Source organism: Leucoraja erinacea, chromosome 7 (assembly GCF_028641065.1).
Source record: "Leucoraja erinacea ecotype New England chromosome 7, Leri_hhj_1, whole genome shotgun sequence".
NCBI classification, from domain to species: Eukaryota; Metazoa; Chordata; class Chondrichthyes; order Rajiformes; family Rajidae; genus Leucoraja; species Leucoraja erinaceus.
The window spans coordinates 38576006-38720184 of record NC_073383.1 but is presented as its reverse complement, the minus strand read 5'-3'; the positions used below and the strand labels follow the sequence as shown (position 1 = coordinate 38720184).

Genomic DNA, 144179 nt, shown 5'->3' with positions numbered 1-144179 from the left:
CTGCCTTTAGCATAACAAGCCGCTAAGAGACGTTCCCGAGCTCCGATATACCCGCTACGTACATTCTCCGTGCTTACCATGAGTTTGATTTTTTTTTAAACTTGGGAGAGCTCTTAGAATAAACTTGTACTGAGGGACAGGGCTTTAAGTTGGCTTCCTTGAGAAGTCCGGTTTGAATACAATGTATTGAGCTGCTGTATTATTGGGTTAGGGAAATGTCTGTTATGCATGGAGTTAATCGATACCTCTAATTGGGTTATTAAGAGACCACCCCTATGTGGTTCGGCCCCTCGAAGTCCCAGGACATATAAAAGTCCGCTACCACGAGGTCCAGGGTCGATTTTCTGGGAGAGGGCTTGGGGCTGTCCGGAGTGTCTCTGTTTGAGCGAGGCCTAGAGGGCTTGATCAGGCACATATGAGGATCGAACCCGCTGTGGGATAGGTACAGTAGTTGAACTGTAATTGCGCTTTTGTTAAAATAAAGATTAGTTGTTTCAAGTGCTTGATTCAGCGTTTTTACTGAAATTATCCTGGGGGGAAGCTTAGAAACGAGCAGTTTACATTTCCAACACAAGTGTGTGTGCAGCCATCTTTCTCTGTATATTATGTGCTAGTTTACTGATTTTACAAGTAGACAGATGTCGAAACATGGTGGCAGCGGTGAAAGTGAACACTTGTGAATCAAATAGACACTATGATGATTAGAAAAAATGCTTTGAAAAGCTTTCAGGAATCAATATTTCAACGCTCAGTGACCGGACTAGCTGCATGCATGAGTGAATGCAGGTCAGTGAACACACAAAGATAAAACGCTGCATGTAAATCAGCGCCGTGGGAGTCAAAGTTTTAAACGACGTGCTGTGAATGACTGTTTAAAGATAAAATAAGCTAGTAAGAAGGAGGGAATATGCTGATATTTCAAAATGGCACAGAACAGTCCATCTTTCCACGTGGCTCCACCACCCAATCTAAAGCTCAAAGAGAACAGTGTGGAAGTGTGGAAAATGTTTTTAAAAAAAAGTATGAACATTTTTTAGTGATAACAGAACTGGATAAGAAGGAGAAACAGTATCAAAAGCAGTATTCCTGCATAGTTGGACCAGAAGGACTGTGAATCTTCAATACCCTGACGTTCGAAATGGTAGCAGATGAGACGGATGTGAAAGTCATCATCGATAAGATGTCTACCATCATCATAAGAGAGATGAATTAAACTTATGAAAGATTTGTTTTCAATAAATAAGACCAGAAATCATGGGAAAGCATTGAATCGTATGTTGCAGAGCTGAAGGAGCTAAAACATGCAACTTCTGTGAGTGCCTGAGAGAAAGCTTCATTCGCGATTACATCGTCATTGGTATTGCAGACCGGTCAACTAGGAAGACACTTCTTCAGAAGAGGAATCTGATTCTGCAGGGGACTGTGGACATATGTAGATCCTTGGAGGTAACAGCGGCAAGAATGCAGGTCATCGGCGAAGAGCCGACAATACACAAGGTGGAACAATTCAAACCGAGGGAAAAGAAGATGAATTCCCATTGCAGAGGCAGAATCAGGGACTAGTCAAGTGCAAGTTCTGTGCAATGACGCACAAGCGAAGGAAGGAGGAATGCCCAGCGTATGGGAAGGACTGCAACAGATGCAGACAACAAAACCACTTCGCCTGCTGCTGCAAGCAGAGGAAGGAGGGCTCGCAGAAACAGGGTCTGCACAAGGTCACAGAGACATCTGACACAACATCCATTTCCGATGCGGAGTCTGTGAGTTGTATTGAGATCAATAAAGCTGGAAGCAATTCCTCTTCAGGCCTATTCGCTAAGATGCAGGTTGGCACAGAAGCCGTCAAGTTTCAGATTGACTCTGGTGCCAATGTTAATGTGATTGCTAAGCATCTTGTATCCAACAAAGAGGACATTAGATGAGAGAAAATCACCTTAAAGATGTACAACGGTTCCAACCTTCTGGCAGAGGGTAGGACTAAAGTCGTACTCCGGAACAAGACGAACAACAAGAAGTACCGAGTTCACTCCATAGTGGTAGAGGAAGGTTGGCTCACACTGCTCCTGAGCGGCAAAACTGCACAACAGATGAAACTCAACATGGTTCACTACAAGATCTTCAAGAACCTGAATGCTGTTAGCGAGGCTGGCTCATTACTCAAGAGCTACAAAGATGTCTTTGACGATGAAAGACCTGGGAAACTGCCTGGCAAGGTCAAGTTGGTAACTAGGACAGAGGATAGAAACATAGAACATAGAAACATAGAAATTAGGTGCAGGAGTAGGCCATTCGGCCCTTCGAGCCTGCACCGCCATTCAATATGATCATGGCTGATCATCCAACTCAGTATCCCGTACCTGCCTTCTCTCCATACCCTCTGATCCCCTTAGCCACAAGGGCCACATCCAACTCCCTCTTAAATATAGCCAATGAACTGGCCTCGACTACCCTCTGTGGCAGAGAGTTCCAGAGATTCACCACTCTCTGTGAAAAAAGTTCTTCTCATCTCGGTTTTAAAGGATTTTCCCCTTATCCTTAAGCTGTGACCCCTTGTCCTGGACTTCCCCAACATCGGGAGCAATCTTCCTGCATCTAGCCTGTCCAACCCCTTAAGAATTTTGTAAGTTTCTATAAGATTTATAAGTTTCTATAAGGATGTGATCCTATCATAGAGTTCTGTAAAGCCAGTACCTGTAGCCATGTAAGAGAAGGTCATGAATGGTCTCATGAAGCTGGTCGAGCAGGACATCTTGACTAAAGTCGAAGAAGCAGGCTGGACCCCTCAACAAAGTCTTGAATCGGGAGATCCACAGACTACCAGTCATAGAGGATGTTCTCCCTGAGCTGTCCACGGTGAAGATTTTCTCCAAATTCGATCTGGTCAGGATATCTTCATTACGAAATAGATGAGGATAGATAAGACAGAATAGTTGGTTTATTCTGTTAAGTTAAACTATATTACTACGGTGTGATATTTTGAAAAGTTTACTTTGTTTTGGGATCGTTGGAAATGTAATCCCAAAATGTCAAAAAGGAAAGGATGTGATAATATCCATGTAATTTATGCAGATGAGCTGTGCTCATTCTCGCACATGCTCAGTAAATCATTCCTGTTTTTGATTCCAACACGAGTGTGTGTGCAGCCATCTTTCTCTGTATATTAGTGCTAGTTTACTTATTTTACAAGTAGACAGATATCAAACCACAAATAAGGACTTGCATTCATATGGCAATGATTGCAATGTAAAAATGGCTGAAATGTAGGAATGAAAGTATTATGATGGATGAAAGAGATGTGGCTGGAAAGAGGAATGCTTGAATTTCAGTCCTCATAAAAAATCAATACTAACCTTCAGTGATTATGTCTGCTGAGAGTGTGAAAGGAGGTTGTGCTATCTGCAGCGTCAACTTGCAAGCCAATGATTATCAGGGGCATTTAGCAAACTTATGTCAGAACCATTTCCCCTGTTGGAAATGTGAATTAATAGAGGGCATAATTGAAAGATGTGATGGGCAAAGTTTAAAGGAGATTTACAAGGCTTTTTTTTTTAACATAGAATAGTAGATGCTTGGAACATGGTGCTAGGGGAAGGGGTAGAAGCAGATTTGTTAACTGCGTTTACGAGTAATATAGACAGGTATATGAACAGACAGGGAATGGAGCAATACAATCATGTGCAGACAGATGGTATGTGTTTATATTGGCGGAGGTATATATATATTATACGCAGGTAGATGGTATGAGATTATATTAGCGTGATAATCGCCACGGATATTGTGAGCTGAAGGGTCTGTTCCTGTGCTCTACTGTTCTATGTTCTATGTAGAATCACCGTCAACAGTTTCCGAAAGGCGTGAGGCACAAAGGAAGGTCTGTTACATCCCCTTGTGGATGGCAGAGGAAGGGATCTTTTTTAATGGATGAGAAATAAGTGTGCCAGTGAATAAAAGTCCCATCAAAAACTTCAAAGAGTCTGAACGAAACGTCACAATAGACAATAGACAATAAGTGCAGGAGTAGACCATTCGGCCCTTCGAGCCAGCACCGCCATTCAATGTGATCATGGCTGATCATCCCCAATCAGTGCCCTGTTTCTGCCTTCTCCCCATATCCCTTGACTCCGCTATTTTTAAGAGCCCTATCTAGCTCCCTCTTGACAGCATTATCACCTAACCATGTTCTGGAGAGAAGATGCCTGACCCATTGTGTTACTCCAAAAATGTGTCCTTTTTTGCAAACCAGCATCTGTAATTTCTTGTATCCAAAAGCTTAAAAAATATCAGCACACGTCATGAGCCAAAATACGAATCACTGGATACACAGATATGACCCAGAGGTTTCCATAGAAATACAGGCTAGCAATCAGAATTCAAGGAATTGTATGGAAGGAGTTCAGCATATTCAGGCAACCAAGTAGCCGAGGGGAAGTAGGAGTTCACTATAGCACAGGCCGGAGATGCATCCAAAGCACAGGAAACCACAAGTAGGCAGATGAAGATGCTGACTGCTGAAAGAGCCTACTTCCAGATGCCGGGGAAGAAGCTGGTTCTTAGAGTTTGGGAATAAAAACCAGACTGGCAGAAAGTTATGTGGGATTGATGGATGACCACATGAATTCGCAAACACATGAAAGGGCTTGCCTGCGGGCTCAACCACCGAGAGTAGATATAATGTCATAAGTAAAAACATAAAGAGGAAATACCAAAACAGAACATCTCCAGAGGCATAAAATCTAATTCCATGGAAGATGAACATGAAGATGAGGATATTTGAACCATGCATATGCATTAGCGGGAATGAGAGAAATGAAATCCATACTACCGACCAGGTCATCAATGACCAACCTCAAGATCAAACTGGATGTTAATGTGCAACCTAACCTTATTCTGCTTGTACTAAAACCTGGTAGTAAATGGTTATCTGAAGCAAACTGTCCCGAAACAAAAGAATGGAAGATTGCACAGCATGGATGAGTCCTAAGTGGAAGGAGCTACAATGGGAAACATGTTCTCCGCATGCCCCTTAGTCAAAGGGAGAGAAAGAGGGATACTTTGTAACATTGTCAGCGCCCTTCACTATGTGGCGACTATTTGCATACCCAAGGTGTGCAAGTAAAGAATTTCACTGTGACTTGTCACATGTGACACAAAAGTATTCAATTTTACTTCGGAGTCACGTGAGTGACTACGTGAAGAACCCCGCCAGGATGCATGCGTGTCATATATCGCTACATGCATTGCAACGAGTCACAGCAGGGGGAACGACATTCCCCTTAGCGGCAGAATTTGAAAGACGGGAACAGCAGGCAAGGACACTCTGCGTTCCTTCCACTTACCTTACAGGTGGAGACATGGACCAGATCCATGAAGGCTGTGGGAAAGCTGGCGGGGGAGAACCGCGGAGTTGCGGGCAGCCAGCAGCAGCAGCCAACGACACGCCAATCTCCCGTAATGGGAACAGCTGTGCCCAACTTCGCTCCCACACCAGCCACGGCCGGGCGGTAGAGCGAAGCAAAAAACTAACAAAGTCGTTGACTCCGATGAGTCCGACTCTGAATAGCCGTGAGCGGCCAGTGCCCATGAGCACTGGGGCCGGTTGGAGCAGCTGCGGGCGGGGAACAAGAGCAGCCGCGACGGCCAGTGCCCGTGAGCATTGGAGCCGGATGGAGCGGCTGTTGGAGTAAATACTCCAAGTGACAGGCTCCGGGAGTTGGAGACTAGTCACAGTGGGCAGCTAGTACCTCTTGTAGGGCTGCACAGTGTTTCTCCCTCATCAGAGGGGAGTACAGGGGGTCAATTCTGGGCTGACCCTGAAGAGGGGTGCAGGACATACCCCTAGTGCACATGGGGTGCAAGAAAACCTATTGGATATGGTGTCCCAGTTTATTCAACCCGACCAAACTGGCCAAAACCTGGAACCTAAAATAGCTGCAAGTATCGACTACTTGTCATTCAACCAGCTATAAGGACAGGCATTATTGGACACCACAGCAAGACACTTACCACCAGGGAACTGCAAAACACTGAATGTTCCCAGTGTCAACCAGTGTATTTGAAAACATGTCGGAGCCTCAATCAGAGCCAGGGACTTGAAACTACAGAAAGTTCTGAAAGTCCCAACAGCGGGAATTACGGTTTTCGCCCGCACAATAAACTAAAAAGACAGGACACAAGATCACCAGGATGCACTGGCTTTATTTTGCAACTACCAATACGAGTAAACAGCATTAGGAAGAAGTGCCATCCAACCGGCTTTAGACCCTAATTTGCAGGCCGATGCAAACCTGGAACCTCCAAACCACCAATATTACTATTTGGAGGCAACTTATCAAAACAGGTAAAAGAACTTAACGAAGAGGGTAAAACCCTGGGGCTCATTAAAGCAACGTCTAAAAACTACTTCGGCCAGAAACAGCACCCCTACGCACCACCAGTCGGCCAAGACAAACTGGTGAAAGCTCAAAGGCCAGAATCACTCAACATCAGTCTTTTTAGGCCATGGCCCAGACCGGCCTTCCTGGGGAATGCGCTAACCCTCAACACCGACCCAACTACAGATAACCATATAACCATATAACAATTACAGCACGGAAACAGGCCATCTCGGCCCTACAAGTCCGTGCCGAACAACTTTTTTTTCCCTTAGTCCCACCTGCCAGCACTCATACCATAACCCTCCATTCCCTTCTCATCCATATGCCTATCCAATTTATTTTTAAAGGATACCAACAAACCTGCCTCCACCACTTCCACTGGAAGCTCATTCCACACCGCTACCACTCTCTGAGTAAAGAAGTTCCCCCTCATGTTACCCCTAAACTTCTGTCCCTTAATTCTGAAATCATGTCCTCTTGTTTGAATCTTCCCTATTCTCAAAGGGAAAAGCTTGTCCACATCAACTCTGTCTATCCCTCTCATCATTTTAAAGACCTCTATCAAGTCCCCCCTTAACCTTCAGCGCTCCAGAGATTAAAGACCTAACTTATTCAACCTATCTATCTCTGTAACTTAGTTGCTGAAACCCAGGCAACATTCTAGTAAATCTCCTCTGTACTCTCTCTATTTTGTTGACATCCTTCCTATAATTGAGCGACCAAAATTGTACACCATACTCCAGATTTGGTCTCACCAATGCCTTGTACAATTTTAACATCTTCTATACTCAATGCTCTGATTTATAAAGGCTAGCATACCAAAAGCTTTCTTTACCACCCTATCTATATGAGATTCCACCTTCAAGGAACTATGCACGGTTATTCCCAGATCCCTCTGTTCAACTGTATTACTCAATTCCCTACCATTTACCATGTACGTCCTATTTTGATTTGTCCTGCCAAGGTGTAGCACCTCACATTCATCAGCATTAAACTCCATCTGCCATCTTTCAGCCCATTTTTCCAAATGGCCTAAATCACTCTATAGACTTTGGAAATCCTCTTCATTATCCACAATACCCCCTATCTTGGTATCATCTGCATACTTACTAATCCAATTTACCACCCCTTCATCCAGATCATTGATGTACATGACAAACAACAAAGGACCCAACACAGATCCCTGAGGCACCCCACTAGTCACCTGCCTCCAACCCGATAAACAGCCATCCACCATTACCCTCTGGCTTCTCCCATTTAGCCACTGTTGAATCCATCTTGCTATTCCTGCATTTATACGCAACAGTTGAACCTTCTTAACCAACTTTCCATGAGGAACCTTGTCAAAGGCCTTACTAAAGTCCATATAGACAACATCCACTGCTTTACCCTCGTCAATTTCCCTAGTAACCTCTTCAAAAAATTCAAGAAGATTAGTCAAACATGACCTTCCAGGCACAAATCCATGTTGACTGTTCCTAATCAGACCCTGTTTATCCAGATGCTTATATATATTATATATATATAGATCCAGACACCGGCGCCTCAACGTCCATGGAGGATGCCGAAAAAGTAACAAACCTACCAATAGTAACCATGGAGGTAGGTGGGTCTGGTTCCTTACGAGGTTGGTGGGAGATTACAATTCTATCTGGATGCATGGAATAAATTAACTACCGACACATATTTTCAGAAGTATAGGGTTATACCATAGAATTTATACAAAAACATAATCCTCCAGTTCAGCATGTACCGAACCGAATGTTCATGCTCACAGGCAAAGAAAAATCAAAAGTGCATGCTGAACTGCAATGGCCATATAAAAAAGGAGTAATGGAGGAATCCCAACATCTTTATCATAAACAAGATGGTGGTTGCCGCATCATCATAGATTTGACTAATTTGAATACTTTCGTACTATATATTCATTACTAGATGGAAACCTTTGTTACTGCTAAGCAATTGATTTCCTAGTTTACTACATGGCAAGCATCGTTTTAAAAGATGCTTAGTATATAGTACCCTTTACAGGTGACCACAGATGTTATTTGACACAATGGATCATCTGGGGTTCACCCTTAACTCAGTTCACATGTTAGTGACTTTGCCGAAAGAAAAGGTTACAGCCTTAATAGAGGCTTGCAGCAAAATCATTGACATCACAAAACCATCCATCAGACTGGTAGCAAGAATAATTGGCATTATAGTGGCTGCGTTTCCAGCCACACAAATCGGACCTTTACATTATCAAAAATTACAGACGGCTAAAATGCGAGCACTCAAAAATTATGGTGGTCATTTTGACAGACCAATGAAGCTACCAACAGAGGCCATAATGGAACTAAAATGGTGGAAAGATAACATTAGGCATTGTTCCAATCCAAACATTATCAGCTACCCGTCTATGGAACTACAAACTGATGCCAGTGCACCTGGATGGGGTGCTACCAATTCCGTCTCCAGCTGTGGGGGAGATGGAATGCACAGGAGGCATCATTATTACAAACACTGGGCATAAACTACCTGGGAATGTTAAGTGCATTCCATGGCCTTAAGTCATATTGTTCTGGATTATATCACCAGCATGTTAGACTACAAATTGACAACACCACCATGGTAGCATATATCAACCATATGGGTGGAAACAAATCAACATTATGTGACAATCTGGCCAACACAATTTGGCAATAGTGTATCCAGAGAGAGAGGGTTACACAAAAAAGCTGGAGAAACTCAGCGGGTGCAGCAGCATCTATGGAGCGAAGGAAATAGGCAACGTTTCGGGCTGAAACCCTTCTTCAGACTAATCGGGGGCGGGGGTGGGCGGGGACAAGAAAGGAAAAAGGAGGAGGAGCCCGAAGGCTGGGGGATGGGAGGAGACAGCAGGGGGACTGAGGAAGGGGAGGAGACAGCAAGGACTAACAAAATTGGGAGAATTCGATGTTCATGCCCCCGGGATGCAGACTCCCCAAACGGAGAGAGATTTTTGGATATCAGCTACCTACTTACCAGGTAAACTAAATTTAGTGGCAGACAACAGGTCACGCAAATTCAATGAAAACGCTGAATGGATGTTGGATAAAAATGTATTTGCTTAAATTACAGCATGGTATGGAACACCAGATATCGACCTATTCGCATCCAGGCTCACACCAGCTATCGAATTATGTTCATGGGAACCAGAACCTGGGGCAGTGGCAATAGATGCATTTTCGCTGCATTGGGGATTGTTTATTTATGCATTCCCTCCTTTCTGCCTCATCAGTCGGGTATTTAGGAATATACAGCAAGAGTCCGCATCTGGTATTTTGATAGTACCCGATTGGCCTACTCAACCATGGGTCCCGGTGATACTCGACATGGTATTAGAACCATGCATCGCCATCCATCATAGACCTAATTTACTGGTTCATCCCGCAACAAGGGGATGTTACCCATGTCATAATTATATAAACCTATTAATTTGTAGAGTTTGAAAGCACCTCTACTACACCTGGGACTGACGGACCGAACAGTGGATATTATTTCAGTGGCCCACAGACAGTCCACCAAAAAACAGTACTTGGTGTCATCAAGAAATGGGAAGTACTGTCACAACAATAAACATCACCCACAGATCTATGAACATCCCGTTTGTTCTGGAATTCCTGGCAAGCCTCCATTACGATGAGGGGCTCAGTTATAGTGCCATCAACTACGCCAGAAGTGCTCTGTCAACATACCTGTGGCAAGGAACAGAGTGGCATTCTGTTGGGACACACCCTCATGGTAACCAAACTCATGAGGGGCATTTTTAATGTTAATCCCCAAGAACCAGGTACTCCCAAATATGGGATGTGAGCATTGTACTGACCATGTTAAGAAACTGGTCTCCAGCTACAGCTCTGTCCCTACAGAAACTGATTATGAAAACAGTCATGCTGATGGCCTTGGTCACGGCATAAAGGGTCCAGTCACTACAGAAACTAAGGCTGGACAACATGACTATTTCATCTGGAAATGTAACTTTTTACATCAATGAATTAGTCAAACAAAATACACAGGGGTCAGCAGGCCTAAAAATAGAATTCAGGGCCTACCCAACAGATTATCGTCTCTGTATTGTAACTCACTTACTATTATATATGGAGTATACTAAGATCATCAGAGGGAAAGAAATGTCACTGTTAATCAGCTACAAACAGCCACTCAAAACAGTGACAGTCCATCTCTAGATGGCTAAAACAGGTCCTAATAAAGGCTGGAGTAGACACTAGCATTTTAAAATCTCACTCCACCAGGGCTACAGCTACATCGGCAGCTATGAAGTTGAATGTTCCTATGGACCAAATCCTCAAGACAGCAGGATGGTCAACGGAGAAAACTTTCCAACGATTTTATAACAAACCAGTCATTGAACCTGGAACATTTGCAGAAACAAATTTAAGTTCTGTAATATAATTTACCCCATAAATAGGGGCAATAATTTGGTGTTAATATATTTATCGTTGGGTTTCAATATCGTATTGATGTCTAATGATGTTAACTCTATTCTCCCCATAATCAAGGCAGATGTGATGCATGGACTCGTTTCCACGGCATGAAATCACAGAGCTTTAAAATCTTCACGTAGTCACTCACGTGACTCCGAAGTAAAATAGTAAGATTAAACGAGAACTTACCAGTTTGAAGTTTGATCGTTATTTTATGAGGAGTAAAGTTGAGGGAATACATGCCCTCCGCTCCCACCCTTGATCATATACTCCTGGTATCTCTTCTCTAATCATACTATGTTTAGTCATTACAGTTATCTGTGATTTCACACCGCTGCTTTGAAGAATGACACGCATGCGTCCTGGCGGGGTTCTTCACGTATTCCCTCAATGTTACTCTTCATAAAATAACGATCAAACTTCAAACTGGTAAGTTCTCGTTTAATCTTACTATTCAATTCAAGAATAAAATGGGGTAATATAGGATTGTTGTAAAATGGTAGGTGATGATTGGCAAATACTCCAAGGGTAGAAGAGACTGTTTCATGCTGTATCTCACCTTGACTGTCTAATGCCCCTGTCCCACTTAGGAAACCTGAACGGAAACCTCTGGAGACTTTGCGCCCCACACAAGGTTTCCGTGCGGTACCCGGAGGTTCCCGCAGGATTTTGTCAGTCTCCCTACCTACTTCCACTACCTGCAACCTCCGGTAACCCCCTGCAACCTCCGGGAACCACACGGAAACTTTGGGTGGGGCGCAAAGTCTCCAGAGATTTCTGTTCAGGTTTCCTAAGTGGGACAGGAGCATAAATCAAAGCACACTGTGAACCTGAGAGAACAAATGAAAGAAAATGCACGTACTTGTGGTGACAATACCATGCAACAAGTTTCATTATCCTAAGGAGAAAGTGTGAACTGAGATCAACTTGTGGCAATATAACAGAAAGGAACCCAATGTTTAACAGAAAGGTGCTTCTGTTAATAGCCCAGGAGCTGGCCTGGTACAGGTTGACAAACTGGCAGCATTTGCCTTGAAAACGTGTGTGGCAGAAACAAGACGGGCAAGCATAGAAAATAAGTTATTGGCAATCGTACATGGGTGAGAGAAGCCCCAAACATAACCAAATGTAGGGAGGTTCTGAGGTCAGAGTGTTCAAGAAGTCAAAACTATATTAGCAAAACAAAATAGGTAGAACATCAGTAAAGGATACTCTTGAGGCCCCACAGTTATGACTTCACTCTGAAATACATTCAGATATAGAAATGGAGCTAAGAGGTGCACTATCTCAGCTGCCTTTTAGTTTCGAGATATGGTGTGGACCAGGCCCTTCGGCCCATCGAGTCCATGCCGACCAGCAATCATCCGTATACTAGTTTGTATCCTACACTGTAGGGACAATTTATAGAAGACAATTAACCTACAAACCTGTACATTTTTGTAATGTGGGAGGAAACCGGGTCACCCAGAGAAAACCCACGTGTTCACAGGGAAAAAAATACAAACTTTGTACAGACAGCACTCATGGTCAGGATCGAACTCGGGTCTCTGGGCCTGAAAGGCAGTAACTCTACTGCTGCACCACCATGCAGCTTCTGTCAGTGCAGGAGTACATGGGATAGAAGATCCCGCTGTGGAATAGACCACCTGGCAAATGTGACATCCACAGGGCTAAGATCAGGAATGGGACAGACAATGTCAAGGAATTACAAATGCTTTCTCTCACTACTTTGAAGCCAAAGATACAAAAGGAATATCTGAATGAGGCTGCTAAACAGTCACTCCACTTGATTCTGCTGCTTTTGCACTGACAATTTAATAACTGGCACTGAGTAATAACTCTGGCACTGGCTCTTGCCACTCAAATCAGCTGCCCGGGATATTTTATGACTGTTTTTACTTGTATTTTAATGTTGCTGTTTTTACCTGCACTTTTTTTTAAACTATTCGTACTGTTTTATCAGGAACTGGATCATTTTTTTATTGTTTTTATTTTATGCGTGAAATGTTTACGTTTTATGTGCGATGCTCCGGTATTCCCTGGGAAACGTCTTCTCATTTTGCACTGTACAACTGTTGCTTTGCAAGATGACAATAAAGGATGATGATGATTAAAAATTCCCCATTTGAAAGTTGAAAGAGAGATCAGAGCAAGCATGGTCATGAAGACACATGTTTAACGTCCACTTTTGGCCATCTGAACCTTCCCCTTTTAATAGACCCTTTTCCCACCTCCCAACATGACTACACATTTGGTTCTTCTACGGCCATGTTGCAATCATTAGCAGAGAGTGCTGTGTGCAGCTGAAGACTATTAGTGCAATGAAGGCTGAGTTTACACCCACAGCCAAACAAGAGATGAACACTGGCCAACACCAAACACAGTACTGTGGACAAAGAGAATTAGACCAATGTATATCTGCAGAACATATTCACTAGCAAACTCGTAATAGTCTGAGAGCAATTAAGCGAAATTGTTTCAAAACTGTGCTTGTAACTAATGGAACAATTCTCGACATGTCCATTCATCATACTCAAGATATCCCACTAACATTTTCCTCCTTGGCCTTCCCAGAAGTGACTAATGCAGATTGGCAAGTTGGTTACCTTGGCCAGCTCACCTTGGACTCTCTGAATCTGTCCTTGTCACTGTGCTGTGTGTAATTTGTCCACGGTTATGGCTATTGCCCAGATGATAAAGGAAAATTCCAGTGGCTGATGGTTTATTCACTTTGCCCCTTGCTGAAATACTGCCCTGAGTCTGCCTCATCCACATTGAGTGCCCACAGACCAACCTTGGCTGAGAACCCATTCCTGGGTCCTGCTGATTTCTCCACCTGAGTTTCCCAGGTGCAACTTCTAGGAGATCATCAGTGGAAAGCAACCAGGAGCCAACAAAAATCCGCAGAAACCAGGCTTAATTATAACGTCATTGGGACCTTCTCTTGCGTTTCTGGCCTGGGGGTTGGGGAGAGGTTCTAATCTGCATTGCGTAGTAACATACTAACCAAGGCTCAATTTCCTTGTATTCATTCCCAAACTAAGAAGGGGATCAACTTGGGCTCCCAGCTGCCTCCCATCCTCTGGAGACATCAGTGATTCTGTGATTCTACCCCTGTCCCACTTAGGACACCTGAACGGAAACCTCTGGAGACTTTGCACCCCACCCAAGGTTTCTGTGCAGTTCCCGGAGGTTTTCGTCAGTCTCCCTACCTGCTTCCACTACCTGCAACCTCCGGGAACCGCACGGAAACCTTGGATGGGGCACAAAATCTCCAGAGGTTTCCGTTCAGGTTTCGTAAGTGGAACAGGGTTAGACTCTATCATTGGAAGAAGAGTTGCCATGAACTGCAAAACATCATGGAGCTGCAGGTTTGGGTGGGAAATCGTACAGGAAGGGAGCTGTGCGAGGGATCAATGGATAGGAATCGGAGGAGAAATCAGTGGCCATGATGATGTTGGAGATCAAAGCTTGTTATGGGGAGACACCTTGTTGATGAGAATCTTGTGTGGAAATTAAAGAAGGGTCATGTTGGTATGGTGGCTTGCTTAAGGGAGGATCTCCACGACAGGTGGGGCATATAAGTAATAAGCCTCTTTGCATAAACAGTGCTCACTAACTAACATTGAGGCAACTCACAAGCCTTGTGAAGGCTTGCTTTAAGCTTTCTGCATGTCCAAATCACAGGATTTCTGTCCAACCAGAGGTCCATTGGATACTGCGTACATGCTGTGACTGCATACCTCTATGCATTAGCGCTTTGGATTGACAATTCACCAACTTTGGAGAACTCAGTTTCCTTTTCGGAATGATGTCTTTTTACTGAAGTTCAGAGGCGCAGCTTGCAATTGTTTACTGCTATTTCAAGGTTCAACTCTCTCCACATTTGCCACAGCCTAAACGATCCAGAATTTCTGCTTTCTCTAGTCTCTGGCCCTACATTATTGGCATCACATCAGTAGTTGCCTCAGCAACACTCTAAAAAGGCCTTTGCCAGCATCAACCCACCCAAAGCTGCAGGGCCGGACAACATTCCTGGATGCGTTTTAAGAGACTGCACCGAGCAACTGAAAGATGTCTTCACAGACATTTTTAACATCTCACTCAGCCACGCAGTAGTGCCCAACTGTCTTAAGAGTGCCACCATCGTCCCTGTCCCAAAGAAACCAAACCCAGCCTGCCATAATGACTTTCGACCAGTGGCACTAACACCCATAGTAATGAAGTGTTTTGAGCGACTGGTTATGCAGCATATCAAATATAGTCTACCTGCCGACCTAGACCCACTGCAGTTCGCCTACAGAGCCAACCGATCCACAGAGGACGCAGTCTCAACAACACTGAACCTCGTACTGTCACACCTTGATCGGAAAAATACTTATGCCAGGATCCTCTTCATAGACTTCAGCTCTGCTTTTAACACAATCATTCCGCAGCAGCAGGTGGAGAAGTTGGAGCTATTGGGGGTTGATGCTGGCACATGTAACTGGGTCCTGAACTTTCTATCGCAACGGCAGCAGACAGTCAGGGTGGGCAGTAGGACATCAAAAACCATAGCCGTGAGCACTGGCTCACCCCAAGGCTGTGTCCTAAGCCCCCTGCTGTTTAGTCTGCTTACACACGACTGTACTGCTAGACTCAACAATAACTTCATCAACAAGTTCGCTGATGACACAACAGTGGTGGGTCTCATCAGTGACAATGATGAGTCGGCGTACAGGATGGAGGTGGAGCTGCTCACAGGTTGGTGCAAATCCCACAACCTCATTCTCAGCGTGGGAAAAACTAAGGAGATGGTGGTTGACTTCAGGAGGGCGGGAAAACAACACCATACACCTCTGCACATCGATGGAGCTGATGTGGAAAGGGTCAGCAGCGTGAAGTTCCTAGGACTCCACCTGTCAGATGACCTGACGTCCACGACCAACACCACAGCACTGGTCAAGAGAGCCCAGCAGCGACTACACCCTCTCCAAAGACTACGTAAAGCAGGTCCCCCCACTACACACCTACAAACTTTTTATAGGGGGACAATCGAGAGCACATTAACCTACGGCATCACTTCCTGGTTCGGGAGCTGCAAGGCGTACGAACGGCACCAACTAGACAGGATTGTGAAGACCGCCAGCAGGATTATTGGTGCTCCACTCCCTTTCCTGCTGGACATATACAGGAAGAGATGTATCAGCAGAGCCATCTCCATCATCAAAGACCCCTACCACCCATCGCATCACATATTCTCCATCCTGCCATCTGGGAAGAGGTACAGGAACGTTAGCTGCAAAACCAGCAGGATGTTCCTCAGCTTCTTCCCGCAGGCTATAAAACTGATAAACGGACTTTGCCCCCTGCCAAGTATCGCGCACCAACCACCAACCTGGACACACTGCAGCAGAGCCACTGTCATACCGCTGCCGATCGGAACGCCTGTTGATGTTTAGTAGAGAGTACAGTGTTTAATTTGTTCATGATATACGTATTTTTATTTCTATTTATTTTTTACTGCACACTGAATGGACACTGGTTGAGTAACGTTTTTTTGTTTCCTCTGGGTATGTGAGTACTCAGGAAAATGACAATAAAGATATACTATACTATACTATACCCCTCCCCTACACTTCAAGATAGCCTTTGCAATCTAATGTTCCAAGTAACCCTTTGGAAAGCAGTCTAAACATCACTATACGTAACTCCAAGTCACATTTTCCTTGTGAGCACTTTTGCAAATTGTTCTGGTATGTGTAAATAAACCCTGTGGTTGGTTACTTACTTCCACAACTACAAACATAAAGGACACAAAATTACAGAAAAAAAGGCATAGTATCCGGCTATCACTGTCCATAAGTGACAAGGAGTACAATGTAACCACAAGTAAAGCAGTGATTCACTTGCATTTCTTCCACTCTAGTGTACTGCATTCAGTGTTCACACTGTGGTCTCTATGCATTGGAGAAACCAAAGGCAGACGGGACAGGACAGACTCCATATCAAATTCTCCAACTTTAGGTAACTTACTTTCTCTGACTGTATTAAGTATGGCCATTTCCGCTGTGCCTTCAGTCTGTGATATCCCCTCAATCTTCTTCCATCTGTCAGTATACTCTGACCTACCCACAGCCCTGCTCCTTGCAACACATAACACAGACCAAAAGCCTGTTGTGTCTCTAACAGCCCATTAACCCATTTCACCTCGTCTCACCCTATCTCAGACATTCCTCCCATTCCCTTCACCACCTTCTCTTCAACTTAAAATACCCTTTTTTTTAATCTTCCTTTCCCATAGTCACAAAACAGCTCCTTTGGCCCAACTCATCCATGCTGACTAGGTTGCATAACATAAATCAACCCACTGCATTGTACAAAGTTGTACAAAACCCTGATCTGTAGTTATCTCTCACAAATGCTCAAAAATAGATTAGCTGATCATTACCGCATTACCTTTTTATGGGCATTTGGTATGTTATTGGCACTGTCCTACATTACAATCGTGAGAATGCTACCAATAAGCTGTAACGCACTTTAAGATGTCTCAGCAATGCGAATGTTGCTATATAACTGCAAGGTTGCAATGTTTTAAAATCGGGCTTGGATTACCATGATTGCTAAGCCACCTCAATGATAAATTGACTTAATATTTCAATGGCCTTTCAACAGGCCTCTTCTGATGAAAGGGCCTAAAACATCCCCTCTGTTTCTCTCTCCATGGGTGCTGCCCGACATGCTGAGTGTTTCCAATCACTGTGGTATTTTGCGTTTATGCTCAAGGATGTGTTGTGTTCAGTGACAGCACAATAAAGTTGTGAGCTCTGCATATAGATTGGGATGCTGCTGAGACTATGGTGCGGGTGGAGGGAAAATAACTAATAGAGGGGAGTGAGATTGGCCATCTGTGACACACTCAAATTATTGTTCTCATTGGCATTAGCTCTGGTCTATAAAACCACCACTTGGGGCTTAATAAAATACGTCCCTGAGCCTACATATAACATTCCAACACGTTGAATAGGATCAATGAGTCCGCTATTTTAACTAGCAAAAGCCTCCAGAAGAGAACGTCATTATCACCTCTCTCACTAGACCTTTCTCTCGCCACCATTCCCACACTTGACATAATCCAGATGTGGTATGCACATAAATGAGACTGAGATCAGAATAGAGGGAGGGAGGGGGGAGAGGGGAGGGGAGAGAGAGAGAGAGAGAGAGAGAGAGAGAGAGAGAGAGAGAGAGAGAGAGAGAGAGAGAGAGAGAGAGAGAGAGAGAGAGAGAGAGAGAGAGAGAGAGAGAATGGGAAAGAGAGATGGGAGGGAGAGAGAGAGGGTGAGAGAGAGAGAGAGTGTGTCCCTGGAGAGGGAACATGCGGTGCTCACGGGGAATTTGGAGGTATTCCGTGGGCGCTGGTCACCGCGTGGGGTTGAGAGTATTGTGAATAATGATTGTAATGTTGTACTATAATGACACGATATAATGTAAGTTCGTTTTGTGTATGACTTGATCTGTTGTATTATTTGATGTGTTGAATAAAGTCTTTGAAAAAAAGAAAAAGAGAGAGAAAGAGAGAGAGAGAGAGAGAGAGAACACGCGGTGTTCACGAGAGAGAGAGAGAGAGTCCGTGGGCGCTGGTCACCGCGTGGGGTTGAGAGTATTGTGAATAATGATTGTAATGTTGTACTATAATGACACGATATAATGTAAGTTCGTTTTGTGTATGACTTGATCTGTTGTATTATTTGATGTGTTGAATAAAGTCTTTGAAAAAGAAAAAAAAAAAGAGAGAGAGAGAGAGAGAGAGAGAGAGAGAGAGAGATCCTGAGCATCTGTTGTCCATTACTTTTCCTCTGTCGTACTGTACTGTATACATTGTCCCCTAAAATACATGTGCAGTTTAATAGTTTCCTATCTCTTTCTGCTGCCTGCCTCTTTGGCGTGAGTGCCTTCAATTAGCTTATGAGCTGCTCATAAGGGTCTCGACCTGAAACGTCACCTATTTCTTATCTCCAGAGATGATAAGTTTTTAAACTGGCCTATAATACAGATGCTACACATAGCAAGAACCGACAAATATTGATATGATAAAGTTCAGGCTTTTCTTGTTATTTTGTATATACTGGGCATTAAACAAGGAACATCCCTCCTGTTTCTCTTCAAAGTAATGTCATTGGGTTTTTATGCGTAACTCTGAGGGGGCAGACTAGGCCTCAGCTTGAAGTCTCATCTGAGAGATGACACATCGGTTAGTGAGGATAAATAGCCGCCCCCTATCAGCAATGTATCCCCATGTGCGCTGGCCATAATTTTACAGCTGTTCAAGAAACTGTCTTGATGTTTTCCTCTACAAATGTGTTACCATTATATAAAAATAGCCTTTAAATAAACACAAAATGCTGGAAAAACTCAGCAGGTCAGGTTGGGTTACTCCTGCATATCATTATCCTCGGTGTAAACCAGCATCTGAAATTCCTTTACTTATCCCACACTAATCTCCCTCATTTACACTGTCCCTTTCTTCCATGTTTCTGAACCTTCAACCTTGTGGGGCACACAGTAGGATTATTTCCATTGGGCATCCTTATGTTGTGCCACCAGCTTTGTTTTTTGCCCCTGGCAGAATAATGTGGCAAGACTGCAGCTAAACAATTAGATATCAATTATAGTTCATCACAGATCCCTTATGAATGAATGATTGGTTCTGGAGATAATAGCTTCTAATTCCTGCTAGGTACTATACTTCTTTAGAAATTGTCCTTTACCCTCAAAACATCCTGCAGCATCTCCCCATTGCAAGACTTCCAAGCTCTATTAAGAATGTGTCAGTACTTATCTGTTAATTCCTTTGTGCCTAAGCACTGAGAACTCTGAAGAGGTCACAGGAGCCAAGGTTGAAGGGGAGAGCAGCCCTTCCAGGTGAGACAGATGTTTACATGGAGCTCTTTAAACCTCGTCTACTGCATCCAGTGCTCCCGATGTGGGCTCCTTTACATCGAGATCAAGCGTAAACCATTTTGTCAAACATCTGCTCTGTCCACCAAAGCCTGCAGCATCTCCTGGTTACTAACCATTTTAACTCCTCTTCCCATTCCCATACCAACCTTTTTGTCCTTAGCCTCCTCCATTGCCAGAGTGAGGCTACATGCAATTGGAAGGACATCAGCTCATTTACAATTTGGGCAACCTACAACCCAATGGAATGAACATTGAATTCTCCAATTTTAAGTAAACCCCACTTCCACTCTGTCATTGCTGTGCCCCAGTGCACATCATTTTGATCCAGTCTCCAAGGTGGTATCTCCGGTATTGCTCATAGAACATGAAACAGAACAGTGCAACACAGAAACAGACCCTTCAGCCCACGATGTCTGTGGCAAACAAGATGCCAAATTAAACAATTCCATTCTCCCTGCATGCGATCCATATCACGCTATCCCTGTACATTCATGTGCCTATCTAAAAGCCTCTTAAATGCTACTGTCATCTTTTGCTTCCTATACCACCTCTGGAAGCACATTCCAGGCACCCTGTGTAAAAAAAACTGCCTCACATATCTCTTTTCAACTTTTCAACTTCGGCCTTAAACCTATGCCCTCCAATCTTTGACATTTCCATCCTGGGATAAAGGTTCTGACTGTCTATCCGATCTATGACTCAGCATTTGATATACATCAATCATTAATGCTTTAGCAAAAACAATCCAAGTTTGTCCATCTCCTTGCAGCTAATGCCCTCTAATTCTGGCAACCTCCTAGAAATTCTCTTCTGCACCATCTCCAAAGCAATGGATTGCTTTGACCAGGATTGCACACAGAACTCCAAATGCTATGGAACCAAAGTTTTATATAACTACAATATGACCTTATACTCAATGCACTGACCGATAAAGACAAGCATATATGCAGTACCTCTTGTTTGCCATTCTATCTGTTAATTTATTTTCTGTGATTTTCTGTATACCTTATCTTGAACTTTGTGTCTCGTATAGATGCTAAGCTCATGACTGTCCTTTAAATACTATGTCAGACTGAATAACCCAGTAGCATAAAATAACTCAATAGCCACAGAGCAGTCCCGTACTTAAACATCTTATCATAGTTTACTAAAATATTCCATACACTCTGCATGTGCAGACATGGTCACTCAGATGGAGGTAGAGATTTAGGTCCTGACTCCTTATGGACTGCATGCCCAAATATCTTCCAAGGGCCAGTGCGCTCTCTTTCTCTTTGCTAAAGCCTGAGGGTAGAGACAGATTAGCCGTGGATGCATTCTCCAACAAGGTCGGCTCAGAAAAGTGATACTGAGTGACTATCTTGTTGGAACTTGTCAAATTCCATCCTGGCAGATATGTTCAGTTTAAAACATTTGAAACAAAAATGTTTGAGAGTGACCACTAAGCCATTGAATGTAGTCTGTTCCTTTCAAGTTCTACCCAACCTCTTCCTGTGGCTCAGGTCCCTCCAGCCCTAACGATGAGTCTGCAATTCAATCTGAAGGTCCTGCCCTGGTTTAACTTCGCAAATTACAAGATCACACGCTTATCTGAAGTACATACCATTAGCAATTCCTCAGTCCACATACCCAGTTGTTCAAGATCCTGCTGTCATTCTTGATAACCATCATCACTGTTTTCGATAACATCTACTGTATATCTATGCCATCTGAAAACTGACCAAGCAAGCCTTGTACATTCTCATTCAAATTATTGATATAGACAGTAATGCCAAAGATAGACACTAAATGCTGGAGTAACTCAATGGGACAGGCAGCCTCTCTGGATAGAAGGAATGGGTGACATTTCGGGTCGAGCCCTTCTTCCTTATCCTGCTGAGTTTGTCCAGCATTTTGTCTATCTTCGGTGTGAACCAATGTCTGCAGTTACAGTACTTCCTATACACAAACAGTAATGCGTCCAATACCAATCCCAGAGGCACGCCACTAGTTACACGCCTTTAGTTTCCTGCCATTAAGCTAATTCTGTATCCAGTTAACCAACAATGCTTGAATACTGTGCAATCTAACCATCAAGAGCAGCCTACCATGCAAAACATCAAAGCCTTGCTGAAGTCCAGAGTATGCCCTTGTCAACCTTCTTGGTTACATTAAAAAACACATTTGTGACATTATGTCCCATGTACAAAACCATGCTGATTATACCTATTCATCCCCAGATTATCTGGATGCACCTATATCTTATCCCTCAGAATCCTCTCCAGTAACTTGCCTACAATAATGCTCAAAATATTTGCGGCTCTGTCGCATCTGCTCCCAAGATGAGGATTTCCGAGATGTCATTGTTCTTTAGCAAACATGGTTTCCCCATGCTGTCATAGATCTCTCACCCGCATCTCTTCCATGTCCCATAGTTCGTCTCTCGTTCCCCCTCCCCCAAAATGAACAAGGATTGAGTTCTATTAGTCCTCATCTTTCACCCGACCAGCCTCCGCATCTAACATATTATCCTCCCGCATATCCCTGCACCAACCTATCCCCACCCCTTTCCCCCTTCCACAAAGACCGCTCCCTCATACACTCCCATCCAAACTACCCCCTCCCCAGCTACTTTCTCCTGGAACTATAGGAAATATAGCACCTCCCTGTCCCCATACCACCTCCCTCTCATCCATCCAGGTGATAAAGAGATTCACATGCACCTCCTCTAACCTCATCTCCTGCTCCGCTGTTCCCGATGTGGCCTCCTGTACATCAGCAAGACCAAGCATGAACTCGGCGACTGTTCCGCCGAACACTTGCACTCAATCTACCAAGGCCTGCTGGATTTCCCAGCTGCTAACCATTTTAATTCCTCTTCCCATTCCCATACTGACTTTTTTGTCCTGGGCCTTCTCCATCGTCAGAGTGAGGACACATACAGACTGAAGGAACAGCACCTCACATTCTGTTTGTGGAACCTCAGCTTAGATCTTGCTGAAGTAAGGCCTTGAGCCTTGGGTAGCTTATAACTCAACGGCATGAACAATGAATTCTCCAATTTTAGGTAACATAACATAACCCTCCACCTCTCCCTTCTCCCCCATAACTCACGATCAAACGTGGGTCTCTGGCACTGTGAGGCAGTGGCTCGACCAACTGCAGCACTCTTGATTTATTTTATTACTTGCCCAGTCCTGGTGGGAAATGAATGTAAATATCTTGATCAGCAGCCTTGGCCTTTCCGATACTGATCCATTAATTTCAACATAATGCTACTGTGCGCGACTTATTTAAGTGTTGAAATATCTTTAAAAATTGCCTGCTCATGCATGTTTGGCATTGAAACCTCTACTAAGCCTCATTACAATTTTGAATGGGGACAGCTGTTTGTGAAGTCCTTGTTGCTGCTTCTGTTCCTTCCATACACAAATGTCTGCTCATGGCCTCACCAGAAGAAACTGTTCACTGAAAGAGCTCAGCAGAATTCCTCCACTTGTTATATGAGGGACATGGATGCTTTAGGAAAGGAGAAGAAAATAATCAACAGCGAACCAATTTCAATCATTGGCTCAAACAGTGCCTGGTTCAAATTTTCCTCTGCCTGCCTTACTATTGTTTCCATTGGGGTATCATCAGCTAAACCAATGGATTGTTTCATTTGAGTGACTGTAAAGTGTGACCAGCGACAGTCTTTGCCCACTTTCAGACAGTGGGTGAATGGCTGCCCTGTCCGATAGAGGGTGGTGGCTGCAGCAGGAGCACCAGTCAGTCTCAGCTAGGCCGGCACAGGCCCGGGACACAGGTCCAGGACACTGGTCTGATACACTGGCCCGGGACAATGGTCCAGGACTATGGTCCAGGACAGAGCTGCAGCTGGGCCACTCAGATGGCAGATCATGGGGCTCCAACCATGGCTTTAAAACCCCTGCGGTGGGTGAGACTAGTACCATACCAACATTTAAACATAATTTGGACCAATACACAGACTGGAACGTTTAGAGGGATATGAGCCAAATGTGGACAAATAGGATTGGCCTAGACGGGGCATCTTGGTCGGGATGGACGAGATTGGCCAAGGGACTTGTCTCTGCGCTGAATGTCTCTTTGAATCCAAAGCCCCTGTTGGCTTATTGTGGAGGCGGCTGCCAGCCTTGCCAGCACACTGAGCAGGGCACCTCTACAGCAACGTAAGCCGTGTTGTTCACTGTCAGCACTGCCGCTTGGTTGGTTGGGCAAAAACCTAGATGTGGAGCAGGCCCCAGCAGGAATGGGATCAGGGCGCCAACATAAATGCACGTGCAATTATACTTTCCCCATATGCCTGGTCACCTCCCTCAGGCTGTAGGTGGGGGCAGGCCCCCCCATTCACACCCAGCCTCAGAGCCAGGATTCGGCCAGTAGTGGGTGGCTCTGAGCCGCTTGGCCTGAGCCACAGTGTGATGATGACAGGGCCTCCTGCTCTTCTCTCTGCTCCCACAGCCTTAGTGGGTAAGCCTTTGGTGTCTGAAATGGGGGAGGCACGAAGGATGGGGCGGCAAGGAGTGGAAAAGGTAAAGAAATCCACGGCTGTACCAAAGGAAGATACAGGATGCAAGAGTGACATCAATGAGTCACTGACCCCCGACGCATGTGGCAAGGCATCCAGGCCATCACGGACTACAGACCCTCCAACATCACCCCCACATCCAGCGACGCCTCCTTCCTTGAGGAGCTTAATCACTTCTATCACTTCTATGGCCGCTTCGACAGGGACAATCTAGAGACAGCCATCAAGGCTGTGCTACCTGCCGATCACCAACCCCTCACACTCACCCCCTACGACATATACGTGGCACTGAGTAGGACTAATGCACGTAAAGCTGCTGGCCCTGACGGCATCCCCGGGCGCGTGCTCAGTGCCTGTGCTGCGCAGCTGACAGACGTCTGGACTGACATCTTCAACCTGTCACTTGCCCAAGCAGTTGTCCCCACTTGCCTTAAAACCACCTCCATCGTGCCAGTGCCAAAACACTCCACTGCGGCAAGCCTCAACGACTTCCGCCCAGTTGCACTTACCCCCATCATCACATAGTGCTTCGAGAGGCTGGTCCTGGCACACCTCAAAAACTTCCTACCCCCCACACTGGATCCCTATCAGTTTGCCTACCGCAAGAACAGGAGTACAGAGGATGCCATCTCAACGGCACTTCACTCCACCCTCTCCCACCTCGACAACAGAGACACTTACGTAAGAATGCTGTTCATCGATTACAGCTCAGCATTCAACACCATTATACCATCAAAACTGATCACCAAACTCGGTAACCTGGGCATCGACCCCTCCCTCTGCAACTGGATACTGGACTTTCTAACCAACAGACCCCAGTCTGTGAGGTTAGACAAGCACACCTCTTCAACCCTCACCCTGAACACCGGCGTTCCACAGGGCTGTGTGCTGAGCCCCCTCCTCTACTCCCTCTTCACCTATGACTGCACACCTGTACATGGTACTAACACCATCATCAAGTATGCAGATGATACAACGGTGATTGGCCTCATCAGCAACAACGATCAGCTGGCCTACAGGGAGGAGGTCCAGCACTTAGCAGCATGGTGCGCTGACAACAACCTGGCCCTTAACTCCAAGAAGACCAAGGAGCTCATTGTAGACTTCAGGAAGTCCAGAGGCGGCACGCACACCCCCATCCACATTAACGGGACAGAGGCGGAACGTGTTTCTAGCTTCAGGTTCCTGGGAGTCAACATCTCCGATGACCTCTCTTGGACCCACAATACCTCTACTCTGATCAAGAAGGCTCATCAGCGTCTCTTCTTCCTGAGGAGACTGAAGAAGGTCCATCTGTCTCCTCAGATCCTGGTGAACTTCTACCGCGGCACCATCGAGAGCATCCTTACCAACTGCATCACAGTATGGTATGGCAACTGCTCTGTCTCCGACTGGAAGGCATTGCAGAGGGTGGTGAAAATTGCCCAATGCATCACCGGTTCCTTGCTCCTCTCTATTGAGTCTGTCCAAAGCAAGCGCTGTCTGCGGAGGGCGCTCAGCATCGCCAAGGACTGCTCTCACCCCAACCATGGACTGTTTACCCTCCTACCATCCGGGAGGCGCTACAGGTCTCTCCGTTGCCGAACCAGCAGGTCGAGGAACAGCTACTTTCCAGCGGCTGTCACTCTACTCAACAACGTACCTCGGTGACTGCCAATCACCCCCCCCCCCTCAGACACTTATTATTATTTATTCAAATCGTTTGCTATGTCGCTCTTCCAGGGAGATGCTAAATGCATTTTGTTGTCTCTGTACTGTACACTGACAATGACAATTAAAATTGAATCTGAATCTGAATCTGAATCTGAATCTGAATCTGAATCTGAGTGCTGACCCACTTCTGGCTTGCAGCTCTGCAAGTGTTGACCACTAGCACCCTCTACTCCAACGAGTCCACATAGCTGCATTGCTCTCCTCTTAATGTCTTCTCCAGGCAAAAGAAAGAGCTAACAACACTAGTAAATGCTGAACAATGTGAGGCATTTGCAACCATAGGAGTAACGTGTGGGACATAATAACACAGCTGATGATAGTTGGCCCTTCTTTAGTTCATTTACAGTATTTGGTTAATGCTGGCAAAGGCAGTGTTCATCACCCATCCCTAATTACCCTTGAGAAGATGGTAGTGAGCAGCCTGCTTGAAGGACAGGGATAGCACAGTGGTGCAGTGGTAGAGTTGCTGCCTTACAGTGCCAGGGACCTAGGATCGATCCCGACAACGGGCGCTGTCTGTATAAAGTTTGCATGTTCTTCCTGTGACCCATGGGGGTTTTCTCCGGGTGCTCTGGTTTTCTCCCTCACTTCAAAGATGTACACGTTTGTAGGTTATCTAGCATCAGTAAAAATTGTAAATTGTCCCCAGTGCGTAGGATAGTGTTAGTGTACGGGGTGATCGCTGGTCGGCGCGGACTCGGTGAGCCAAAGTGCCTGTTTCCACGCTGTATCTCTAACGATGTTAGTGGTCAGTTGGATATTAAATGCTGGTGATTAGGTCCAAAATGGTCATTGCTCCAGATGTATGCACAGACGCCTCTTTTCCTTTCCTATCCCTTCATTTTTTGACAACTGCAGCAAATTCCATCGTAGACTGGGACCAGCGTCAGAATCTTCCATGACCACAGCCTCACCATTGCCAATTTCCTCCCCGCAATGACACACCATTTAAAGATAAACACATTGAAACCACCTTGGTTTGTAGCCAACTGTAATTGCACGCCTCATGTATTTATTGGTTTATGCTGCTGCATGTCAGTAATCCCACTGATCATCGCAGCAAAGCTTGAATTGTTTTTATTAATCCACTTTCTGCTCATTAAAACTTCTGTTTCTGAGTAACCCTCCCCAGTTGGACAAAGCAGGGGGCGAGCACACAGATCGGTGGATGATATGCCTACATATTAATGCTGAGGTATTAGTGGTGCACTTGGCATTGTACCGATATTGTGGTGCAATATTTTCCAACTCTTATGTGGTTTTCCTTGGATATGTGTCTGGCCAGTCTCCCAACATCCACAAATGACTCAAAGAAATTGCCCGTTGCTTTCATTTTTCCATCGACGCCCGTTAGCTCTGTAAAATGCTTTTCTTTGTGCAAATTCGAAATGTTGAGGTGAGCTGCATGTAACATCTTCCTTCCACTACAAGGAGAAAGGTAAACATGTTCTCACTCATGTCGGGTTTCTAATATCTCTCACGTCTTTCCTGGCTGCCCTGGCCTTTTACTATGCTTCACTGCTGTGGTTGTTCTGCCACAGGAACAGAGACATTTTAAAGCAGGAAAAAGTCTCAATGGAATCATGGCTGGCTTGTCATCAGACTCTTTCTACTTGCTTTCCCTACATTTCCCTTCACAAAAATGCATCAGAATTAAGATAAAAGCTTTGAGTTCCTAACACACTCTGCCTAAGGAAGTGTTTTCAAATTGCTGATTTGGCTGATATCCTTTTCCGCTTGATTCCACAACTAAATTAATGAGATTTTTCTCTAAATCCAGTTGAAAATTCCAACCTTTGTAAATATCGCATCATACAAGCCTAGATTTAGTAACTTCTTAATCAACACTGGGGTTCCAGGTTACTTCCTGATGAATCCACACTGAATTCCCTCTGTGCTCAAACGTCCTTCCATCATTCAGTAGTCACGGCTATCTAGTTGTCTACCTGTGCCAGAGATCCAGGTACGATCATGACCTTTAGTGCTGTCTGTGTAGAGTTTGCATGCTCTCCCTGTGACATTGTGGGTTTTCTCCTGGTTCGCCGGTTTCCTCTCATATCCCAAAGGTGTACAGATTTGTAGGTGATTGGTTTCTGTAAAATTACCCCTAGTGTATAGGGAGTAGATGCAAAAGTGAGATGACATAGAACTAGCATGAATGGGTGATCTTTGGTCAGCGTGGATTCGGTGGGTCAATGGGCCTGTTTCCATGCTGTGTCATTCAATCATTCCATCAAAAATATGGAACATCCTCTCCTTTCTACTGTAGTTATAAAGTAAACACAGGTGAGCAGAGATAGTGCATCTACAGGGGACACTAATTATGTCTTAACATAATCCTAATTCCTCATAATGTAGGCCATTCAGTCTATCTAGTCTATGTCAGAAAATCCCCATGTCTCCAGAAAATTCCTATGTATTCCCATTCCTCATGGCTCCATCCAACTTAGTCTCTCCCACATGTTCATCAGCACTTCCCTGACCCTCCCACCAGCCGTGTTTAGATACTCTTTGCAATAATCAGTTGCCAAAAACATCCCACATTATTCCCATTTTATTCTCCCTACCTTCCTATCAACTCTACCAGCTACCCAAGCCTGCACTGGTGTGTCTTTGTGCCCATTTCTCTTGAGTGGTGTTTGAGCTCCAACCCTTCCTCAACTAAGTACTTCACATTAGACATCTGGTTATTCACCCTGGTTGTTCAATGACATTCCTTCGACAGACCAACAAATAGGCCTCAGTGTGGGTTGATTCAAAGACTGTAATCCCATCTCATGACTCACCCTTCACAACAAATCATACCAACATCAAATATAACGTTTTCAAACTCGACCAGACAGCATCTCTGTGCGTAGTGTGCTAACAAAATCCATTTGCAATCCATCTATCAAATCAAAGTGAAACATTCAACCAGACAATCTGCCTCATGTTTCTAATCAAAATAGCAGATCCCCCTCAATGACGAAGAGACTTCAAAATTGGTTATCGTGGCCTGTGGTTTGGTTTGTTCTGAGCACAAAACTCTAAAGCTTTAACCCTTTTCTAACTCGAGCTATTGATACTGATGCAGAGACCAAGTCGATGGATATTTTTAAGGCAGATATTGATAGAAACTTGATTTTTGCGGGTGTCATGGATCCGAGGGATAAGGCAGGAGAATGGGGTTGAGCGGGAATGATTGATCAGCCATGATTGAATGGAGGAGTAGACTTGATGGGCCAAATGGCCTAATTCTGCTCCGATCACTTATGAACATGAATTTATGAACAAGCGTACTCGAGTTACAACAAAGCATTAGCTTCTCTGAATTCCTTGGCATCGTGTTAGGATTGTTTCCTGACACTTGACATTAACTGTGGTGACTGTAAATTTCCCCTTCCCTGTCTGGCCTGGACTTCAACCCATGCTGAAAGATTACTTGAGGGGCAGTCACTAACAGAGCCTACCACCTTGTCCCTCTCGAAAGAAGAGAGAAAGTCTTAATCCTCTCTGGAAGGGTGGGATTTGTTTCAGATTCCTGAGCATGTTCGGGATATTCGAGCTGCCAGCAGAGAAGGTCCACTCACCACGGGCTACAGAGTGAGTGAGTGTGTCATGTATTGTTGTCCTGCAGCAAAGTTTTGCCCTATAAAAACTGGAAAGCTCGCTGACTCAAATCATCGTAGAATCTTGAATGACAGAGCCATTGCTGCCTCTCTGATGGTGCTGGATCCTTTAAACAGTCACTCGTATAGTCTCACTGTGTCCCCAGGAGAGTCAGGAGAAAAACACTGGGAACGGTCCCCTCCATCCACTGCACACATCGATCATCAACCACCCATTCATATTTATTCCACATTAATCCCATTAAAAAAAAGTCCAAATTCACATGAACTCTCCCCAGATTTGACCTTGCCAATATTGAACAATTTACCTACCAACCACCAAATGCCTTTGGGATGTGGGTGGAAACTGGAGCACCTGGAGGAACCCACAGGGTCAAAAGGGAGAATGAGTAGGCTCTACATAGACAGCATTGAGGTCAGGATTGAACCTGGGTCTCTAGCATCATGAGGCAGCTGCTTTACTGGCTGCATCTCTGTGTTGCCAATTTCAGCCATTTATACAATTCCGTTTTGGACGATTCAATTGTCACTCCCTATGCTGGATCATAACAAGTCATTGCATCTGTAGTAGTAGGTTGAGGGCAGCACAGTGGCACAGCGGAATAGTTGCTGCCTTAAAGCACCAGATCCTGATCCTGATTACGAGTGCTGTCTGTACGGAGTTTGTACATTCTCCCAGTGAACGCATGGGTTTTCTCCGGGTGCTCCGGTTTCTTCCCACACTCCAAAGATGTATAGGTTTGCATTAAAATGTAAACCCACTGGTCAATGGTGATTCAGTGGGCCAAAAGGCCCGTTTCTTCATGTCTGAAGAAGGGTTTCATTCTCCTTATTTCCTTTTGGAGACAACTCCCCCTGTCTCCTATGTAAATTATTATTGAAATTAGTTCCGAGCTATTGTTATTGGTGATTAGTACAGAGATAAATAAATGTAGAAGTTCCCCAGGGGGATTTGATTGCTCCATATAAAAACCCTGAGTTTCAGAGTCCAGCTTTTTCTTGTGTACCTTGGGGATTCTCCAAGGAAGACTGGAAGAGTTATCAGTTCCTTGGAAGAAACCATTGCATCTGTAAGAGTAGTATCACAGTCATGAGCACGGAAACAGCCCATGGCTCAATTTATACAGCGGACCAAGAGTATCTAAGACAGTCTGCCTTAATTTGGCCCAGATCCTGATCCTATCCATGTACCTGTCCAGTGTCTATTAAATGCTGTTATAATATTTGCCTCAACTACCTCCTCTGACAGGTCGTACATACATTCACCACCCTCTGCTCTGGTTTGCCCACACTCCTAAAGATTTATCGCTTTGCCTTAATATGGTTCTTCCCTGTAAAAGATGCTGTGCATTTACCCACATGAAATTCAATAGGTGATTCAGTTCGGGCCAAAATATGATCATGGTTTCCAACTCAGTGCTGTATCTCTAACCCTCTGATCCCCTAAAGGGCCACATCTAACTCCTCTTATTAGCCAATGAACTGGCCTTTTGGAGACAGAGATCACCTCTCTGTGTGAAAAAAAGTTCTCCTCATCTCGTTTTTAAAGGATTTCCCCCTTATCCTTAAACCCCTTAGGACTTCCCCAACATCGGGAGCTATTTCCTGCATCTAGCCTGTCCAACCCTGAATTTTGTACTAGAGATAAATAAATGAAAGTAAGTCTCCCCAGGGGGATTGATTGCTCCATATAAAAACCCTGAGGCGTCTTAACAGAGTAGGAGTGAAGAGGATGTTTCCTCTTGTTGGAGAAACTACAACTGCTGGGCCACCGTTAGATTTTGTTTCCCGTGCCTAAAAATGGAAACCTCACTGGAACAGTTGCATCAAGGACTCACCCACCTATCCAAGTCTTTGGTCTCCTACATCCTCCCTTTTGCCCCCCAGCTAAGTGTCATGGAATCACAGTCATCCAGATCATTAATATATATTGAAACAGCTGCCCTGAGCCTGGCTCAATAGTCACTGCCTGCCATGTGACCCGTTTACTCCTACTCTTTGCTTCCTGTTTGCCAGCCAGTTCTCTATCACATCAATACTGAACCCCCAATGCCATGTGCCATGTGGGACCTTGTCGAAAGCCTTCTGGAAGTCCCATATCCCCTATCAAAACATCCTTTCTATAAGATTCCATGATTTACCTGTCGTAAATCCATGCTGACTTTGTCCAATGATTTCCCCGCTTTCCAAATGTGCTGCTATCCCATCTTTAATAACTGACTCTAGCAGTTTCCCCACTACCGATGTTAGGCTAACTACCCCGTTTTCTCCTCTCCCTTCTTAAAAAGACAGGTCATGGACACTACAGAATCTAAAGAGTTTTGAAAGATTATTACACCACCCTCTGACTCTGAAAACATTGCCCCTCAGGTTTATCGGCCTTTATTAAGTTTTTCGCTTCTCACCTGGATTTCACTCAACCTATGGTTCTTGATTCCGTTTAGTGGTAAAACCAAAGATTCTGTCAATTTTACCTTATGACAATGACAATACCATTTATTGCAATTTGAGCCCCAGTGAGGCTCAAACGAAATTCCGTTTCCACAGCCATACAAACAAAGACAATTTCCTACAGACATACACACAATTGAATTCACACAAACATCCATCACAGTGAACCCACTGTGATGGAAGGCAAAGTCTTTTCTCTCCCCGTTCTCCATGTCTCTCCCGATGTCCAAGCTCCAGGCTGGCGATGATAAGTCCCACGGCCATTTTAGGCCGTGCCGGGCGATTTACGGCCCCGCTCCCGGTCTAAATGTCACAATGTTGGAGCCCCCGGCGGGCGCTGGAATGTCCCACGGCCATGAAGCCGCGCCGGGCGATGTACATCCCCGCTCCGGGTCGTTCCAACCCCGCGACACGGGCTGGAGAAGTCGCATTGCGGGAGCTCCGGGAAGAGGTCTCTCCCCCCGGATCCCTGAGCTCCCGATGACCCAGTCCACCGGACCTGCGGCTGCGTTGCTGGAGCCTCCGGGCCCCAGGAGTCGAGTCGCAGCAGCCAGTCACCGCCGCTCCCCACGCTCCGAGGCCGGCCAGCCCCACGATGGTGAGTAGTCCGCAGCTCCGCAGTCTCCAGAGCCCCCGGGTCGTTCAGGTTGGAGGCCGCTCCACGGTGCTAGGCCCCAACAACAACGGAGACCCGACAGGGAAAAGGTCAGGTCTCCCGGACAGGGAAGAGATTTAAAACGGTTTCCCCCGCCCCCCACATATACACATTTAAAACCAGTATTAAAAAACACCAACACTACATTTAACTAGACAAAAAATAAAAAAAAGACAGACAGGCTGTAGGGGCCGCTGCAACAGTGAGTCGCGCCGCCAACGAGCCAACTTATCTATTCCTCGCATGATTTTATACACTTCTATAAGATCACCCCTCAGCCTCATGCAGTCCAAGGAATAAATTCTCAGCCTGCCTGACCTAGCTCCCTGCATCTCAGGCTTTTGAGTCCCAGCAACATCCTCGTAAATCGGCTCTGCACTCCTTCCAACTTAATGATATCTTTCCTATAGTAAAATTACCAAAACTAAACACAACATTTCAAATTCGGTCTCTCGAATGCTTTGTACAATTGTAACATAAATGTTCCAACTTCCGTACTCAATAACCTGACTGATGAAGGGTAATGAATCAAAAACCTTCTTTACCGCCTTATATACCTATGACTACACTTTCAGGGAACTATGCACCTGTACTCCTAGATCCCACAGCTCTACAACAGTCCCCAGAGCTCCACAATTCACTGTGAAGGTCTCACCAAGTTTGGACTTTCCAATCTTCTGAGAGAAGAAGCAAGAGATTGAAAGCTGGGATGTCCAGGCTTAAGGATATCTTTTTTCTGACTGATATCTGACTCCTGCATCAATCATCTCTTTCACATCCCGTTCACGGTGGGACTGCCATGCACTCACTCTTAATTCTACCTTATTTGTTTATCCCATGTGTAATATTTTTTTTTTTATAGGGGTTGCCCAATTAATTCAGAATTTCGGTGAACAATTTTCAAAGGGTCTTGAGTCTTTGGAACACTTCTTCAAGGGGCAGAGGAAGCAGAGTCTGAAAATATTTTAAGGCAGAAATAGATAGACAAAAGGGGAGTTAAGGGCTACCAGAGGTGGTTGTGAATGTAGAGAAGAGGCTCCAATCAGATCACTTATTAAATTATGGAGCAGGCATGAGGAACTGAGTGGGTTACTCCTGCTCCTAATGTATATGTTTGTATGTAGGATTTCTGTGATTGGGTCTGCGGTGAACTATAGCTTAACAATTCTGGAAGCCATACAAAGGACAATGAGGATGTAGGGCAGGTTTTTCCAGAATTAAAGAGACTTGCCTGGAAGGGTAACTGTATAGGGGAGTAGCAGAATAGCAGGTCTCAGACATGATGGGCCAAATGGCCTCCTATATTATGATTCAGTGATTCTCCATTGATCTCTCTTTCCAACATCCCAGTCAGGGCAGATGTAATGGAAGCAGCCAATTGCTGCGAAAGATTTATGCCATGTCCTAGTATCCTCACCCTGGATGACAGACCAGGGAACGTAGCAAGTCCCAGTATCCTTCACTGTTTGTATCCACTCATTATCACCTTCTCCTCAAACAACAATGGACCATTGTGGACTCCACCTTCCCTTCATCGTCTGGTTGGCTTTGATTTGTTCTTTTCATACCTTTCATTCATTTGTTCTTTGTACCTTTTTATATCTCTAGTTTCCCTCCCCTGGCTCTCAGTCCGAAGAAGGTTCTGGAACCGAAACATCACCCGTTCCTTTTTTTCAGAGATGCTGCTTGACCCAATGAGTTACTCCAGCATTTTTCATCTATCTTCGGTGTAAACCGGCATCTGCAGTCCCTTCCTTCACATTCTGGCACCCTTCATTCAGTGTCACAGACCAGAGCAGGTGAACCTCGAATCTCACGTTGCCTTGGGATGCATCCCGATGCTATTGAAATACTGGACTACATATGATTGCCTTTCATGGGACACGAGGCAGGTTTCCTGTATGTTTGCTGCAGTTGTCTGTAGTCCATTAACAACGACAGTTGGAATACTGCCATATTGTGTCCATATTGGAATACTGCCATCCATCAGGAAAATCACGGCTGTATTTGCCAGATTTGCATTACTCCATTTTAAGAGTCAATGTAATTTGCTACACGCTTCAGGAACGTGCATTTCTGGAAGAAGTAACGTTTGAACTGGACTTAATAAGAATTATATTTTCTACAACAGTTAATCGCTAAATGACCACTATCTGCTGCGATCCAGCAGTGATATATATTTAATTGTTATTTTTGCCTCATGGTGTTGTGCTTTTCCTTCCAAAAGGCCCTCTTCTGTGTCCAGTATTGGGCAGAGAGTTGTTCTACCCCAGTAGAGTGACAAAAGTGACCACAGAACCTATTTAGTTTATAAGCTTAGCAATAGACCATTTAAGTATTAGAGGAAAGGACAAAGGGCTGGCTGCTCGCCAACATTACAAATAAACTCCAGCCAAAAGAACTCAACAGGGACAGCAATTCTTTCTTGGCAGATGAAGTGTGCAGATCCAGTTCAATTCTGATCATGCCAGCCGTCTCTCATTATATAATGTGCCAGTCAGCCCAGGTTATTGAACCGTTGGATTTGTTTTGCCACTTCCCTCTTCTCCATCCCACTGTCTTGTTTCAGGACGTTAAATCTAGCAAGGATTTGGAAAAAAACAATTAAAGTTTGGCTTTTGAAAACAATGGCTTATGGGTTTAGAAGAAAGCATTTAAAGGGTGAGTCTTACAGCAAGCAGGTTATTTTCTCAAAATCTAAGCAATTTCTGGTTAAGCATTAATGAGAAATATACATCTTACCAATGGTGTTGAAAATAATTTCATCTAAATCTGACAGTAGGGAGAAAGAGAGAAAGAGGGAGAGAGAAAGAGAGAGGGAGAATGAGAGAAAAAGAGAGAAAAAGAGAGGGAGAATGACAGAGATGATAAGAGAGAGAAAGAGAGAGAGAGGGAGAGAGAGAGAGATGGAGAGGGAGAAGGATAGAGAGAGAGGAGAGAGAGAGAGAGGGAGGGAGAGAGAGAGAGAGAGAGAGAGAGAGAGAGAGAGAGAGATAAAAAGAGTGGACTCCCTGCCGGATGAGATGACATCTTATCATCTTATGCGTGGAGCACCACGCACCTCCTCTGCCTGGGTCTACCTGAGTCCTACCGAAGATGCTTGGCCGGCGAACTAGCAAGAGCTGGAGACGAAAGTCATCGTCCCCGTCTGTGGTGCTGGTCAGGCTTGCTTAGAGTTTTTTAATTCCAGAGTGCTGGTCATAAACCAGCTGGTGGACTCCATGTTTTGGTACCGACTGGCCACTCTTGTCCTGCCCTCTATTTTTGCAACCACGATACAGAAGATGCTAGTGGGTTTCTTTTGGGGAGATAGGAAGCACTGGGTTTCCGCAGTGGTCCTGAGTCTCCCATTAGAGGAGGGTGGCCAGTCCTTGGTATGCGGCGTACCCAGGTGGCGGCTCTCCGTCTCAGGACTCCATGGAGTTACATATACGCGGAGCACCCTCCCAGACGGCACACTCTGACCACGTGACCACCGGGGCCGTTGCCTAAGGGGGGTTTTGCGACTCCTGGTGGTGGGCATCAGTCGACTCACCACACGGGGTCTGCCTAGCTTCTAGCGTGGTGTGTTAAGAGTGAGGAACCTGGTCATCTTCAGCCAGCGCGTTGCTCCTCAGGGGGAGGGGGGTGTTGTAACTGCGAGGGGGGCCAGTCCTCACCCTGTCACGGTGGGTGTCGAGGAGAGGCGTGTGCTCAGAGTGATTCAGGACCGAGCTTATCCCCGCTCCGCCGGAATTGCTCATCAGCACAGGCTCTGAAATATTTCCTGGGAGCCAGCCCTACACAACATGAGCTGCCGTTCCGAGATGTTCTGTGACGCAGGGAGACGTGTACTGTACAGGATGCTGCTGCACACTCCACACCTCCTCGCCTTCGTCTCTTCCATCCGGACACGCCATGTTACCATCTGACGGCGGGGGCGGTCCCCAGTGGAGGTCTCTCTACAAGGGAGGCCTCCCCCTTTACATCGGGGCATGGGGTGGAGAGTGTTGCACAGAGCTTTTCAATAGAACAGCTGTACAGTTAAGTCAAGCAAAGTTGGGAGCTGTAGAATATTCATTGATTTCATCACAGGCACGGGTTTTATTAATGTTTTAAGTGATTCTGAATTATTGCTCTAACTATTCATCACCATTTGTGATCATTCGAGGTTGAGTATGATTTTCCTCCTGGTTGGTCCTTCGTGAACGATCCTCGACAGAGACGGACCCAGGTCCATCGGCTTGGACTCCAGCATGGTTGGGAGTCTCTCCCTACTGCAGTCTTCTTCCACCTTCTCAGCCATTGTGCTGCTCTACCTATTGGCCAGCCACCATTCTGCACTGGTTTCACCACTGAGTTCTTCTTGGTCCATGCTTTATCATGTACCTCCCCTTCGACCTGCCCACCAACGGTGACTCTACCACGAGCACAGGTACCAGGATCTACCAGGGTCTCAGGATCTTAGGCTTCTCCACCACGACAAGGTGACAACCCTCTGACCATTCACCATGCCATGGATTAGCGCCTGATGATTGTCTTTGAGCCCTGTTCAGACCACTGTCCAATATCAAGACAGACTGAAGAAAAGACAAGCACAAAAGCTGTGTAAGAAGGAACTGCAGATACTGGTTTAAACCGAAGATAGACACAAAAAGATGGAGTAAATCAATGGGACAGATAGCATGTCTGAAGAGAAGGAATTGGTGAATTTTTGAGTCAAGACCCTTCTTCAGACGGGTCTCGACCCAAAACGATCCAGAGATGCTGCCTGTCCCGCTGAGTTACTCCAGCTTTTTGTGTCTAAGCACAAAAGCTGGAGATGAAATTCGGGTGGAGCAGAAGAGGGGTTCATTATTATTTCTAAGCAAGCAGACACAGACAGTTCTAGCAATGCCAACAGAGAAAACGAGGGACAAATGTTCCTGAACCTTAGAAAGTATCGTGCAGATTATCCCAATTCACATTGAGAACATTACTGTGGTGCATTACTGTATTTGAAAATTGCTGATTGATGTGAATAGTTAGTAAGAGCTTTGGAACTTTTGTACCCACTCAAACTAATTTAAAAACCTCATAAACCAGCTCTTAGCTGGAGACAGAAACAATTGGTAGTTACTCACTGAATTAAATATTTCTCAGCACCAGATGGTTTTTGTTTATGTTGGTCATCTCCTGGATGTAGCTTATGAACAGACGAGGTTTAACTTACAAATATGAAACAAATTTTCCCAAGTAACAAGATTTGCTGAAGGCATATTCAAGTAGGGGAAGGCTTCATTCAGCATAGTGTGAATTCTGCCTCCTCTCTTCTGCTCCTTCTGTTGCAGTGGCTCCAGGTCTCACAAGTCATCCTGTGACTTCCTCAGCCTTGCAATTTCCCCCAGCTCTAGGGTCTACAAAGATTTCCACCACGCCTCATAAGCCTAGTCTTAGGAAATTCATGGCCCTCTACTTGACTTTCATCATTGGGAGATTAGTCTGAACCACTGTGTAAAGTATTCATGTCCACACCTAAGCAAGGATGTTAATTCATTGGAAACAGTTCAGAGAAAGTCACTTGAATGATACCTGGATTTGGCAGGTTGTCTTCATAAGTTCATAAGTTCTAGGAGCAGAATTAGGCCATTCTGCCCATCAAGTCTACTTGGCATTCAATCATGGCTGATATATATATTCCCTCTCAACCCTATTCTCTTGCCTGACACCCCTGACTCCCACACTAATCAAGAATTTGTCAATAATTACCTTAAAAATATCCAGGCTATGGCCCCTGGTTCTTGACTCTCCCACTAGTGAAAACATCCTCTCCACATTCATTCTATCCAAGCCCTTCACTGTTCAATAAGTTTGAATGAGGTCCCCCTCATTCTTATTAACTCCAGCGAGTACAGGCCCAGTGCCTTCAAACCCACTAATGCCTTCAAAAAGTCTTATGATGAAAGGTTGGTCAGGCTAGGCTTGTGTCTGTGAGTGATTACAAGAGTGAAAAGGAACTTTGCTATAATCCTAAGGAGTCTTGACAGAATGAATGGAGAGTGGATGTGTCCCCCTATGGTAGAATCTGGAACAAGGAATTATTGAAAATGAGAGATTGGCCATTTAAAATAAAGTTAGGTGAATTTTTCTCAGAGAGTCGTACCCCTGTGGAAATCTTTTCCACGAAGGGTGGTTTTTGAGCCAGACTTAGATCAGTTCTTGATAAGTGAGAGGGTGAAAGATTAGCCAGCATGACAGGTTTGTTTAGTTTAGTTTAGTTTAGAGATACACCTTGGAAACAGGCCCTTCGGCCCACCGAGTCTGCACCGTCCAATGATCACCTGTAGTTCTCAGCCTACACACTAGGGACAACTTACAAAAGCTAATTAACCTACAAACCTGCACGTCTTTGGAATGTGGGAGGAAACTGGAGCACCCAGAGAAAACACACGGGGTCACGGGGAGAACGTACATACTCCGTACAGACACCCTTGGTCATGATCGAACACAGTTCTCTTGAGTTGTAAGGCAGCAACTCTACCTCTGCGCCACCATGCCGCCCCACAGTTTTGCCTCAGGATGCAGAATGTAGAATATCAAACAGTACAGCACAGGGACAGGCCCTTTGGCCCATCATGTTTGTGCCAAACAGAGTTGCGGTTCACAGTCAGACCACAAAAATCGTTTTAAATTGCAGATCAGGCAAGGGATCACTCCAGTCAAATTCTGTATCTATGATTGTTGTATCATACACTCCTTCAATCAGTTTGAACAATACTTTAAAATGTCATTCACATTTTCTTTGATCAGAGCCCCGACAAGCACCTTGGGATTGTGTATGAAGCTAAAGGTGCTATATCATTGCACATTGGTAGTATTAATTGCCTCCATTCCTCTGTGGCCTTTTTCGTACTGCATTGTCCTTTGTCGGGGTTAGTTGTGGGTCTGTGTCTGCATCAGATAGAATAAAGTGAATAAAATTTATCATCTGGCTTGTTACAGCCGTTCCCCAAAAGAATAGTGTGAGTTTGACATTGGTGAACTTCCACCACAAACTAGAGAGATTGCATGGAATCCTAGACTCATAGAGAGATTCAGCATGAAAATAGACCCTTCGGCCCATTGAGTCTGTACTGACCAGCAAGCACCCACTTACACTAACCCTTTTCGAGATTCATAGAGTCATAGAGGGCTACAGTGTGGAAACTGGCCCTTCGGCCCAACTTGCCCACACCGGCCAACATGTCCCAGTTATACTAGTCCCACCTGCCTGCATTTGGTCCATATCCCTCCAAACCTCTCCTATCCATGTACCTGTCTAACTGCTTCTTAAACATTGGGATAGTCCCAACCTCAACTACCTCCTCTGGCAGCTTGTTCGATACACCCACCACCCTCTGTGTGAAAATAGGGTTTATTTCTAATTCTATTTTATTATCCATGATACCCATCGACCACCCCCCTATTCCAACGCTCACCTATTATGGCCACCATTCTGCCAACACAATTTTAGTCTTTGGGATTAGTGATGCAACTGGAACATCTAGTGGAAACCCACCCAGTCAAAAAACATCCCACGCGTAGCACTGGAGTTCAAATTGAACCTGGTACACTGGAGCGGTGAGACAGCAGCACTGTGAAAACTGCAAGGACATTAACTTGGTTTGACTACTATTACCTGGCACAGACACAAAGGGCCAAATGGCCTCCTTCTGTGCTTTACTCTGAGTTGTTTCCTCACTCCTTGCTTTATTGTTCCACCTTCCTTTGTGCTTTTTGTTCTAACCCATTTTTCATGGTTATAGAACAGACCTTCAGAGAAAGACCAACTGGTTCTTCATGCCTGGTCCACATGGTGACCAAGCACATGCCACCAACCTTCTGCAGCATTATCTTGTCCAACGAGAGGCACTGGGGCAGGGGCCATGTAACCCATGCTCTCTATGAAACCACTCAGTGTCCAGATGATGAGATCAATGGCCCCGGCAGAGAATGGTTAAGGTCACTCTTCATGGTGTCCATGCCCATCACTCCTGGCAAGACATAGCGGTGGTCATCGTCACTCTCACCATAACATTCATCACCATCACACTAACATTAACCAAAGATGCAATTCCAATTTATTAACTAGCGGGCCTACTCATGAACCTAGAGGGACAAGTCTTTAACCCAGTGGGACAACTCGTGCACCAAACAGGCAACTTATTAACTACCAACACAACTCATGAATTAAAGCTGCAATTTCATGATAGATCTCCCACACTGAGCTTCCCTCGGTCTCCATCAGGTGGCCAACCCACCTCTGTGGCTCAGATTCCCTCCCCATGGAGTTCGGAGGAAGGTAGGACCACCTATCATCATTTTATTGTGCTTTGCTGTGTTGACTTTGAGACCACATCCATTCCTGCAATGTTTTCCACTCCATTCTCTTCCCTTTCTCTGTGTGGAGGTACAGCTGACCTCTGATCCATGATTGAATGGCGGAGTAGACTCGATGGGCTAAATGGCCGAATTCTGCTCCTATAACTTATGAACTTGTGATGCATCCCTGTGCGTTTCCCAACTATGCTCGAGGGTATTTATTTGATGGGGGTGATGTCAAGTACCTGGTGGGATGAAGTTAAGACACTGGTACTTAGACACTGGGTAATTTGATGTGAATGTGGTACGAGACTAACTTTTAGCAGTGATATTTATTTAAAAACAGAGTATACTTTGGCAAAGTGCTGTCCGTAGGGAAAGAGAGTACACACTGCCTCCCACATTCACATTTGTGGCACATGTTTATTCACTTCTTTGCACAGTACTTAAGGATTAATTTTGAAAAATGTTTTGGCCTCACATTGGGAATATTTGTTTTCACACTTTTTCAAACACATTGCGTTGATCACTGTGAGCTTTGCTCTGATGGACTGCGAGTGCAGAAGCACCTTTCCGAACCAAAAACCCTGGGTAGACAGGTCTGTTCGTGTGGCCCTGAATGCTCGCACCGCTGCCTACAACTCGGGCCTGGCATCAGGAAACATGGACGTCTACAAGGCAGAGTCCTACCGACTGCGAAGGGCGGTGAAGGACGCAAAGAGAAGGTACAGGGACAAGATGGAGTTACAGATGGAGCAGCAGGACACCAGAAGCCTGTGGCAGGGGTTACGGATTGTAACCAACTATCGGAGCACCCCTTCCTCATCCGCATGTGCCGGCACCTCCCTAGCTGACGACCTGAACTCCTTTTACGCTCGTTTCGAGAGGGGCAACACCACTCCAGGTCTGCCGACTATCGACAATACCGACAGCGGGCTGGCTACCGAAGCTGAAGGGAGGAATGTGCACACATTCTCGCTGTCCGAGCACGACGTGAGGAGGGCTCTGACACGGGTGAACACGAGAAAAGCTGCAGCCCCGATGGCATCTTGGGGCGAGTACTCAAGTCCTGTGCTACGCAGCTAGCTCCAGTGTTCACTACATTATTCAACCTCTCCCTGGACAAGTCCGTGGTCCCTGCCTGCTTCAAAAAATCCATCATTGTACCGGTACCAAAAAATGCCTCCCCAGCCTGTCTGAATGACTACCGTCCGGTGGCCCTTACCTCGGTAGTCATGAAATGCTTTGAGAGGCTGGTGAAGAAACACATCTGCGCCTTCCTCCCTCGGAACATGGACCCGTTGCAGTTCGCATATCGTCCGAACAGGTCCACGGACGATGCGGTCTCCCAGGTCTTGCACACCGCTCTCTCCCATCTGGACAGCCAGAAGGGGGGCTACGTGAGGATGCTGTTCATAGACTACAGTTCAGCCTTCAACACGATAGTCCCCACCAGACTGGCCGGGAAGCTAATGGAATTGGGGTTCAACACCTCCCTGTGTGCCTGGGTCCTGGACTTTCTCACCGCCAGGCCCCAGGTAGTCAAGATGGGAGGGAATACATCGGAGTCCCTCACCCTGAGCACAGGATCGCCCCAGGGTTGCGTCCTCAGCCCCCTATTGTACTCCCTGTACACACATGACTGTGTGGCTAGGTTCAGCTCCAATTCAATAATTAAGTTTGCTGATGACACTGTGGCGGTGGGCCTGTTCTCAGACAACGATGAGAAGGCCTACCGGGAGGAGGTGGCTGATCTAGCACTCTGGTGCCAGGATAACAGCCTCCTCTTGAACATCAAAAAAACGAAGGAGCTGATCATGGACTTTAGGAGGGCACATCATCCGAGGACGTACACTCCATTGAGGATAAATGGGGATCCTGTGGATAGGGTGAACTGTTTTAAATATCTGGGAGTCCACATCTCCGAGGATATGACATGGTCATCACACGCCTCAGCACTGGTGAGTAAGGCAAGGCAGCGCCTTTACCACCTCAGGCAATTGAGGAAATTCAGAGTGTCTCCGAGGATCCTCCAGTGCTTCTACGCAGCGGCGGTGGAAAGCATCTTGTCCGGGAACATTACCATCTGGTTTGGGAATTGCTCTGCCAAGGACAAGAAGGCTCTGCAGAGAGTAGTGCGTTCGGCCGAACGCACTATGGGAACTTCACTCGCCCCCCTGCAGGAACTATACAACAGAAGGTGCAACTCCAGAGCAAATAAAATCATGGGAGACCCCTTCCACCCCTGCAACGGACTGTTCCAGCTGCTACGGTCAGGCAAACGCCGCCGTTGCCATGCGGTGAGAACGGAGAGGTTGAGAAGGAGTTTCTTCCCAGAGGCAATTCGGACTGTAAACGCCTATCTCACCAGGGACTAACTCTACTGAACGTTTTTCCTTCCATTATTTATTATGTAAAATAATATGTGTGTTATGATTGTGTTTATAATTTGTTTGGTTGTTTGGTTGTTTGTCTTTTGCCATTGCCATTTTCATTTCACTGCACATCTCGTATGTGTATGTGACAAATAAACTTGACTTGACTTGACTTGACTTGACTTGAGTGACTCCTATCAATAATAACTCACTAGGGGAGAGGGTGGGACTGAAGATGTTGTGGTTGGGTTGCTCTTAGGCCTGGCCAAGCTGGCCATCCGCGAGTCACGGAGCCAGTCAGAAGAGAGCTCTGCCCGAGCCAGCTGCCTGCCCCTTTTCCGGGATTACGTCCGGCCCGGGTAGTTTTAGAGAGGGACTAGGCGCTGTCCATGGCCACCCTGGGGAATATCCAAGACCACTGGGCACTGCGGGGAGTGGAGTGTATCCACAATGAGGATTGTATTATAGTTATTTGAAAATTTGCTGATTTTGTATTTATGGCGGTGGGTGCGTTACAACGGCTTTTGTTTGTAAATATTATTTTTAATCGTGATTGAATAAATTATTTTTTGATGAAAAAATAAATAAATAAATAACAACTCACTGATTTGCCCCAAAACAGATAAGGAGTGATATGGGGAGCAGAGAACGCACAACTACCCAATGCGCACCGTGATCTCTTCCTCAATCATGAACTAAAGGACTCACAAACCCACAGCCTTACAGCCACAGAGAACCAGGATTCATCCTGGCCTCGGATTCTACCTGCGTTGAGTTTGCACATTCTCCCGGTGGAATTCCTCCGGGTCCTCCGCTTTCCTAAGATGTATGGGTAAAGTTAGAGAAAGAAGGAAGTGCAGATTCCAAAAATACGGTTTCCAAAATATGCACAAAGTGCTGGAGTCACTCAGCAGGTCAGACAGCAGCTCTGGAGAACATGGCTAGGTGATGTTATGAGTCAGGACCCTTCTTCAGACTGATATTCAGAGTTAAGTTGTCTAGTCCCAGGAGAATTGTGATGAGGGGTGGGAGTGAAGAGGATTAGTATTCAATGGTTCAATGTTTTTTTTATTATCATGTGTAGCAAGGTACATTTCAGGGACACACTGAAGCTTGGTGTGTGTGAGCCAAGGCTCTGTGGGGGCAGACCAGCATCTAGGGTCCTTCCGCTACTGGACATTGGGGGGTAGTGTGTGGTGGAGACACCCCTCAAATGAGGGAAGGGATATGGCCCCAAGGGGCCACAGGAGTGGCCAGGTTACTGGGTATAAAGATATTTCTGTGAACACTACCACGGGCTTGTCTTTTGAATAATTTCTGTATAGCCTCTGAAAATGTCAGAAGAAATTGTTGCGCAGTTCTTGTTTTGTATATATTTTTATTGTGAATAAAGTTTAGTTTGATTTTTTTTAAAGTGTACCAAGGTACAGTGAGATTTGTTTTGTTGCATACAGGTCAGTGAGATTATTGCCGTACTTAAGTATAATACCCAGGTTAGCACGTGATGGTTGGCGTGGATGCAATGGGCTGATGGGACTGGTTCTATGATGGATGACTCGGAGGTGACAAGGTTTCTCACAATGTGGCACCATTATGTACCTTCGCCGAGGAATGCAGAGGAGACATGGAAAGTTAAACAAGCCACACATACAATATATTTCTGTAACCTCATCATGACCTGAAGTTTGCAGGGTAGATAATAAGATACTTCCCCCATTTCTGTGGGGCCTAAAACCAGAGGTTCAAGGCCAGGAGTGGACGTTCAGGAGGAAGAATTTTTGCAGAATGCAGAAACAAGGAACTGCAGGCACTGGTTTACATTTTTTTTCACCCAGAGTGAAGTAAAGAAATCAGCTCTATGGAAGGGGTGGATGCAATCTGGAACACACTGCCAAGAGAGGGTAACAGAGGCCGAGACTCTCACAACACTAGGGAAGGATCTAGAGAAGCACTTGAGTCACCAATGTATGGAGAGCTATGGATCAAGTGCTAGAAATGTGGATTGGTATAGATGAGAACTTGATGGTTAGCATGGAAATAGTGGGCCAAATAGCCTTTTTCTGCTCAGTATGATTCTCTGACTCTAATCCCTAAGACTTTATAATCCTATATTCAATAAAGTAATTTCTGAGACATACATGTTCTGTTGAAGGGTCTCAGACCTGGAAGGTTAATTCTTTCTCTCTCCACAGATGCTGCCTGGCCTGCTGAGTGGTCACAGTAATTTCTGCTTTGTTGTCAGATTTCCAGCATCTGTTGTATCTTTTTTAATTTACGGAGGTAATTTCTGAAGTGTTGCCTCCGTCCAAAGACAATCACTATAAACTCAGTGAGCTCAAGCAGCTCTCAATATGATAATGGACAGAGAATTTGTTTGGATGATGCTGTTATTCTTATTTAAAGTAGTGCTCCTTTTTAGTCTAGTGTGTTACGACCTTGGTTCAATGTAGAATCACAGTGCCTTTGGCCCACTGTCCACACCAACCATTGGGGCAGCACAGTGGCGCAGCTGGTAGAGCTGCTGCCTCACAGTGCCAGAGACCCGGGTTCGATCCTGACCTTGGCTACTGCCTGTGTGGTTTGCACCTTCACCTTGTGACTGCTTGGGTTTCCTCTGGCTGCTCCTGTGTCCTCCCATACCCCACAGATGTGCCTCGTGGGTCCTTGTTGATGAGAAAGTGGGAATAACATAGGACTAGTGTGAATGGGGTAATTGATGGCCGGTGTGGACTCGGTGGGCTCCGAAGAGCCTGTTTCCATGCTGTATTTCTAAGCTAAACTAATTAACCACCCATGTACATCCTACAGCAATCCTCAATTATTTTTTAAATTCTCTCCACAATCATATCAACTAACCCCCCCCCCCCCCCAGATTCCACCACACCTACAATTTCAGAACAATTTAACCCACCAACCCACATGTCTTTGGGATGAGGGAAGGAACCAAGCACCAGGGTCACGGGGAGAACGTGAAAACTCCAGGCAGACAGCACCAGAGATCAGGATCAAACCTGGGTCTCTGGCACTGTGAGGCAACAGCTCTACCCACTGCACCATCCTCCTGCCCATAAAAGACACGCCTATGGTAATGTGCTGATGTAGACGAAGATTCCTGCTGTCGGTGCAAAATGAAGGGGATACCTGGACACACGTATTGTCCACAGCCCCAGCTTGAAAAACACCATGCACCTGGAATGTGCAGGTAGTCTTTCGAGGAAAGGTTGGACAGCCAAGGCTTGTTGAAGATAGAGTTTGGAAGTGGGAGACGGGACTCGATTTAAATAAATAATTTCAAGAGGTGGATATGGAGAGGGTGTTTCGTTTTGTGGGGCGAGCATCTCGAACTGTTTAAAAAGAATGGGTCACTCATTCCAGAGCTGAGGCAATGTTATTTCTCTCAGAGGGTAGAGAGTCTTTGGATCTCCCCTTCAAAGGTGGTGGAAGCAGAGACTGAAGATTTTGAAGACAGTAGCAGACGGATATCGGACATGCAAAGGGGTCACAGATTACCAGCGATATAATGGGATACAGTGGTTACAAGCTGGTCTGTCACGATCTTACTAAATGGCAGTGGTGGACACAAGGGGCTAAGTAGCATGCTCTAGTTTGTATGTATGTGTTTAGGTCACACTCCAGATAATGAGCCATATTACATAGTGAGCAGCCATGTTACATTGCCAGAGGAAAGAAGTTACCTCGATAATCATTACCCTATGGTCAAGCCAGGTTAAGTTGAGTTTACTATTGCCTGCACAATTACAGTAAGGTGCAGGTACATAGAAAATGTTGCTTGCAGCAGCATCACAGGTACATAGATTCGAACAACACACAAAAACATCAATTACACATAAATTATATATAAATTCTCATATACAAAAATGAAAAAGACTGTAAACAAGAAGTGTAAAACACAATTAGAAAACAAGCCCATGGTAGTGCAAGAGGTGGTCTGTGCCATTTCATTGGCAAGGTAGGATTAAGGGCTTGTCCCACAAGCATGCGACTGCATGCGGCAAGCGTGACCAAACCGGAAGTGGGGGCCGCGTGGGGGCCGCGTGGGGGTCGCGCGGAGGTCGAGTGATCCCTGTACAGGGCCGGTCCCACCAGCATGCGACTGCATGTGGCAAGCGCGACCAAACCGGAAGCGGGGGCCGCGCGTAGGTTGAGTGAGTGACGTGAAGTTCGAGCGAAATCCGCGGGAAGTTCGCACATGACGTACGGCGTCAAGACGCTGCGCACGCCCATCGAGGCGGTGCGTACGGTGTCGAGGCAGCTGCGGGCTGGCAGGCCGTTGCTGCGCGGAATTTTTGAACACTGTCAGTCTTTCGGAGCACCGCGTGATGTCGGGACCAGCTCCGCACAACTCCATACGGCTCTGGCAATCAAAGTGGGACCGGCCCCGCGAGTCCGTACGGCTCAAGCGACCATTTAGGTCGCGCTTGCCGCATGCAATCGCATGCTCGGGGGACAGGCCCTTTAGGGTTGTGCAGATCAGTTCAAGAACCTGATGGTTGTAGGAAAGTAGCTGAATTAGTAGGTGTGGAACTTCAGGCCACTGTACCTCTTGCCTGACGGTAGTTTAGTTTAGTTTAGTTTAGTTTAGTTTAGTTTAGTTTAGTTTAGTTTAGTTTAGTTTAGTTTAGTTTAGTTTAGTTTAGTTTAGTTTAGTTTAGTTTAGTGATACAAGGTGGAAACTTCAGTCCACCGAGTCAGCGCTGACTAACAATCACCCATGCACTAGTTCTATCCTACACACTAGGGACAATTTACAGAAGTCATTTGAAGCCAATCCCGACCCAAAACATCACCTATCCATTTTGTCCAGAGATGCTGCCTGCCCCATTAAGTGACTCCAGCATATCACATCTATCTTTGATATAAACCAGCATCTGCAGTTCGCTACACGCATTGCAACAAGTCACAGCAGGGGGAACGGCGTTCCCCTTAGCAGCAAAATTGAAAGCCGGGAACAGCAGGTAAGGAGACTCTGCGTTCCTTCAACTTACCTTACAGGTGGAGACATGGACCAGATCCACGAAGACTGCGGGAAAGCTGGCGGGGGAGAACCGCGGAGTTGCAGGCAGCCGGCAGCAGCAGCCAACGGCACGCCAATCTCCCGTAATGAGAACAGCTGTGCCCGACGTCGCTCCCGCACCGGCCACGGCCGGGCGGTAGAGCGAAGCAAAAAACCAACAGAGTCGTTGACTCCGATGAGTCCGACTCTGAATAGCCGCGAGCGGCCAGTGCCCGTGCACATTGGGGCCGGTTGGAGCGGCTTCAGGAACAGCCGCGAGCAGCCAGTGCCTGTGCGCATTGGAGCCGGTTGGAGCGACTGGGAGCGGGGAACAAAGCAACCGCAATGGCCAGTGCCCGTGAGCATTGGAGCCGGTTGGAGCGGCTGCAGGAGGAGTAGCTTCAAAAGCAGCCGCGACGGCCAGTGCCCGTGAGCATTGGAGCCGGTTGGAGCAGCTGCAGGAACTGGAGCAGGCGCGGCTTCAGGAGTAGCGGCTTCAGGAGCAGCCACGACGGCCAGTGACCATGAGTATTGGAGCCGGTTGGAGCGGCTGCAGGAACTGAAGCAGCAGCGAGTGGCCAGTGCCCGAGAGCATCGGAGCCAGCTGGAGCGGCTGTTGGAGCAGGTAAGTGGCAGGCTCCGGGAGATGGAGACTAGTCACAGGGTGCAGCTAGTAAGTCCTACAGCAGTACCTCTTGTAGGGCTGCACAGTGTTTCTCCCTCATCAGAGGGGAGTACAGGGGGTCAATTCTGGGCTGAACCTGAAGAGGGGTGCAGAACATACCCCTAGTGCACATGGGGTGCAAGAAAACCTATTGTAAGACACTTACCATCAGGGAACTGCAAAACATTGAATGTTCCCAGTGTCAACCAGTGTATTTGAAAACATGGCAGAGCCAGGGACTTGAAACAACAGAAAGCTCTGAAAGTCCTAACAGCTGGAATTACGGGTTTCGCCCGCACAATAAACAAAAAAAGACATGACACAAGATCACCAGGATGCACTGGCTTTATTTTGCAACTACCAATATGAGTAAACAGCATTAGAAGAGGTGCCATCCAACCGGCTTTAGACCCTAATTTGCAGGCCTATGCAAACCTGGAACCTCCAAACCACCAATATTACTATTTGGAGGCAACTTATCAAAACAGGTAAAAGAACTTGACGAAGAGGGTAAAACCCTGGGACTCATTAAAGCAAAGCCTAAAAACTACTTCCTGGGGAATGCGCTAACCCACAACACCGACCCAACTACAGATCCAGACACCGGCACCTCAACGTCCACGGAGGATGCCGAAAAAGTAACAAACCTACCAATAGTAACCAAGGAGGTAGGTGGGTCTGGTTCCTTACGAGGTTGGTGGGAGATTACAATTCTATCTGGATGCATGGAATAAATTAACTACCGACACTTATATTTTCAGAAGTATAGGGTTATACCATAGAATTTATACAAAACATAATCCTCCAGTTCAGCATGTACCGAACCGAATGTTCGTGCTTACAGGCAAAGAAAAATCAAAAGCGCATGCTGAACTACAGTGGCCATATAAAAAAGGAGTAATGGAGGAAACCCAACACGAATCACAGGAATTTGTGTCCAAAATCTTTATCATAAACTGTATCATAAAAGGTGGTTGCCACATCATCATAGATTGGACTAAATTGAATACTTTCGTACTATATATTCATTACTAGATGGGAACCTTTGTTACTGCTAAGCAATTGATTCCTAGGTTACTACATGGCAAGCATCGTATTAAAAGATGCTTACTATACAGTACCCATTAGAGGTGACCACAGATGTTATTTAACACAATGGATCATCTGCGGTACACCCTTAACACAGTTCACATGTCAGTGACTTTGCCGAAAGAAAAGGTTACAGCCTTAATGGAGGCTTGCAGCAAAACAAAACCATCCATCAGACTGGTAGCAAGAATAATTGGCATTATAGTGGCTGCGTTTCCAGCCACACAAATCGGACCTTTACATTATCAAAAATTACAGAGGGCAAACATTCGTGCACTCAAAAATTATGGGGTCATTCTGACAGACCAATGAAGCTACCAACAGAGGCCACAATGGAACTAAAATGGTGGAAACATAACATTAGGCACTGTTCCGATCCAAACATTATCAGCTACCCGTCTATTGAACTACATACTGATGCCAGTGCATTTGGATGGGGTGCTACCAATTCCATCTCCAGCTGTGGGGGAGATGGAATGCACAGGAGGCATCATTATTACAAACACTGGGCATAAACTACCTGGGAATGTTGAGTGCATTCCATTGCTTTAAGTCATATTGTTCTGGGTTATATCACCAGCATGTTAGACTACAAATTGACAACACCACCGTGGTAGCATATATCAACCATATGGGTGGAAACAAATCGACATCATGTGACAATCTGGCCAACACAATTTGGCAATAGTGTATCCAGAGAGATATTTGGATATCAGCTACCTACTTACCAGGTAAACTGAATTAGTGGCAGACAACAGGTCACGCTAATTCTATGAAAACACTGAATGGATGTTGGATAAAAAATGTATTGCTGAAATTACAGCACGGTATGGAACACCAGATATCGACCTATTCGCATCCATGCTCTCACCAGTTATCGAATTATGTTCAAGGGAACCAGAACCTGGGGCAGTGGTACAGATGCATTTTCGCTGCATTGGGGGATTATTTATTTATGCATTCCCTCCTTCTGCCTCATCAGTCGGGTATTTAGGAAAATACAGTAGACTCCGCGTCTGGTATTTTGATAGTACCCGATTGGCCTACTCAACCATGGGTCCCGGTGATACACGACATGGTTTTAGAACCATGCATCACCATCCATCATAGACGTAATTTACTGGTTCTTCCCGCAACAAGGGGTAGTTACCCATGTCATAATTATATAAACCTATTAATTTGTAGAGTTTGAAAGCACCTCTACTACACCTGGGACTGACGGACCGAACAGTGGATATTATTTCAGCGGCCCACAGACAATCCACCAAAAAACAGTACTTGGTGTCATCAAGAAATGGGAAGTACTGTCACAACAATAAACATCACCCACAGATCTATGAACATCCCGTCTGTTCTGCAATTCCTGGCAAGCCTCCATTACGATGAGAGGTTCAGTCATAGTGCCATCAACTGCTCCAGAAGTGCTCTGTCAACATACCTGTGGCAAGGAACAGAGCAGCATTCTGTTGGGACACACCCTGGTAACCAAACTCATGAGGGGCATTTTTATGTTAATCCCCCAAGAACCAGGTACTCCCAAATATGAGATGTGAGCATTGTACTGACCATGTTAAGAAACTGGTCTCCAGCTACAGCTCTGCCCCTACAGAAACTGACTATGAAAACAGTCATGCTGATGGCCTTGGTCACGGCACAAAGGGTCCAGTCACTACAGAAACTAAGGCTGGACAACATGATTATTTCATCTGGAAATTTAACTTTTCACATCAATGAAATAGTCAAACAGATCAGACAGGGGTCAGCAGGCCTAAAAACAGAATTCAGGGCCTACCGGACAGATGGTCGTCTCTGTATTGTAACTCACTTACTATTATATATGGAGTATACTAAGATCATCAGAGGGAAAGAAATGTCACTTTAATCAGCTACAAACAGCCACTCAAACCAGTGACAGTCCGGACCATCTCTAGATGGCTAAAAAAGGTCCTAATAAAGGCTGGAGTAGACACTAACATTTTAAAATCTCACTCCACCAGGGCTGCAGCTTCATCGGCAGCTATGAAGTTGGACGTTCCTGTGGACCAAATCCTCAAGACAGCAGGATGGTCAACGGAGAAAACTTTCCAACGACTTTATAACAAACCAGTCATTGAACCTGGAACATTTGCAAAAACAAATTTAAGTTCTGTAATATAATTTACCCCATAAATAGGGGCAATAATTGGTGTTAATATATTTATCGTTAGGTTTCAATATCGTATTGATGTCTAATGATGTTAACTCTATTCTCCCCATAATCAAGGCAGATGTGATGCATGGACTCGTTTCCACGGCATGAAATCACAGAGCTTTAAAATCTTCACGTAGTCACTCACGTGACTCCGAAGTAAAATAGTAAGATTAAACGAGAACTTACCAGTTTGAAGTTTGATCGTTATTTTATGAGGAGTAACGTTGAGGGAATACATGCCCTCCGCTCCCACCCTTGATCATATACTTAACTGGTATCTCTTCTCTAATCTTACTATGTTTAGTCATTACAGTTATATGTGATTTCACACCGCTGCTTTGAAGAATGACACGCATGCGTCCTGGCGGGGTTCTTCACGTATTCCCTCAACGTTACTCCTCATAAAATAACGATCAAACTTCAAACTGGTAAGTTCTCGTTTAATCTTACTATCGTTTGTTACAGGATCAAACAACTTGCATTTACACGCAAAAGGATTGGTTAGTACGTTTGCAGATGACACCAAGATTGCTGGAGCTGTGAACAGAGAGAAAGGCAAAGTAACCTGCAGGATTTAGATCATTAACAGAATTGGAAATGGCAGATAGAGTTTAATCCGAGCAAGTGTAAGGTGTTACATTTCAGGGGGTTGACTGTAAAGGGAAAGTATACGGTTAATGGCAAGAACCTCAACAGCAATAATGCACAGAGGGATTTTGGGGCCCAAGATCATAGGTCCTCGAAAATGGCAAGTAGATAGATGGTAAAGAAGGCAGGTGGTTTGCTTGCCTTATTAGTTGGTGTATTGAGTGTAGGAGTCAAGGGTCATATTGTAGGAAAACAAAAATATTGCTTAGGCGAATTTGTTGATACTGGACAAACGTGGATTGTTTTCTCTGGATTGTCGGAGGCTGAGGAGAGATCTGATAGAAGCACATAAAATGATGGGAGGCATTGATAGATTAGACAGGCAGGCAGAACCTTTTTCCCAGATTGAAATGTCAAAAAACTAGGGGGCTTAGTTTTAAGGTGAGCGGGCAAAGTTTAAAGGAGGTGTGCAGGGCATGTTTTTTTACACAGAGAATGGTGGGTGCATCAGGAACATGATGCCAGGGGTGGTGGTGGAGGCAGAAGCAATTGTGGTGTTTAAAAGGCTTTTGGATGGACACATGGATATGGAGAGATATGGATCACATGAAGACAGAGGAGATTAGTTTAACTTGGCACCAACAATGTGGGCCAAAGAGCATGTTCTTGGCCTGTACTGTTCTGTGTAATCTATATTGCCATCCTACTTAAGTGAGTCTCTAGATAATGATAGAGATTGGTTAACCAAAGTGAATACTTTGAGTGTTAGCTGCTCCTCATCGGAAGGTGTCCATTAATCGCTAGCTTGGGTTAAGATTGCCCTCTGTGGTGAATTCTCACCATGCTATGCAATTAGGTATGTGAATACCTGTCATTCTACAGCACTTTTGTCAACCTCAAAACTTCCTTAATGCACTCCAGTGAAGCGTAACTGCAAATCCATCTATTTTATTGCAGGGAACGTGCGCATGGTAGGCTCCTCAGCAGCACCGATGGTCTGCTCATGGCAGCTTCACTTGGATGGCAAAGCTGCCTCTGTTCTCATTCAAGTCATTGGATGGAAACCTTTGGTCCTTGTTTCAAAGCTTCTTCAGGGAGATGAAGCTCGGACAGAGAAGCACTGACGTTTACCATCTGAAGACCTCATTGACACTTACCGAATAGTGAAAGGCCTGAATGGAGAGGATGTGGAGAGGGTGTTTCCATTAATGGGAGAGTCTAGGACCAGAGGCCATAGCCTCAGAATAAAAGGACGTACCTTTAGAAAGGAGATGAGGAGGAATTTCTTTAGTCAGAGGGTGGTGACTGTGTGGAACTCATTGCCACAGAAGGCTGTGGAGGCTAAGTCAATGGATATTTTTAAGTTGGAGATTGACAGATTCTTGATTAGAATGGGTGTCAGGGATTATGGGGAAGAGGCAGGAGAATGGAGTTGAGGGAAAGATAGATCAGCCATGATTGAATGGCGGAGTAGACTTGATGGGCCGAATGGCCTAATTCTGCTTCGATTAGTTATGAACTTCTGAAGAAGGATCCCAACCCAAAATGTCACCTATCCAGGTTCTCCAGAGATGCTGCCTGGCCTGATGAGTGGCTCCAGCACTTTGTCGTGGCCTGTCCTGCAAAGAGAATGGAGGGAGGTTTGTCGCGAGGTGCCGCGGCCATGCCCGACAGCCGACCTGGCTCCTCGCCGTGTAACCGGGAACCCGCCCAGAGAGGGAAGCCGCCGAGCCTGGCCCCTGCTCGCCCCCCTGGACCGAAGAGGAAGGAGTCAGAACAGAAAGCCAGTAAGCAGACCAGCAACGAGAGGCAGTGTAGTGCACTGGAGAACCTGGTGAAGTAGGCCGCTGGAGGACCGGCAGCAGCCTGAAACCGGGCTGGATCGAGCACTGATCCAAAAGGCATGGATCAGACGCGGCTTGTATCTGCACGGAGTGGTGAAGCATTTACCCACAACTGGGACTTGAAAATGGCGCCAAATCTGGCAACTCTATATACTCTCCGTGTATTACTGCTGTACACTTGTACTATATCTGGGATGAAGATCTAAGATCTAAGATGTATCTAAGTGCTTATGTATAGTGATACCTGTACTGAACTGTATACAAAAATGAATCTCGCTGTACCTCAGTACATGTGACAGTAAAGTACCATTGAACCATTGAGCTGATGGCTTTTCTGAGTCGGAGCAGCCACGGTGGAGCAGCGGTAGAGTTGCTCTCTTACAGCGATTGCAGTGCCAGAGATGGGGGTTCGATCCCGACTAATGCAAGTCCCACTTAGGAAACCTGAACGGAAACCTCTGGAGACTTTGCGCCCCACACAAGGTTTCCGTGCGGTTCCCGGAGGTTTTTGTCAGTCTCCCTACCTGCTTCCACTCCCTGCAACCTCCGGCAACCACCTGCAACCTCGGGGAACCGCACGGAAACCTTGGGTGGGGCGCAAAGTCTCCAGAGGTTTCCGTTCAGGTTTCCTAAGTGGGACAGGGGCAAGGGTGTTGTACGGAGTTTGTACGTTCTCCCCATGACCACATGGTTTTTTTTCGAGATCTTTGGTTTCTTACCACACTCCAAAGACGTATACGTTTGAGATTAAATGGCTTGGGTTTGTATACTTGGTATATGGGTAAATTATCCCTATGTGTAGGATAGTGTTAATGTGCGGGGATCGTTGGTCAGTGCGGTCTCGGTGGGCCGAAGGGCCTGTTTCTGTGCTGTATCTCTAAACTAAACTAAACTAAAAGTGCCCAACTCAACCAAGTTCAACCACAACAAGATCTGAAACTCACTTTGGTGGATTGGACTGGACTGAAATTCGGACTGGACTGGTGCACAAGACATCTCCTTAAACTCAGTATTTTCAACTGGAAAGGCTACTGACAGAACATTGAAGAAATCTCACATTCAGGAGACTAGTCGAACCCTAATTTAAAATAACGAATGTACCATAAATATCAAGTGGACTGTCTGATCAAGTTTGACAACCTACGGGGCTAAAGCTACACACTGTCAGTACATGAGTGGAAAACTGCAAATTTTGTTTTTATTATCTGCTTGGGTAAAGTTAACAGCTCTTCTTCAGCCTGACAGATTGAGTGATGAATGGTCCCGACCCGAAACCTGGCTTATCCATTCCTCCACAGATGCTGCCTGGCCCCACTGAGTGACTAAAACACTCTGTGTTTGCTCAAGATTCCAGCATCTGCAAGCAAGGCTGTTGGATTTGGTGCTGATAGTAGACGCTAGTTGGAGAGACGGCGCCGCCTGGTGAGCGCAGGGGGAAGCGTCGCTGATTGCTGGAACCCTGAGAAGGGGGGTTTGTGACCAGTGTGAGTGATGGACCATGGAAGGCATTTTGGGAAGGTCGAGTTCTCCTTTGCAAGCCAGCTAGGCTGATGAGTGAAACTTTTTAACGTCCTCCCAGTTTAGAGACGCCCAACTCTAAGCTGGTTGCATTCCTCTTCGCTTAGAAAAAGAATCCCCCAAAAAACTTCACGCTTCCCACTTGTTTCGTTTGTTGGTGGGTCATGTAAAATCAAAATCCTCAGGACCAAGTTTGAAGAGGAACAGTCGCTTTTTGAAGATTTCGTCGTCTTTTGAGAGAAGGATCAGCAAACTATTGGCAGGTAGTAAACTACTTTATGTGTAAGTCGGAGACGTTCCGAAACTTTGCTAAAAGTTACGCGAATACTTTTTAAAGTGAATAAATGCAGCCGCGATACTATATATGAGTGTTTTCCCAGTATAAATCAGCAAGATATATTTCGAAGTAGCGGAATAGAATTGAACCTGGAAAATATATGGGCAATTCTTTTTATAGTTTGAACAGTCCTTAGAAAAACGAAATAAAAAAATTAAGAGTTTGAATGCTTGTAATTTTTGTATAATAGTTATTTTAGTCACATTATACTTCGTGGAGTTATTAATCTGTTCTCGATCCGACTTTCCCATTAACCCTTTGAGTAGCTATTGAACGATGTCAGACACACATCCCAGCTTTTGAAAGTGGTACTATGATTCCGTCCTAATAATTGGCGCGGATAAAATAAATTGAACGAAATGCCCCCAATTATTTTGAGCCGAATGCAAATCCACGAGTCCTATAAAATGTTTAGCACCAAAAAAAAGTATTATGTTATTTCCTTAAGGGCATTTGGTTTCCCCTGAAGTTGTTTCAATCTTTATCCTTACTTCCGAAAAATAATTAAACTATTGCAATGTCTTTGGATGATGGCTATGAGGCACGGTAAGTGGTTTTGTGATTGTTGCATGATGTTTATTACACGTTTCGTTTTAATGTCCATCCCGAATGATTTTAATTCACACGCAAATCAAAAGAGCAGACTCGAAGTGTTTGATTCTAATGAACTATTTATATAGATCTGGTCATGTATTTTGCAATAATTCCGTCCACACAATAGTTTCTGACTTAATTACCCGACTCAGGGCGACTGCGGGAACATTTCTTGGCTATTTCCGCCATCTAGCGTTGTCACTTTGCTCTGCAGCTCCACGTAAAGTCACTCGTTATGAGCTGTGAGATCAAAGTGTAAGAACTGTTCATTTACATTTATTTTGATTATCGAAATATTTTGTTAATTTATTGATTGATCTCGATTCATTCTGTACTTCGGAGCAATAGTCTTATAGCGTTGCATCATCTTTAATGTAATTGAAGGGCTCATTAAATGCCACTGCAGTTTTTAATAGACAATAGACAATAGGTGCAGGAGTAGGCCATTCGGCCCTTCGAGCCAGCACCGCCATTCAATGTGATCATGGCTGATCATCCACAATCAGTACCCCGTTCCTGCCTTCTCTCTATATCCCTTAATGCTCCTTCCCTAAGAGCTCTCTCTAACTCTCTCTTGAAAGCATCCAGAAAACCAACATCTGAGGCAGAGAATCCCACACACTCACAACTCTCTGTGAAAACGTTTTTCCTCATCTCCATTCTAAATGGCTTACCTCTTATTCTTAAACTATGGCCCCTGGTTCTGGACTCGCCCAACATTGGGAACATGTTTCCTGCCTCTAACGTGTCCAAATTCTTAATAATCTTATATGTTTCAATAAGATCCCCTCTCATCCTTCTAAATTCCAGAGTATAGAAGCCCAGCCGCTCCAATCTATCAACATATGACAGACCCGCCATCCCGGGAATTCACCTTGTGAATCTACTCTGTACTCCTTCAATAGCAAGAATGTCCTTCCTCAAGTTTAGAGATCAAAACTGCACACAATACTCCAGGTGTGGTCTCACTAAGGCCCTGTACAACTGCAGAAGGACCTCTTTGCTCCTATACTCAATTCCTCTTATTCTGAAGGCCAACGTGCCATTTGCTTTCTTCATTGCCTGCTGTACCTGCATGCTTACTTTCAGTGACTGATGAACAAGGACCCCCAGATCCCGTTGTACTTCCCCTTTTCCCAACTTGACACCATTTAGATAATAATCTGCCTTCCTGTTTTTGCCACCAAAGTGGATAACCGCACATTTATCCACATTAAACTGCATCTGCCATGCCCACTCACCCAACCTGTCCAAGTCACCCTGCATCTTCATAGCATCCTCCTACTGCCACATTTTTTGTCATCAGCAATGTTTGTCATACAGTCATAGTCATACAAAGCGGAATCAGACCCTTCGGCCCAAGTAGCCCATGCCGACCAACATGCCCCATCTTCACTAGTCCCACCTGACTGCGTTTGTCCACATCCCTCTAAACCTGTCCTATCCATTTACCTGTCCAAATGTGTTTTGAAATGTTGTGATAGTACTGACTTCAACAATCTACTCCTGCAGCTCGTTCCATGTACCTACCATCCGTTGTGCAAAAAAGTTGCCACTCAGGTCCCTATTAAATCTTTCCCCTATCAACTTAACCTTATGTCCTCCGGTTCTTGATTCCCCTACTCTGGGTAAAAGTCTCTGTGCATTTACCTTATCTATCCACCACATGATCTTACACACTGAGTGTGATTGCAGAGTGAGATTTCTGAGAAATCCTCGTCCAGATTCAATATATGTTGGCCCTACTTCTGGTTGCAAAGGGGCACCATGTTTGTGTGATAGTGCCCCTTGCCTTCAACAGGGTCCCTGCTAAACCCCACTCACTTCTCTCCCCACCAAGTCTCCAAAGAAAGTACGTGTTACAGCTGTAAATTGCTCGTCTACCTACCCAGAGACTCACTGAGCCAAGTTCAGACACTGGTGATTGAATAACGCAGGAAGGACCTTGACGTGCTCTGCCATTCCCATTCTTGATGGCATCCCGTATACTTTGTAGTTCTTGAATTGTGAGAGATACCAGGAGCTTGTAGCTAATATCAGCAGGTGGAGCTGCTAGTCATGGACACAGAGTCATGGAAACAGCACAGCACAAAAATGGGCCCTTCAGCCCACCATGGCCTCTTTGACATTCTACAGTAAGTAATCCCACATCCAAATTAGGTCAATATCCTTTTATGCCTTGCTTATTCATGTGACTCTCTAAACATCTCCTAAACATAGTTACAGTATCTGATTCACCCGCCTCCTCTGGCAGTGAGTTCCAGATATCAATCACTCTCTCTGTGAAATAAAACCTTTCGCCTTAAATCCCCTTTGCATTTTCTTCCTCGCCTTAAACCTATGCCTCAGGTTTTTGATGCACCTACTTTGGGAAAAAGATTCAATCTGCCTTATGGAGGCATCCAGCAATTTTATAAATCTCCATCAGGTTATCCCTCAGCCTCCTTCTCTCTTCAGGAAAACAAGCCCAGCCTATCCAAACTTCCCAATAATTAAAATCTTCCAATCCAGGTCGATATCCTGGTGCAGGAAGAAACTGCAGATGATGGTTTATACTGAAGAAAGACACAAAGTTCAAATTCTAAATTGGCGCAAGGCCAACTTTGAAGGTATTAGACAGGAACTCACTCGTTGATTGGAGCAGGTTTTTTGAAGGGGAATGGAACGTCTGGAATGCGGGATATTTTTAAAAGAATGATGACCAGAGTTCAGGATGTTCCTGTTAGAGTGAAGGGCAAGGCAGGTGGGCATAAGGAAGCTTGGATAATAAGGGAAATTGAGACTGGTCAAGAATAAGAAGGAGGTATGGGGCAGGTGTAGGCAGTTGAGATTGTTTATCCCCTGGAGGAGTTTCAGGAACCAAGATAAAAAAAGAAAATCAGGAGGGCAAAATGAGGGCAGGAGATGGCTCTGGGATATAATATTAAGGATAGTCCCAAGAGATTTATAAATGCATTAAGGGAAAAAGCGTACCCAAAGAGAGAATGGGGTTCCTCAGTAATCATAGCGGCCAGCTGTGTGTGGAGCAACAGAAGATGGGCAAGGTCTTTAATGAGTATTTCTTCTCTGTTTCTACCATGGAGAAAGACATTAGGACCGGGAAACCAGGGCAGTCAATGGAAGTGTGTTGAGGACAGTCAGTATTACGGTCGAGGAGGTACTCAAGGTCCTAACGTATGAAGGTAGACAAATCTTCTGGGCCTGATCAGATATATTCAAGGACACTATGTAGGTATGTTACAAAACCTACCTGAATCGTGGCTGAGAATCTGCCCTACCCCGTGTGCGCGATTTTGGCGCTGTTTAGAGGGGGCGGGTTTAAAACGCGATTTTTACTAGGCTGTTGCAATCGAAAATGTTTAGCCTAGTAAATCATTAACGGAAAATCGCTGAAAGACCCTGTCGCAAAAGGTATTATTAGTTTTTATGGCCTTGTATAATAGTTATAGTAGTTTAAAAATCACTCTCTCAACCCGCAACCTCTCGCAGCCCCAGGGTTTTATAAAGCAAACAATTAAAGGTATGTACCTTATTTTTACATTAAAAGGGGCTTCTTAAGAACCCTGTATATAAAGTTTTCTATAGCGAGTAGCTCATTTTGGGCTCTTTATATCCCGCAGTATTTTTCTGGGCATTTGAGGGCACAAATCCAGCGCAATGTGAACGCTCTAAACCAGCGCGTTCACAGGAACCCACTAGAAAGCTGATTTAAATTTACTTTAATTTACAGCAATTGAACATTAAATTCCTTCCATTTGGCCTATAAATTGATGTAAATTAGATTTAAAAATCATGTTTTATTGTGAATTATTTGTGAATATTATTTGGACACTTGGGCTATTTAAAAATGTTAATCATTTATTAAGAAATGGATAGATGTTTAGATCTAGTAATTGAAGTTTGAAATTAGCTACAATTGGGTAACTAACTAATTGTATGCTTTAATTTCAGGTCATCCAAGTAAGATTATTTTATATTTGTTTCAGAATGCTTCAATCTATGATAACTGAAAATTTCATTCAGTTCTCTTAATTTTTAAGAAGGTTATGGGCTTTTGACTGTCCATGATCACAGCTTCTTTGTTATGTCCATAGAAAATCAATAGGGAACAAGATGCTAATTTCCGAGTATGAAAATGGCCATAACTTTTTTATTACTTGAGATATGAAAGTGAATTAGGTGTCAAATTAGACTTATTGTTATGCTTTATCTGGGGATAAATTGCAGACTTGATTTTTTAAATCTCAAAATGTTATAACATTGCTACACTATGGGAAGCTAGAGAGGAAATTGTAGGTGTCCTGGCTGAGATTTATGAGCCATCATTTAATATGTGTGATGTGCTGGAAGACTGGAGGGTGGCAAATGTTGTGCCTATTCACGAAGGGCTACAGGGATTGGCCTAACTACAGGCCACTAACATCTGTGGTTGGAATGTTACCAGAGAGTATTCTGAGGGATAGGATATACATGCATTTAGATGGACAAGAGCTGATTAGGGATAGTCAGCATGGTTTTGTACATGGCAAAACGTGTCTCACAAATCTTATTGAATTTTTTGAAGATGTGACCTAAAGGGCCGATGGGGGCAGAGCTGTAGATATTGTGTATATGGATTTCAGCAAAGCATTCGACAAGGTTTCGCATGGTATTCTGCTCTGGAAGGTTAGATCGCATGGGATCCAAGGACAGCTAGCTGACTGGATAGATAATTGGCTTGATGGAAGGAAGCAGAGGGTGATGATGGAAGGTTGTTTTTCGGACTGAAGGCCTGTGCCTAGTGGTGTACTTCAGGGATCGATGCTGGGGCCTTTGCTGTTTGGTATCTTTATCGATTATTTGGATGAGAACGTACATGGCCTGATTAGTAAGTTTGCAGATGACACTAAAGTGGGTGGCATTATAGTTAGCAAACATGGTTGTCAAAAATTGCAGCAGGATCTTAATCAGTTGGCCAGGTGGGCTGAGAAATAGTTGATAGAGTTTAATACAGAGAAGTGTGACGTGTTGCATTTTGGGAAGTCAAACCAGGGCAGAACCTACACAGTGAATGGCAGGACTCTGGAGAGTTTTGTAGCGCAGGGACATATTTCCTTGAAAGTGGCATCACAGGTGGATAGGATGGTCAAGAAGGCTTTTGACCGTTCCTTGAAGCGCAGTAGGATGAGGGGTGATCTTATAGAGGTGTATAAAATCATGAGAGGAATAGATCGGGTAAATACACAGTTTCTTGCCCAGAGTAGGGGAATCAAGAACCAGAGGACATATGGGTAAATAACATGAGGGGGAAAAATCAAGAGGGACATATGTTTAACATGAGGGGGGGGGGGGGGGGGGGGGGGGGGGGGGGGGGGGGGGGGGAAAGGGGGGGTGAGATTTAATAGGAACCTGAGGGGCAACTATTTTACACAAAGGGTGGTGGGTATATGGAACGAGCTGCCGGAGGAGGTAGTTATGCAGGCACTGTTACAACTTTTAAGAAACATTCAGACGGGTACATGGATAGGACAGATTTGGAGGGATGTAGGCCAAACACAGGCAGGTAAGACTAGTGTAGATAGGACATGTTGACTGGTGTGGGCCAATTGAGCTTTATGACTATGAATATCTTTCATTCTGTCTCTCCCAGTCTCTCTCTTTGTCTCTTCCTTCCTGTCTCTCTCCATCCCCTCTCTCTCTCTCTCTCCCCTCCCTCTCCCGATTTCTCTGTCCTCTGTTCTCTCTGTCATGTTCATAAGGGATAGGAGTGGAATTAGGCCATTTGACCCATCGAGTCTACACCTCCATTCAATCATGGCTGATCTACCTCTCCCTCCTAACCCCATTCTCCTGCTTTCTCTCCAACACCGCTGACACCCATATTAATCAAGAATCTATCTATCTCTGCCTTAAATACATCCACTGACTTGGCCTCCACAGCCTTTTGTGGCAAAGAATTCTACAGATTCACTGCCCTCTGATGAAAGAAATTTCTCCTCATCTCTTCCTAAAAGAACATCCTTTATTTCTGAGGCTATGACCTCTAGTCCTAGACTCTCCCTCTTGTGGAAACAACCTCTCCACATCCCACATCCACTCTATCCAAGCTTTCTCTGTTTATCCCTCTCTGTCTGTTCCTCTCTCTGTTTCTCTCTATGACTCTTCCTGACCATCTTTCTACCTATCTCTGTGTTTCTCTATCTCTCTCCTTCTTCTCCTTCTCCTTCTCGGGTCTCACAACATCAGACACCGTCGCACAGGCAACCCAGCCGGGGTTAATCAGGCCCCTACATGGGTCCCAGCAGCAACCGCCCACGGATCAGCCATCTTAATATCTGCTCTGCAGGAGTTGGGAGATTCTAGTGCGTGGAGGGACTGGGCTCTGTGGGGTGAATCCCGGCCGGGCTCCTCCTGCGTCTCACCAGGTTCAAGGCCTGTGCGCTGCACCTCTTTCTCCTTCTCCGAGCAATTAATTATTTCATGATAGATAAACAGAGAGAGGAGCATAGATAGGCCATGGTGGTTCATTAGGCCTTTCTGTAGCTTTATTAGGTGACTTTCTCACGAAAGACACAGATTGGGGTGCTAACCCAACCTGTCCCGGGTGCCATCTTTCCGTGCCATCAACTGTCTCTCCAGTAGTCACCAAACTATTGGTTGTCACCCAGTCTATCCCTAGGTGCCACTGGCTGAGTACAAAGCTATTCGAAGAGGGTGAACCAAGGAAGAGATAAACTGTAATCCAAGGGGGTGGCAAGAGGGACTCGAAGGGCTGATTGGCCTTCTCTGTATCCATGTGTTTGGCTCCGCCATGTGTTGTCTATGGGGAGAGGTCAGCTTTATCCATGACAGCTCAGCCCGAATACCCCCAGTTCACATCCAGTCGAGATGGGCGGCCAGTTCTGGCTGCTCCAGTGAGTTGGCTCCCGTGCTTCAGAGTCGGGTTCCCCAGTGCCGGGGGAGTGCGGCACCCGAGTGGAACTGACTCCCCCATGGGATGTTAACCTAGGGACTCTCCCAACCCCCACCCAAAACCGGACTACAAAACTACCATTGAATAAACCCATCTGGTACACTCATATTCTTCAGGAGGGGTGGGGGGCGGGGGGAATTGTCCTTAACTGGACTACTCGAGTAACTCCAATTTTTACATGGCTGAGCAAGTGACAATTTTTTCCATATCTAACTAGGTTTGGACTGCACTGGTTGAAGGAGGTGGCTCACCCCCACCTTCTCAAGGGCTCATTGGGGTGGGGGGAGGGGGGTGGTGGTGGGAGGGGGTGGAGCAGAGGAGGGGAGATGGTGGTGGGTGGATAAAGTATGTAGTTAATGGCAGTGCTGGAGTATGTTGTCTTTACTCTTAACACCAGAGTAACCAGTGGATTGAAGGGGGATGGAGAGACCACACAGGAACGGAGTGGCTGGGGCAATGGTTCCCCGATCCCTCCTGTCGATATCTTGGATTGGACTCTCTCTACTTCGATTTCTACTTTGATTTCCTCCAAACGCGTACAGATTTGTAGGTTAATTGGCTTTGGTAAGATTGTAAATTGTTCCAAGTGTGTAGGGTGGTGCTAGTGTTTGGGGTGATCGCTGGTTGTGTGGACATAGTGGATCCATGCTGTATCTCTAAACTAAAACTGGTATCGCTGCATAATTGCTCTGCTATCCCTCAATAAAGGCTAGTTGATGTGTAGCTGTGTGACGAGCCCTCCTGGCTGTAGCTTTGGAACTACCTGGTGTTTATTGTGCTTTGTTGTTTCACAGGCATAGTCGCTGAAGATGTTGCCAACATTCCTGGCATTGCTGCTGATCGGCCAGGGGTTCATTGGACATTCCAGCGGTCAATTTGAAGTGCAGCCCTCCCCCAGCTCCATGGGATGTACAGGTAAGACCCCCAGCATGTGCTTCCTTACCCCAACACATCCCTCCTCACATGTATGAGGCTGAACTCGACTTCCTAGCATCTTGCAGCAGCCAACCAGTAGATCCTGGCCAAAGGTGGAGCAATGAGGTCGGATTTCAGACTGTCAGGAAATCAATCATTTGCTTTTCAATGGTACTTTATTTCATAAGTTCCAGGAGCAGAATTGGGCCATTCGGCCCATCTAGTCGAGTCTGCCATTTAATCATGGGTGATCTTTCTTTCCCCCTCAATCCCATTCTCCTGCCATAACCCCTGTCACCCATACTAATCAAGAATCTGTAAATCTCTGCTTTAAAAATATCCATTGATTTGGCCTCCACAACCGTCGTGGCAATTAATTCCACAGATTAACTACCCTCTGAATAAAGAAATTCTTCCCCATCTCCTTTTACATCGTGAGGCTATGGCCGCTGTTCCTAGACTCTCCCACTAATGGAAACATCTTCTCCACATCCACTCTATCCAGGTCTTTCACTATTTGGTGAATTCTTAATGGTTGAGGGTGACAATGTGCTGTGATTTATTTGTGTTTCAGGGATCCAGGACTGCCCCATCGTTGTATACTTTGTCCTCGACACCTCGGAGAGTGTCGCCATACCGAGCCGTGTGTACGGCGATCTGGTGGACAGCAGCAAAATCTTCACCAAGAACTTTGTAGAGAGGGCGATAGATGAAGACTTTAATGACCGGGTGAAGTTTACCTGGGAGTTTGGAGGCTTACACTTCTCTGACAGGGTGGTAATATTCAGTAACATAACCGCCAACAGAAATGACTTCCTGGCGGATCTGGACAAAATTGAATACATCGGCCGTGGCACTCACACGGACTGTGCCCTCAAAGCGATGACGGACAACATAAAGCAGCACACCTCGTACGACAACGCCATCCGCTTTGCCATCGTCATCACCGACGGTCACGTGACCCGCAACGACTGCGGCGGCATGCAGCAGATGGCCGAGGCAGCCAGGGACGCCAACATCAGGGTGTTTGCCGTCACCACCGACGACCTCCAGAACGAGATAGGTCTCCAGTACGAGCATGCCCTCAAGACCATTGCCAATTTACCCCATGAGTTGTATCGGAGTGACTACGCCGTTGCTTCTGCCACCAATGAGGAGCTACCCAGCAGAACAATCGATCGAATCTATGATGTTATGGTAAAGTGTTCTTTGTTGAAAAGTATCTCCACTTTGGATCACTTCTGTTCTTTGCAGATACTCGGCAATATGTCCTATTATGTGCTGTTGCATTATATTCGTGATAGATGAATCACCAGAACTTAAGGTCACCAGAGATTAAAGTTTTGAGTTGAAGTTAGGGCCTGTAATCTATGGCTGTCTTGGACCAATTACAGTGCAGTACCTATGAGGTAAGACTGGAGTGCAGGGAGTTAAAAACAACATCTCTCTTGGGTTCAGAGTGTTATTCTGTGTTCTGAAACCAACAGATATATAGTTATGGGTCCAACGTTGCCTTATCTGTTTTTGAAATGTTTGATACTCTAAGAGTATTATCTTAATTTAGTTTGAAAATATTATAATTGAGATTATAAAAAACTGCTTATGCTGGAAATCTGAAATAAAAACAGATAATGCTGAAAACATGCAGCAGGTCAGGCAGAATCTGGAGAGAGAGAAAATGTTTCAGGTAGAAGACCGTTTGCCAAGTCTGAACAGACAGAAAGCGAGTTATATACAATAGACAATAGGTGCAGGAGTAGGCCATTCAGCCCTTCAAACCAGCATCGCCATTCAATGTGATCCTGGCAGATCATCCCCAATCAGTACCCCGTTCCTGCCTCTCCCCATATCCCCTGACCACTATTTTTAAGAGCCCTATCTAGCTCTCTCTTGAAAGCATCCAGGGAACCTGTCTCCACCGCTCTCTAAGGCAGAGAATTCCACAGACTCACGACTCTCTGAGAGATAAAGTGTTTCCTCGTCTCCGTTCTAAATGGCTTACTCCTTATTCTTAAACTGTGGCTCCTGGTTCTGGTCTCCCCCAACATCGGGAACATGTTTCCTGCCTCTAGTGTGTCCAAGCCCTTAACAATCTTATATGTTTCAATGAGATATCCTCTCATCCTTCTAAACTCCAGAGTGTACAAGCCCAGCTGCTCCATTCTCTCAGCATACGACAGTCCCACCATCCCGGGAATTAAACTTGTAAACCTACACCGCACTCCCTCAATAGCAAGAATGTCCTTCCTCAAATTAGGGGACCAAAACTGCACACAATACTCCAGGTATGGTCTCACTAGGGCTCTGTACAACTGCAGAAGGACTTCTTTGCTCCTATATTCGATTCCTCTTGTTATAAAGGCCAACATGCCATTCGCTTTCTTCACTGCCTGCTGTACCTGCATGCTTACTTTCATTGACTGATGTACAAGGACCCCCAGATCCTGTTGTACTTCCCCTTTTCCCAACTTGACATCATTTAGATAGTAATCAGCTTTCCTGTTTTTGCTACCAAAGTGGATAACCTCACATTTATCTGCATTAAACTTAATCTGCCATGCATCTGCCCACTCCCCCAACCTGTCTAAGTTACTTCTAACTCTCCTCCCACTCGGTCTAGAGCCAATCAGTGCGTTTTCCTGTTTCTCTTTGCTGCTGTTTCTTCAAAATCCACGGGAGCTCTGAGTTAGAATTAAGTTGCCAACAGGTTGGATGGAGAGGTGGAAATAGGACAAAGAAGACAAGTCACAGCCCATTTGAGTTCAAGGATGGAGAGAGACACAGAGGTCCCATGGAAGAAAGGAGATGAGCTTCTTCCAGGTTGGTGTTCTTGTATAGAAGTGGCAGCAAACTCACAGTAAATAAAAATCAAAATGTTTGATTTTTCTCAATAATCTCAGTCCTCTCTCTGAGTTCCCACATCCCCGATGAGGCATTGCGCTGGGAGTTCATCAGTTCTCGTCAGTAGCATAGTGATGGGCCATGTTGACGATATCTGGATCATGAAGAATGAAGGAGAAAAGAAGTTATACTTTACAAGTTTGGAATCACTTTAAAAACAACTCTTGGAGTTTGAAAAGGTGCTTGTGAATCAGGGATAAGGAATAAATTGTTCCAGCAGGCTCAGGAAGTGACAGAGGGAGGACTGATGTTAATTGAGAAAAATCAAAAGATTTTATTTTAATTTATTTTTGCCTTTGCTGCCACTTCTATTCAACTGTGTCATTGCTGTGTCAGCGTTGTCATCTGTGAGGTCAATGCTTGTACACCCCAATGCTTGGGAATCACAATCTGTTGGGTTTTGTAATTAGGAATTGTATAGCATTGAGAATCAAGCGATGTGAAGCATTTAGCAGCTATAGTTTATAACTTTAGTAGCTATACTTTACAACTGTGTTAGCACTGGTGTACTGGTAGCCACAGAGTACTTTAGTGAATCCTGAAGTCATCAAAGATGCAACGTGTATAAGACTGATAGGGTTAAGAATTGACAGACATTGTCAATGCATAAGAGCCAATAACCACCTTCGAGATACCATGGGTATAATGGGGAAATATTGATCCTCAGCCTTTACCATTTGTCAGCTCTGTTGATTTGTCCAGGAGGCATGGAAGAAACATAATAGGAGGATAAATAAGCCACTCGACCCCACAAGAATGGTCTGGCATTCAATATGCCTGATCCACCGCAGGCGTTGTCTCCACGTTTATGCCAATTGCCTGATGTATGATGTAGGGATTTACACCGAAGAAAGACGCAAAATGCTGGAGTAACTCAGCGGGACAGACGGCATCCTGGGAGAGAAGGAATGGGTGATGTTTCGAGTTGAGAGCCTTCTTCTGCTGAGCTACTCCAGCATTTTATGTCTATCTTCCCTGGTCCATGGTGCCTTTGTTGAGCAGTCTAGCCTTGACTCAGTGTAACTATTTCCCTTTGCCTCTGTACAATGAACAATACTGCCCTGTCCACCAAATTAAAGGTTGCCCATTAAGTTGACTCACTCCAGTATTGGCAGATCTTCAGAGTAAAGGAGTGATAGTCCATCTTTTTTGGCTTTATTTGGGCTGTTCCTCAGGGTTGAGGATGACTTCCTTCTACTCACCTCTGAGAGATCAATGCAGAACAAGCAAATTCCTGTGCAGATGGAGCAAGAAATCCCTGAGAGGGCGGGTGGTGGGAGGAATTGTTAAGGATGAAGCAGGTTCCTTTAACTGTTTCAACTTGTCTTCGATGTTCTCTTATCATAGAGTCTTCACATTGTATATTAATGACATGGACGCGGGAATTGAAGGCTGTGTGGCCAAGTTTGCGGATGATACGAAGATAGGTGGAGGGACAGGTAGTGTAGAGGTAGGGGGGACTCTGTAGAAGGACTTGGACAGGTTGGGAGAATGGGCAGAGAAGTGGCAGATGGAAAACAGTGTAGTAAAGAGTGGAATCGTGTACCTTGGTAGTAGGAATAAAGGCGTAGAATACTTTCTAAATGAGGAGAGGATTCAGAAATCGGAGGTGCAAAGAAACCTGGTAGTGCTGGTGCACGATTCCCCAACAGTTAATTTGCAGGTTGAATCAGTGGTAAGGAAGGCACATGCAATGTTAGCATTCTCTCCGAGAGGACTAGAATATAAAAACAGCGATGTAATGCTGAGGCTTTATAAGGTATTGGTCAGACTGCTTTTGGAGTATTGTGAGCAGAGTGGGGCTCCATATCTGAGAGGGGATGTACTGGCATTCGAGGGTCCGTAGGAGGGTCCGGGATAAATGATCCCATGGACAATTACGATAACATGAGCATTTGACAGCACTGTACCTCTAAAGTCTAAAGTAAAGTCTAAAGTCTAAAATGTATGTCAATTTCAGTTCTGGAGGATGAAGGACCTGTTGTTCTACATTAATGGTATCTGTTTGTGATGGTTTGAAATTTCTGGTTGTAAATGGTTACACTTTGATAATTGTACAGGAATCAAGTTTGATAGGTTTACAGGTTAGAGATGAACATGGGGTTATGAATTGGAATCTTTACAGCTGTAATAATTTGTGATCATACAATGTTATGGATCGATTGTTCTTCATTATTAAGAATTCATAAGAAGGAAAAAAATAACTTTCAATGTTTAAGGGTGACACAGTAGCACAGTTGGTAGAGCCGCAGCATCACGTTGCCAGAGACCCAGGTTTGAACCAGACCTCATTAGCTGTCTGTGTGTAGTTTGCATGTTCTCCCTGTGATCACGCGAGTTTCCTCCAGATGTTCTGGTTTCCTCCCACATCACAAAGATGTGTGGGTTTGTAGGTCAATTGACCTCTGTAAATTGCCTCTAGTGAGTAGGGAGTGGATGTGAAAGTTGGATAACATAGAACGAGTGTGAATGGTTGCGACTCAGTGGGCCGAAAGGCCTGTTTCCATGCTGTAACTTAATCAAATGTGTTGCATTTCAAAACACCTCAGGCTCCTCGCTCAACATAACTCGAGCTTCTTCAGATGTCTATTGTTACATTATATCTTCTAATGTTCAGTAGAATGGATGCCTTTTCAAAAACCTAATGTTCATTCCCATATCACTCTGGGCATCTCTCATATAATCACTGAGTTGAAGATTGATACCGCACACCAGGATGCCATTCTGTCCATCATGCCTGGATTGGCTCTTTAAAATAACTATCCAATTTATCCCACTATAACCATCATTCTAATAGCCCTGTAAACATTCCCCTCCAATTCCCATCTGAAATAACTTACTTATTCTGTTCCTGAACAATTTAAAGTCTCATCTCCAAAGAGAAAAGTTCCCTCTCTGGTTCTTCTGTTTCCTTTTCCAGTTACCTTAAGCCTGAAACCTTTGGTTACAGATCTGAAAAATTATATTAAATGAGTCTACATGATTTTGAAGTCCTATATCAAACGTTCCCCTTACCTTCGCTGTTGCTCCATTCTTCTGCCAGTGGACAATTCTCCACAGGTCCGGGTCTCCATGGACTTTCTTGGATAAATAAGTGGCAATAATGTCAGTGGAATTGTAGTATTGATATTGACACTCTGAAGTCTCAGGATGAAAGGATTATCCTTTTTAAAGTTTTGCCCACTGCAGCCAATCATTGGTCATGTTTTGATACACTGGAACAGTAATTAGTCTCAGTTCTGAATCTTGACTACATTTAGTAATTGTGCTAAGGCTTTTCTTAATGGTTCAATTTTCATGTGATCTATGCCATTGTGATATCCTTTGAATTTATTTTCCTCTTTGTTTTACAGCGAAGAGAGGCCTTCCTCAAGGTGAGTCTGTCTACATTTTTGCTCAATTCCCTTGTCTTTCCAAAATGCATCTATTGATCTGGTCTCCAATGACCCACAGGGATTCGCCATCCTCTGTGAGAAGTTCCTATCCACCCCAGTTTTAAAAGTTTTAAAATAAGTATCCCCCTCACTGGCAAGATTATACAGCAGATGGATATCTACCCTGTCATATCTCATCAGAATTGTATCTGTTTTGGCGAGATCCCTCCCCTTCCTCATTCTTCTAATCTCCAAATGACATCAATCTAATTTCTTGAGCTGCATGTGGGAGAAACCCACCGACAACAACCAGTTTGGCAATCTTGTTCCGAGATCCAAGTGGGGCTTCAGTTTGGGGGTCAAAAAATCCTTGTTTTGCATTCCATTGCGAAATAGTCAACTCCTGTCCAAGATTCCTATGAATTTCTCTTCCCTTCTTGGTAAATTCCTCTTGCAGGGCTGTTCATGGTAGGGGGCATGCTGAGGCTGTGCGCAGATTCAATGATGATTCAATGATACTTTATTGTCACTTGTACCTAGGTGCAGTGAAATGCTTTGTTTTGCATACACCCCTACCACCGCACGTGACAGCAGGACTCCCCCGCCAGGTCCTCCCTTCATTCTTGGTGCCCCCCCTCCCCCCCCCCCTCCCCCCCCCCCCCCTCCCCACTTCGCTCTTGCCGACCCCCTGCCAGTTATCTTACGGTGGCGCAGGTCCCCTCCTCGCTCTCGGCAGCGCGGGTCACCCTACGCTCCCAGTAGAAGGTGCAGAGAAACAAGAGAATGTGCCTGTGTCTGGTTGGATGGAGACCTTCAGAACCTGACAATTGAAGGAGATCCATGTTGGGGAGGCCTTGGGGAAGTGAAAGATTGTAAATTGTACCCCTTGCAGGGCTGTCTTGAGAGTGTGGATGTGGTCAGAGCAGCTTTGTCGGTTGAAGTCTGCTGTGTGGTCACTCCTTCCGTTTGGAGCATTCCTTGAGGATTTATTATAATCCCCCAGTTACTCCCTCCCCCCCAACACCAACACTCCCTTGACCCACTGCCTTCCCGTGATCAATTGGAAAGAAATTATTACTTGCTTGGAATTGTTTTTCTAATTTTTTGCAGCTGTTAGAATGAATCCATTCAAAGAAAATGAAAGAATGAAACGTGGTTTTAAGCCGTTGTGATTGTTCCCCAGAGCAGCCCCTGGGACATTGATCTTCAGTTCCTTGATTTTCCAACAGTGAACATCGAGAAGAAGACCAACAAGGAGGATGAGGGAAAGCAGCAATGCTTACTAAACCTGGTGTAGATCGCCAAAGCCTTGTCCCATGTGTAGATTCAATAATTAAGTTAGCAATATTTAAAGTGAAATGATTAATAGCAGCCATTGGTCATTTGCAGTGATGTTCGAGTGCATTTCCTTCATTAACCATGACATTCTGTGACTTCCAGTGTTACAAGATGAAGTGCCTGACATTTACAGGATCCTCTGGACTGAAGGGATTCAAAGGAAGGAAGGTGAGTAAACAACATCCTTGCATTCCACTTGGCAATGGTGTCTTCAGCTCCATGAGGAACATGTACCTCCAGACTCCAGAACATGTACCTCCAGTACCCTCTAGATCTTTGCAAGTTAAGGCCTCAGTCTTCAGGGAAGGGATGCACAATCGATTTCCCTGAGCTCAGCATTGGTAATATCCCCCCTCGCTCCATTTTTCCAGGATTTCCCTTCACCCCACCTCCTGCATTGCTGGGATTCTCTCCCTATATCCCTGACTGCCCTGAGCTAAACAAGCCAGTAGACATCTCCAGAGGGGGTTAATGGAGCCAATGAAGTATTTTGCTCTCTGGTTGTGATATTGGCTCATGGTTCTGAGGTTGCAATATTGCCTGACTTTGTTGCTGTCCAGCAGTCCCTACGGCATGAGTTACCTTTGGATATGGAGTGAACTCAGCCTGTGAAACACTGGCCTCCTGAATGGGCAAGTCAGGGGCTGGAGTCTGGCTCTGAGACTCGATGGGGAAGAGTTCATGCTCCCATGCTGCATACAGGGTCAGTTCCCGATTGAGAGGTTAAATCCAAGTTTCATCTGCCTTATTGTTCCTGCCAGCTGCGACTTCCCCTCAATAATTGAAGATTGACTGCCTGTGCCTTCACTGAACACGAGACGGGGACTCCTGCCAGCTGCCAGCCTCCCCCATCTGCCCACCACCTATCCACTGTACGCGAAGCACTGGGATGGGAGGGTGGCATGGTGGCACAGCAGCACAGTTGCTGACTTACAGCACCAGAGACCCAAGTTTAATCCTGACTATGGTTGCTGTCTGTGTGGAGGTTGTATGTTCTCCCCATGACCGCGTGGGTTTTCTCCAAGTGCTCCGGTTTCCTTCCACACTCCAAAAACGCATAGGTTTACAGGTTCATTGGCTTTGGGTTTTTTTTAAATGGTAAATTGCCCCTATTGTGTTGGATAGTGCAAGCTTATGGGGTGATCGCTGGTTGGCGCGGACCGAAGGGCTAGTTTCTGTGATGTATTTCTAAACTAAACTTAACTAAAGGAAGTAAGTGAAAATTCAGGTATTTATTTTTAATAGTAATGCACTTTAATTGGGTATAATGTATAACTTATGTCTTTTTTAGGGAGAAAAGGGTACGACTGGTGCTGTCGGTGACCCAGGTGACTCTGGGCGGCCGGTGAGGATTCTTTTATTCAGAAATTTATTTGAAACCTTATAGCTTGAATTTGTTTTTCATACCAAAACCAATAATGATTTTTTTCCTACACAGGGTGATCCTGGTATTGAAGGACCCATCGGCTTCCCTGGTCCCAAGGTAAGATGTCACATCTAACGTTTGTCTGGCCATCTCGCGATTCAGGAACTGAGTGTCCTGACCCTCAAAATCCTTTGCACGGGGCCCAAACAACACCCAGTGCTTACAGCTCTCCTTATGCCAATTCTCTGGGTGCTGACTGAGTAATCTAGAGATCTATTCATCTCGTTTTTATGGTATTCAGTGGCCTTCACAGCTTTCTTGTTGCAAATTCCACAGATTTTGGAGAATTCCCTTCCTTTATCCAAAATCTTGTGCTGTGTAACGTGAATATAGGTCTCCCCCCCCTCCGCCCCCCCCCCGCCCCCCCCCCCCCCCCCCCCCCCCCCCCCTCCCCCACCCTTCACCCCCCTTCCCACCCCAATGGAGAAATAGCCGTCCCATATCCGTCCAAACTCCATTGAATGCACGCCTAGTTGACCTAATATCTCCTCATGCTACAGTCACACCATCTCAAGACTGGGTCTGAGGAGCTCTCGAAAAGACCATTGGGAAAGGCTGCAATCCACAATACTGGGATGATAAGAAGGAAGTGCATGCAGGGTGATCTCCAATTATAGCACATAGGTGATGGGACAGGTAGCCAGCCATTTATCCCCCCCCCCCCCCACCAACTATACTGCAAAATGGTAATGTAGGGCGACACTGAACAAATGGTTCATTAACCCAGTCAATCTGTATCCCCCCCAACACTTATCATATCATCAGATCTCCCTTGAGGACATACCTATCTGACTATTTAACTGATATGTTCTATAAGCTGGCTATGAGAAAGCCAGCCAAGCAAACCAAGCTAACCAGGAAGGGACCTGCCCAGAGTTATCTTGTTCATGAGGATAGAATGCGTTCCCAGCCTCCTGCTGCTGTTTGGATTGCAGATCGAGGTCAACCTGACACTAAAGAGGGCAAAAGTGTTACAAGTTCAGATTGCACCCAACCCTTGACCCTAGAGACCTTTCAGGTAAATGACTCAAACCCTGCATGGTCGGACTATGCTGATTTTCACAGCACAGTGCCAGCATCAACTCAGCAGAAGGGAAGAGTCTCCCTAAACCTAGCATCTTTGCCTGCACAAACCAGAGATGGGGCCATGCAGAGAGTAGAAAGTTATCTTCACTGGCTGGGTGGTAATCTGATGATAGTCATTGATTCACATTGCACAGAGCCTCCAGTGGGTGGACTGTTTGCTCTGTTACGTTGGTGTCCATGCTAGCTTAATGTTCCACTCACCATCACTGTGACTCTTAACAAAACAATGAGTCCTTGCCCCAATAGCATTTGGTTCCATCTCCACACAACACTACACATGGGCTTGGGCACACTGGACCCCATGCAATTAAAAAGCATCAGGAAGCAGTGCCTTGACTGGCTGTGTTAATGGTATTTCTTTATCTCTTTTTCCAGGGTTATCCAGGAATGTTTGGAGAAAAGGTGAGACATCTTCTAAATCTCCGCCGTCTTTCAGATGTTGATACAGTAATGAATGTGGTCAGCTGGATATAACCCAGGGACTCCATCAATTCTTGTAGGCTACGGGGACTTGATCGGAAACTCCAGCTTGCGTGTACACAGGTCTAAACACGGGCCTATTGGTGCAGCCTCCAAATGATGGCTGATCAGAGCCGCATATCTGAGGCTTGGAAGGGTGTTGGAGTGAAAAACCGCCCCGAAATCCCCGTTGGGAAAATGGGTCTAAAAAGATGCTGACACTCACTGGCAATGCGACCTGTGCAAAGTTGATGTCCTGCCTTCTCTATATGTTAGTACCCAACTGTGAAGCTCCCTGCAAAAGCAGGTTGGGCTCCGATTACTGCCTGTTGCCCACCATTACAGCCCGGGATAGTGGTAAAGGGGAAAGTGATGTTGAGCAAAGCAAGCAGTGTCTTCCAGTGGGTTGGTGGAGCCAGCAAGCGGAGCATCCTGCTCCTAGTGACTTGCGCTTGCACATTTTGTGCCCCCTTAATGATTGTACAACAGAATTCAGATGTGTCGCTCACACTGGAGGTGTCTCGGTAACCACGCAATTGATGCATGCAAAACTAATGGAAGTGTTATTCTAAATCTTGCTGTCTGCTTTACAAACGTGGTTATTAACACTCTGTTTTTAATTTTTAGGGTGAAATGGGATCTGATGGAAAGAAGGTAAAATTCTTTTATTTTTAAACATTTCAGACGGTCTAATATTTTCTTGTTTTTTTTGTTGTGACACTGTCTACGTGTTCCTAATATGTTCCACATTCTTATTATTCCTCCAGGGGAATGCTGGATTACCAGGTCGGGATGGCATTGATGGGCAGAAGGTAAGCTCTTTCATCCCATCTGGGGTGAAGTGAATTGAAGCACTACTCATTCCAGTTAGGGATGGTGTCCTGGTTGTGGTGGGGCAGATATCTTGTCCTCAGGAGCTGGGTGCTGGTGGGACAGTCGAGGACAAGGCAGCCATGCTGTGCAGGAAAGCAGACCGTAAACATACAATGTGGTGAAGGATGGTGGAATTCCTGCCCATGCCGAGAGAAGCTCAAATAAAAATTTTAATCTGCACAATGGATCATTGCCAGGCCGACTATAAAGGGTATAGAGCCAAAGTGGGTGGATAGAGTTTAAACCGTCTGCATGTAAGCAATGTGAGATCTTGTTAAATGCCTTGCTAAAATCCACATAGGCAACGTCAAACGCCCTGCCGTTGCCAATCCTCTTGGTCAACTCAAATTTGTGATACATGATTTCCCACACACAAAGCCTTGCCGACTATCCCTATCAGCCTTTGTCTTTCCCAAAGCAAATATATTCTGTCGCTCAGAATCCCTTCCTGTAATTTTCCCACAACTGATTTAAGGCATATAGTTTCTTGTCTTATTCCTACTGCCTGTCTTAAATAAGCAGACAACATAGTCATTTCCCCAGTCAGCCAGAACTGCACCTGTGGCTAACAAAGATTCAAACTTCACTACCAAGTCCCAGCAATCTCCTCTCTTGCTTTCCATCAGGTCCTGGGATACACTTGGTCAGGCCCCAGGGATTTATCCACCTTTGTGCATTTAAAGGCCTCCACACCCACTGCAATGTAATGTTAATATGCTTCAGTATATCTCTATTCCCTCCCCCGAATGCATTAGATTCCATTGTCCTTCTCCAAGTCAAATACAGACGAGAAATATTCATTTAAAACGTCACCCATTTCATAAGGATGTACAGCACACATAGATCACTACACTGGGGGGACCTACTCTCTTCTCTAGCTATGCTCTTCCTCCTAATATACGGATAATCTCTAAGGATTCTCCTTTTATTGTATCTGCCAGGAAAATCTCAAGATCCATGTTTGCCCTCCTAATATCCTTCCCAGCTGCTGCTACCTGATATATGTTATTTTCATGAGTATTCCTTATCAATTAAGGTTTCCTCGTCTTACTGGTTTTGCCCTTCACACTAGCAAGAACATGCTCTTCCTGAACTTTTCCCATCTATATTGTGAAGCCTATATATTTGCTCTGCCTGCTGTACATAATTATGTCATGTTACATGTGACATATGGTAGATCCCAGTTATTCTACCATTTGCAATTAACAGCGCAGTATTACTGATTGTATGTATCATACATTGAATACATTTGATTAGCAGCACATAGTGGAATAAAGGTTGTTTTTATTGTATTAATTTCAGGGAAAGCTGGGACGTGTTGGACCTCCAGGATGCAAAGGAGATTCCGGTGAACCGGTGATGTTAACTTATTCTTCCTTTTAATCATTCTTTGGGTAAAGGTGAACCCAGATAACCACATTTGTGTTGTTACACTCAGTCATTCAGATCATTTAATTTGAGAAGATCATTTTTGAGCTTTGAAAGCAGATTGCTAAATTGCACATTGAAATTACACAAATTCTCCATTAATGTATTTTTCAAGCTACTAATAATAATAATGTTTTTTGGTGTTAATTGACTGGATACGGTATATAATCTACCAGTTTAATTATTGCTAGCATTAAGGTGAAAAATCAATGAAGTGGTAGACTTATTCAAGTGTACGATATGAGTAACTTTAGAAAATAGATGATTCTGATTTACTGAAAAATCGGCGTAGAGTTCTCAGAAAGGGGACCCTTACATAACCCAGGAACTGCTTGTACTATACCACCATCTGCCTCCAGCACCAAGTCCACTCTCTAGATTAAAGGACCCAATCTGTTGATAACCTTCGTATTCAGTTGAACTTTGGACTGGTTAACCTCCATGGATCCAGTGTGTTCGACCTGATCCTGAAAACACTCGTCCATCCTCTGGTTTTCTCCTGTTCCATGTTTCTCCCCCCATCATCTCACCCCACCAGGCCTTGTAAAGATCCTCCTCTGCCCATGTCTCAGGAAGGAAACACTTTGCCAGCTCCTAGCCCTTCCCCTCTCCACCAGGAGCCATGAAGTCCCACCTCCTTGAAGCCTCGTCTTGCAAGTCCCCGTCTCTGACAGGATCACTCCGCACCCCGCCCATTACCATGCTTCCACTGAGTGCCCACCTCACAGCTCACCAGTAAACCTCTGGGTGTAGAAACAAAGAACTCCAGACGCTTGTTATTACACAAATCTCTTTAGTTGTCAGAGCCGATTAAATTACAGACACGACGATATCCTCCTGATTCAAGATGTAGGCAACTGGCTGGGGGGCAGGATTCATGAGTGCAGGAAGAAGTGGAAAATCTCACATCAAAAGGGTGTTACTATGGTCCTTGCACTAATGTAGCCATGGTCTTGTTGTTCATAGGGTCAACCTGGTTACTCAGGAGAAGCTGGTGACAGAGGATTTGCTGGTGATCCTGGAACTGAGGTTTGTATGTGTTCATGACAAAAAATTATTAAAATTGACCAAGAAATATCTGCGTCGGCGAAAAGGGCCTGACTCACTGACCACAGATGCTTGGCCTGCAGCTAGTGCTTTAGTTAGCCATCTGGTTTAATTTAGTTTATTGTCACGTGTACTGACGTACAGTGTAAAGCTTGATGGCGTGTTAACCAGTCAGTGGAAAGACAATGCATGATTGCAATCGAGCCATCCACAGTGTACAGATACATGATAAAGGGAATAAAGCGAATAATGTTTAGTGCAAGATAGTGTCCAGTATCGTCAGATTAAAGATAGTCTGAGGGTCTCCAATGAATCTGGTGTTGAGGTCCTGGGTCAGTTGAAAGGAGCAAGAGATGCTCCCATTGGGGATGAGGGTTAAAGTGGGATAATTGTTGATTCGGTACATGGCAATAACTGAATGGTCGATTTAAACCCCCTAGTTTAATTCAATATAGCCCTTGGTTGACCTATATTTTTATCTGAGTATATTGCTGAATAGACAGCGACTTGTGAACTGTTTGGGTTGCAAACAGTTTTCAGCAAGGGTCTCGAGAGGACCTAGAACGCGGTTGTTCCTGATAACTGGTGTGGATTCAATGGACCAAGAAGGCGCCTTCTGCCTAAAACAAATCTTTGCTCAAAATTAATCTCATGTATTAATTCTTAGAATTGATGAACAGTCACATGATATCCCATCTTTGTAGCAGGGATTATTCTGTCTGGCCATTGGATCATGTGGTGGGAGAGCTACTGAGTAAAACTGTATTTATTTTCCCTTCCAGGGAGATATTGGGCGCCCAGGAAGAAGTGGACCTCCGGGACCTCCAGGAGACAAAGGTTCCCGGGTAATGTTGAGCAAGTCAACTGGTTACTCTGAATGCTGAGAGTAGTCCATACGAGAGATGGTAGAGATGCCGTTGAAATTCATCAATATATTAGGCTTCCTTTCGGCAAAGAGCTTTCCTCCACTTGCCAGGATTTGCAAGGTTTTGTGAAAATCTTAAAAACTGCAGATGCTACAAATCGGAAATAAAAATGGAAAATATAAGAAACAGCAGGTCAGGCAGCAACTGTGGAAGAAGAAACAGGGTTAGCGTTTCAAGTCTGAGACCCTTCATCGGAACTGGGAAAGAGATTTAAAAAAAAGAACAAGGAAGGTTTCAAAGCCCTCCGTTTCTTCCTTGGACAGAGACCCAATTAATTTACCTCCTCTCCTCTACTTGACATAACTGTCCTCACCTCTCAATAACTTTCCTGTTGACTCCTCTCACTTTATTAGGTCTGAAGAAGGGTCCGAAGCCGAAATATCACCTATCAATCTTCTCCAGAGATGCTGCCTGATCCACTGAGTTACTCCAGCATTTTGTGTCGTTTTTGTAAACCAGTATCTGCATTTCCTTGTTTCTATAAACAAAAACAAGTAGGTAGCCTTGTTAGCCCTAAAGCTGAAATTGGAGAGGGAATGTGTTGGTAGGTTAATTACAAATTGCCTCTCGTGTAGGTGGGTAGCAGGAGAATTGGGGAGGAGTTGATGGTGAGCGATAATACCTTACCAGGAATTAAGTGAGAGAATAGGATCGCTCTTGGAGACAGCATTGAGGGGATGAACTGAATGACTGTCTCCTACATCATAGGAACATATGAGAAATGTAGATGAGTCACAGCCTAGCATGATATTTGCATGATATGTTGCTTAATCAGGGAGTGATGAGCTGCAATGGAGAAAAATGCTTTATCACCCAAAAAGTAAGCAACTCAAAGAATCAAATGGCATTGGTCACCCTGTTATAGGCAAGATGTTGATAAGCTGGAAAGGGTGCAGAAAAGATTTACAAGGACTCGAGGGCCTGAATTATAGGGAGAGGTTGAGCAGGCTAGGAATTTATTCCTTGGAGTGCAGGAGGATAATGGGTAATCTTATAGAGTTGTATAAGATCATGAGAGGAATAGATGGTAAATGCAGTCTTTTACCCAATGTAGGGAAATCAAGAACCAGAGGACATAGGCTTAAGGGGGGGGGGGGGGGGGGGGGGGGGGGGGGGGGGGGGGGGAATTTAATAAGAATCTGAGGGGCAACTTTTTTACACAAAAGATGGTAGCTATATGGTAGCAGGTAGTTAAGGCAGGTACTATCACAACATTTAAACAACATTTGTGTACATGGGTAAGATAGATTTAGAGGGGTATGGGCCAAACGCAGGCAGGTGGGACTAGTGTAGATGGGGCATGATGGTCTGTGTGGGCAAGTTAAGCCGAAGGACTTGTTTCCATGCTGGATGAATCTATGTTACTTCTACCTTGTTCCTGATGGTAGAAGTGAAATGAGAGTATGATGGTGTGGGTCCTTGATGATGCTGGCTTCCGGTTTAAGGCAGTGCCTCCTACCGATTCTATCGATGGTGGGGAGGATAGTAACCGTGATGGGCTGGGTGGTCCATCACCGGACTGCAGGCAGCAGTTGTAGAGAGAGAGAGAGAGAGAGAAAAATGAAGGTAATGGTTCAGGCCTAAAAGTGTATAATCGGGATGGAAACGGCTGTTTTTCTATCTTTACTCAGTTCTGAGGCGAGATTATCACCCTGAATCATTATCTCTGTTTCTCTGTCTAAGCTGCTGCTTGACCATAGTGTCTCCGGCTTTCTCTATTCTTACCATCTCTTCCCTGTTTGTCAGGACTTGCATCACACGCATTGTGATCCCATTTCTGACACCATGTAAACTTTAAAGTTAATGAATTGGTTGTGGTGCACTTTGAAATGACTTTCTGACTGAGAGTTGGTGCACGTGTACAAAGCTTTCTATCTTCCCACGGCAGAACAACTTGGCTGAGTGTCACCACTCCATGTCTGTTATGATCTGAAACAAAGGGTGGGGGTGCATTCTCTGAGCACAAGGGTGGGAGTGCATCTTGAGAAGGAGGAACAGCAGTCTTGCAAGTCGGACCCTTTTCATGCTGCCTCTTCACTTTCCTTTGATTAACTGTGTTTATTTTCCTTAGGGACCGCTGGGACCTTCTGGACGTTCAGGAGCCATGGGTCCAAAGGGAGTTCCGGTAATTATCAGCATTCCAAATCAAAACCAGTCCAGTGTTCCTGAGTGTTCCAGCAATGCCTTCCATCTCAGCTTGTTTTGTACCTCAGGTTGTGGCTTCAGTTTACACTGGGTAGTTCAGAGGAGACTGCTGCCTAATAATCATCAGGATGGCAGGAGACATTCCACGAACACTCCTGTAAAATTATTGCGGCTCCTTCACAACTCTATATTTGTTACTCATTTCTCTTGTCTATTTCTTTTTCAACCTAATGCTGGATCTCCCTTGTTTTTAAGTTTCTGTCTCTTCTGGCCATCTTCTGCCCATTCATCTGACCCCTTCAATATCTAGGATTTGTATTGCCATTGTTTCATCCTTTCCTTTTCTCATTCTGCCTCTTCCTTATCTCATTTTCTGGCTGCTTCTCTCATTCTTTTGTTCTTTATATTATCTTCTTACACTTCCTTCTGGCCCCTGATCAATCACTCTCTTCTGTTTTAGCTGCTTTTTTGTTCCTCGGCCTGCCTCCATCCCACTCCCATTTTCTTCTTTCCTCTCTAGTGCCTCTCAATCATTTCCCCTTTCTCACGTATGATCTTACTCCCCCTCCACTCTTTTCCTTCTTTTAAAGTCACGTTCCTTCCTGCTTAAGTCAGGATTTTTTATTGTCATATGCACAAACAATCTTCCTGATATAGTAGTGGCTAGAGGATCTGGGGTGACCGAGGAACTGAAGGAAATCCACATTAGGCAGGAAATGGTGTTGGACTGAAGGCTTATAAATCCCCAGGGCCTGATGGTCTGCATCCCAGGATACTTAAGGAATTGGCTCTAGAAATCATGGATGCATTGGTGATAATTTTCCAATGTTCTATAGACTCAGGATCAGTTTCTGAGGATTGGAGGGTAGCTAATGTTATCCCACTTTTAAAAAAAGGTGAGAGAGAGAAAACAGGAAATTATTGACCAGTTAGCCTGACATCGGTGGTGGAGAAGATGCTGGAGTCAATTATAAAAGATGAGATAGCCGAACATTTGGATAGCAGTAACAGGATCGGTCCGAGTCAACCTGGATTTACGAAGGGGAAATCATGCTTGTCTAATCTTCTGGAATTTGGTGAAGATGTAACTAGGAAAATGGACAAGGGAGAGCCAGTGGTGGGATGGTGCATTGCCCTCAATGACCAGCCTGAGTCCACCACTCTCTATGGCATCTTGCAGTCCATAGCAGACCATGGTGCAACCAGTCAGAATACTTATTACATTCATCTCCTCTCTATTTCCCTTTTCTCCAAAACCCTGTATTTGATTTCCTCTGCAGTTATTGATATTACTTTAAGGAATTTCAATTTTTTTGGAGCAAACAGAGGCCTTTATATAAAACATATTTATATTCTGCTTCATAGGTGGAATTCCTTGTTAATATACTAGCAAGTAACATTTGTGAATGAGAATAATTAACATCAGTGCATTCCAGCAATAAATTAAAGTGGCGTCATCATTTACTCAGCTAGCAGAGATCACAAAAGGTGTTCCCCAAATGCAGGCTATTCAACTGCAAAGACTGTGGTAGTTGGGAATAGCATGCCTGTTAAATAACACGTTATCTTTAACCTTTACACTCCTTGGGCAAACTTTTAATTTGATACAAACTCCCAAACCAGTCACTTTCTATTGAACGCATGCTCACTGTCCTTGTTCTCAACCTAATCTGAGAGAACCCTTACCTCAATGTCCCTTTCTGCTTGAACTGGGACAGATCTAACTGGGGGAGCCAACATTCACTGCCCATGTTCGGCATCGATAGGGTATGCCGGTGTTTTCCCAAACTATTAAACAACTTCCAGAGAGCTGGTGTCAGCTATGATCCAATGTAATTCTCAATGCAACCAACAATACATACAGGGCTAGCCAGTAGTAAGGTAATTTGTCAAATGAAAGAAGAGAGTACTCTTGTGCGGTCCTTCCAGAATTATATCTTGTACTGCAGCTGGAGGCTTTTTGTTTATTCTAGTTAGCTCCCCATTGAGTGGAGGTTGACATATTTTGTGCCCTATATGGGCATCATATGTGCCCACTCCTGACATGTTAATGACTCATTGGCATGGGATTAGTATCACTGGCCTCAGGAGGCGAGGTGTTACATTCCACCACTTCCCAGCAGCAAAAAGAGGATTGAACACTGTTGAACCCTGGTATGTTGATCTGCCGGCTGAAATGGGCTTTCCTGAAGATTGTGTGGTACTTGATTAGTGTCAGAACATGAACTATAAATGGGAGCAGGAACAGTACATGTGGCCATTCGAACCTGCCTATGTCCACTTTCCTGCCTCTTCTTAACCTAAAACTGTCGTTGCCGATCAATTGGACTATGACAACTTGTTTTCCAGACACACTATATTTACTTGTGCAGAAGAGCAGCACAATCCCAGTTACTGTGCTAATATAAAATTCTACTCGGCTTTTATATAAACTTTGACCCTTGAAATTGTGCACACTCTCTAATTTCCTATCACCAATCACAATACATTCTCGAAAACACTAATATCGAATAAAACTACATGCTATTCAATCCTTTATTTGTATTTAATTTTTGTAAGGATGACTATCAAGAACCTTGTGTTCTAGGTCATAGCTAGCTATATGTCAAAAGACGCAAATCAAGAACCATATGCTGCATGTCAACATAGAAACATAGAAACATAGAAATTAGGTGCAGGAGTAGGCCATTCAGCCCTTCGAGCCTGCACCGCCATTCAATATGATCATGGCTGATCATCCAACTCAGTATCCCGTACCTGCCTTCTCTCCATACCCCCTGATCCCCTTAGCCACAAGGGCCACATCTAACTCCCTCTTAAATATAGCCAATGAACTGGCCTCAACTACCCTCTGTGGCAGAGAGTTCCAGAGATTCACCACTCTCTGTGTGAAAAAAAAGGATGCCCAGAGGGGCTGCATAGCTATCTTAACCCTTATCATAGTGAAGCTTCCACAGAACTACCCTTTTATTAACCGCAGACCTTTCGGGCAAAATGAAATGTTGGAGAAATGGTCTGCCCAGTGTCCCTTTTGTGTTGCCTGTTCCAGATGAGATTGAAGGGTGCTGAATATACTAGGTTGGGCATGATAAATATGAATTGTGGCCCTACAGTGCCTTCTTACTAATTGATGTTGTTCTACTTTCCTTAATTTTACAGGGAGTCAATGGAAAACCTGGCCCTAAAGGAGATGAGGTAACTTTTATTCACTTTATAAAACATGTTTTATACTCACAGAATGTGTCTCAAACTCACAGAAGTACGGTGGAACTAAACCAAAGTTATTCATTCAACACACTCATACAGGAATGTGACACATGAGTCATCCATCTGTGTGGGTGAGTGGAGTCTTGTACAGTCACAATGTGAGCAAATGGAAATAGCAACATAGGCACAAAAGGTCTGTATGGACATGAGGGGATCAAGGACTATGACTCCACATATAGATTGCAGATCTTATATTTGTATATACAAGAGTGCACAGCCACATGTAAACATTCATGAAGGTACATAAGCATGCTTTTACCGACACACGTACAAAAAGCATAAACATGCATACATGGTGGTGAATCTGTGAAATTCATTGCTACACAAGGCCGTGGAGGCCATCATTTGATATTTTTAAGGCAGATAGATAGATTCTTGATTAGGGCTGTCGGGTATTATGGGGTGAAGGCAGGAGAATGGGGTTAGGAGGGAAAGAGAGATCAGCCATGAATGAATGGTGGAGTAGACTTGATGAGCCGAATGGCCTTATTCTGCTCCTGTCACTTATGACCTTATGACATAAATACGGCAACATTAATCACTAGGATTTGCCGGAACATGGACCAGCCATTTCTTGCAATGCCCTTGGGTGTCATTGAGCTAATGTTAGCAGCGCAATCAGTTATTTTTGTTCCTCTCAATGGCAGGGCCGTAGAGGTGACATTGGACCCAAAGGAAAGCTTGGACAAAAAGGGGACATCGGAGATAAGGTGAGTCTGTTATTTTTCTATCCTACGGCTTTCTTATCAAGGGGCAATTCAAATACATGGGGTGGGATGCACGGTGAGCACAACAGCATCTTCTGTATGAGCTCCTTTTTAAATGGTGGAACTTGGCACTATAATCACCTTCAGCATATATTGATGTGGGCTACAGTTGGATTTTGATCCTCACATTCATGGGGAAGGTACCATCGCAGGAAATGTGCAGCCATCAGTGCTAGAGACACAATGTCATAACATGGTGGGGGCAAGGGGCCAGTAAAGTAATGGACTGATAATGACTTACTCAATTGGACAGCAAGGTGGTGCAGCAGGAGTGTTGTTGCCTTACAGAGCCAGAGGCCCAGTTTCCATCCTGACCTTGGGCGCTGTCTGTATTGAGTTTGTACATTCTCCCCATGACCTTTGTGGGTTATCTCCGGGTGCTCTGGTTTTCTCCCACAGTCCAAAGACGTAAAGGTTTGTATGCTAATTGGCTTGGTAAAATAGTAAATTGGCCCGACAGTGTGCAGGATATTATTAGTGTGCGGGGAATAGCTGATCGGCGCAGATTTGGTGGGTCGAAGGGCCTGTTTCCCCTCTTATCTCTAAACTAAAAAAAACTTAAACTAATAAGCTCTCTTGTCATGACAGGGCGACTTTGGAATTGAAGGTGTGCGTGGATTGGCAGGTGAAAGCGGACTGAAAGGAGCGAAGGTAAGGAGCAGCCTGTGCACCTCAGATCAAGCGGGATAATAATCTAAACCTAATCTAACCAAATGTTTTCTGAAGGGCAGAGGGATAGAGAAGTCCAAGAAGAGCTGAAAAGCCATTGGATATGCCAAAAAAATGGAATGTTTCTTCTGTATGGTAGAATGAAGTGGGCAGCATAAATATAAGGAGGTAAAGAAAGACCACAGCAAACAAGCTAATGGGTGAGATTAGAAAGTTGCTCTATTAGAGAGCCAGAACAGGCACAATGGGATGATTTTTTGCGATAAGCATTTGGTGATACAGTGGCTTGCAAAAGTTTTCACACCCCTTGAACTTTTCCACATTTTGTCACGTTACAACCACAAACGTAAATGTATTTTATTGGGATTTTATGTGATATAGACCAACACAAAGTGGCACATAATTGTGAAGTGGAAGGAAAATGATACATGGTTTTCAAATTTTTTTACAAATAAAAAACTGGAAAGTGTGGCGTGCAAAAGTATTCAGCCCCCTTTACTCTGATACCCCTAAATAAAATCCAGTGCAACCAAATGCCTTCAGAAGTCACCCAATTAGTAAATAGAGTCCACTTGTGTGTAATCTAATCTCAGTATAAATACAGCTGTTCTGTGAAGGCCTCAGAGGTTTGTTAGAGAACATTAGTGAACAAACAGCATCATGAAGCCCAAGGAACACACCAGACAGGTCAGGGATAAAGTTGTTGAGAAGTTTAAAGCAGGGTTAGATTATAAAAAAATATCCCAAGCTTTGAACATCTCACGGAGCACTGTTCAATCCATCATCCGAAAATGGAAAGAGTATGGCACAACTGGAAACCTACCAAGACATGGCCGTCCACCTAAACTGACAGGCCAGGCAAGGAGAGCATTGATCAGAGAAGCAGCCAAGAGGACCATGGTAAACCTGAGGAGCTGCAGAGATCCACAGCTTAGGTGGGAGAATCTGTCCACAGGACAACTATTAGTTGTGCACTCCACAAATCGGGCCTTTATGGAAGAGTGGCAAGAAGAAAGCCATTGTTGAAAAAAAGCCATAAGAAGTCCCGTTTGCAGTTTGCCACAAGCCATGTGGGGGACACAACAAACATGTGGACGAAGGTGCTCTGGTCAGATGAGACCAAAATTGAAGTTTTTGGCCTAAATGCAAAACGCTATGTGTGGCAGAAAACTAACACTGCACATCACCCTGAACACACCATCCCCACTGTGAAACATGGTGGTGGCAGCATCATGCTGTGGGGATGCTTTTCTTCAGCAGGGACAGGGAAGCTGGTCAGAGTTGATGGGAAGATGGATGGAGCCAAATACAGGGCAATCTTGGAAGAAAACCGGTTAGAGTCTGCAAAAAACTTGAGACTGGGGCGGAGGTTCACCTTACAACAGGACAACGACCCTAAACATACAGTCAGAGCTACAATGGAATAGTTTAGATCAAAGCATATTCATGTGCTAGAATGGCCCAGTCAATGTCCAGACCTAAATCCAATTGAGAATCTCTGGCAAGACTTCAAAATTGCTGTTCACAGACGCTCTCCATCCAATCTGACTGAGCTTGAGCTATATTGCAAAGAAGAATGGGCAAATTGTCAGTCTCTAGATGTGCAAAGCTGGTAGAGACATACCCCAAAAGACTTGCAGCTGTAATTGCAGCGAAAGGTGGTTCTACAAAGTATTGACTCAGGGGGGCTGAATACTTTTGCACGCCACACTTTTCAGTTTTTTATTTGTAAAAAAAATTGAAAACCATGTATCATTTTCCTTCACTTCACAATTATGCACCACTTTGTGTTGGTCTATCACATAAAATCCTAATAAAATACATTTACGTTTGTGGTTGTAACATGACAAAATGTGGAAAAGTTCAAGCGGTATGAAAACTTTTGCAAGCCACTGTATATGCAGTCCCACTGGTGAATATACTCCCACAAGAGGGGGTCCATTGTTTACAATGAGGTACTGACAATATATTTCCAAGCCAAGATGGTGTCCGGCTTGGAAGGAAACCTGCAGGATGTGTTAAGGAACCCCGGGTATCAGGGGTTATGGGGACAAGGCAGAAGAATGGGGTTAGGAGGGGGAGATAGATCAGCCATGGCGGAGTAGACTTGATAGGACGAATGGCCTAATTTTGCTCCTATTGCTTATGAATTTATGTCAAGGAAACTAGATAGAATAAGGACACAGATCTGCCATGATCTAACTGCCAGAACAGGTTGAGGAACCTCTCGTAGTCTCCAGAACCTCTGAATGGAAGCCCTTCCTGATATCATTGTAGTATTGGGAGGTTGTTGTGGTTGAAGCATGAAACTGTAATTTTTGTATGGCTAATCTTGAATGGCGAGGTCAAGCCAAGCTGAAGACTGGTCATCAGTATTCACTTCCACTGAGGAAGACATCCCTGAAATATCATTCAACGACTTAGTTTTATCCTTGCTCTAAGAGACCTGACCATTTCCAGCTGACTTTGATATCTTCACTTTGTCCACAGGGAGACATTGGCCTTCCAGGACCAAGAGGAACCCCAGGCCCATCTGGAGGACCAGGCTTGAATGTAAGTTGCACTTTTTTGACCCAGGAAAAGCGATAAACTATATTCCAAGAGCTTCATCTTGTGATATCCCATGTCCATCCACCCGCCCGCATAACCATATGCCACAAACAAAAGAGTTCAAAAGGATTGGCAAATAGATGTCCTCTATTTTTTTTTAATAACTCCTTCCTCCTGTGTTGCTCAATACATAGTCCATGCAATCCTTCAGACTCCCACATCCAATCTGTCATTTTACTTCGGAGTCACGTGAGTGACTACGTGAAGAACCCCGCTAGGACGCTTGCGTGTCATATCGCTTTACGCATTGCAACGAGTCACAGCAGGGGGAGGACATCCCCTTTAGCGGCAGAATCAAAAAACCGACAACAGCAGGTAAGGGACTCTGCGTTTTTCCAACTTGCATTGCAGGTGGAAAAATGGACAGAGCGCCCAGAAGGAAGGCTGCGAAAAAGCTGGAGGGGTAGAACCGCGGCGTTGCAGGCAGCCAGCAGTAACAGCAGCAGCCGACGGCACGCCAATCTCCCAACGTGGGATCAGCTGTGCCCGACTTCGCTCCCTCACCGGCAAAATCCACTCCTCGGCCGGGCAGGAAAGCGAAGCAAAAGACGGATCGTATGCCAGACTCAGACGAGTCTGACTTTGAGCAGCCGCGAGCGGCCAGTGCCCGTGAGCACCGGGGTCGGTTGGAGCGGCTGCAGGATGACGAGCAGCTGGGAGCGGCCAGTGCCCGAGAGCATTGGAGCCGGTTGGACCGGCTGCAGGACGAGGAACAGCCGCGAGCGGCCAGTGCCCGAGAGCATTGGAGCCGGTTGGAGCGGCTGCTGGAGGAGGTCCTCCAAAGTGGCAGACTCTGGGAGATGGAGGCTAGCCACAGTGGGCAATCAATAAGCCCCACAGCGGTACCCCTTGTGGGGCTGCATGGTGTCTCTTCCTCATCGGAGGAGAACACGGAGGATCAGTTCTGAGTGGACCCTGAACAGGGCAGGGAACAACATACCCCCAGTAAGCCTGGGGTGAAAGAAAATATGCTGGACATGGTAACCCAATTCTTCCAACCAGACCAAACCAGGGAAGACCTGGAGCCTAAGAAAGCAGCTAGCATGATTTCATGTCCTTTAATCAATTACAGACACAGGCTCTATCAGACACCATGGCACGGCAGTTACCTCCAGGTAACTGCAAGTCATTACATGTTCCGAGTGTAAACCAGTGCAACTGGAAGCATGTGGGGACAGCAATTCGAACCAGTGATTTAAAAATTCAAAAGGTCCTAAAAGCATTAACGGCAGGAATAACAGCTTTTGCCCGTACTCTGAAGGAACAAGATATGACCCAAGACCACCAGGATGCACGGGCTCTATTGTGCAACTCACAGTATGAGTTGAATACCATTAGAAAAAGTGCGATCCAACCAGCATTGGACCCCAAATATGCCGGCCTTTGCAAACCAGGAACCTCCAAACCGTCAATTCTATTGTTTGGAGGGGATTTACCCAAACAAATTAAGGAACTGGATGAAGAGGCGAAAACACTGGGGCACCCACCAAAACATACTTCGGCAAAAAATATCAGCCCTACGGACCCCCCAGACGGCCAACACAAGTCGCTGGGAGCACAAAAACCAGGAGCACCCAGCTGCGGTCATTTTTAGGGCATGGCCCAGAACGATCGCCCTGGAAAATTTGCCAGCCTCCAACCCAACAACAGACCCAAACAATGGCGCCTCAACGTCCACGAAAGATGACGAGGAAATAACACACCTACCACTGGTAACCATAGAGGTAGGTGGGTCTGGTTCCTTAAAAATTAAAGGGAGCACGAAAGTTGGAGGGAGGTTACGCTATTATTTGGATGCATGGAATAAGATAACTCTAGACACTTACATTCTAAGCAGTATACAGGGTTATACCATAGAATTTATACTAAAACATAATCCACCAGTACAGCATGTACCGAACCGAACGTTCATGCTCACTAGCATAGAAAAATCTAAAGCACATGCTGAACTACAACGACTACATAAAAAAGGAGTAATTGAACACACCCAACACGAATCACAGGAATTCGTGTCCAATATCTTTATAAAAAAACAAGAAAGATGGTGGTTGCCAGCATCATCATCGATTTGACAACTTTAAATACCTTTGTACAATATATTCATTTCAAAATGGAAACCTTTGTTACTGCTAAGCAATTAGTTTCCGTAGGCTACTATATGGTAAGCATCGATTTAAAAGATGCTTACTATACAGTACCCATCAGAGGTGACCACAGATATTATTTGAAATTCAACTGGATGGGACAGCACTGACAATACAGGGCACTACCAAATGGGCTAACTTCAGCCCCCAGGTTATTCACAAAAATTTTGAAACCAGCCTTGGCGTTACTGCGAAAACAAAAACATATGGTAATGGCATATCTGGATGACATTTATTGTTGGCAACACTTTGGAATTGGCTAAACTAGCAGTAACAGCCACAAAACAACTGTTCGCAGAACTGGGATTCATCATCCATCCAGTTAAGTCTAAATTAACGCCTTCAACAAAAATGGATTACCTGGGGTTCACCATTAACTCGGTTCACATGTCAGTGACTTTGCCGATAGAAAAGGCTACAGCCTTAAAAGAGGCTTGCAGCGAAATCATTGACATCACCAAACCCTCCATTAGACTGGTAGCCAGGATAATTGGGAAAATAGTGGCCGCATTTCCAGCCACACAATTTGGACCTTTACATTATCGAAATTTACAGAGAGCTAAAATAAGAGCACTCAAAATTAATGGAGGCCATTTTGACAGGCCAATGGAGCTACCTACAGAAGCCATTATAGAACTAAAATGGTGGGAACACAACAGCAAGTATTGTTCCAACCCACTAATTATCAGCAACCCGTCTATGGTACTACAAACTGATGCCAGTGCACTTGGTTGGGGAGCCACCAATTCCATCTCGAGCTGTGGAGGGAGATGGAATGCACAGGAAGCATCATTATTAAAAGCACGGGGTATAAACTACCTGGAAATGTTAAGCGCATTCCATGGCCTTAAGTCATATTGTTCGGGGCTAAATCACCAGCATGTTGGACTACAAATTGACAACACCACCGTGGTAGCATACATCAACCATATGGGTGGAAACAAATCGACATCATGTGACAATCTGGCCAACACAATTTGGCAATGGTGCATCCAGAGGAATATTTGGATATCAGCTACCTACTTACCAGGTAAACTAAATTTAGTGGCAGACACCAGGTCACGCAAATTCAATGAAAACACTGAATGGATGTTGGATAAACATGTATTTGCTGAAATTACAGCACGGCATGGAACACCAGATATCGATCTTTTCGCATCCAGGCTAAATCACCAATTACCAAGTTGTGTTTCATGGGAACCAGACCCTGGGGCAGCAGCTAAAGATGCATTTTCGCTGCATTGGGGGAAATTGTTTATTTATGCATTCCCTCCTTTCTGCCTCATCAGTCGGGTACTAAGGAAAATACAACAAGACTCTGCACCTGGGATTCTTGTAGTACCCGATTGGCCTACTCAACCATGGTTCCCGGTGATACTAGACATGGCATTAGAACCGTGCATCACCATTCAACATAGACCAAATTTACTGGTCCATCCAGTAACACAGGAAAGTCACCCATGTCATAAACATACCAACTTATTAATTTGTAGAGTCTGAAAGCGCCTCTACAACACATGGGACTGACGGACCGAACAATGGACATGATTGCATCGGCCCACAGACAGTCCACCAAAAAACAGTACTTGGTGCACATCAAGAAATGGGGCAAGTTCTGTCATGCCAATAACCTCAACTACAGGTCCAACAATATTCCGTTTGTTCTGGAATTTCTGGCCAGTCTACACTACGATGAGGGGCTCGGCTACAGTGCCATCAACTGTGCCAGAAGTGCTCTGTCAAACTACCTATGGCAAGGAACAGAGCGGCATTCTGTAGGGACTCACCCCCTGGTAACCAAACTAATGAGGGGCATTTTTAATACGAATCCCCCAAGAACCAGGTACGCCCAAATTTGGGACGTGAGAATTGTATTGACCATGTTGAGAAACTGGTCTCCACCAACAGCTCTGTCCCTACAGAAACTAACTATGAAAATGGTCATGCTGATGGCTTTGGTCACGGCACAAAGGGTCCAGTCGCTACAAAAACTAAGGCTGGACAACTTGACCACTTCATCTGGGAATTTGATTTTTCTTATCCATGACTTAATAAAACAGAACAGACCGGGAACAGCAGGACAAAAAATAGAATTCAGGGCCTACCCGACGGATGACCGCCTCTGTGTAGTAACTCATTTACTATTATACATTGAACAGACAAGAATCATCAGAGGGGAAGAAATGGCACTGTTAATTAGCCACAAACAGCCACATAAAAAAGTAACAGCCCAGACTGTCTCACGATGGCTAAAACAGGTCCTAATGAAGGCAGGAGTAGATACTAACGTTTTTAGATCTCACACCACCAGGGCTGCAGCTACATCAGCAGCAAAACAGTTGGATGTTCCTATGGACCAAATCCTGAAAACGGCAGGATGTTCAACGGAAAGAACAAAACACTTTTAAGTTCTGTAATATGATTTACCCATAAATAGGGGCTATGATTTGGATTTAATAAAAATATTTTGTTGTTTCAAGATCGTATTGATATCTAATGATGTTAACACTATTCTCCCCACAATCAAGGCAGAAGTGAGGCATGGACTCATTCCACGGCATAGAATCACAGAGCTTTAAAATCTTCACGTAGTCACTCACGTGACTCCGAAGTAAAATAGTAAGGTTAAACGAGAACTTACCAGTTTGAAGTTTGATCTTTATTTTATGAGGGACATTGAGGGAATACGTGCCCTCCGCTCCCACCCTTGATCATATCCTGAACTGGTATCTCTTCTCTAATCTTACTATGTTTAGTCATTATAGTTATCTGTGATTCCACACCGCTGCTTTGAAGAATGGCACGCATGCGTCCTAGCGGGGTTCTTCACGTATTCCCTCAATGTTCCTCCTCATAAAATAAAGATCAAACTTCAAACTGGTAAGTTCTCATTTAATCTTACTATTAACGTTCATTGGTGTGAGACCCATTTGTCAAGGGTCCCTTCAAACTGAGTGTTGGAGAAATTATTATGCAAGTATCCAGCGCACGGTGCGAGCTTTCAGTGATATTTATGGGTCCCTCCATGAACTACTTTAGGGACGGTAACTAAGATAACAATCTATGCTTCAAAAACTTATATTGACCCCTACTCTCTCATCCAATTTGTTCACTTATTGGATAGAATGACTTTGTTGAGGTGTGGGGACCAAGTTGTATTGGAGGACAATGGTATTGGAAAAGGGAAGAGACAAAACTTCCTGAGAAAAATTATAAAGGAGCAAAAACACGGGTGAGGAATTGGAAGGGATTATTTTGGATTGGATTTAAATCATAAGGCCATATGGTGTACATTATGGGGCATGTCAAGAAGTCCAAGAGGAGAAAATAGAGACGTGATTAGATGTGCCAGTTATACTGAGGAAATAGCCAGTGTAATGAATCAAGAGAAAACAAGGATGCTGGGTTTCACACAGAGGTTTATCATCACCTGATCAATCAAATAATTCAAAATAAATTCTGTCACCATTCAAAAATCTTTATCGAATTTGGATAGAAGGCACATTTTGCAAATTAATGGATTACTTCTTAAGGAATTACCATTTTGGAAAATATGTTAGACATGAGACCAAAGGTTTTTCAAAAGATGTTTAGTTTAGTTTATTGTCATGAGTACTGAGGTACAGTGAAAAGCTTTTGCTACGTGCTAACCAGCCAACGGAAACACATGATTACAATCAAGCAATCCGCAGTGTACAGATACATGATAAAGGGAATAACGTTTAGTGCAGGATAAAGTCTAGCAAAGTCCGATTAAAGATTAGTAGTTTAGTGCTCCACCAAAAGTCTACAATAAAACCATGGACATGATCCAATGCAGCACAGCACCAGAGATGGGGAGGGGAGGTTTGTTGACATACAACAGAGATTCTGCAGAAAGACAGAATAATGGAAGTATGTACTGGAGCCCACCAGGGAGAAGGCAATTCTGGATTTAGTGTTGTGTAATGAACCAGATTTGATAAGGGAACTCGAGGAAAAGGAGCATTAGGAGGTAATGACTGTAATATGATACGTTTTAATCTACAATTTGAGAGGGAGAAGGGAAAATCGGAAATGTCAGTATTACAGTTGAACAAAGGATACTATGGAGCCATGAGGGAGGAGCGGGCCAAAGTTGACTGGAAAGATACCCTAGCAGAGATGACAGTGGAACAACAATGGCAAGTAATTCCAAGAATAATACAGAAGGTGCAGGATCAGTTCATTCCGAAGAGGAAGAAAGATTCTAAGGGGAGTAAGGGGTGACCGTGGCTGACAAGGAAAGTCAAGGACAGTATAAAAATAAAAGAGAAGTGTAACATAGCAAAGATGAGTGGGAAGCCAGAGGATTGGGAAACTTTTAAAGAGCAACAGAAGATAACTAAAAAGACAATACGGGGAGAAAAGATGAGGTACAAGGGTAAGTTAGCCAAGAATATAAAGGGGGATAGTAAAAGCTTCTTTAGGTAGGTGAAGAGGAAAAAAATAGTTAAGACCAAAGTTGGACCCTTGAAGACAGAAACAGGTGAATTTATTATGAGGAATAAGGAAATGGCAGACGAGTTGAACAGGTACTTTGGATCTGTCTTCACTAAGGAAGACACAAACAATCTCCCAGATGTACTAGTGACTAGAGGACCTAGGGTAATGCAGGAACTGAATTCACATTAGGCAGGAATTGGTGTTGGGTAGACTGATGGGACTGGAAGCTGATAAATCCCCAGGGCCTGATGGTCTGCATCCCAGGATACTTAAAGAAGTGGCTCTAGAAATCGTGGATGCATTGATGATCATTTTCCAATGTTGTGTAGATTCAGGAACAGTTCCTGTGGATTGGGGGGTAGCTAATGTTATCCTACTTTTTAAGAAAGACAGGAGAGAGAAAAAATGGAATTATAGACCAGTTAGCCTGACATCGGTGGTGGGGAAGATGCTGACGTCAATTATAAAAGATAAAATAGCGGCACATTTGGATAGCAGTAACAGGATCAGTCCGAGTCAGCATAGATATACGAGGGGGAAATCATGCTTGACTAATCTTCTGGAATTTTTTGAGGATGTAACTAAGAAAATGGACAGGAGAGAGACAGTGGGTGTAGTGCACCTGAACATTTTGAAAGCATTTGCTAAGGTTCCAAATAGGAGATAAGTGGGAAAAATTAGAGCACATGGTATTGGGATAGGGTACTGAAATGGATAGAAAATTGGTTGGCATACAGAAAACAAAGAGTAGGGATTAACGGGTCGCCTTTCAGAATGGCAGGCAGTGACTAGTGGAGTACCGTCAGGCTCGTTGCTGGGACCGCAGCTATCTACAATATACATGAAAGATTTAAATGAAGGGATTCAAAGTAACATTAGCAAATTTGCAGATGACTCAAAGCTGGGTGGCAGTGTGAACTGTGAGGAGGATGCTATGAAGATGCCGGGTGACTTGGACAGGCTGGGTGAGTGGGCAGATGCATGGCAGATGCAGTTTAATGTATATAAATGTGAGGTTATCCACTTTGGTGGCAAAAACGGGAAGGCAGATTATTATCTGAATGGTGTCAAGTTGGGAAAGGGGGAAGTTCAACGAGATCTGGGGGTCTTTGTTCATCAGTCACTGAAAGTAAGCATGCAGGTAGGTACAGCAGGCAGTGAAGAAAGCTAATGGCATGTTGGCCTTCATAACAAGATGAGTTCAGTATGGGAGCAAAGAGGTCCTTCTGCAGTTGTACAGGGCCCTCGTGAGACCACACCTGGAGTATTGTGTGCAGTTTTGGTCTCCAAACTTGAGGAAGGACATTCTTGCTGTTGAGGGAGTGCAGTGTAGGTTCATGAGGTTAATTCCCGGGATGGCGGGAATGTCATATGTTGATAGAATGAAGCAGCTGGGCTTGTATACTCTGGAAATTAGAAGGATGAGGGGGAATCTTATTGAAACATATAAGATTATTAAGGGATTGGACAAGCTAGAGGCAGGAAACATGTTCCCGATGTTGGGGAAGTCCAGAACCAGGGGCCACAGTTTAAGAATAAGGAGTAAGACATTTATAACAGAGATGAGGAAACACTTTTTCACCCAGAGAGTTGTGAATCTGTTGAATTTTCTGCCTCAGATGGAAGTGGAGGCCAATTCTCTGGATGCTTTCAAGATAACGGAGTCAGGGGATATGGGGAGAAGGCAGGATTGTGGATGATTAGCCATGATCACATTAAATAGCGGTGCTGGCTCGAGGGGCTAAATGGCCTACTTCTTCACCTATTGTCTATTGTCTATTATTTAGGGAGATATTCACAAAGCAATGTGTAAAATTGATCACTGAAAATTGAGAAGAACTCTGGATAAATGTTCACGCATAGAAGGCTTTGGGAGGATTGAATACTTGCTCACCGGAAATGCTTGATGAATGGAGCATTGCGCATTTATTTAGCATAAATATTTGAATGTCTGGAAGGCTGTGTGGAAAGCTAGGGAAATTCAAATTGGTTTGAATTATTGAAGCAAAGACAGACCTCACATCCACACCATCTCTTCCAATCTCTAACCTCCTTGCTCGCACTCCCTCCCACCTCTCTTCTCCCAGGCCCCTGCCCACTCTTCCTCCACCTCACCACCCTCTGCTAGTGGGATAACCCAGTCACAAAATATATGTCCGTTGAGTGTTGTGTAGTTACATTTGGTGTATAGTTTATGCATTCTACAATCGGCTAGAAACGTAATTTTGCCTTGTTTCAGGGATCGCGAGGAGACCCAGGTGAAGTCGGACCAAGGGGTGACTCAGGACCTCCCGGCCCCCAGGTAGGCATTTGGACAGTTAGCTGTGCAATAAATGCAAGTATTTGTCAAATGATGTCAGGTAAGTGCAAAGGTTGCCATTGTGTTGTCTCCCATGCTCAAGCCTGAGCAACTTCATTTTTATTCACTCATGCCTTTACCATCCATTTAATTGCCCATTTTGTCTTTGAACTGATCGCCAAGCTTCCTGTGTGTTCAGTTCCCTCATGCCCTCCTCATTTTCACTGCAACATACAACTTTATCATTTCATCATTACTTTTCCCCATGGCGATGAGAAATTATTAACCTGCAAAATGAACCCTTTATCTCTCCACAGATGCTGACTGACTTGATGAATATTTCACACATTTTGTTTTATTTGTTATCATATGTTTGGTTGGTCTCTGCAGCGTTGTGGGGCAACCTTGTTGCTGTCACAGCTGTCCATATATATGTTCCTCTATCACCCACTGGCAATTGGGAGGCCTATAGTATGAGAGTGATTACACCTTCTTATTTTTGAGCCCTGCATATATTGCCTCAATGGATGAACCCTCCAGTCAGTACTCTCTGAGAGCAGCTGTGACATTTTCCATGATTAATAGAGCAATTCCTCCACCTTTTTTACCTCTCTCTATATTGTGACTGAAACATTGAGACCTTAGAACAATGAGTCCTGTCCCAAACAAGTTTCCATAATGGTCACAACATCATAATTCCATGCACTGATCCAGGCTCTAAGTTAGTCCACCTTATTCATGATACCCCTTGTATTGGAATAAATGCACTTTAGACCATTAGTTTCACCTCGTTCATTAATTACTCCCAGCCTGTCCTTCCTTTGAGACTTACTGGTCTTAATATCTACCTTCGCATCAGACCTTTCACCTTTTGACCTGATGCTCCCCAACTCCTGCCAGTCTGGTTTAAACCCTCCCAAATAACACTAGTAACCCTTTCCGCAAAGTTAGTAAAAACAAGGAACTGCAGATGCTGGTTTCATACCTAAGATGAACATAAAGTGCTGGAGTAACTCAGCGGGTCGGGTAGCATCTTGTGAGAAAAGGTTTGGGTGATGTTTCAGGTCAGGACTGAAGATGGATCACCCATCCTTTTTCTCAAGAGATGATGACTGACCCGTTGAGTTATTCCAGCATTTTGTGTCGATCTTCCTGCAAGGATATTGATTCTCCTCCAGTTCTGGTGCAACCTGTCCCTCTAGTACAGGTCTCAGCTGTCCTGGAAGAGAGTCCAAAGATCCATATATCTGAAGCCCCAGTTAAAATACAGGACAAGTGATCGAGTGCAATTGAGACGTGATCAGAGGAGGGATTGTCATTTTGGATCACAAATAAATAATTGGGGGAAAGTCTTTGGGAAAGTTTGGCACTGCTTGAAGCTGGGAGATTCTCTTCTCTGCCAGCTCTAGGGCGGTACAGTGGTGCAGCAGTGCTGCCTTACAGCAGAGACTCGGGTTTGATCCTGACTACGGGTACTATCTGTATGGAGTTTGTCCATTCTCCCTGTGACCATGTGAGTTTTCTCCAGGTAAAATTGTCCCTAATGTGTAGGATAGTGGTAGTGTGTGGAGGTGATCACTGATCGGCGTGGACTTGGTGGGTCGAAGGGCCTATTTCCGCACTGAATCTCTAAAGTCGATAGTTTGGCTTCCGATCAAACATAACTTTAAAGCATCTCCACACTTCCTTATTCATGTTTTCCGGAAGTCATGAGACTTCAAAAGTTAACCTGGGTCTGAAGATGGGTCCGCATCTTAACCTATCCATGTTCTCCAGAGATGCTGCCTGATCCGCTGAGTTATTCCAGCACTTGGTGTCCTTTTATGTAGACCAGCATCTGCAGTTCCTTGTTTATTTAAAAGTTAATCACTGCCCTGGTGTCATCAACTAACCTGTAGAAATGTAAGTCTGCCATCAGTTTATCAGAAGTCTGGTTTGTACTGCTTGCATAATTTTCTTCTTGAACTTATTTTAAGGGCGACAAAGGAAGGCAAGGATTCAGTTTCGCAGGGCCCAGAGGAGAACAGGTAATGGGGTGACATGTTCATTACTTTCATTACTTTCCCCTCCCTCTCCCTCCCTGTCCTCCTCCTTTCCCCATTACCCCCCCCCCCCCCATCCCTCCCCCCCCCCCCCTCCCCCTCCCTCCCTCTCTCTCTCCCTCCCCTCTCCTCTCTCCCCTCTCTCTCTCCCTCTCTCCCTCTCTCCCTCTCTCCCTCTCTCCCTCTCTCTCTCTCCCCTCTCCCCCTCTCCCTCTCTCTCTCTCTCTCTCTCCCTCTCTCCCCTCTCTCCCTCTCCCTCTCCCTCTCCCCTCCCTCTCCCCCCCCCCCCCTCTCCCCCCCCCCCCCCCCCTCTCCATCCCCCTCCTCCCTCACCCCTCCCTCCCCCCCCCCCCCCCCCCCCCCCCCCCCCCCACTCCCCTTCCCCTTCCCCTCCCTGTTGTCTCAGTTCCCGATGTATTTTCCTCTCTGTGAATAATTCTGTGGTAGGGCAAGGCTGAACAGAAAGGGATTATAGTCTCTCTCTCTCTTTTCAGGGCGATGAAGGAGTGGTTGGAACTGATGGCTACACGGTGAGTTGCTGCCTCCGTTGGTTCAAGAATGTATGTGAGGCAACCCATGGGTTCCTGTAAACTGATGGTGGAAAACACACAAACGGAGGCTGGACTTACAGTCGAGTGATAGTTATTGCCCCAGTCTGTGTGTGGACTGGATTCAGTAACTAGCCAGTTGAGAATTCAAGATTGTGCCTAAGACTCTTGCTGGAACACAAGTAAATAGGAGCAGGAACAGGTCCCAAAACCTGGCCTACCCTTCGACAAGACCAAGGGTGATCTGCCCCAGGCCTCCTCCTTTCTGTGCCACAACCCTCAATTCACTGATCCCTCAAACAGTTATCTTCTTGCTCTTTAAATAGAGATCTTGCTTTCACAATCCTCCAAGGTAAGTAATTCCATAGATTCACTACCCTCTGCAATGTTCTACACACCTCCATTTTAAATGGCCACCCCATTAACCCTGCAAGTGCATCCTCTTCTTTGAGATTCTCCCACAAGGGGAAATATCTGAATGTCTGAACCTGTCGTGCTCCCAAAATATCTTATAATGTTTCTTCTTTTTTTTTTTTAATTAATAGTTTTTTATTGGAGGGAAAAAAAAAATTCACAGTACATCTGATGTATGGCATTACATTTTCCTCCATTTGATTTTTATAAATAATAATAAATAATAAATACGGGCCAAAAGTGATGTAAATGTAATGAGATCAGACTGGGTTGTATTTAAACCCAAGGTTTTATCTGTTACACCAAATACAGCTACAAGTGGGCAAGGTCTCACTGTCATCCCAAGGACTTCACTGATGGTTTTAAAAACCACTGCCCAGTTGTTAACAAGTTTGGGGCAAGACCAGAATGCATGAGCTAGATTGGCTGGAGAGAACGAGCACCTGTCACAGCCAGCGTCCGTCCCTGGATATATTTTAGCAAGCCTGGCTTTGCTTAAATGAACCCTGTGTAAAACTTTAAATTGTATGAGCCCCAATCTAGCACATGATGACGAGGAGTGGACTTTTTTCAGCGCTTTCCTCAGACAGATCCATACCAAGGTCATCCCCCCACCTAGCTTTAACTTTGTTCAGGTATTGATCTCCTAAATACATCAATTGAGAATATACTGCAGAGATCAGTCCTTTATTTCCAAAGGTAAGAGTGAATTTATCCAACACTGTGACAGGAGGGAGGTCAGGAAAAGAAGGAAATGTTTTCATGACAAAGTGGCGAACCTGAAGATATTTAAAGAAATGATTATGTGGGAAGCCATGTTTTTTGTGTAGGTAGTCGAAGCTATCAAATATGTTGTCAGTGTATAAATCCTTAATGGACATAAGACCATTCAAAAGGTTTGAGTCAAGTGTAGAGGGGGATAATGTTTCTTCTAAACAGAGAAATGGAGGTCTAATTTATCTTTTCCCACTCATGATGGGATAACCTTCTCATCCCAAGAATTAGCCTGATAAATCTCTTGATGACCACTTGTGATGCCAGTTTATTCAACTGATGCTCTCAACCTGAAAGTATAAGATTTTATCGTCTCTCAAGATATGTTGTAAATGATGCACGAACCCCCACATTGTTGCTGACAATAAACCAGCACGCCTTCTATCCAGGATCATGTTCTCTGCTATATTAGGTGAGGAGCATCCTTTATGAATGCCAAATGCAGATATTAGCCATTGATGCCAGTTTTAGGTTACTTTCAGTGATACTGAGGTAACCTATAACAAGTGCTGATAACTATTTTATCTGCAAATTAATTCTGGCAGAGCAGTTGCAGCTGATATTGAAACACACAATCTCTGACACTGCCCCCATCATCATAGTTCCTTACCACCGCACCCCACCAATCCTCATTCCCAGCCACCCATCCCCATAAGCCTTGTCCAATCTCCCTCCCAGACCACTGTTGTCCTGCTTAGTTTCACTGTTTCACTCATTAGTTTCACCCGTTATCCCCTTCTCCACATCCCAAAAATGGACCATTGTGGGCCCCACCTTGATCTTCGTTGCTGGCTTTGATTTATCCTTTTGCATACCTTTCATTCATTTATTCTTTGTACCCCTCCATATCTTTAGTTTCCCTCTCCCCTGACTCACAGTCCTATTCCTATTCCCCAGTGATGCTGCCTGACACACTGAGTTACTCCAGCATTTTGTGTCTATATAAGGAGGAAGTTGCAGGCGTTTCCAGCTGTAATCTCTCAATTGGTGGGAGGGGAACTGAACACAGCATGTATTCACACACCACAAAATTAGTGAAATCCAGTTTCAGGGCAGAGGTCACAGGGCAGGGCCAAGAGAATAGCAAAGTCACATTGTCTAACGTTAAGACGTTTTTTTTTCCTCAGGGTAACAAAGGAGAAATGGGACGCAAAGGACAACAAGGAACAAAAGGGGTCCCTGGTGAAGAGGTAAGTGCAATGCTCTAAATTCCAAAACCCCAGAGCCTCGGCCAGATGCAATGCTCAGTGCCTTTCCAGACAGTCGACAACAGTATTAGCCGTCAACAACATAATCCCTTTCTGCTGATATTCCAATAAATCCAGTTGAAACAGATGTGATATGGACCATACGAATGTGGTTGTCAACAGTCAATAGTCAATAGTGTTTTATTTGTCACATATGCAGCTGCACAGGGAAATTCATTTTGTATATATTACATATTCTGGGGCTCAATTGTTGGTGCCATTATTTAAAGTCCGGTCGTCCTGCACGCTGGAGCAGTACCCATGAACCAACATCCCTCTCCTCTCCTAGTCTGGCCATCTTTGTGTTCCAGATGCGACTCCAGCAGCCTACCTGAAGACGCTGGAGGCATTACTCCGATTCACCCTCCTCCCGGCCGACTTCTCCAGCTCTTTCATAGAAACATAGAAAATAGGTGCAGGAGTAGGCCATTCGGCCCTTCGAGCCTGCACCGCCATTCAATATGATCATGGCTGATCATCCAACTCAGTATCCTGTACCTGCCTTCTCTCCATACCCCCTGATCCCTTTAGCTACAAGGACCACATCTAACTCCCTCTTAAATATAGCCAATGAACTGGCCTCAACTACCTTCTGTGGCAGAGAATTCCAGAGATTCAACACTTTATGTGTGAAAAATATTTTTCTCATCTCGGTCCTAAAAGATTTCCCCCTTATCCTTAAACTGTGACCCCTTGTTCTGGGCTTCCCCAACATCGGGAACAATCTTCCTACATCTAGCCTGTCCAACCCCTTAAGAATTTTGTAAGTTTCTATAAGATCCCCCCTCAATCTTCTAAATTCTAGCGAGTACAAGCCAAGTCTATCCGGTCTTTCTTCATATGAAAGTCCTGACATCCCAGGAATCAGGTTGGTGAACCTTCTCTGTACTCCCTCTACGGCAAGAATGTCTTTCCTTGTTATACTGCGCTTGGGGCGGGTTCCCAGTCCCGTCGAACGATGAGTCTTCGGGTGAGGTCCTGCCATCCGTGAGCCTTTGGGCAGGATTCCAATGAGCCATCGGGCAGGTTCCAAGGTGCCATCGACCGACAACCCTTCGGGCGGGTTCACGGTCCTTCCGGAAATGGCGACACGTGAGCAGGGCCTACTGGGCAAGTCCTCCTCCAAAGTCGACCCACGGCGGGGGAGTTGGGCCCACTTGCCAGGAGAGTCCTGGCTCGCTGCTGTGACGACATAATTCTCAGTGTGGCTCCTTTCCTTCTGCTTTAGGGTGACCCTGGACCGACTGGTGAGCCCGGAAACAGAGGGAAACCAGGAGACCCAGGACAAGATGTGAGTGACACTTGGCCATATCTGTAACAGACGGTAGAGAGTAACATCTACTCGAGACATTGTTAAGGGTTGTATCATTGATTATATGTTAAGATACACCTATCCAGAACTTGATTCATAGTATGAAGGGCATATTTCTCATGTTTTCCTCTAATTTGAATGAGGCCATTCAGCCTGTCGATTCTATGCCTTTCTTTATGATGATTAAAAGATTTAATGGATACCTGAGAGGTAACCTTTTTACCCAAAGTGTACTCGATGCATGGAACAACCAGCTGGAGAAAGTAGTTGTTTGAGAAAAAGGATGGATGATGTTTCGGGCGGGAACCCTTCTTCAGACTCAAGAAGGGTCAGTCTGAAGAAGGGTTCCGACCCGACGTCACCCATCCTTTTTCTCCAGAGATGCTTAGTTACTCCAGCACTTTGTGTCTATCGTCAGTATAAACCAGCATCTGCAGCTCCTTCCTACACATTTAAGATGGTCAGTTGGATAGGTACTATATAGTGATCGGAGATTGAATAGTCAATGAAGGATGACATTCTGGCCCTCTACCCCCAATTACTCCATGATTCCGTGGGCCGAAGGGCCTGTTTCTGTGTTGAATCTCTCGATGATCCTGCTTTAGGGTGACCCTGGACCGACTGGTGAGCCCGGAGAGAATGCTATAGGTTGTCGGGGACATGTCTCCTTGCTTTGAGCTAATGGTGTTTCTTGTTTATGATACAGGGCTCTCATGGACCTCCTGGCGACGCAGGTTTAACAGTAAGTACTTTCTGTTTTGCATACACACTGGGATTCGGATGCTAGAGGATCAAAGGTACAGTCCATGGCCAATCCCCAGCTCTGCTTCTATTAAACCCAAGATAATTCAGCACCTGCGTTCAGATATCCCACCTTCCTCCACCCACCATACGTTGCCCAGCACAGTCAATGTCATGGTGCTCCAACTTTGTATCCTGATTCAAAAACAGACTGTCTCTCTGTTGGCTAATCCGATAACTCTTGAGTGAATGGAATCACCCATTAGCCAGCCCTATTTTATGAAATCAGAAATTAACACATTTTAAATGTGTAATTGCATCCTCAACAAGTCACATCAGTTAATTACTGACAAATTCACCATTGTTGGATAAATATGACGGTGCACAGCAAACCCCAGAAAAACCAAAGCAAATAAAATGAATAACTCATTCATTTTGGGTTGGATGCTCACCATCCCAATCAATCCACATACATTTTCTGAAGGTGAGATTGCATGCTTTTAAAGGCAAAAATGCATAATTGTTATCTTGGAGACACTTGGTAATATTGGATGAGTGGATGGTCCACCTGAGAGGACATTACTGATTGCTGGATACTCTCATTGGCATTATAGAACATAGAACAGTATAAAAACTGGAACATGCTCTTCGGCCCACAACGTCTTTGCCGAACATGACACCAAATAATAAACAGAAAATGTTGTTCTAGGGATAAGGTGAAGGAAGCACTGGCCAGAAAACTGTTGCACACCTCCATAGGAGCATAAACTGATCATGTATTGGGGGCCAATCCTATTTTATGTTTGACCTGCAGTTGCAATATCCTATTGTGCACAGTCCCCACTCAGGGCATGTGTTTGCAATGAAATAATCCTCCCAGACCGTGCCTGCTCATTTTCTCTGTATGTGGAAGACATACCAAGAACACCCGTCATGTTGTGGGATGCAATGAATTTACACCCAAAAGGCGTGGAAACGAAGAGTTGGAACGTCTCCTTTTGTTGGGTTTCTGAGGATGACTTTGGATTTTGCATCTTTTCTTGCTCCTGACTGCACTCCTCTTGTTGCTTCCTAGGACTGTGATGTGATGACATATGTCAGGGAGACGTGTGGATGCTGTGGTGAGTCTGGCAGTCTACACTTCAAAAGACTTAACACAATGCAGGTGCATTTTACAATGGGCCTTTCTGACAATATAGAGAATTTGACAACAGGGGTTAATGCATTCTAGGCATGGAAGTCAAGAGTGTTTAACTGTCATAAGCATTGGGACTGGAACAATGAAAATCTTACTTGCTGCAGCTTTACAGGCACATTAAATACAACACACAGCAAATTAAGAAACAAAGAAATATCAGTTATTCTAGACAAACCAGACCGAAGCAAACCAGTTGAAGCAAAAGTACATAGTACAATCTTCATAGTGCCAAGTCTGCAGTAGTTTAGTGTTGAGGTAGGCACAAAATGCTGGAGTAACCAAGTGGGTCAGGCAGCATCTCTGGAGAAAAAGGATGGGTGCCGTTTTGGGCCGCCTTCATGGTAGCAGAGAGATGAGAGCATGGGAGGGTGGCATATGATATTAGCTGCTTTCTTGAGGCAAAGTATCCTGTAGGTCCCTTCCATATTGGGGAGGTCCATAGTTGTGACAGACCAGGCAATGTCCATCACTACTTGTAGCCTCCTTCATCCTCAACACAATGGAGGCATGTTCTTACTATGTTCCGCCTGACTGCTTTGGATGGAACACTGGGATAGATCTTCCATCACCTGAGCATTCGATGTTCCTCCGCTGTTTCTTTCAGAGGAGTCCTGGGTGCAATCTTCTAGTGGGTGGTGGCGTCTAGTCCAACCACGGGGCTGTGGAAGGCTGTCCCCCAGTGTAAGTGGGTTGCTGCGATGATGAGAATGGGGCTAACAAAGGAGGCACATCTCATTGGATGCCAAGCTGCTGCTTAAGTTGAATATTAAGTTGAACAGCATGAGTGATGTATCTGCCTAATGACAGGATAGTCAGCAGGATGGGCTGGATTTGTTATCCAACGACTCCCACAGGGGCGGCATGGTGGCACAGCAGTAGAGTTACTGCCTTGCAGCGCCAGAGACCCGGGTTTAATCCTGACTACAGATGCTGTCTGTAGGGAGTTTGTACATTCTCCCTGTGACCCCATGGGGTTTTTCTGGATGCTCCGGTGTCCTCCCACACTCCAAAGACATCCAGGTTTGTAGGTTAATTGGCTTTGGTAAAATTGTAATCTGTCTCTAATGTGTAGGATAGTGCTAGTGTACAGGGTGATCTCTAGCCGGCGTGGACCTGGTTGGCCGAAGGACCTGTTTCCATGCTATGTCTCTAAAGTCTAAAGTAAAGTGAAGTCTAAGTGTAAATTATGTCTCCATAGGTGCTGCTCAGTTTGCTGAGATCCTCCAGCAGTTTACTTCTTACCCAAGTTTCCAACATTTGCAATCTCTTGGGAACCGCATTCAACCTTTGTTCTTCCAGTTATTAGTTGGGTCACTGAATTGTGTAGACAGTGCATTTGATTCATAGATTTTGGATTAGTCTTGATTCAGGATTAACTAACATTCACAAAGCTCATCAAAGTGTGTTTCAGAAATTATTGGTTTGTTCTGCTTAAACATCATTATTCTCCCTCTTTCCCCTCTCCATACTTCAGACTGTGAGAAGCAGTGTGGACCGCTGGATATTGTTTTTGTTATTGACAGTTCAGAGAGTATTGGACTGACCAACTTCACCCTGGAGAAGAATTTTGTCATCAACACCGTAAGCCGCTTGGGCGCAATGGCCACGGACCCTAATGCTAAGACAGGTCAGTAGCTGGGAAGGTCTTCATTTCATGGTAATCCAAATTAGGTGAAGCTCCCTCCTAATCGGATATATGGGAACATTTCTTCACCTTATTCAGTGTTCAGAATGCTCCCACTCCATAACTTGGATATCCATTAAATAATTTATTGTTTTACTTTTATTTTGCCTTTTTCCTTCATTGTCATCCAGTGTGTGCTACAATACAGAAACATACCCTCCAGCCCAACACGTGCATGCCATCCTTTATGCCTTTCTACATTCATTCCATTCGCTCACTAGTACTTTATCCTTCTATGATTTGCCTATTTGTGGCTGTCAAAATGTCTCTTAAATTGTACCTGATTCCACCATCTCCTCTGGCACAGCATTCAAGATGTCATCTCTCAACCTTCCGTGTTTGCTCATGCGTGTGTGTGTGCATGTGTATGCATGAGTGCATGTGTATGTGCATGCGTGGATATGTGTGCATGTGCTCATGTGTGTGTGTGTGTGTGTGTGTGCATGTGTGTGTGTGTGTGTGTGTGAGAGAGAGAACATTATCCTCTAAAAGGGACTTGATCCAGACCCAGGATTTGAACACATGGTGGTCCCTCATGTCATGTACCATGTACTTTGCCTTTTTCCTGTGCATTCTGTTTGGTTCCCATTTGTCTGTGGAGCTTCCATCTGCCATGTTCACTCTGGTACTTAGCAATAACCTCATTGTTGACATTGGTTTGCAGGAGCTCGTGTTGGCGTTGTTCAGTACAGTCACGAAGGAACGTTCGAGAAAGTGCTTCTGAGCGACCCAAAGATCAACTCCCTCTCGGCATTCAAGGAGGCAGTCAAGAGGCTGGAGTGGATTGCAGGTGGGACGTGGACCCCATCCGCCCTCAAGTATGCCTATGACATGTTGATTCAGGCCAACAAGCGCGAGAAGGCAAAGGTCTTTGCCGTGGTGATCACCGATGGGCGATCTGACCCGCGGGACGATGACACGCTGCTCAACTCGCTCTGCAAGGACAACATCATCGTCAACGCCATCGGCATTGGCGACATGTTCAAAAGGGACCAGGACCCCGAGACCCTGCGGTCCATCGCCTGCGGGAAGCCCGGACGCGTGCAGAAGATGAACCTCTTTGCCGACCTGGTGGCTGAGGAGTTCATCGACCATATGGAGGATCTATTATGCCCCGGTAGGTCCAGCTCATGGGAAGCAGTATTAAAGATGTCCTTGAGAAGTTTGGCTTAACCTTCAGTCCCCTAATCCCTTCCCACCTCCACCCCCTAGCAATTAGTCCTCTGTTGTAGATACTACTGTTAAAGTATAGACTAACTCATATTTGGGGAATACTTAGATCCTACTGCATGAAATGGTTAAGTTAAGCAGTGTTGGATTTAATGATGGGATAAGATACAGAAGCGGAGAGATCTTGTGAAGCTTTTGTTGGATAGTAACATTTGCTGCTTGTGCTCCTCTTAAGTTGCTGTTTTGGTGGAACTAACAGGTTATAACTGAGGCACTCCTCACTCAACCACGCCACACACACACATGCCATCCCTTCAATGTATCACAAGCTTTCAAAACCCACGTAAACATTGGTGACAAATAATGACAGCCCCTCCCCAACCCCCCTCTCCGTTTCACTGTCCTTCCAGATGTTTGTCGGCAAACATCTTGGCTTTCTGTTCCTTGTGGCGAAATTCAAGATGTACTGAAAGACAAGCTAGCCTCTTTACCTATGAGAGTGGTAGTGAAGACAAAAGTCCAGCAAGGTATTTAACTTGGGGTTGGGTGTTTGGCCTGGGCTAAGGTAAAAAAATGTATTGGGAGCCTGGTTGGGCAGCTTTTCTCCTTTTTTTTTGCTTGGTTCTGCCAGTGTATGTTATTTTAAAAAAGCGATAGTTCTGCCATAATTTGTGTTTCCATAACACAAATTGCATACAAAAGTGATGAATGGGGGAACACTATTTGTATTACATGTGCCAAATTGGTTATAATACAATTTTGATCAGGAACTAGAAAACCACTAAAACGTTACTGTGGAAATTGACAAGCAGAAAAATAGTTGTCTTGGATTTAAACTATAGGGAAAAAGGTTTTTCCAAGTAACTTCCCCGCAGTAACCAACCAATTAAGAACACATTTGCTGCTGCTGCAAAGGCTATTGAAATGAACAGATGATCACTTCCATTGACATGAATGCAATTAGCAGCAATATAACATTTTGCCTTTGGTATTTTTAGCTTGAGTACAAAAGCAAACCCATCGGTAGTGATATAACCATATAACCATATAACAATTACAGCACGTAAAACAGGCCATCTCGGCCCTTCAAATCCGTGCCAAACACTTATTTTCCCCTAGTCCCATCTACCTGCACTCAGACCATAACCCTCCATTCCTTTCCCGTCCATATACCTATCCAATTTATTTTTAAATGATAAAATCGAACCTGCCTCCACCACTTCCACTGGAAGCTCATTCCACACAGCTACCACTCTCTGAGTAAAGATAATACCATTATTCCTATAAATCCTGTGGGGAAAAGTAACTGTGTTCTTGCCAGTCTGAAATACTCAAACCCATACCCCCTTTTGTCCAATTACCCTTACGCCATGCTGTTCTATAACATGAGTTTTCTCAGGAATGCAACTACTCCGGTGCAGAAGAACTACCTGTCTTTGAGGTGGGTATACAAGATCATCATTGCCAGATCAAACGCTCCATCAGGGAAACTTTATGAAGAAAGGAGCCTGCAATTGCTCTCCTGGTTAGGATATGGTACATACTACAGGTCCACTTGATTTTCCAGAAACTGGCAATCCGGCACCTTCTTTGATCTGGACAAAATTACGACAATGCATTTGAAATCCCCCTGGGAAGTCCTCTGGAAAATGTGGCGCCCAGGCCGAGTGAAACGGATGGTCTTGACCTCATCAGGACCGCTGCGTTGATCATCGGGTCGAATTTGGCCCCTGTGGCGAGGGCTCTAGTACTACGGCCCAGCCAGAGCCGGCAGATCCATTCCTATAGCTAACTTTCACGGCCAATCAGTGGGTCAACTTTTTCCCTGCAGCCTTGGCTCTGGAACTCCGCCCCTTAGCCGACCTCTGAGGCTGACTTTGCGGGCCAGTATCTCGGCACACTGGCAGCCCGTTCTGGTACCATTGAACTCCTCTCAGATGCCATGACCTCTGTTGGTCTGGCAAAATGGATAATCCAGAATGGCTCTGAAACTAAGTGTGCCAGAAAATCGGTGGTGGGCCTGTACACAATAGGCAGGGAATTTGACAGAGAATATTACTGTCAAAGGGTTGATATTGGATTCTTGCTGAAAGGTGAATGATTTTAAATCCTGTTCCTCTTTCTTTCAGACCCTGAGATCATCTGCCCTGATCTCCCATGTAAAGCAGGTACGTTCCAAGTAAACCAAAGCAAATTGAGTAGCAGTATCACTCTGAAACCTTACATTGTATGTAAAGAATGGGCAATCAGTATGTATAGGAAATAATGTATTTAGGCTACAGTTTATAGAACTTCAGGGACTGCTTTGACCAAGCAGAAACCACGTTTAGATGGCATTGGTACAGAAGGTGTAGCGATGTAGGTAACATAACTTCTGTTTCCCTTTTTTTTAGTCTTGAAGGAATTAATTCAAACAACTTTGACAGAAAGATGATGGCAGGTGACAGAATTGTAAATATTAGGGCCCCTACCCCACGTGGAATTGTAGGGATACTTACCAAAATTTAGGAAGGATGTGCTGGTGTTGGAGAGGGTCCAGATTAGGTTTGCAAGAATTAACCCAGGAATGATTGGGCTAACATATGAGGATCATTTGACGGCTCTGGGCCTGTACTCATTAGAGTTTAGAAAGATGAGGGAGGATCTCTTTGAAACCTACTGGATAATGAAAGGCCTGGATAGAATATATGTGGAAAGGATGTTTCTAGTAATGGGAGTCTAGAACCAGAGATCACAGCCTTAGAATAAAAGGATTTACCTTTAGAATGGGAGGAATTTCTTCAGCCAGTGCGCAATGAATCTGTGTAATCCATTGCCACAGGCAGCTGTTGAGGCCAAGAGATTGGGTATTTTTAAAGCGGAGATTGATAAATTCTTGATTTGTAATGCCCCTGTCCCACTTAGGAAACCTGAGCAGAAACCTCTGGAGACTTTGCACCCCACCCAAGGTTTCCGTGCGGTTCCCGGAAGATCCCGGAGGTTTTTGTCAGTCTCCCCACCTGCTTCCACTACCTGCAACCTCCGGCAACCACCTGCAACCTCCGGGAACCACACGGAAACCTTGGGTGGGGCGTAATGTCTCCAGAGGTTTCCGTTCAGGTTTCCTAAGTGGGACAGGGGCATTAAGGTGTCAAAGGTTACTAGGAGGAGAAGTCAGGAGAATGGTGTTAAGAGAAGAAATAGATCAGCCATGATTGAATGGTGGAGTAGTGGCGATGGGTCGAATTGCCTAATCCCTCTCCTATGTCTTATGGCCTTATTATGGTCAAATCCAAAGGAAAGAATGCATGTGTTTTTCTATTTGATGAATAACTCATTGTCGAAGGGATGGAACATGCATGGATTTCTGCCGAGGACTGTCAGTTGTTGTGACGTGCAACTGATCTCTCCTTTTGTATAGTGTAAAACATTAATCTAACTCCACAAAATTGCCAGCTAGGAAAAGACGAGTGTGATATTCATGAGTGGTGCCATCCCTCGCTTCCAATGACGGAGGCAGGTGGATAACAATAATACTGCTGCCTGATCAGTCCAGGGGACAGACTGAAGATTACTTGATTCTGTGGCCAATCCTCAAAGGAAATTAAGGTCCATCGGAGCCTTGGTCTACGCTGTGTAGTTTGAGAGCAAATTGAGAGCAAACTAGTAGAGACCACATACCAACTACCCTTTTCTCATCAGCCCACGGCAATCCTCGTCCTCACCCTGTGAACTTGAGGATGTATGCCTGGCTTAATTAGGCCAACCGTGGTTCCCTGCACCTGATTGAGGCCACTATGAGAAAGCCTCAGTGTTGGTGACTTCTGGCGAATGTCAGGGCCAAGGCATGTATGCGAAGCAGTAGTGGTTCAGGCTATTTTTGCGCTTCCCAGAGCAACCACTCTTGATTCCCCACAAAGATAATTTTGACTCCTGTCTTTTGCTGGTGCAATCCTCTTCCACCTCATGTGGAACTTGTCAGCAAGCATCAACCTCAGGTAATGCAGAATGGATTTTGGTACAGAACACAATTACCATGCAAAAGGAGGGCTGAAGACGGCGAGGTTTCTGGGTATAAACATTGAGACACTTTCAAAGTGCAGCTCAGAATAATGATGAAGCGCAAAGGAGATTTTCTGAGGTTTTTACTGCCCCATTAACCTCTGCCAAACCTCTGGAACCATGCCTTGTTGATCACCTGTGGCATACTGACCGGCAGGGTCAGCCTAAAGCAATTCCTGCCACGGCAAAATTGAGATCCATTTCCAGATACTCCAAAAGTCTGAATTCTTGAAATCAGCTGGTCACACACAGACTGTCGACGTTCAGCACTCACGTAGTACTTCCTTGCTTATTTTGTGGTTTATTTTAAGTTTCATTTGCAACTGCCGCTAGCTGTGTTGTCACAACGTTTTGCTCATTGGCTGCATGCTCGCAATAGTTAATAGCTAGTGACCAAGGTTGCAAATTCAGACCCAGCAAGTGGGAGACTTCTGGGGAACCAATATCTCTATCCCCCACATGGAAATTAACAGCACTGATAGAAGGCTCTCTGCATCACAGCTCTAGGGACATCGGTTCGATCCTGACCTCAGGTATGGTCACAACAGTGTTCACCCTGCAACTGCATGGGTTTCCATTGGATTTCCTCCCACATCGCAAAGACATATTGGTGGGTTAATTGGTCAGTGTAAATTACCCTCAATGTAGGCAAGAGAATCAAATGGGAGTTGATCAGCATGTATGAAAAAGGATAAGTAGTAGGGCTACAGGGAAATAATGAGTGGGAATGGGATTGGTGAGATTTTTCTCTTCGGAGCTGGCATGGAACTAAGTGGCTTAGCTGGTAGAGCCTCACAGTGCCAGAAATCTAGGTTCTAGCTTGATCTTGGGTGTTATCTATGTGGAGTTTGCACATTCTCTCCATGACCATTTGGGTGTCCTCTGGGTGCTCTGGGTTTCCACTGGGTGCTCCCGTTTCCTTACACATCTTAAACACATGCAGTTTTATAGGTTTTATAGGTTAATTGGTCACTGTAAATTGCCCTAAGTGCGTCGGGTGCGAGAAAATAGAATAATATAGAACTAGTGCAAACTGTTGATGTGCACTCAGTGGACCGAGAGGCTTGTTCCCATGCTGTAACTCTAACTAAACTACATTAAACTAAACTACTGGAGGCAGCGCAGTGGTGCAGCAGTAGAGTTGCATTCCAGTGGCCTTCCAGCGCCAGAGATCTGGGTTCTATCTGCAGGTGATGTCTGTACGGAATTTGTATGTTCTCCGTAACTGCGTGGGTTTTCTCCGAATGCTCCGGTTTCCTCACACATTCCAAAGAAGCACATGTTTGTAGGTTAACTGGCTTTGGTAAAATTGTAAACTGTCCCAAGTGTTTAGGATAACGCTTGTGTACCTTGGTGATCATTGGTCGGCGCGGGATTGGTGGGCCGAAGGGCCTGTTTTCACACTGAATCGCTAAAGTCTAAAGTCTACAGGATGATTGGCCTTGTGTCATAATAAGTAAGGGCACTGTGTTTGGATGCATGAACAAATTAGACAGAGTGTGCGATTATTTCTTAAGGTGTAAACCTGACTGATAGCGCACAGGTTGCTGATTAATTGCCTTGCCTTGTGTAAGCAAAACCACTGAACTAAGTAAGACCATTGTGGAAAGGGAAGAATGGAAGAACTGTATATGAAAGTGGAGTTAAAGCATGAAGCGAACTGTATGTCCTGCTAAATGAGATTGCTGCATGTGCTTGACCACCCTTTACAGGAAATACTGCGAGAAAGACAATGACCAAGATAAACATAAAATATTGATGTGTGGAAAAATGATTTAGCAGGTAGTGAGCTGGAAAGTGAGTGTGGGTGTGAGGATGAGGGCTTGGAGTGCAATGAATGGACATGATCTACAATTGAACCCATTTTTTTGTAACTGTGAGAAGGAACTACTATAAATATCAATAATTGCCATTAATTCTAAATCTCAGAAACAGTTAAGGGACTGTCCCACTTAAACGAGTTATTCACAAATTCTCCCGAGTTTGATTCAAACTCGCAGAATGTTCGTAACGAGTCCGTAGGAGGTCATAGGAGTTTATAGATGTATCGTAGTGGGCCGTTATTGCTAGCCGTAGGTACTTGTGGCATCGGGTAAGTCAGGACGTTTTTTTCCAGCTCGATAAAAAATGTCCACGAGTTAAAAAATGGTCGGGATGAAAGAAATTGCAACTTTTTACTCATAAGGAGCGCATCAAAATAGTCGTGGGAATTCGTAGACATACTCGTAGGAGTTTGTAGGAGTTCATGAACATAGTCGTGGAAGGTCGTAGGAGTTCGTTGATTACCACGATCTTGATTTTTTTTTTTAGGTCCTTTAAACTCGGCAGAGGTTTTGAATTAAGTCGTGAAAGTGGGACAGGCCCTTTAGGTGGCTCTCTACGAGTTTTGTGCATGAAAAGCTACATGCACAATCTTTTTCATTCTGGCTGCAAACCTAACCTTTCCACTGACTCTCCTCAGTAACAGTGGGGCAGGGTAGACATTAGTCTTTGAATGAGAGACTGTCGAGTGGTTGCTGTACTCGCACCTCTCTTCAGTCATAGCTGCAGTGGAAGCCAGTGTGTGGAGGTGAGTAAGCTCATTCCTGCTCGTAATTCAATGCTCATGATCAAAGACTAATTACTACCCTGTGATCACATGATTCAATTTAATCACATGTGATCACATGTTACTGATGCATCAAGGAGACTGCTTTTCTTATTTTCTTATTAAAAAATGATGCTTTAGAAACTTCAATTAAATTTATTTTCAATCCAAACGCTGTGGATTCTGGCTTAGCAGTAACACATTTTCTCCTCAATTAGAAGGTTGTGGATTTAAGTCGGATGCAAAGGTGAGGCTGAAGACTGGCATTGGGGTGTGGAACCCAGGGAGTGCTGTGCCATGGCAGTGTCATCTTCGAACTATATGCCAAACGCCTGGTCTCTCAGAGGGATCAGCAACGTCTCCCAGAGATCTGTTCTGAAGGAGCATAGTGACTTCTCTGTGACATGGCGAGACCCTCAGTTGCTTCTTGCTGGTTTGCGAGACTTTATTTTAACTTTTCAGGACTTCTTAACATGAGCAATCGAGAGAGTGAAAAGCACTATGTAAATACAAGTGCCTTCCTTCCTTCTGCCTTCCTTCCTTTCTCACTTCCATTTTCTCTTTCTTCCAACAATTCTTCTTTTCAACCTCTCTTTTTTCTCCTTTAATTTTCCTTTTGTTTTATGTCCTTCCTTTGCTCCCTCTCTCCTCTTTTCCTTACTCACCCATTCCACAGTGGCCTCCACAATGGTACTCCATGCTTCTGTAAAGGCTGTGATGCTGTTATATGGTGTAATGAGCAATTGTTTGTTCTCTTTCTAAACTGTGGCCAGAAGGATTGTGAGGAGCTGGCCAGGTTTGCCAGTAACAGAGTGAATAGTGCTCTCTGTCAGCCGTCACCAGCAAGCCTAAACTCTTCTTTTTAATCGTTTTCAGATGACTTAAACAGTAACGATGCAAACCCAGGTATCGTGTACTTTTCAGAGTTTGAAAACCACCTTCATAATTGGTGGTCCACAAAACAAGAATTGACATCAGCCATGCAAACTGCTCAGCACCCAGACGCCTACGCCAAACTGGTGGCCACCATGGCCTACACTGCAGGAATGGCCAAATTTGCCAGCGGAGAGGAACGCAAAAATTGGACTGACCAGTTCATAGATTCGTTTAAATTGATTTACAGTGACATAACAGGGGATGACGACAAAGCGAGGGGGCTGTGCTTTTAGAAGCGTGTGAATAGTCTGTGGCCGCCATGGCCATGCGGCACACCCAGGCTCCCACTGTGGAAGGAAAGTCAGCTTGTTTCCCATTCTGAGCATTGTGTCCCTCAGCCTTTCGCTGCTGTGCAGGGAGGGGCAGGCTCGAAGGGCATTAAAGGCCGTCCCATGCAGTGATGCCCTGCTGCATAACAGTCTGCTGCTGGTTGGGGTTGGATGCCAGGACACACATATAGAACCATAGAATCTTAGCAACAAAAGGAGCAGACATTTGGCCCACTGACTCCATGCTGGCCCCTGGGCCCGTTGCATTCCTGAATCTGGCTCACTATTCCAAAAAAATAACTAGATAATGAAAGAAATATGGGTACACCAATCCTCTGCCTGGGTTTGGTAGTGTAATGGCAACAGGATCTAAAATGAAACTTCTGGAATCTATCTAAACACAGATCCATTTAACTGGAAACACAGAATGTGGGTGGCATGATAGGGTGGGCTGACCGGAAATCTATACTTGACTTGAACTTGTATTGTAGGCCAATCAATCCAAAGAACATTCATGCAGACTCTGCATGTGTTCCCAACACAAGCTTGATGTATCCCGAGAGGTCACACTATTATCACCTCCTGCAACTCCCCATCATTGAAACATTGGTGCAATGGGCATCTCGCCATGAGAATCTCAAAGATATATTGATTTTACATAGTGCATATCTCACGCATTATTCTGTGAAAGTACACCTATGATTTATTTTCTTCTTTTGGCAATGGCTGTGTACTGGGGATTAATGTCCAATCCTGGAGACTTCAGCTCATGCCTGGAGCCAAGCAAAGTTTCAAGGGGAGCCTTTGGACTGTGAACTACCAGCCCCTCATCCTTCTCAGCTGCTCATAATCTGTGAAGTACACCCAGTACTTTCTGATTTCCATTACTCCCCAGCCCTCTGGCACTTTATCCCAACCCTCACACGCAGCTGCTGTTAAGCGGGGGAATCTGCTGTTGCTGGCAGTGCTTTGCTTCTGATATTTGGATGCGGCTTTTCAACATGTATATGTATTGTTCAATAAACGATCCATTTTATTCTCAGATGCTGGATGATGTTTTAATAGAAAAGAACAAACTTGCATTCTTCTTCTGCCTTTACCCGTAGTTATCGTTCCAATCCAGGAAGCCCAGCCGTCTGTTTCCACACAGTGGGATCCCAGGCACAGATTTATGGCAATGAGCAGATAATCTGCAGTGAAGTTGATTGAGAAATAAGTATTAGGCAGAGTACCAGAGGGAATTCCCTTGTTGCTTAAAGCACACGGCGGCGTGGTGGGGATTTGGTGTGAAGTCGACCATCTGCTGTCAGCTGTGAGCAGATGATGAAGTGATGTATTAATGTTGAATTCTACTTCTGTAGTTTGGTTCTTACATTATGAACAGAGTGGTACAACAGTGGACAAATTTCTGCCCCCAGTTTTTTTCAACCACAGGATAGAAAGAGAGTCTCAGTTTTGCACCTTGGGCTAGAGGCATTGTTGTTGAAGTATAAAAGCTCAGGTTTCCTTTAAGGTGAATGTTTTGCAAATACTAACTTGTCTTGGTGTTCTGATCCAGGATTCACCTCCCAATGATATTTCAATGCTAGAAAGAAGCCTTTCCTGAATTCTCAGGTCCATAAAGATCCAACTGGACAAACTAAACCAGCGAACCCAGGAGAGATCACGAATGCCATTGAGCTTGCAAGCGACAGGGACTATATCAGTGGGCTTCATGAATGCGGACTCTGATACACATGGATGACAACAGCCCATTAATCAAGTATAGGTACAGATGGGTCGGTGACTAGAGTAATAGAGGTAAAGCAGAAACTCACTAGCATTGCATCTCTGGTAGGCCTAGCAACGACTTATGTCACACACAGAGTATAAAGGAAGGAGGAGGGGAAGCGAGGTGGTCAACTGGTAAATGTCTCCATCTCTTCACTCCTTTAATCGTGTTCCACACCTGCAAGATAAAACTCGAGCTTCAGAATCATGTGTATAAAGGGTTACTGGGATTGACATTGAGCGAAGAGGTGATCCTATCCAGGATTGTGTCCGATCCCATCAGATCTGTTGATGGATTCATCTGGTTTTGTTCAATTGTGTTTTCCAAATGAGGGGGCTACAAATGATCAGGACCAAATAAGATTCTATTGGTTTACTAGATTAACGTCAGTGAAGTTTTAGTGAAGTTACTGGGTCCAAAAAGGAGATCTTGTGTGGGATGTAGAGAGAGGGTGTTCCACTCATCGTAACTATCTTGTTTACCCAACCACTCCCCACTTCCTCTCCCTCACCCACGTTAGAGCAAGAATAACGTGGCCTTTGTTGGGAACATGCCTTCATAAACCTTTGTTATTCAAGACAAAGTCCACCGTGACACAGTTTGGGCATACATTTATCATACCAACTTTGTTAATATGGATACCACATGTGTGTCTTTATAAAGATCTGCCATCTCCCTCGAGTCAAGTGTGTGCCAGTTGCCAAGTAATATTTTCTCGCCAGGGCCTCTGTACTTCACTTAGCAATGTTCAGTAGGTTTACACCCATTTTACAGGGTGTTTCTAGCTGTGTAATGTTTGGCCAAAACAGGAATCCAGATCTCACTTCTCAAAATGTCATTTTACATTCCAGTGTTATGGTGACATGTATTGCATAGCCTTCTCCTTAATTGATCTGTCCCAAGACTTTGAGGAGAATGGAGAAGGAAATTAAATGGCCATAATTTTGTAAATGTCTGCTTCATTTAAGAATTTGATTCAAAATTGCAATGTAACTCCATTGTTTGAAAGAGGCAGGTGGACACATCTGGAAATTATAGGCCGGTTAGTCTATTATCTGCAAAGGGGAAGTGATCTAAATTTGTATTTGGAGCAACAATGGAAAGTTTGGAGCTTACTAGCGGAAACAATGAGAATTTGTAAAGGATTAAAAAAAAGACACCAAGTGCTGGAGTAACGCAACAGGTGGAGTAACTCAGCATCCCTGGAGAACATGGATAGGTGGCATTTCAGGCCGGCTTCAAAACATTGGTCCCGACCTGAAACATAACCTTTCCATGTTCTCCAGAGATGCTGCCGGATCCGCTGAGTTACTCCAGCCCTTTGTGTCTTCTTTTGTAAACCAACATCTGCAGTTCCTTGTTTCTACTTTTTCAAAGGATATCTCTTGCACAACAAACCTCAGTTATGTTTTCAAAATATTATTAATATTCAAATATTTAATATATATTAAATATATATTAATATATATTATATATTATAATATAGAGGGTGTGGTTCCAATAATGTTTTGTTTATTAGATAAGATTTGACATAATATTAAAACTTGTGGAATTGAAGACAAATTGTTGACTCAACAGAGCATTCATGAGTCAATTTAAAACAGAATGGGAATAATGTCCCGATTATTGAGAGCTTGTCCATTGGTTGTGGTGTGCTTCGAGGATTTGTGTTAGAGCCTCCACACGTCACTCTTTGTGAAGGACTGCGCTGGCAGGGTAACATAATCAAAATGTTCTGCTAACAAAGAGAAAGGGTATTGAAACATTAAATTACATTGACGGGTTCATTCAGTCTGCAGTGGATGGACTTCACTGCAGTCAAATTGGAAGTCATCCATTTTGGATCAAAGTAGGAGATGATCAGTGTTATTTAAAGGCTTGGAAGAAAGGAAATCTAAAGAAATTTAGAGTGCATGTGCGCAGATAGCAAATCACAGTCTGAAACAAAAACAGTTGCATGTTATAGTAATGCTGACCTGTGCTATTGAAGAGCTAGGATATGGAAGCGAGGGTGAAGGTTTGGTGAACTTCATGTGGAGTAGTTTGTGCAGTCTGGGCTCTGCACTCTCATAATAAATATATTGGCCTTGGGAGGGGGGGGGTGCCAATTTAAGAAAATGCCTCCAGGGATCCTCGGAGTAGAATTATGAGCAAAGGCTGCTTTTCTTCCTAAGATCTGGTATTTTCAGGAAGCATTTATTTGGAATCTGCTTAGATTTTTGAATGCTGATAGGCTACACAGAAGGAAGCTGTTTCTCTGATGCATGTGCTCGGAGTAGAGAGGCTGGCGGCAGGGAAAACTTCATCGCACCAATACTGGGAGGAAATCTAGAGCGTTCTCCAGCGAAAAGGTGTGGAATATTTTGGAAATATTTGAGATTTTTGGCCTTGTGACAGCCATGAAAGGTGAGGCCAGTCCACGGAGAGTCTATGGAAGCAACGGGACTCTTCTTGGCTGACATACTATACCTTTAGGGCAGGGATGGGAAACTATTTATTTTGTAACAAAATCAAAGGCAATGGAAAATAACACCAGAGTTGTGTCACTGAAACAGATGTTCTCACCATCATCCCAACGTTGTTTGGCTATCACTTCCACGCACAGACTGTAATAGTGGGTACAACTCCAAAAAGGTCCGGAAAGCAAGTAATCACTTCCAAGGTCAAAGAAAAGAGTGATTTAAATCCAAGAAGGTTCATTATAGCCCGCGGGGGGTTGTTTTTTTAACTTAAACATTATGCTGGGTTTCCTGGCAGCCACTCGGGGTTGGGAGGGGAGAGAGAGGGAGGGAGGGAGGGGGGGGGAGTGGAAATGGAAATGGCAGGCAATTGTACTTTTCTGGACCTAACAAGCACCTCTTGTTTAACCCAGAGTTGGCCGTGGCAGCGTGCACAGAGCGGCCGGTGGAGCTGGTCTTCATGATCGACGGCTCGGAGCGGATGGGTGAAAACAACTTCCGACATGTGCGGGAGTTTGTACACAAGGTGGCCACCACCCTGCCCCTGGCTGCAAACGACGATGACACCAAGAGGGCCCGCATAGCCATGGTGCAGTACGGCAGCGAGTCCGAGCAGCAGCTCGTATTTGGCTTCAGCCACAACAAGACCGACATCCTGGACTCCTTGACTGCCATGAAGTACCTGGACTCGGCCTCCAACGTGGGCTCCGCCATCATCTACGGCATCCACACCCTGGTTGGCAAGCCCGGCTCTGGCCCTCAGGCCACCCGGCTAGGGGCTGAGCTCTCCTTCCTCTTCATAACGGACGGCACCAGCGGTAACAAGAGCCTGGGCGAGGCGGTGGACGCCATGCGCAAGCACAACGTCGTGCCCACGGTGATTGCTGTGGGTAAGGATGTGGACATGGATGTCCTGCAGCAGATAGGGTTAGGGGAGAGAGCTGCCATATTCCGGGCTGACGATTACTCCCATATCCTGCAGCCCAGCTTCTTTGAGAGACTCTTAGTGTGGATCTGTTAAGGACTTTAAATTTGATGCCCTACCCCACCCCCAGAAGGTTGGCGTAAGGTCTGAATCCAAGTGCCTTTTTTTTATATATTAGTTTTATGTTATTCAGGAAAAGATAAAACAAGGTGCTTTCTTTTGTACTCATCAAAGTATTTTTTCATCCTCACTTTCTCCTATCATTTTGTACATTTCTTGCTCACCAAGCCTCAAGATTGACTGGGGTTGCTAACTCTGATTGAATGTTTCCCTGGCATTCTGGTCACACAAACCCACATGCAGTGACCCTGTCTGCAGAATCCTATCGATCACACGGTGCCCTTTGTAATTTCTTTATGCCCCAATGGTAAAGCAAGTACCTAGCTCTTGACCCACTCGGACAATACTTCATCGTCAAACATTTTCCTTCTACCAAATAATAATAGAATTTATTCAGTTTACTTTACTTAATTTTTAAAACAAATATGCCTTTGTTTTTTTTTTTTTTACTTCCACAGTAAAGTTTCACTTTCCCCAACAGGGTCACTTGCACAGATACCTTGACCATGGAGATTTAATGGGGAAATCCTGGCGATGCCAGGATAATCCTGGAGATTCATTAGGAACTTTCTGGTTATTTCAGGATAATCCTGGAGATTAATAAAGAAATTCCTGGAGATGCCAGGGTTGTCTTGGAGATTTAGTAGGAAATCCCTAGAGATGCTGGGACAATCCTGAAGGGTGGGAAACGCTGCATCTTGTTGGCATTCTGAATATTCCTCTCCCCTTGTGCCTTGGCCGCTGACCTGGGCAGCTTGTTATTTTTAATGTTTTGTAACCTCTGTCACTGAACTTAACACTGTTGGCTTGAATCTAAAAAATTAGGGAACATCGCTTGATGGCAAGGTTTTGAGATAAAGCTGATCTTTGGATCAAAGCATCCTGTCCTTCCCACTGCCCACCAACAGGAAGGCAGCAATGGGAAAAACCACGGCCAGAGAGCAGCGTCTGACTGTTGCCACACCTCTTCCGCACGTCCCAAACCTCTTGCTACACACTAGATCCAATCCCAGTGTTTTATCCCACCAGCATCACCCCACCCAAACTGTCTACTCTCAACATAGAGTGCAGGACTGTGGCAAAGTACCTCACACTGTAACTGGATACATGGGTTACAGAGAAATGCGGCTCATTGAAACTGGGTACAAAGGTGCAAAGACTTCTGCAACTCTGGCTTCGGAAAAATACTCCCCATCCTTGGTTCTGTTTCCAGGTAACATTGCACTGGTAACATGCCACCTGCCCATGTCAGTGTGATCCCGGGCACTTAAAGCACCACTATTTAAATGATGCAGTGGTTTATAGCTGCCCATTAACCATAACCTACTGGTTATTTTCAGAGCTGTTGACCTTGGTCCTCTGTTTAGTTTGGTGGAAACAATTGTGCAAATGGATCAGTTCACACTTCAGAATGATACCACGAATGTAAACACAAATTGAAGTAAATAGTTTGTTGATGAGGTGCAGTTATGTTTTGGGTAAATAAACCCTCTTAACCTTCTCTAAGTGGGTCACTATTTGGGCTCAATACTGGACAGAGTTTGCACACAGCCAGATGCAGAGTATCAGTTGGTGAGAGCTGTAGGATTCTATATAGTTGGGCCACATTGTAACTGCAATCCAATAGAGATGGCAAAATGCACTTGCACAAATACTTCTTCCGAAATGGTGGGAAGATTACAGATAAAATTAGAAGAATGGAATGGAGTCTCAAATTGCAATCAATTGACATGATGCCACACATTCCAGCTTTCTAATGGTGCTATTTATACTGCTATGGTAATGTTGACTTCCAGTGGGGGTGTGATGCGGGGTTAGGGATGTTCTGTTCACCAGCAGGTGGTAGTATTGTGCAGCTTGTAATGAGAGGCCTGTTCCACTCAGGAAATTAATTTTCAGTTTGGATAAAAACACTTAAGGAGATGGAGGCAATTCCATTGAATAAAATGTACCCAAATCAATTGCATCTCTCTGCGTCTTTGCAGTTGTTGGTACTTTTGGTGTGCGGAAAGTTATGGTCTGGACCAAAGTGACTTGCCTTTGCTGAGCGCACAGCATGTGATGCATTTGAAGCAAAATCTTGCCGCACCATCTCCTGCTTCTGTGCCTGGCCTATCGCTGGCTCCGATTACGGGATGGTGGCAGGGTTGGGCGGGCTGATGTTTACGACCTAGATGTTGGACAATGGGTTTGCACTCTCCCCACCACCATCCCAATCCTTTGTCACAAACACAGCTGGAGTGCTGGTGTGACAGGTCACTACTAATATTGGCTGTCCAGCACCTCTGTTCTCTGCCTTAGTGCCCAGCTCATTGCCAGCACGGTGAGGCTCATCAGATCTGCCGGATGAAGCAGACACCCTTTCACCCTTTGACAACAAGTGCTGGTGGGGTGTGCCTGTTTTCCACTGGAGAGCCGCAAAGCTTTGTAATATATATTTCCAGATTTTTTTTGCATTGAAATAATCATCAGTCATTCCACCGATGTATTTTCATACAGTCTTCTGCATCCAGATTTGAATAGTTCTGTACTGAATACCAAATAAATAAATGGATTTTTCCAAATATATCTCTGCCAATCTTTGCATAATTTGTGCAAGAGAACTGATATTTGCAGGTTGATCATTGTATGTTGCCCATTGTGTACTGTACGTCGGCTTGTTATAGAGTCACAGAGAGATGCGGCATTGAAACAGGCCCTTCAGGCAACTGAGTGTACAACAACCATCAAACACACTCACCCTATATTATCCCACTTTATTCTCCCCACATTTTCACCGTACCTCCTAGATTCCACCATTCACCTACATACGGGGAGTAATTTACAGTAGCCAGTTAGCTGACCCATCCGCACATTTGGGACAGCACAGGAACAGGCCCTATAACCTACGATGTCTGTGCCAAACTCGACACCAAGATAGACAAATCTCATCTGCCTGCATACGGTCCATATCCATTCATTCCCCACATATCCATGTGCCTATCCAAAGCCTGGAGCACCACAGAGGTCCGCTACCGGTTTTCTGGCAATTGATGTTCCGGCACTTCCTTTAATCCAGACAAATTCCTGAAAGCGCACCTGAAATAGTCCCCTGATGATCCCCTGAAATATATGGCGAGAAATAAGGCGGCCGATCTTAATTTATTTACTCGTAGATTTAGTCGTAGAACGTAGGTTGGCATGTTAGTCGTAGGTAATCGAGGGTAGTCGAAGCTAGTTGTAGATAGTCTTCATCATAGTCGAAGGGAGGTCGATAGGAGGTCGTCTTCACTCTCCGCTATTCAGTGTCCAATTTTCCCGAAGCTAGTCGTAGTTAGTCAAAGCTAGTCTTCAACATAGTCGAAGGAGGTCGAAGGTGGTCTTCTACATGGTCGAAGGAGGTCTTCAACATGACATTTTTTCAAACTCTCCTAAACTCTTCTAAACTCACCAATTAGGCTGCCCAAGTGGGACAGCCCCTTAAGCTCCTGTAGGTACAGGCACAACTCTGTCAATTAACAGCAATATTTGTCTGGTGAATGGTACACAAAAATGCTGGAGAAACTCAGCGGGTGCAGCAGCATCTATGGAGCGAAGGAAATAGGCGACGTTTCGGGCCGAAACCCTTCCTCAGACTGAGGATGTTCTGACACTGGACTAATTCTGGTATTTTATAACAATGGTGTGCATTGAGGATGGGGACTGATCTATCTATTATACTATGCTGGGGAACTTGAATCTACACTGCCTGCGAAACTGACTGAACTGCCCAGATGTGGATCAGTGGGCAATGATTTTTTTCCCAGATGTGTGCGTGCAGACATCACCTGGTCTTTGGCAGAGCTTGTCAAGAGGTAAGTGAAGTCTTAGGATCACGCAGCAATTTCATATTCCTCAAGACAGCGACTAAGTAGAACACATGATTCAAGCTTGTAAAGCTGAGCCATCTTTGTGAAGAATGAGTTAATATTTTGCTATTTATACCCATCGAGTGAATTCCACTGTTCTTATTGTCAGGAAATCATAATTTGGAAGAATAGAATCAGTTTCTGCTTATTGGACTAAGACTGGCATTCACCTTACGACAGACAAATAGGTCACCTCACACACAACAGCTTTACTGGGCACTAATTCAGCTGTACCAAAGTGCTCTGAAGATGAGAATTCCTTCCTGACACCAATTAAAAATGGGTTATCAGTTGTATCCTGCATCAATGGGCATTAGGAAGTGACAACTAAGCCCGATGCATGTAAAAGGAATCATAGTCATTAACATAACTGAAACCTGGTCCATGTGCGCCCTATTTCATGAACTCAGTTTGGGGTTCAGATTATGTACTGGAATAAAACTCTTTGCCAGGAACATATTGAATGTTTGCCCACATTTCTCTAATCTTACACCAATTATGCTGGAATGACTCGGCAGGTCTGGCAGTAACTTTAGGGGAAATGATTAGTTGACATTTCAGGTGGGGCTCCTACTTCCGACTGATTGTAGTAGTAGGGAGAAAGCTGGAAGAGAGTTGGGGGCTGGGACAAAGCTGGCAAGTGATAGGTGGATACATTTGAGCAGGGTTTGACTGCTTCATCTCAAAATGCTGTAAGCCGTTACCAATGGATACAGTCTGACAGTGAATAATATTAGAATAAGGCACAGAAGGGAACTGGTGAGTTTCTGTAATAAAAGCCATGCAGAAAACAATCTAGATCCAGCAGCATCGATGGAAAAAGCCACAGAATCGTAGTTTAAAGTCAGTGAACTGTTTCTGTTGTACTCTGTGCTTCATGACTGATGGGGAATGTGTATCCCATGATTTAGTTTAGTTTACAGCACCGACCAGGCAACTTCGATCCACCCACAAAGTCCACACCCACCAGCAATCCCCACACACTAACACTACCCTACACACACTAGGGACAATCTACAATTATACCAAGCCTATTATCCTACAAATCTGTACGTCTGGCCGTGGGAGGAAACCGGAGCTTCCAGAGAACCCCACGCAGGTCATGGGCAGAACATACACGGGTAGAACATACAAACAGATAAGCACCCATAGTCTGGATTGAACCCGGGTTACTGGGGCTGTGTGGCAGCAACTCTACCGCTGCACCACTGTGCCGCCATGGTGAGGGGAAAAAATGAGGATTTGCTTTAGGATAAATCTTCCAGGCACACAACATACACTTTGTATATTTACACGCCATGCTGGTCTATCAAACTGTTAATTGTATCTTAATAGTGTGTATGCACTTATTATGATGCGCCGTCTGTCTAATCACCAATAAAGGAATCAGTGAAAATGATGAAGATACTTTTTATTTTGTGATTAGGAAGAGGAAAGGTATCATGAAAAGTCATTGACAGTTACAAATCGGGCAAACAGGCAGTCATTTGACAATCTTGGGGGCTTCTGTCAGGAAGCAACAACAGGTGAGAAACCCCTATTTCAGTTGCTAAACTCTGAAGCCATCCTTTGACAGACACCAATAGATGGAAAAACAGAAAGAGAGCCAGGAGCCAACCCTTGCCTGCTGTGTTTATATTTTCGCTAATTACCAATTAATACATTAAGCTTACACCAAGTTTGCTTACTCGGGAATCATTTGAAGAGAAAAGGAAATCAGAATTCTATCAGTAATCATGTATACCCATAAACCATTACACTGAAAGGTAATATTTCCCAGCTAAATGATGCTCAGTACTCCATGCTCCTTCCACACATATCAGTGCAATGTTAGTTATGGGCATAGTCCTCAACCGTCGTGGTCAGTGCATCTGAAAAAGAACAAGGGACAGTAGATTAACGTGACTGGCAAAAGGGGACAAAAACAGGGAATACTGGAACCACTCTGTAGATCAGGCAATATCATTAGAAAGAGAAACCGGGTTAATATTTCAAGTCAGATATCTTTTGACAGAACTGAGAGAGAGAAAACAACTTAGTTGTAAATTGCATTGTCGGGTGAGGGGAAGAATGGATTGGATAAAGGTCATGTCTTTGATAAATTGAGGCTCAGGTTGCTGTGGGGATGAGCTGGAGTTGTTGGAAAATGACAAATAAAAATGCATCAAGATGAATAAATTCCCAAAATGATTGAGTGCATCCTCAGACCTTGTGGGAAACTAGGGAAGAAATTGGAGAGGCACTTGCAGATATATTTGCTTCATCTTTAACCACAGGTGAAGTAGCATTTACATTTGGGTAGTTACATAGACAGAAAAAGTGTAGAGGGATATGAGCCTAAGACAGCAAAATGGGACTATCTTAGCAGAGCATTTAGACACAGACAGAAAAAGCAATTTATCAGAAGTTGCAGAATTTAATATTGAGTCTGGAAGGCTGAAGAATGCCTAGAAGTATTGTTTCCTGAGCTTGCATTAATGTTGCTATGACCACAAGAAACCACAGACTGGTAGTGTGGAGTGGGAGGAGTAATGCAATAGCAGGCAACTAACTGTAAGTTTGGGATCAATCCCGAGTCCTGAATGCAGGTACTTTTCAAAACAGTCACGCAGATTTGCGTTTGGTTTCTCCAAAGACGATGAGGTCACTTTAGGAACACTGAGTGCGATGTACAAGATTGGAAGGAATGTAAGTGAAACACTGCTTGATATGGAAGACCTGTCTGTTTCTCTGGGAAGAAAGGAAGAGGTAAAAGTTCTGCAAGTTATGAAAATGTAAGAAGGGATTTGCTTTCATGCAACGATCACTTACCTTTCGCTGCCCACAGCTTTTCTGCATTTCTCCCCGACCACGACCACGGCCACGGCCACAGGATTGCTGTTCATCACAGCCTTCACCCTGGACTCCTTTGTGTCCATGTTCCCCATGATCTCCACAGTGCTTGGGTTTAAGTTTTCGCTCATGCAATTCATCACAAGGATGGAAACGACCCTCATCGTCGGGGTATTCCAACTCCTGACCTGTTTAGAAGCAGACACAAGAGATTGCAGGTACTGGAATCTTAAGCAAAAAAGCAAAGTGCTGGAGTAAGTTCCGGGTCAGGCAGCATTTGTGGAGGGAAATGGACAGATGACGTTTTGGGTCAAGATCCTTCTTCAGACAGAGGTCACGACCCAAAGCATCATCTGTCCATTTCCCTCCACAGATGCTGCCTATCCTGGTGAGATACTCCAACACTTTGTTTTTCGTTTGCAAGGAAAATGAACTATAAACCGTGCGGTATCCATCTATGTCCCACTGGGCTATACTTAGGGAACGAGCAGACATGCAGACAGAGGGCCTCAGTTCATGGAGTGATGGATTGGTCAATGCATTAAATCCACTACTGTGTTATTCATAGGACTAGCATGCAAAACTTTGTGTACCACAAAGCCAATGAGAGCAAACCAAATCTAATAGTTGGTATTTAGCTTCAGATGAAAGAAGGATAAAGAAAGTACTTGAAACAGCACTATCAGCCCAATGAAGAAGCATTGTCTAGAAAATCATTGGGATACGTGTCAAAATGTCCACCTCCTCGTTGCACAGAAGTTCAATGACATCACAGAATCGTAGGTACAGGTAGATAGAACATAGAATCAGGCCATTGAATCGTCAAACATATATTTACATCAATCCTACATTAATCCTATTTTGTAATCCCGCCATATTCTCATCAACGTCTGGATAATGCCAGCTGTCTACCAGCTGGGGGCTCCAATTAACTTGCCAATCCTTTAACAGAGGCATTGGAAAGGCAACATGCATCTTGGAATCCCATTTTCAACCACATCTCTTCTCTATACCTTCGAACAATTTCTCCCTTGATCTATCTCCTCCCTCCCTTTACAGCTAGGCGTAAGGTTCCCACTCCACTTCTCTACTAAAGTGCCTTCTACAATGCTCAAATAACAGGAACTTAGCAACCTTGCTAGGTGATGAACAGAGGGATGAATTTGATTGAAAATGATACGTTACCTGGTTCACACATCCTCAATAGTAATGATCAGCTGAAAGAAAGCATATATTGGAATATCAGCTCACTAGCACAAGTTAGCACAATGTAAACATTGAAGAAAGATGGAAATTAAAAGGGAAATCATACTGTACAAGAGACCTTTTAATGTTGCCTGTCCTGCTGAGTTACTGCAGCTTTTTGTGTCTATCTTTGGTTTAAACCTACATCTGCAGGTCCTTCCTACACCTTTCAATCTATGCTGGCTCTTTGGGAATTTCAGTTTAGTCCCAAGCAGAAGTGCCAAGAATGTTGGAAATTCACAGCAAATCTACTCAGTTCTGAAGAAGTGAACTTCTATCAGACTGTCACCAACTCATAGGTCTTTTATCAAGCTGACACATACACTACAGTCCACGTTCTGCATTGGAATCTCTGGCATCCATCTGATATTTCCTTTCCCATGTACTGGCGGAGCTCCTGCATATATTCAGCTGTTGATCTTTGGATCTCTGGTCACCTGATTTAAAACCTGGAACTCCCTCCCTAACAGCACTGCATTGATCCAAGGCAGTGGTCCACGAGTGCCTTTCTAAAGGCAATAAATTCTGGCAGTGAAAACAGCACCTGCATCCAGTAAATTCCTCTCACAATAACCTACAGTTCCAGAGGGGATGGGGGTAGGAAAAATCAGAACGAGGTTTCAATTTCCATACAAGTAGTTCTTTAGCAACAGCAGGATTCAAATAAAGTAAGCAACAAAACACAACATAATCGGATGGAACTTCACCAGAACTTGAATGACATTTTGTGAATAGCCAGGGAGAGGTAGATTCAACCAGATGTCAATGCAGCAAAAAGATTTCTTGATCATTAAACTCAGGTTCCAATGTTCACACTAGCAATAGGTAGTTTGTTCTCCGATCAAAAAATGTAAAATAAAATATAAATGTCTGTGGGTTTTCAGAATGGAGGAGAACGCTTTAAACATGAATAAAATTAACTAAGTGATAAAGATTCTGACTTACCACTGAGCTTGCAAGGAAATCAAGAAAATAATTCCAGCTTCTGAACGTGTTCAAAATGCATCCCACTTATATAAAGGTGGAAACCAAAACCCAACCCAGCCTGAACTGGCCAATCAGCATTCACCAGCTCTCTCAGTCTCTGCCCCCCCATCCACTATCACTCCATCACATTCCCCATTTCTCCCTCCCTCGCTCAATTTCTCAATAAACAATTAGGTCTACTTTCAAACACATAAAAATGCTTTGGACCAAGTCTGTGCCATGAAAACATTTCTTGCTTTGTTTGGTGCCAATTTGTATCCTAGTTACACCACTATGTTGATGCCTCGGGACATTTCACAATGTTCCTGTTTCTTCAAGCATTCTTGAATCTAGCACAGTGACTTAATTGTGTTAAAATCCTTTGTGACCTCACTCCTCCTTATCTCTATACCTTTCCCCAAAGTTCAGTAACCCTACTTTCTGGCCTTTGATTTCTGCACTCGAAACTCTGTTAATCTCTCCAAAAAAAACGTTTGCCTCTCTACTCACTGCTCTCTTAAGTTGTTCCAAATCCTTCCTCTATGTCCAACCTTTCCGTTATCCTTATCCTAATATCATTTTATATGGCTTGGTGTTCCATTTTATCTGAGAATGCTCCTATGAAGACGCTTGAGATGTGATATTCTTGGGTGCCAGCTATTGTTGTTCTTACACCGATGATCGTAAAATGTAGTTGTTGCCATCTCAACAATCCATGAAGATACAACAAGAGTAGTGTGCACAATTCCCAGCACCAAGTTAAATCTTTGTGAAGTGAATCAGACTTCCAAAGTGAGGAGTGGGCAAAGGGTTCCACTAAGAGGTTCCTCAATCATTTCATTTCATTTCAAAACTGTCCTGGCATTGAACAAGATCATATATAATCTGACTGAAACCTCAGCTCCACAGTCCCACCTACGCATTGTATCCTTTCAGTTCTTTGCTTGTCGAGAATTTACCTCTGATTTAAAAAGTTCAGACCTATGACCTTCTGAGTGAAATAAATCAGCTTGTCCCCGTTTAAAAGGGTGACTTTTTAGTCCTAAACTGACAACTTATTCTAGATTCTCCTGTAGCAAAAATATCCTCTCTACATAACATCCAGTCAAAATTAACATTCATTAACAAATAAGGAGACCTAATGATACTAGGAAAGTTATTTCTGCTTGTTGAAGCAAGGACTAACCTAAATTCAGCTAGACAATCAAGATGCCTTCATTCAGTCTGAGCCATGAAGCTACAGGAAAATCATAATTTCAATTGCACTGGAAGGTGGAATCAAAATCCCCCCTCCGTTGCTTTGAAAAAGTAAGACGATTTACAGGTCTATTGCATGCTTTTGTGCATAAAGACCTAGACCACACACATCCCAAAATGGTTATTTGCCTTCACTCATCAGTTGCACACGCTGAGTATTCCTGAGCTACAAACTCACTCTGGAAAAGTCTAGTGAACTATTGTGTGCCCAATCATTCCCTATCAGCTTTAATTATATCCAAATGGCCCATTGTAGGTCACAATAAATATAGTATTGGTATCATTTATAGCCTCTCACTGATTCTCCTGTTCTGGAAATACTTTTTCTGTTTGTTTTGGTCTCTCAGCACCTCAAACTCTAAATGATATTTTCACTCTCTTTCTCTCTCTCTATTTACAACCATAGATTGTCTCTTTGACATAAGTCCGAGGCAAAAGATTTAAAATGTCGCTGTGCATTTTGGTGGTACCTTGAACAACCTCAGGGTGTAACCAAAGCCTGTACCTCTAGTGAAGTGCTCCTCTGAAGTGTAGTGTCTGCTCAAAAGTAGTAGCTAATTTGTGCACAGGAAGCTCTCAACATAAAGACTCGATTTGTGATTTTTGCTGAATAATGATTATTGGGTGGAATGTCCAGGGCAACACCCTGAACTCTTCTTGCAGATTGCTTTCATTCACCGGAGAGGCCAGTCGGAGACACGGGTTGTTTCATACACTGACAGGTGCTCACAGTACACCTCTCCCTTAGTGCCAGTTGAGCTGAGGGACTGCCATTGTTTCATTGTGCACCTGCCTGTGGAGTAAAATGCTCTTTAAAATGGCCTCCCTCAAAAGCGGCACTGATTACCAACCAGGAGGTTTTTGGCAGTGGAGGGTGCGTGGACTCAGGTTGAATCTCCCTCGCCCTGTCTGGGGCCTCGGAGGCCAAATCGCTGACTTAAGTAAATTCAAATTCAAGAAGTAATTGTCCATTTTCAGGTGGAGTAACTATTCCGTGACAGCCACTACCCTTGGTTTTGATAAAGTGTTGAGGACCTGATGTGTTGACTGCTTCTCTCTCTCTCTCTCTCCACAGAAGCTGATTGACTTGCTGAGATTTTGTTACAGATTTCTCGCATCTGCAGGTTTTTCAGGTTTTCATACTTTAACCTATGTTATTCTTAATATAATATCTAGGCCAGTGCAGTCCACTATGCCAACTGCAAGCAACATGTAACCTTTTAAAATGTAGATGTGACTACTTCATTACCTAATTGGTTACAAAACATGAGACATCATTGTGCTTGTGATTTCAGTGCCGATTTAAAGTAAAGAGCATGCAAATGAACTTTAAGCTTTTGTTCATTAGTCAGGAAAATAGTTTGGTGAAATACAAAGTGTGAATTTTGCTTGTTTTAAGTTATTTTTAAAAGCAATTTTCAGGGCATTTTTACGCTAAAGTAGTGTTTTTGAAGATAATCGAGATGGCAAGAGTAAATTAGGAGCAGCTGCTATTGAAGAAGTGCACATCTGACAAGATAGCTGATCAGAGTTCCGGAGCAGCATGGTCCTGAAAGAGGAGGATCGATGATGGCAGGTAAGGGAACCTTGGATGACAAGAAAGAATGTACATTTGGTCAAAAACAACAAGGAAGCATATGTAAGATATGCAAGCCAAAATCAGTCAAGGCCTTTGAGAAATGCAAATCAAAAGAATCATGCAGTACATTAAGAGGGACAGAAGGGTACAGAAAATGCCATTGGTCAGTTGGATTACAAAGAATTCCAGGGCTTTTTGCACACACTAACAATAAGAGAGATACTAGGGAGCAGATAGGACCACTCAAGGATAAAGGAGGAGATTTATGCTTGGTAATAGAGGATGTAGGTATGGTATAAAACAAATACTTTGCACTAATATTGACAAAGAGGAAAAGCATGGAGGATAGTGAGATCAGTGTGATGTATTCCAATCGGCTAGGGCATTTGGAAATTGGGTTTTGTTGGGTCTCTTGAAGAGCATTGTGGTGGATATTTCCCCAGGGCCTGATGGTATTTATCCCAGGTTATTGAGAGAAGCAAAAAGGAGATTGCTGGGACCTTGATGAAGATTTTTGAATCTTCTCTAGACTCACAAGGTGTCCAGGGGGATTAGACAGTAGCCAATGTTAATCTTTTGTTTAAAAAGGGAAATAGGGATCATCCAAGGTGAGCCTCACTTTAGTGCTAGGAAGCTATTGGAGAGGAATCTTAAGTAAAGGATTTACTTGCACTTGGAAAATAATAGGCTAATTAGGGACAATCATCCTGATTGGCCATAGCAGGTCATATCTTACAATCGTAACTGAATTTTTTGTGGAGTTTGCAAAGGAGGATGCAATGGATCTTGTCTACATGGAGGTTAGTAAGGCATTGGACAAAGTCCCTCATGGAAGGCTGATCCAGAAGATTAAGATACATGGGATCCGAGGTGACTTGGAGTACTTTGGATTAAAAACTGACAGCCATAGATAATATTGGAGAGTGTGAAAGTGTGTCATTCTGGCTGAGGTTTTCCACAGGGTTCAGTGCTGCAACATTTATTGTCTGTGATATATATAAATGACGGACAATATTGGAGATGGGTACTTTAGTAACTTTTCAGATTACACACAAATTGGTAGAGTTGCAGGCAGTGAAGAAGACTGACAAAAAATTCAGCAGAATATAGATTAGTTACAGATATGGGAAGGGAAATGGCAGATGGAGTTTAATCCAGGCAAGTATGGTGTAAGAGTAAAATGTAAGGAGAAATATAGAGTTAATGCTAAGACCTTTAACAGCATCGATGTACAGAGGGTTCTTGGATTCCAGGTCCATAGCTCCCTGAAAGTAGCAAACCAAATAGACAGTGGTAAAGAAGGCGTATGGTACATTTGCCTTCATTGGTCAGGGTTAGTTTGAATATAAGTGTCAGGAAGTCTTATTGTAGCTCTATAAAACTTTGATTAGGCAGCACTTGGAGTTCTGAGTGAAGTTTGGTCACCCCATTACAAGAAAGATATGGAGGGAGTTGGAAAGGTGGCAGTAGTGGTCACCAGAATACTGTCTGGATGATTGGGTATTAGTTATAAAGAGAACATGAACAATCTTGAATTGTTTTCTCTGGAGCATTGGAGGGGGTAACTTGATCGGTTGATCGATTTATTGATCGACTGCTTGACTGACAGATGGATTGATCCAATGGTTACTGTGGCAGATGTAAGAGTGTCTTCCTCAGAGTGAATCTGCAGAAACCAACTGGCCCAGATTGGTTGACTGATTGAGTGATTGATTGATCCATTGACTGATTGATCGACTGATTGATTGAAGAGAAACTGAGCAAGTATAATGGCTGCTAACAAATGCGGACCGTATCCCTGGCAACAATGGGTCCCTCTCCGATTAACTCAATGCATTCGCCTGCGTTGAACAGAAGGTCGGTGCAGGAACATCCCCCGCGTCATCTTGGGTGTAGCTGTACCAACGGTTACTGTGGCAGATGTAAGAGTGTCTTCCTCAGAGTGAATCTGCAGAAACTAACTGGCTCAGATAGTTGATGGATTGAGTGATTGATTGATTGATCCATTGATTGACTGACTGATTGATTGACTGATTGACTGACTGATTGATTGACATTGATTGATTGACTGACTGATTGATTGATATTGATTGATTGACTGACTGACTGACTGACTGACTGACTGACTGACTGACTGACTGATTGATTGACTGATTGATTGATTGATTGACTGGCTGTGACTGATTGATTGACTGACTGATTGATTGATATTGATTGATTGACTGATTGACTGACTGATTGATTGACGGACTGATTGACTGACTGACTGATTGACTGACTGACTGACTGACTGACTGACTGACTGACTGACTGACTGATCGATTGTTTGACTGATCAATTCATTGATTGATTAAAAGATACAGCAAGTAAACAGGCCTTCCCAGGTTCTGCCAGGGTTGGTGATGGAAGCAGGTACGATTGCAGCATTTAAGAGGCTTTTGGATAGGCACATAAATCTGCAGGGAATGGAGGGATATGGATCACATGCAGGCAGAAACAATTAGATTAATTTGGCATCATGTTTGGCATAGACATGGTGGGCCAAAAGGCCTATTCGTGTAATGTACTCTGCTATGTTCTATGTTATAATAAATTGGCTGTATAGTATAAATCCAGTGCAGTACTGAGTAAGTGCTCCATTTACAGCAATGTGGCATTTTGGCTGAAATATTCAACCAAGACCTAACTGCCTGCAGAAATGCACTTACTGTAAAAGCTCCTTCTACTAACTTACTGAAGATTAAAGAGTTAGAGTGGGGCTGTGGCATAGCGATAGAGTTGCTGCCTTACAGCGCCAGAGACCCGGGTTCGATCCTGACTGTGCTTGTCTGTGTGGAGTTTATGCGTTCTCCCCGTGACCTGTGTGGGTTTTCTCCAGAATCTCTGGTTTCCTCCCACACGTCAAAGACGTACAGGGTTGTCGGATAATTGTCCTTGGTAAAAAAAAATTGGAAATTGTCCCTAGTGTGTGTAGGATAGTGTAAGTGTGCAGGGATTGCTGGTCAGCGCTGACTTGGTGGACCGAAGGGCCTGTTTCCACGCTGTATCTTTGAACTAAATTAAACTAAACTATATCTCCCCAATGCCTTGCTCAATATCTATCACTCAAACAACATCATTAAAAGCAGATTACCTGGCAATTAGTATGTTGTTTCCACAGAAGGTGGCAATAGCGTAAAAGGCAAATGTATCTTTTTCATTAGTTGGCTGCAATGCAGTTTTGAATATTGTAAGCCAATACTGTACCCAAACCTTGTACAGTGACTTATCCATGCCCACTAGGACTGAACTCCATTAATGAACTATACAGTGACAAACCTATCCCCAGCACTACTGTATACCAGTGCTTTAACATTGAAAGGCCCATCCTCACCAATACTCTAGCTGAGTAAATGCTTGACGGCACTGGGCCTGTACTCGCTGGAGTTTAGCATGAGGGGGGACCTCATTGAAACTTAATGAATAGTGAAAGGCTTGGATAGAGTTGATGTGGAGATGATGCTTCCACTAGTAGGAGAATCTAGGACTAGAAGTCAGAGCCTCGGAATTAAAGGATGTTCCTTTAGTTAGGAGATGAGGAGGAATTTCTTCAATCAGGTGGTGAATCTGTGGAATTCTTTGCCACAGAAGGCTGTGGAGGCCAATTTAATATTTTTAAGGCAGAGATAGATTCTTGGTTAGTACGGGTGTCGGAGGTTATGGGGAGAAGGAAGGAGAATGGGGCTAGGAGGGAGAGATACAGTAGATCAGCCATGATTGAATGGCGGAGTAGACTAGATGGACCGAATGGCTTTTATTCAGCAGGATACCATTCAACTGTTTACTTTGGAAGACCAATCTCAAATTGTGGAAGAAGAAGGAAACTATATTTTTAAAAAAGGCAACTTATTTTAGTGTTTCTACTTTAAGTCTCGATATTGTTTGGTAAGGGTTTTTATTAATTGGGTGAGAATAGTTTGTTCCACAATAGGCATACAGCAGCTTCTGTTCTTTATAAAACATTATCTTGATGTGCTTCGCTGCATTGTTGATCAACGGATCTGCTGTGATCTCTTGTTGGGCTGATGGCTTGTCACCATTCCGGCGCTGCTTGCTCCACAAGCGAACAGTCCACCTCATCCACCCGACTTGCAGTTATTTGCACCTTGGTACACTCTCGTGCAATGGGTTGGTAGGTATCCCAAGGGTTCTGATTTAAAAATAAATGAAATGTTTATTCCTCATTGTGAAATTGAAAAACACACAAGTTCCACAATATACTGCACCGGAAAATACAGCAACAGTTCAGTTGAAAGCTTTGTGTTATATGGAGTTGTACGTCCATTTTGTTATAACTTAATTTCAGACATACTTTAACAATTACTTTTATTGAGAATAGTAGGGTGAGAGCAGAGCACATTCCTGTCATGAGAGAGGTAAAAGTGGTTTCACCCATTTTATTTAATATTATGGATGCTTTGCTCTTTTGCCTGGATAGGAATGAGAGCAATTTTAATTTCAGGATAGGCAACTTTGATTGCAGGTGTCATGTCCAAAAAACTAAAAAATGTAGAAAGGTTTAATGGAAAATAACATCCTTGTAAATATCAATTAAACCTTAGGTTTGTATACAGAGTTGAAAAATAAGACTATTATAAATGTTGTTAAAGATGCTCACCCACCAAGTGGGTTAGATTGAAATTAAGGTCACAGTCCAATACACTGTTGCATCTAATTCCACAGCCTGGTTTGAAATACACAAATTGTAACCCATTGTATTTGATATCAAACTATCAACAAACCTGTCTCGTCTCTCAAAGGTACATATTAACAGCGTCTAAAGCTAAAGAAAGTAGAACTAGTTGGTAATCTGATGGCAATCTCAGCACACTATCAAGAGAGGAACAAAGACTGCACAGAGCATTCAGTTAATGTTCCCCAGTAATTTGTGACGGTAGCATCACATTAAAAGAACAGGCTAGCAGGGAGAGCAAAGCCAAATGTTAGCTGAAGTTTGAATTGAAACTGAGCAAGTATAATGGCTGCAAACAAATGTGGACCGTATCCCTGGCAACAATGGGTCCCTCTCCGATTAACTCAATGCATTCGCCTGTGTTGAACATAAGGTCGGTGCAGGAACATCCCCCGCCCCATCTTGGGTGTAGCTGTACCAACGGTTATTGTGGCAGATGTAAGAGTGTCTTCCTCAGAGTGAATCTGCAGAAACTAACTGGCCGAGATAGTCCCTGGCCACGTCCCCAGGACCCTTGTGGATCAGGTGGCAGAGGTATTCACAGACGTTTAATCTTTAATCCCTCACTACTTCATTCTGAGGTCCCCACTTGCTGCAGGAAGACCACTGTCATCCCAATGCCAACGGTAAGTAAGTTGCGTGCCTTAATGACTGCCATCGAGTGGGTCTGACATCCACCATCATGAAGCGCTTTGAGAAACTGGTGATAGCACGCATTAACTCCAGCCTCCTGATCCGCTGTTGTTTGCTTGCCCTCGCAGATCCAAAGCAGACTCCACCTCATGGGCCTTAAACTCATCTAAGGAACACTTAGCGAATAAAGATTCCTATGTAAGACTCCTACTTATCGAATATAACTCTACTTTCAACACCATAATCCCATACAAACTCATCTCCAAACTGGGCCTAAGAAGCAGCAATCCCCTCTGCCACTGGATCCTCAATTTTCTGACCCACAGACCACAATCAGTGAGGATAACTGACAACACCTACGCTACCATAATTCTCAACACTGATGCCCTGCAAAGATGCGTTCTCAGTACCCTACTATATAGCAAAATATTGAATTAATCAATCTGCAAATTTGCAGATAACACCACTGTGGTGGGCCGGTTCACAAACAATGACATGATGGAGTATAGGAAAGAGATAGAGAACTTAGTAATGTGGTGTCAGGACAATAACCTCTCTCTCAATGTCAGCAAGATGAAGGAGCTAATTATCAACTTCAGGAAGCATGGTGGAGTACATGTCCCAATCTGCATGAATGGTGCCGAAGTGGAAATTGGTTGAGAGCTTCATGTTCCTTGGCATTGGTATTACCAACGATCTGTCAAGGACCAAGCACATTGATGTAACAGCCAAGGAATCGCATCAAACCCTCTGCTTCCTAAGGAAACTGAGGAAATTTGGCATGTTTCTAATGACTTACAAATTTATACAGATGTACCATAGAAAGCATATTGTTGGGTTTGCGAACAGCTCTGCCCAAATTTCAAACAGTAATAGATGTAGCCTAGTCCATCACACAGACCAGACTTCCCACCATTTACTCCATCTACCTACCTTTCCTGCTCCCTTGGAAAATCAGCCGTTATAATCAAAGACCTGTTCTACCCTGGTCATTCCGTCTTTTTCCTGCTCCCGTCAGGCAGAAGGTACAGAAGCTTGAAAGTGCGTACCACCAGACTCAGGAACCAGTTCTTCCCCTCTGTTCAGACTTCTGAATGGTTCTTCCATAAGCAAGGGTAAGCTTCACCTCTACCCCATTGAGGACATTGGACTTTGTCTATGGAACTGATGCTGATAACTATATACTGCATTCTGTATCTTTCCCTTTGCTCGACCTATTGTACTTGACTATGAATTGATTGTATTTATAACATAGAACAAAGGACATAGAACAGTACAGTATGTAGGAAGAAACTGCAGATGCTAATTTATACCGAAGATAGGCACAAAATGCTGGAGTAACTCAGCGGGCCAGCCAACATTTCTGGAGGAAAAAATAAGGTGACATTTCGGGTCAGAACCCTTCTGCAATACAGCGCTTCCGTTCACAATGTCTGTGCAGAACATGATGCATGTCCAACTCTTATCTGCCTGCACTTAATCCACATCCCACCATTCCTTGCATGTCCATATGCCTATCCAAAAGTCTCTTATATGCCACTATCGTATTTGTCTCAACCGCCACCCTGGCAGCATGTTTCAGGCACACTACTCTGTGTAACAGACATGGCACATCTCATTTAAACTTCGCCTCTCTCACCTTATAAATATACCCTCTACATTAGACTTCATGGAGACAGTGCGAAATAGGCCCTTCGGCCCACCGAGTCCACGCCAACCAACAATCACACCATACACTAACCTACGCAAACTAGGGACTATTGTTTACAACTTACCAAAGCTACTTAACCTACAAACCTGTATATCTTTGAGGTGTGGGAGGAAACTGGAGAAAATCCACCCAGAGGGAGAATGTACAAATAGCACCCATAGTCAGGATCGAACCCGGGTTTCTGGCACCATAAGGCAGTAACTCTACGATTGTGCCACTGTGCAGCCTAGTATTTGATTTCAATAGCCTTTGCAGCCTTTCAAATGCCTCCATATCCTTCCTATAATGGGGCGGCCTATACTCCAAATGTGGCCTAAACAAAGTCCTTTAAAGCTGCATATTGACTTCCTGACATACTCAATGCCTGTCCTATGAAAGTAAGCATACCATATGCCTTCTTTACCACTCTATCTACTTGTGTTGGCTCTTGTCCACTAGTTATGGATTTGCACCTCAAGATCCCTCAATGCTTTCTAGGAACGGCACAGTGGCACAGTGGTAGCTTTGCTGCCTTAAAGCGCCAAGGCCTGGGTTCGGTCCTGACCATGGGTGCTTTCTGTACAGAGTTTGTATGTTCTCCCTGTGACCGCGTGGGCTTTCTATGGCTTCTCCAGTTTCTTATCACGCCCCAAAGACATATTAGTTTTGTAGGATATTTGGCTACGGTAAAAATTGCAAATTTTCCCTTGTTTGCAGAATAGTGCTAGTGTACCTGGATCACTGGTCAGCGCAGACTCGGTGGTCCTAAGGGTCAGGTTACGCATTGTATCCCTAAACTAAACTAAACTAAATTGTATATGTTACCCTTCCACTGTCATTTTACCGCCCATATTTATGCACAGTACTACCTGATCTATTTGGTTAGCATGCAAAACACTTCACTGTATCTTGGAATACATGACAATAATATGCATAAACCTAAATCTAAAGTATTGCATCAGTATCTTTCAATTGATATGGTTCGGGTGCTTGTAAAGGAACCCACTGTTCAGTTGAAGAGCAGTGGTTCAATAGCTCAATGTTTTTTTATTGTCACGTATGCACAGCACAGTGAAATTATTTAATACAACCCACAAATGCACAGTCGACATATTTTAGCATCGTTTGCAAAGAAAAGTCAAAGTCCTGTCTGCATGCTGGAAGTACTGGAGCACCCCCGATCCAGGTAAGCCGCAGGCTGCTGCAGACACTCGACCCGATATCACTCTCCTCGTCGGTCACCTCTGTGTCCCAAGTGGCACCTCCTGCAGTCGACTTTGAATGTGATGGAGGCAATATCCCAGTCCCTCTCCTACCGGCCCAATCTTCATGTCTGTAGTCAACAGTAGCTCCCTCCTGGACTCTCCAATCTACAGGCCTTCTGAGCTTTTCCCTGCAGGCAGTGGCCCGCTGGTCCCCCTGGCCTGCCGCCACACGTGGCCACATGCAGCCCGCCGGATCTTTGTTGTCGTCGGCCGCCAAATCTGTCATTGCATGGCTGCACAACAGCCGCCATGTCTGTCACAGTGTTGTGCCCAGTATTTTGTGCTTCAGCCAACATTGTTAAAAATAAATTATCTGATCATTATTTTACTTCTGCGTGCGTGGCTTGCTATACCCTGTTTAACTATTGCATTTCCTTTATTGCATCTGCAAAAACTGGTTTATGAACATCCTGAGACTATGAAAATCATAGGGTGAATGCTAATTCTTTCTTTCTCTTTCTCACACCATGAAATGGATAAAAGGATGTTTTCGTCAGTTTATTCTGTTCAATTTATGAAACTTACAACAACAAATTTAGATTGTTTTCTCTGGAACGTCGTAAGTTGATGGGATACCTGATAGACGTATATGAGAGTCACAGGTACACAGGCTGGTAGACAGCCAGGCCCTGTTACCCAGGGTGGGCATTTCAAAGACGGGGGGCATAGCTTTAGAGTAAGAGGGGCAAAGTTTGAAGGGGATGTGGGGGCCAATATTTTTATACAGAGAGTGGCGTGTACATGGACCACGCTGCTAACAGTGGTAGTGGAGGCTAAATGGTATTTAAGAGGCTTTTAGATAGACACATGGGTGTGCAGAAAATGGAGAAATATTGATCACATGCAGGCAGAGAAGATTAGTTTCAACTTGGCATCATGTTCGACATGGATATTGTGGGCCGTAAGAGCCTGTTCTATGTTTATGTTCTATGTTCTTAACACACAAGACCATTCAGCCCACTGGGTCTATTCCACCTTGTAGGAATGCAAATGTATTAATCCAATTGTCCTTCTGTATTTACCTGTACCCTGACATATTATACTCTCGCAGATGCCCATAATTTCCACTTTTTTATTTTATTTCAACAGCCTCCACTCGGAGTTGAATTTCAAGATGATCTTGGTATGTGAAAAAAACCTGAAGCTCTCAGAGGGACCAACATAGTCATGGAGACTAACAATTCATCTGGTTAAACAATTCAAAGATCAGTGCGATATAAGGTTACAATAGCATTTTGATATATGCTATTACATAAATTAACTTTTAAGTTATATTCCTTTGTCTAATGTTGATAAAAAGTTTTGAATTTATTCAAAGCAGAGACACGAGATTGAAAAAAAGTCCCACCCTGAAACATCACCCATTCATTCCCTCCACAGACACTGCCTGGCCTGTTGGGTTTCTTCTGCACTTTGTGTTTTGGTCAATAAGCAATAGTATTTAAACAGAGTTTATGAATATGGTTGAGAATTACATGACCCCACTCTGGC

General features: G+C 44.5%; 1 protein-coding gene across 3 annotated transcripts; it reads left to right on the top strand.

Moving 5' to 3' along the window:
* Positions 1-56329: 56329 nt before the first annotated feature.
* On the top strand, positions 56330-125170 carry col6a2 (collagen, type VI, alpha 2). 3 transcript variants are annotated; one of them, XM_055638314.1, is made up of 29 exons: positions 56330-56606; positions 65021-65141; positions 65716-66338; positions 71396-71416; positions 72857-72922; positions 74046-74099; positions 74193-74237; positions 75642-75668; positions 76353-76379; positions 76493-76537; positions 77901-77954; positions 78993-79055; positions 79856-79918; positions 82071-82124; positions 85304-85339; positions 86059-86121; positions 86767-86829; positions 89338-89400; positions 98305-98367; positions 100341-100391; positions 100901-100936; positions 103270-103332; positions 104618-104680; positions 105408-105443; positions 106518-106563; positions 108115-108267; positions 108989-109441; positions 111624-111662; positions 116999-118370. In XM_055638314.1, the coding sequence occupies exons 2-29, from the start codon at positions 65036-65038 to the stop codon at positions 117289-117291; spliced, it is 2769 nt and encodes a 922-aa protein (XP_055494289.1). In that variant the 5' UTR covers positions 56330-56606; positions 65021-65035; the 3' UTR covers positions 117292-118370. The 3 variants fall into 3 exon arrangements, with proteins under 3 accessions (XP_055494289.1, XP_055494288.1, XP_055494287.1); XM_055638313.1 differs by lacking the exon at positions 116999-118370 and adding an exon at positions 121971-125170 and having other exon boundaries at positions 56332-56625; XM_055638312.1 differs by lacking the exon at positions 116999-118370 and adding an exon at positions 121971-125170 and having other exon boundaries at positions 56333-56606.
* Positions 125171-144179: the final 19009 nt, after the last annotated feature.

What these genes read in the sequence shown, in the direction of transcription:
- col6a2 (XM_055638313.1), top strand. Translation starts at nt 65,036, where the DNA reads ATGTTGCCAACATTCCTGGCATTGCTGCTGATCGGCCAGGGGTTCATT. An exon ending in ATCGAATCTATGATGTTATG is followed by an intron (nt 66,339 to 71,395) that starts GTAAAGTGTTCT and finishes TTTGTTTTACAG; the next exon opens with CGAAGAGAGGCCTTCCTCAA. An exon ending in GGACCCTAATGCTAAGACAG is followed by an intron (nt 108,268 to 108,988) that starts GTCAGTAGCTGG and finishes ATTGGTTTGCAG; the next exon opens with GAGCTCGTGTTGGCGTTGTT.